This window comes from Salvia hispanica, chromosome 5 (genome assembly GCF_029641045.1).
Source record: "Salvia hispanica isolate PSC_SH4W2 chromosome 5, Shi_PSC_v1, whole genome shotgun sequence".
NCBI classification, from domain to species: domain Eukaryota; kingdom Viridiplantae; phylum Streptophyta; class Magnoliopsida; order Lamiales; family Lamiaceae; genus Salvia; species Salvia hispanica.
In genome coordinates this window covers 21,583,735-21,702,876 of record NC_142696.1, presented here as the reverse complement: position 1 = coordinate 21,702,876, position 119,142 = coordinate 21,583,735, and the positions used below count along the sequence as shown (strand labels likewise).

The following is a 119,142-nucleotide window of genomic DNA, read 5'->3' as shown; positions in this document are numbered from 1 at the left end:
ATATCTCCACACCAATTCCATCACGTCATACTACTATTTCCGAGATACGCCTCCCAATGATGAGTCTCGACACGAGTCCTCCTCTCATTGGCACACCTACCCCTTCTCTGCAACTGCACCATGTTGCGGCTGCTTCTCGATTTCCTCCCATGACATTATCGTCAATAAAATTTATTTTATTTCTCTTTCTTGACAGCTTCATCCTCTTGATATTTTCATCCTCTAATTTTGGCTTTATGAAAGTGCGTAGACACGCGTTTGCTTATGTTTAGCGAGAGTGAGTGACGATCGATGAGCTACCTATACTACTCGGTCAGTCCCGACTAAGATAACAAATTTCTTAGTCGGCAGACTCAGCACATAATTTTAGAAGTGGTTGGTAAATGTATTTAATTAGAGAGAGAAAAAATAGTTGTAAGTATTAAATAGAAAAAGAGAGTTGAATATCTAATTAAGGAGAGAAAAAATAGTTGAGTGAATTAATTACATAGAGAAAGTTCCGAAAAATAGAAATATGTCATTTTATTTTAGACAAATTACAAAAAAAAATTAAGTGTGTCATCCTAAGTGTAAGTGGGAGGGAGTAGGGTCATATTCTAATGCTTATAACACCCTAATCCAAAATTAAGACCAAATCTCCACCCTTAGATTTTAAAATGACCGGATGAGATTAAATATTAGGAATTGCAATAAATAGTAGACAAAATATCAACAAAAGGGTAATATTGTCATTATGTTATCATATGATAATTTTCGTAAATGTTTTTTATATCAATATAGTGTACTACAAATATCAACAATATGACATAAGAATATCAACACTAGTACAAGAAAATATCAGTACATGGTTTTATTGAGATTTTTTTTATGTATTTGTTGATAAAAATCTGGTTATCAACATTTGCGAAAACTAAAATAAAAAATATCAAATTTCATCATTCGAACATCGTCGGAACATATGCAATTGAAATCTCGTTGGAATCCTTATAAAATTATCTTTAATTTGATATATTTTTTGCAAAAAAATAATTTAAATCGAGAGAGTTACGTAAATTTAAAGTTTTAAGATGATTTTAATGAGAGAGTATTGACATTAATACCCTCTAATTTTATTTATTAATTTTCTTAATTAAAAATATAATCTATATGACATTATTTTAACCACTAGATCTTTTAATCTAGTGGCTAAGATTTAGTCTTAATTTGAAATTGATAATTAGTTAGTAATTGATCACTCCCCAAAAGGAATATATATACTAAGGATGGGACTTATTCTAATGCTTATAGCACCCTAATCCAAAATCAAGACTAAATCTCCACCCTTGGATTTTAAAATGAGTGGATGAGATTAAAGCTCACAAATCTCAATAAATAGTAGACAAAATATCAACAAAAGGGTAGTATTGCCATTATGTTATCATATGATAATTTTCGTGAGTGTTTTTTTATATCAACATTGTGCATTACAAATATCAACAATATGATATAAGAATATCAACATTAGTACAAGAAAATATCAACACATATTTATTGAGATTTTTACATTGTTTTATTGAGATTTTTTGATGTATTTGTTGATAAAAATCTGGGTATCAACATTTACGAAAACTAAAATAAAAAATATCAAATTTCATCATCCGAACGTCGTCGGAACATATGCAATTGAGATCTCGTTGGAATCCTTATTAAATTATCTTTAATTTGATATATTTTTTGCGAAAAATAATTTAAATTGAGAGAGTTACATAAATTTAAAGATTTGAGATGATTTTGAGGAGAGAGAAAGTAGTTAGTTATAATTACTCCATATAGGATTTGACATTAATACCCTTTTAATTTAATTAATAATTATTTAAATTTAAAATATATTACACTTAGCATTATATTAACCACAAGATCTTCTAATCTAATGGTTAAAAATTGATCTCAATTTGGGATTAGTAATTAGTTAGCAATACATCCATACTAAGGATTATATACTATATACTACTACTCCCTATAGTTAGCCTGATAAAAATCCCATCAAACAGGACCAAATTCAGTTCTTATATTAATTCTATTAATGAATTCGCCGTTTTGTACTACTCCTAGTAGTTTCTTAATTCATGAAGCACTGCTATATTTTATAAATGATTTTTGCATATTCTTTTCCATAAATATATGAGAGAGAGCATGTTTAATATCAACTGAGTACGTGGCACCCCTACATTAATTACGCCGCGTTTGGCTCCGTCAACATTGGAAACTAAAATTTGTTCCTTAGAGGAATGGATGAAAAATCTTGCATTTCAGTGATCTGATCTTTAATTCAATAGATATACTCCCAGTTTCAGTTTAGGTGACCTATGGCATTTGCACACCATTGAATTCATGTATCCTTCATGATTTGCACTTGCAGCCTGGAGATTGTCCACAAACGTTTTTTTATTTTAATTTTATAAAACAATAGTATAAAATTGAACAAAAGAAAATTTATTTAAAATTTACAATTAAATATAATTTAAACCTTAATTAGAATGATTAATTATATATTCTAGTCAAAAGGACTTTTGTATAAGAATTTCAATCAGGTTGCAGGCCATCAAGTTTAGGTCATTCCTAATTAGGTTGCGAGCTGATTTAATTGAGTTAAAATTAGCAATCCTGACCACAAACATTTGGATTTCAGGCTAGCATCTAATTATTAAATTTGACTTTAGTATATTTTGTTCTTAGTGATCCTATATACTATATAACAATAAGGAATATTATTAAATTTGACTTCAGTATATTTTGTTCTTAATGATCCTATATAATATATAGAGAGAATTCGGAATATTGACATCTAATATCATGAAACTTTCAAAAAGTTTTCTCCTACGAACTTTAAAATTGGCAAATAATATCACAAATTTTACCCCGGGTTTATTTTTTTTCTACGAATGAAAAAATTCATGTTATTTTAATAGATTGAAGAACAATTTTAGGAATTACGAAAAAAATTCGTATCATAATATTATTTGTGGGAATATTTTTCATTCGTGGGAAAAAACTAACTCGGGGTAAAATTCGTGATATTATTTGCCAATTTTATAATTCGTGGAAAAAAATCCAACTTTTTGAAAATTTTATATTATATGCCAATATCCCTACTAATAAACATATATAAAATGAAAAATGTAAATCATTTCATATGATAAAGTACAACATATAGTTAAACATTCCAAAAAAGTCAAAAGGGGAACCTATAATCTTTCCAATGTACTATAATATAAAACATTATTCATATTTGTAGACTGTAGAATATTATTGATCAATTTTGAAATATAGTTAGACTCAACCACGATTAAAAACTAATAATTTAAAATTTTGTAAGCCATGACTCTGGATAAGAATAACGTTTATAAATCTTGAATTGTTGACATATTTGAATAAGTTAGGATTGATATTGACATGTTAAAAAAAATAAACATTTTAAAATTTGTAAGATTAAATTTTTAAAATTTCAGAATATTTCTTGTAGTAAACTTTATATTTACAATTCTTACAATGAATTTGACATATCATCCCAATAGTGCAATTATGATGGATTCAATTCTTTTGCAAATATATAGCGTCTTGTGTTGCAGACATATCATCCTTAGAGCATCCACAATGGCGGCGAGCGGGCCGGCTAGCCGATTTCCGGCGCTGGCCGGTCCGCTCGCCGAACCATTGTAAGCGGCAAGCGCCAAATCGGCGAGAAAATAGGCGAGCGCTGGCCGATTGGCTCGCCGCCATTGTAGGCTGGCGATCGGCCAGCGGCTTTTTTATTTATTTTTTTATTATTTAACTTCCGAAACACTATATATACGCGATTTGAACGTCATTTTTATTTGCACCGCTTGTTTTAACGAGTATTCTCTCTCTCTGAATTTCTGTACAAGAGCAATAAGCGAAATGAGTAACGCGGGTGGTAGTGGTGGGGATGCTGAGGAGGAGTTCGAATGGCAAGTGTTGGAAGAGTTAGAGGCCTATACGATTCGCGAGGCAGAGCGGCTGTTAGAAAGGGCCGGCTAGCCGATTTCCGGCGCTGGCCGGTCCGCTCGCCGAACCATTGTAAGCGGCAAGCGCCAAATCGGCGAGAAAATAGGCGAGCGCTGGCCAATTGGCTCGCCGCCATTGTAGGCTGGCGATCAGCTAGCGGCTTTTTTATTTATTTTTTTATTATTTAACTTCCGAAACACTATATATACGCGATTTGAACGTCATTTTCATTTGCACCGCTTGTTTTAACGAGTATTCTCTCTCTCTGAATTTCTGTACAAGAGCAATAAGCGAAATGAGTAACGCGGGTGGTAGTGGTGGGGATGCTGAGGAGGAGTTCGAATGGCAAGTGTTGGAAGAGTTAGAGGCCTATACGATTCGCGAGGCAGAGCGGCTGTTAGAAAGGGCCTTGCAGCCACCGCCGCCGATACCTCGACCCGTTGTCCACCGTCGAACAGTGATTGATCGGGATCACGTAGTTGCACATCAGCGGCTATATGACGACTACTTCGCAGAGCAGCCGCGGTTTGGGGACAACCTGTTCAGGCGGCGTTTTAGTATGCACGGGGAGGTGTTTATGCGTATCGTTGACGCTTTGGGGCGTCGATATCTGTGTTTCCCCTTCAGGCACGATGCGGTTGGCAGACCCGGCCATTCAGCTATTCAAAAGTGCACTGCGGCAATCAGGCAGTTGGCCTGCGGAGGCGCGGAAGACATGTGGGACGAGTACCTCCATATCGGTGAGACGACTACCCTGCAGTGTCTGAAGTATTTCTGTCAGTGCATCGTTGAAATATTCGGTGAGCAGTATCTTCAAAACCCTATCCCCGAAGACTGCCAGGATTTGTTGCAGATGTACGGGGAGAAGCATGGGTTCCCGGGGATGTTAGGCAACATAGGTTGTATGCATTGAGAGTGGAAGAACTGTCCCGCTGCCTAAGGGGTTCTACACCACCGGCTACAAGGGAAAGAATCTTACGATGATCCTCGAGGCCGTCGTTGGCTGTGGATTTGGCATGCGTATTTTGGGGTAGCCGGGTCGAACAACGACCTCAACGTCCTCAACTCGTCGCCCTTTTTCAACGAGCAGTGCTAGGGTGTCGGTCTGGCCATCAGTTTTGTTGCCAACGGCAACCAGCATGATATGGGCTACTACTTGGCGGATGGGATATACCCTAGATGGCCCATCTTTGTGAAGACGATCAGATGCGCAAATGAGGACAAGAAGGCCTACTTTGCGGAACGGCAGGAGTCGGCGCGCAAGGACGTGGAACGCGCATTTGGTGTGCTCCAGGTTCGATGGGCGGCAATTAAGGGTCCAACGCGTTTGTGGCATGTCAACTGCATTGCTGATATAATGTACACATGTATTATCATGCATAGGGCTGGGTAAATATACCGAAAAAACGGTATATCGATCGTATCGTATTGAAAAATATCGAAAAATATCGAATTTTCGGTATATCGAAACTTTTGGTACGATACAATACCGTATCGAAAGTTTTCGGTATGATAACGATATGAATTTTCTTATACCGCGGTATACCGTTTTATATCGAATATACGATATATATCGATATTATCGGTATACCGAAATATATCGAAAATCAATATGTATCGAATTATCGATACATATCGTTTATACCGTTTATACCGATGATGATGATGATGATGATGATGATGATGATGATGATGATGATGATGATGATAATAATAATAATAATAATAATAATAATAATAATAATAATAATAATAATAAACAAGAATATAATTTATTTTTTTAAGATTAAAAGTTTAAATCATAAATGTATCCATATAACTTAATCATATATTTTTTTATTATGAAGATGTGGACAATGATTATTTTATTATGTTAAAATTATACATTAATTTTGGTTTTATTTTTCGGTTTTGAATTATATTTTTTGGTATACGGGTATTCGAAATTGTATAAAATTTCGGTATATCATACGAAATATCGATATACCGTTCAGAACGGTATACCGAAGTTCGGTACGATATACCGAAATTTTGAAACGGTAACGGTATAGTTTTTTTCCCTACCGAAATTTCGGTATACCGAAATACGGTATACCAAAACTTTCGAAACAATAACGATATTTTCGGTATGATAACGAAACAAAATTTTTGATACGGTATATCGTATCGACCCAGCCCTAATCATGCACAACATGATTGTCGAAGATGAAGGTGTACAAGGAACGACGATAATGAAGCCGGTCCAAGCCACGGTGTGGCCGCCGCCAACGTACGACGGGGGGTACCTCACGATGAAACCGGCCGCCTCGAGGCACATGCCGACATGCGCCAAGTGGATGCTCATATTCAACTCCAAAAGGATTTAATTGAAGAGTTGTGGGCGCGGAAGACTGCACGACGATAGTTTTTTTGTTTTATGTATTTTTTTTAATTATGTAATTTTTTTAGGACGCACTTTTTTTTATTTTAAATGAAATTATTGCATTTTCCCGTATATGTGTCGTAAATTTAATTTCGCATTTTATGTTTAATTCCGTAAATTTATTTTTTAATTTTGATTGTTGTGGCTAGCCTATTGCTTGTCCGGATGATGTGGCAGGACGAATTTTAGTGATGATGATGTGGCAGAAGGAGTTTGTGGCTAGTTTATGACTAGCCTAAAGCCATTGTGGATGCTCTTATAGTAGTATATAAGGAAAGGTTAGATCTGATCCATTGGATCAATAAATACACCGTATATTTAGATCATTACATAAGTATATTAACTATAACAATTTTTATTAATTAATTCAGTTATGAAAAATAAAAATTAAGGATTATAATGAGGATGTGATTGTTTTCAAAAAATAAATTTTGATTCTCACCTAGTTCATATGTAACACGAGAGAAATGAGTCATTACAAAATACATATATCAGTTTATTATAAGTAAGATTGTTACAGTTTATAAATTTTATCCATTTTTAATTGGTTTGTATCAAAATTGGATGATCTGAAGTGAGTGCAGTTAAAGTAAGGTTTATGATTACTAGTAGTACATTTGATAGGCCTCTGCTAGCCCAAACGGTTACCACTTTGCAAAATTGGCAAAGTTGGAGAAGAAAGTGAGGGAGCACAGGAAGAAAAGTGTTAGTACTACTAGCTTTTATGATAAATCTCTACCTAATTTATATCTTCAGTAACTATAATTATCGGTTTAGCCTTGGTGTTTTATTTATAGTTATACTGGAAACTGGAAAGTACGAGAGAGATGGGCAAGTGGGTGACACGTAGGGTTTAGATAGAGATAGTGTGATCCTGTGGCCTAGATTCAAAGCCCGCCCAAACTTCCCGCCACGAGGACGCCTCTAGTCGCAACACCTGGACACGTAGTGGCGTCCACGTGTCTCCATCCTGCACCACACACTGGCACCGCTTTCCAGAATCGACCACATCATTATTAGATATATATATTCACCGATATACAATTAGTTCATTTTGGTTTCATAGACGTGAAGCTGATTAATTAGGGATTTAGGTAGATGGAAACAGGAAGCAGTAGTTGTTGGGTAGCGGAAGAAGGATGCTGCACTCCGAAGCGAGGTATACCGGCGAGAACAACGCCGCCTCCGCCGCCGAGGAAGAAGCCGGTGGAGAAGAAGAATTCTCCCAAGGGCGGCTACTTTGAGCCGCCTGACCTGGAGCAGCTGTTCGTGGCGCTTCGTAGGGCTGAAGCTTATTGTGTTTGACTAGGAACAATTAGGCTTAGGGTTTGGCTATGCATTATGTGTATCATCATCTCATCTTCCATGCCATATTTAATATTTTTGGGGAATGCTAACGTATGTATCAACCGTTAATTAGATGTAAATGACTTGTGAATTAACTACTTATAATTAATGTCACTTGTTTGATGTTATCTGAATGCCGTCGTTGGTTTGATTTTTATTTTGTTTTCATCTCCCCAATGGCTACTACTATATTATGTGGATTTGAACAAGGCCGACAATACAGTCTAGATTAAGGATAATGTTTAATAATGCAACAACGTTAATGTTGTTAAATATTCTACTCCTACAAAATTAGGGGCATAGTTTTTTTTCTTTTTTAACTAAATTTGGGGCTAAAGTGTCCTGGGCCCTTATTGTTGCTTTTGTAAGAGACCCATTAGCAAATGATTTGATTCCATTGGGCCAAGTCTTGATTAAGGTTTTGTTTTGCGATAGTCATAATTGTTTAATTTTACTTTAATTTATTGTGCGACTTGCACTGGTGTAAATAATTGGTGTATAAATATGAGGTGGCGCGGTTAACACTTAAAACACCATATTAGTATTTCACAGCCTTTTTCCAAATCCAACTGCTGACACCGAATTGTAGTTTGAAAATGGAAGTGGATACACATTTATTACTTCTACTACAATCTTGACAACTAAAATTTTCAATCTTTTTCGCCTAAATTTTTTCAAAGTGTCGTATGAAATGGAGCATTGAATTCACACCGATAGATAATTATGGTGCTCTAGAGACAAAAACAAAAGTGAAAGTGACGCCCTTGCACAAAATACGAATTCTTTACTAAATTTGCTCAGTTTACCAATAAATGTCACAGGTAGAAATTCAAAATTGATCAAACATAACATGGATACATACAAGTCACTGTCTGAATAGTACTACAATGTTGTCAGTATATTAAACCTGAAAGCTCAAGCTTCTTTTTATAAAACTATAAACTCAAAGCCTTAAATCGGTTGTGGTGAATAATGTTGTTTCAAACATGCAATACTGAAAAAATACTGAATTTAAAATTTCACTGGTTTTGTCAAATAAAACCAAAGTCTTTGTAGCAAGATTTGAGAAAATAATCTCCCACTTAAACATATCTGTGTAGTTAAGCGACATTCCATGATTGATGGAGTATTAATTATGCAACTACCTTAAAATGTCTTGTTCGGCGATTATATGATTAATTGTAATACCAACTATTTAGTGAGATCTAAATGTCCAATTCATGATTTGACATAATTCATAAAATTATTTTAAAACATTGGATAAATCCATAAAACAAATTTTTTATTGGCCTTTTCCATGTGTCAAACACATAAGAAGATAAAGATTAGTTAAAAGAAGTTAAAAATGGTTAATGTGAAGGTTGATATCGGCAATTTTATTTTATGTACTTCTATATACCTCCAGTCTGATACCACATTTTCACGCTTCATTATCCAAAAAATGAGCTTCTATTTTAGAAAAAAATACTGTAAATGTTTATCATTAACATATTTTTTTTTAAAATACAGGAGTATTTTTTTAATACTACAATTATTTTTTCTCTCTTCATTAATATATTAAGCTACGATTTTTCTTTTTTGACTTGATAGGATAAATAACATTTGTTAAAATTCGATAAATTTGACAAATTTTTTTTTTTTTTTTGAACAAGGCAGGGGTAACATTCGAAGACATATAAATCAACAATGAGGCCTAAAGTTAATGGGCCGGGAAAGGAAATATTGTGCTTTATTTTAGAATACATAATCCCTCGTGAAATTTATCAAAAACTAGTCAAATATTTGCAAGTAAGCCATACGTACATGATACATAATATTCTTAAATTTTCAGTATTTTATGTAATTTAGTGTGAAAAATTTATTATCATTTCAACGATATATAAAAATTATTCTCTCAAAATTCTAAGTTTGAATTTTAAAATATATAGTCCATACCAAAATAAATCCATGACACAGTATAGTTGATGAAACCGTAGTCAAGAGAAAAGTGTTGACCGTGATATTTAATTCAAAGTGAGTAGTGTTTAATATGTACTATAATGAAGAATTAATTATTTGCGTAAACTATAGTATTTTGAAATGAGGTTGTAGCATGAGATAATAATAATGGAGGGAGTGGGAATGCGTGTAGGCCACATGGTTCGCATGTGGGCCTCCAAATGCTTATATTCTCAATTCACATGCATACTTTTTGAAATCTCCTAATTTCATTGCTAAATTAAAATCACTCTATTCTTACCTTGCCATGCTATCTAAATGAAATTAACCACTTGATGCCTTTTTATGTATTTAGTAAAATACTAATCTAGAACCTTAGTCATTAACTTAATATCAACACCTTTTTAGCCAATTTTAATCTATAGGAAGATACTATGCTTCACTATACAAAACTAACAAAGATTCGTTAATGAGTATCAAACCGGATCTTTATGACTTCAAATTAACTTTATAAAATATACTATTTCATTTTTGGGGTATACATAGATCGATGTGATGCCAAATATTTGATCAACAACTTTAGTAACCAAATGTGACTGTCAAATTTAGTAATTGGATTTCTTGTTATTTGGTTTATCGTGTTGGTGCTACATGCGAAGCGCTCTGCAACACTAAGTACCGAAATGGATTTTTAGCGAGGCAACTAAACGCGCAACTACAATCGCCCTTGTATATAATCTATTTATGAAGAGTACTAATTATTCATTTGTTTTAGTCATTTCATTTTCTAGTCTGAATTTTTTCAACCCTGTTCTTGAATTATAATGATGTATAGAGTATCATTTTAATTCATCTCTTTGTTTAAACACAAGAATATTAATCTATCAAATCAATCACATACTCATTCCTAGTTAATTTTTTTTTTTACCTTGGGCTTGCATATAATTTTGTAAACTACAGTGAATGTATATATTTGTATAGTGGGGTAGAGTAATAGGAATTTGTATTATCAAAATGTGAAAAAATCCTCACCACATAATGGAAGTAATGATAGAAGAGGTGATGTGAACAAAGAAACCAATATTTGAAAATGAGTGACCAATGGACAATGGTCACATGATTTTTATTTGTTGATAATATAGTACGAACAATAGCAGCAGTTTTGTTCTGTTTATGTTCATATTATAGTTTCATCTACTGTTGACTGGTCAAATTTGGAATTTTCAAATAATCTCAACAGTCAATTGATTCCTAATCAAACAACCAACTTAATTAGAATCCTATAAACATAGCCGATTCGCATTTAATATGGATGTGTCGCCGCTCTGAAAAATAATCTACTTATAAATTTAATACTATATACACATGTGGTCAAGCAACTATAAATCAAAATTTAAATTAAGCGTACAATTTTGATTACATAATATTCTAGATTCGTCCTAATTCTGCTAGATCAGTAAAAATAGGAGTAAATAACAAATAAAGCGCCGTTAAACTAGCTCGCCTTATTTTATTAAAACTACAAATGACCTGGGCCTACTAACCGAACAATACATAGTATTACTCCACTACTATATATACTTTATGGCCTTGATTTCTAAAATTGAAAAGGTTTTTTATATTATAAAATTAAAGAAATTAGTATGATTGGCCGATTGGGTGCGTTTACAAAATATATATAGCCAAGGTCTTAGCGAGATGATTATCCAAAGTTTTTCAGAACTTGAATGGGGAAACTCAATCTGCATTTGTAAAGAATTGACAAATTTTGGATGGGGCTTTGATCATTACTGAAGTTGTAGGGTGAATTATGAAGGCCGGACATGAGTTTGATGGAACTTCATCGATTAGACGATATTGATGGTAATGAGATTCGAAGAAAATGGACAAAATGAATGTGTGATGACTGAGTTGATGTCCATTCTCGTTAATGGGTCACCCACCTTTGCATTTCCGATTGCAGAAGGGTCTGAGACTAGGCGACTTGTTGTATGTTACTCTTACCGTCCTAAAAAAAAGAGTCTCGCTTATATAGACGGCACAAGTTTTAGTTAGAGATTGCTAAAATAAGAAATATGAAGAGAAAAAGTGGATAAAGTAAGAGAGATGAAAGAAAAAGTAAGTAAATATGAGAGAGAAAACTTTTATTTTTAGATATAGGACTAATTTTTGTGGATATTTAAAAATAGAAAAATGAGACTATTTTTTGTAGGAGCGAGTGAGTATTTGATTTTATTTGCTCCCGGTGGACCTCGACCATTTTCTTTGATAGAATTCTTATAAATATATTAACTCCACCACAACTTTTTAGTTGTTTTATTATTATTGTTTATGTCATAGTAATTTTGAATTATTTACTGTTTGAGTTTTGATGAAGCAGCGGAATCTTATCTCTACTATTAGGTGCAAAATTATCTGAGGGTGGTGCCGAACCCTACCATGTGCATGTGTTACTCTCAAGTCTCACCTCTTCTCTTTATTCTTGAATTTAAATACATACAAAAATAACTTTAATCAGTTGACATTTGACTACTTTTAGAAAGGTTTTGATGCTTTTAAAGTTTAAACAAAGATAATCACTTAAAGAGCAATCATAATACATCATCCCAAATTTCCCATATTAGCAACAACAGCGTACACTACTTTTTGGAAAGGAACTAACTGCCAAAAATATTAAGAACTTTACTTATAAAGCGATGGCATTTGGTTGATTATAAACAATGTTTTTTGTTGTTATTCACATATTGCCCAAGTTTGATTAAAAATAAATCTAGGAAATAATAATTGCAATATATTAAAAGCATAATGCAATTGAAAATTCATCTAACTTTGTGTTATTTGTGATAATCATCCATTTTCAAATTAACAAATGATAATAGTATAAATTTGTGGCTGAAAGATTTAGCATCAAAGAAGAAAAAGAAGAGAAATATAGAGGGAATAATAAAATGAGAGTGAGAGTACAAGAGAGTAATGAGCACCGACCTTTTGTCCAAATCAAATCGAATTTCAACAAAATATCACTCTTATTCAATTCCAAATCTCACATTTCCCCAATATGAAAATCCCCCCACCCCTCTTTCTCATGTTCATGTGCACCCTGCAATTTCCCCCTCTTTAAGAAATCACACTACTTTGCCGTCGCAGTTAAAGTCGCATCTCCATATAACAATATTATTCTAATCTCAACATATACATGCATATATTGAATAAGACACATAATTATTAGACAAAATACAAACTCACACCTCAATAATACCTCAGCATGGGGTATCTTTATTTTTGTTGAATTCGAATTTGTTTTCTTGCTATGCTAATGCTATATCATTTCCGATTGATATGACCGACTCGTTTTCAATTGGACACTGATTTGATGCCGTAGAGTTAGGAATTCCGTGACTTCTGAATTGTGAAATTGGTTTCTAGAATTTTGTAGCAATGACTGGATTATGATGCCCCAAGAAAATAAAAGTTGATTGCTTTATTCATATTGTTAACAAGAATGACATACTATGAATTTGTAATTTCACATAGAATTGTGGAAAAGGATCATAAAATGATAAGTAATAATGAAATGAGTTAGGAGAAATAATGGCAGAGAGGCAGGAGCAGAATGGGTTGGGGCCTATAATAAACGAGATCCAGCATAGAATTTGGCTGCAAATTATAAAGTAAGGCGCAAAACTGACCATTTTACTCAAGCATCCACATGTGATGCTGCTAAACAACAGTCGTCAATTCCACCCACCATTGTCTCCACACTAGTATATATTGTCCCACCACCACCTCATCTCACAACTCTCTTTTCTCTCTCTCTCTCTCCCTCCCTCTGCATGCCCTCTCTCTCTCTCTCTCTCTCTACACATCCCTCTCACTCACACACCACACAAAAAGGAACCATTACTAGGTGCCTTTCTAAGCAAGGGTGGATCCATGGAGTATTACATGGATGAGAAATGGCAGTTATCCAAAGAAGATAGGCCACATTCCTCATCCAAACCGTCTATATCAAGGAGCGTCTCGCAGCATAGCTCCTCCAAGTCATCGCTGCAGAAGAGCTTCTCGACAAAGAACCCCTTCAATCTCTCCCGTAGCACCTCTCAGAAGAGCACCTCCTCGAAATCCTCCCTCCCCAGAAGCTCATCGCAGAGGTGTTCAGGCTTCACGCGCAAGTGCACCAACTTGGCCAAAGAACAGAAGGCCAAATTCTACATTGTCAAGCGCTGCATCACCATGCTCGTCAGCTGGAAAAAGAACGGCGATTCTTGATCAGAAAACACCCTCTTGTCGTCGTTGCTGGATTGAGAAATAAAAATGTAATTCTTGTTTTGATCAACGCATCTCTCTATGCGCGAGATGGATCTTGGGCTCGTTTCTGAACCTGAAGAAGTTTTCCTGCCATCCCAGATGAGAGAAAGAGAGATAAGCGAAAAATTTCTCAGATCCTCAATGTAACTAGAGTTCCATGTTGTAAGATGTAAGATAAATTTTAAATTTCATTGCAGACACAAATATTAAACAAGTTATCATCTATTTTTTTCTTCTTCCTACATTTATGTGCATTAAATTGTTAGTACTATAATAGATCTGTATATAGAAGTATAGCCCTATTTCTTTATCCTAGCTAGTCTTCTGCTAGTACTCTAATTCTTGTTTTCTCAAAGCATCTAGTTTGATGATAGAAAGATTCCTGGCAGCAGTAGAATTCAAGTGCTATATACAATACTGCTAACTCTCAGAAATACAATGGGAATCTTCACAAGTACCAAAAACGATGTTGTATTATTATTAGAAAAAAACTGTACCTGCTTGGCTGCTTCTAAAACACAGGTTTTTCAAAAAAGTTACTGTCAAGGTATCAAATTTTTTACCTCGTGTCACTAAACATGGAGGTGAATTCCATCAAGTATTATATATTATTATCATTTCGTCTGTTTCTCCCTTGATAGACATGGATATCTTCAACAGAGAATTCTACCTAACGGCAAATGCAGAAAATCTTCCATAGATAAAACAAATTTACTTACCTTCAAGCTCTGTCTGGTTTGTTCTGATCCTCCACAAATATAAAAGACTATTTAGTATCAACTTTGAAGTTCTATCTGCATCCGTAACTGTGCAAATGATGTGAATTATCAGTCATTCGCTCTAGATTATTTACATATAATAGTATCACAATCACCTCTCTCATTGACTGCAAAAAGTTTTAGAAATAGGCGATAGCGATTAACCCTTCAACAACCGTAGTGAAATTTGGCATGCGTTAAAATATTCAGAGAGGCCATCCCTCTGGTGATACATTACCATCACTCATTTTGTTTCTGCTACCAATTTTATCTGATTGAGCACACACCATGTATTTGCAAAAATACTACTAGTAGTATTTTTTTCAATTTTTCTGTCCTCTAATTTGTTGATATCAATATTGAACCATGTGCTCTCCCTTGGAAGAAAATATAAGCTTACCAGAAAATGTTGGAATCCAATAAGTGCACGGGAGTCCCGTCTTCTCCATACTCTACCCACTTCTTTAAAGTACAATGTCATGTCACAACCACCTCTTTTATTCACTACTATATAGTTTTCAAAATTCAAATTTAAATCACTAACCAAGCTTTCAACAGTCATCAAGTTTATAACATTGCTTCTATCTTTAGGCCATCTCCAATTGTCTACATGATCCAAATTCCTCCAAAAAATTCTACACAAACAAAATACTGAGTACTAGCTACAATTGATTTTCATCTACGAAAAATGCAATTAATATTTAACTCCCCGTTACTCGTTAGTATGTCTAGTTTCTGTAGCTTTGTTCATTAAAGAATTCCGGATTAATTTTGTAACATATTATTTCATTAATAAATTTTAGTATAGTAAATTTTTTGTTTGTATTGCATAAGAAAAATGATATATATTCATTTATTTCATAGTAATTTAATCATTCAAATAGCAACAATGAAAATTATAGTTTAGGAAACTAGTAGTATATCATAATATAAAATCTATACAAAAGACTGACTGAGCAGAACATACAAAAATACTGAAAGGGGAGAAATTTGGCTCGTGCGCGGATAGTGCTTTGCAGCCATGAAAAGTGATATGTTGCTTTGAACAGTATTCCTCCAAACCACTGTAGCCCTTTGGCATTTTACTGCAGCTTTGCTGCTGTGGTGAGAGTGGAAGCTCATAGCAACTTTGCATATGTTTAAACCAAATTGGGGTAGTTTAGGATATGAACCTGAGGTCTGACTACCAATGCCACATTGCTAGCACTATGTCTTTTACTATACCTACAAATTACCCCTTGCTCTATAAACTAAAACTGCACTTTGATAATTGTTTAAGTCTCTTATTTTGCATATTAACTAACATAAATCACTTTTAGAAGAGGGCTTTTCCGATCTTTGAACATAATAGATGGAAGTTATGTAAGCTTACCAAAGATCATCGAAGTCCCAGAAGTACTCGGACTGCATCCTCTCCATTTGATGTCTCAAGTTGAAAAAATTCACTGCTGACAGCCTCTGATCAGATGATTTTAAGCTGGATTTTGAAGCACATCTCGTTTCCCATCTCCCGGGATTTTCATGTTGTAACTAGTTACATAAGGCACCACGCCCTTTTCAAACATTTGTTTTAGCAGCTTCAATGCTTTATAGAAGCAACATTGTATGCAATAGTATACTCCATTACATTATTGAGTTCGACTTCCATCTCACACAAGTGCCATTCCTTCATTGCGCCACCCTTTTTATCATAAGTATAGACATCTGCAACCAAACAAATCATCTTCATTTGAGCTAGGAGTTCAAGTGCTTTCTCCATGTTGTTAGACTGTGCAAATAAAATCAATCAAGATAGTGTATGTAATCTTCAATGGAGAAATCCCCCTCTCTTCCATCTCAACAATGAACTCCAAAACCAGAAATGAGTCCTCACTTGTTGAGCATCCTGCAGCCAGGACATTGCAGTAGGAGATAAGCTGGAAGACTTGAGCTCGTCATGTAAGTACAGAGCTTTCTCAAGCATCCCACCATTAACAAGTTGTAACTGATTACTGATTACGCTCGGCCTCAAACCACAGCTCGTCATCTCACCTAACAATCTGTCGGCATCCCTAATTCCCCTGCTTACCCCCAAAGCAAAAATATTAAATATTATTGCATGCAGCCCTCTGTGGCGCATTTCATCGAACGGTTGGAATTCCTTCCGCTTTTCACCGTCATCGCCACGGACTTGTAACTTGTACTTGTAAATCAGGCAAAAGCCCTTTCCTCTGCATCCTCTCAAAAATCTCAAACCCATCTTTCCCCAAATCTTTTTCATGAAAGCTCCATTTATCACACAGGTGTAAGTAACCAGTCAGATTTCCCTTTAGTGATCTGATTACTAGGCAAACAATTCTCTATGCTATCATAATTTGCTCGATACCATTATTGATTCATCTAATTCAGGAATCAACAATTCTTTCTATTTTATGCAATTTACCCCAAGGATTCTCCATTCTATGGAGTATTATAAATCATAGATAATGTTTTTATTGTCTATTTCCCAATAATTTATTACGCCTTTTTATACAGAAAAAAATATTCTATTAGTTATTGGAAAATTCTTGGAATGGGATAAGATCTATTTATAGTACTCTCTCCGTTCAATAGTAATAGAGTTATTTTGCCATTTTGGTACGTTCCATAGTAATAGAATTTTTTTTCTTTTTAATAAAAATCAACACATTTTTCCATATCTACTTTACTCTCTTCTACTTTTTTCTCTTTTCATATCTCCACCTTTTTCATTTTCTACTTTATTCTTCCTTTACTTAACTCACATAACACAATTTTTCTTAATTTTCGTGCCGAAAAAAATGCCCACATTATTATGGAACGGAGGGAGTACAGATAAAAAAAAAGTGTTCAATCTTTTTTAATTGATGAATAAATATAAATCTATTAGTACTATGTTTTTAGAGATTTTGTATTCCATCACTGAAATGTTGAGTCTCTATGTATTTCCCAGTAATCTACAATGTGTTTTAAAGGAAAAAAAGAAAAAGTCAGGTGGCATCGCATTTGGAAAATTGTTGGAATGGGATAAGATCTTTATATACTATAAGAAATTGTTTTACCTTTTTCATTAAATACTACTGTAGTATAAATTAAAAGGACATGGATTTGAATCCGCAACCTTTGAGCAGCAAATATTAAACCACGAAACTTAATGATGATGTCACTGTGTTTGTAATTGGGAGTTTTCCTACCCTACGTGTTCTTGTACAGTTGTACTCCTAAATTATGGAAGGCCACCCGATAAAAAGAAGAGGATGCTCAGCATTGGAGTATTGGACCATTGATAGCTTAGCACAGAGCAGAGCACTTTGGGCATATGCATAAACTATTAGAGCACTAGCAATGGGGTCTGTCACACCTCAACCCTTATTACGTATGCACTTATTGTAAATAAATTCAAATATTTAAAACAAATAACCACATTTCGAGTATATAAAGCGCACATATTATATAATTGCAAAAACTACTATATATCAAGTACATATTTCAAACATTCTAAAAAGCAGTGGGACCTTCTCACCACTCTATATATTACACATTTATCTACATGCAAAAATGATGAGGAGGAGAAGGTTGGCAAAATGCGTCAGCCGCCGACCCTTATAATAACTGTAACTCACATCAACCCACGCATCATTGATATCTTATTCCTGAAAAATATTAATGGTTTATATGAACCACAACTCAATGTATATAAACCTTACCTTTAATTCCACATCCCAGATATCAATATATTCTTTAACCAATATATATAATAATAACCAACAAATATTAGAAACAATTTCATGTACATATGCATATGCCACTCTGTTCAGTTTATTATTCTGTGACTGGTCAAGCCTGGTATCTGCCCGGGATTTCCAATATGCCAGTATGATTTGACCCGAAGGTCCCACTATGATTTAACCCGTAGGTCCCACTGTGAATTGACCCGTAGGTCCCAATATGATTTGACCCGAAGGTCCCAATATGATTGACCCGAAGGTCCCATTATGTCCACTGTGATTTCAGATCCAAGACAAGACTATCACAGATCTTCTTTAATCAAATGATTCAGTTAATTCCAATATCATATGCAAAACATATCTATTGCATCAATTACGTATCCATATATTCCATCAATTAACTCCAATACTATAGATAAACATATTTGTTACACAAATCACATATCCACATCATATTGCACCATCAATATTAAATAACACATAACCAGTCTCACATCATATAATTTAAATCTACTCTAATTTAACACATATCAATCAATCACATAAAATATGTAAAATTAAAAGTGTGATTTATACATACCTGATTACGACAAGGTAATTTTTCTAGTCGGGCACTTGTTCATGCTTCCCGTCCACAACCCTTGATTCTAAAAGTGTGAGTATGTGCGCAAATTAATTCCATAAAAATCAGCTCACCTTTTGTTTTGGAGCATTACCCGTTAATTTTCTTTTCCTTTCTCCAAAATTTCCTATCTTAGTTTCTTCCTTTTTTTTTCATATACCTCCTCTCTCCCCAATATATACATCTATAACAATTTATATATATGTACACGATAGAAACTAAAGTCGGCTAAACCGACTAGTCACTATAATAGCACCTAAGCATCAATTACATGTATCACTTCTCCTAATTGCACGTGTACTCCTTTTCACATGCATAAAAAACCATTTTTTATTGTTTTAAAGCATTAACTATAAATAAATATACTAATAATATAAAACTTTGGTCACTAAAATATTCTATAAACTTGTGTAAAAAGCTTTACAAATATACAAATATATTGTACATACAGTGTAGACGTACATATTACAAAATATTACTCATAAATTATTATATATTACAATAAATTCTTCAGTTACATATATATAATTTTATTGCCACACATATATATACTTCATATTGGATTGAAGTATATAATTATATTTTTATGCAAAAATTATGTATTTATTAGGTTAGGGATGTTACAATCTTCCCCACTTTAAGAATTTTGTCCGCAAAATTTATTCCTCTCTATGTTAACATACTCAACGAAATTGCTAACCCGTAAATAGATGTGGATAGTTCTTTCTCATCTTTTCATCTGTTTCCCAAGTCGCCTCTTCGACTCCATGATTTCTCCAAACAACTTTTATTATTGGAATATCTTTTCTTCGCAGTTCTTTGATCCGACGGTCTACTATATTGACAGATTTTTCTATATAACTCAAATTCTCAGAAATCCGTATATCAGCATCTTTAAGAACACGTGAAGAATCAGATCGATAACATCGAAGCATACTGACGTTGAAAACATTATGAATATGTGTTAATTCCGCATGTAGTGCTAACCAATACGCTAATGGTCCAACTCTTTCAACAATATCTCACGGTTCAATATAATGAGGACTCAACTTACCTTTTTGCTTGAATCGCATATCTCTGAGGTGAAACTCACGGAAAGAATTTATCAAGATGAGATAGTAAATCGTGGATCTCTGTCAATATATAAGATACTAGAATACCATATAAGCGTTCCTGCAGATAATGATGTTAAATCTTCAAAGCAAAATAATGTCGCTAATAATAGATGTTGAACAGAATAAGAAAGTCCCTGTACTTGCGATTGTTACGACGCATAATCAATAAACTTTCCATTAGGTCAAAAAATTAACCGAATCCATGTTTCAGCGCATCACTATAAATAACATAATATCTTGTACCTGCGGAGATAACCAAAATAGATGACATATTCAACCGATGCTTCCACTCATTAAAACTCCTTTGATATGCTTCACTCCATATAAAAGAAGAATTCTGTCGTACTAACTTCATTATCAATTGAATAATAATAAAGAAATATTTCCAGTTGAAAACCTGTTCAATCTTTTGTCGATCCACTTCTATTACACGACCTGATACCAAGTGTCCTAACAATACCACATGTTCTAGCAAAAACTCACCTTTACTCAACTTAGCATAGAGTTTTTCATCTCGCTGAACTTGAAATACTGATTGTAAGTGATTAACATGTCCATCTGTAATTCATGAATATACAAGCAAGTCGCCAATAAAACGAACTACTAACTGTTCCAGTAATGGTTGAGAGACTCTGTTCATCAATGGCATAAAAATTGTAGGTGCATTTGTTGATTCGAAAGGCATAAGAAAAACGCATAATGACTGTATTGAGTTCGAAATGTTGTCTCTGCAATATTTTCTTTAGCTATCTTCAACTTATGATATCTTATCGAAATCAGTACTCAAAAACAATTGTATACCTTGAAATTGATCAAATAAGTCTTCTATTCCCGGTAATAGATATTTATTCTTCACTGTCACTCGATTCGACTTCCAATAGTGTATATAATGTCGCAGTGTATCATCTTTCTTCTTCAAAAATAATATTGGTGCTCTCCAAAGTAAAACATTGAGTCATACATATCTCTGGTCTGATAACTCTTGTCACTGTTTCTTAAACTCTTGAAACTCTAATGAAGACGGTTGATAAGTAGAAATAAAAATAAATTATGTGCTCAATAGAGAAATATGTCTCCTGATAAGGTGAAAATCCAGATAAATCCGCACTGCCAATAAATCAAAAAGCCGATCTAGATAATATGAGAAAACCTGGAACAATATATTGATTACCATAAAATATCACTCGATCCCGTCTCGATGATTATATTACCATTTCTTTTACTTGACAAGCTACCTTGGTTCGATGAAGTGAAAACCAATCTATACCCATAATAATATCAAAACTTGTGTATGAACAAGAGAATCAATATCCACTGGCAGCTCAATCGAATTAACTCGCACCACGCAGTCTAGATAAACCGTGTATACTGAAATAATGCCAGCTCATAATCAACAACCATAGTTCATTGACTAAAGACAAAACCTTCTCTGCTTCTTATCACAATACACTTCTTTGCATATATTTAACATTGTTCTCTAGTAAAATCGTAGGAACTGAATACCAGAGGTTGTATCATAGCTTGTGGGACTGTTTCCCACCAAGAGTAAGTATAGCTTCAAAGAAGAGATATCCTATAGTCAAAACCTTCTTCTGACATACAACTTATCTGATTGAACACCAGTTCTATCACTTTTAACTATATCCAAGCCTCAGTCAGATTAGCCTCATAAAATCAATAACTTCTACTTTTCCGAGCTCTTTAAATTTTCTACCTCTTTACCTCATCATTGGTCCATGTACTCTTTGTTCTAAAAGTCTGGGTAATTCCCATATGATATGATGCAACATGTATATGAAATGCACTCTATAATTAATGGACAATGTAGGACGGCTGACCCTTTTCTCCTCAGTGATACATGTTTATAATAATTGAAATGCAAATGAAACTTCTAACCGAAATGCATCATATGATATTCATGAATGACATGTCCCAGCGGGATTCTATCCCCGCTCTGATACCACCTAAACTGTCACACCTCACCCCTTATTACGTATGCACTTACTATAAATAAATTCAAATATTTAAAACAAATAACCACATTTCGAGTATATAAAGCGCACATATTATATAATTGCAAAAACCACTATTTATCAAGTACATATTTCAAACATTCTAAAAAGCAGTGGGACCCTCTCACCACTCTATATACTACACATTACATGCAAAAATGATGAGGAGGAGAAAGTTGGCAAAATGCGTCAGCCGCCGACCCTTATAATAACTGTAACTCACATCAACCCACGCATCATTGATATCTTATTCCTGAAAAATATTAGTGGTTTATATGAGCCACAACTCAATGTATATAAACCTTATCTTTAATTCCACATCCCAGATATCAATATATTCTTTAACCAATATCTATACATATATAAAAGGCGAGTTTCGGCCTTCTTTTAAAATATTTATAAGTTTTGTCCTCATTATAAAATATTTAAAGTTATAAATTCAATTTGAATAATTATGTAATAACTAATTCCTTCCAATAACTATTGCATGCAAAAACGCTTTTGGTATTATCATTCAATTTTGGAGATTCTATGACCAAAATCGTTTTATTCAGCTAACGGTTCAGATGAATAATGACTTATCTTTGATTGCTATAACGTATTTCTCCATTAATTGCGGATTATCATTGGAATTTAATCCAATAAAACCCCATAATATAAGTAGGGTCAACCAGAGCCATTATTGCTCATTTAATTTATAATAAATGAAATTAGGCTCACTAAAAGTCGATAGTAAAAGAATTCCAAAAGAGAGAATTTCAAGCGCTATCAGAAATTCTATAAATACCAAATCTATTAATCAAAAGTTTCATGACCGTGGTGGTAAAAAGATTGTTGTCGGCATGATGTTCATGTAATGGCGCTGCTACCTCATGCGTGTGTTGTGTAGCATTTCATACAGCTTGGCTATCAACAATAGAGTACACTATACATCCACCTAAACTTCGGGCGGCTGACGACTATAGTTCTACTTAAAAAGTCGTACAAGGGCGACAGAGAGCGACAACTAGAGGAGGCAGAGTAAAAGTCGATGGAAAATTGAAAGGTTCCAGCGGATGAGTGTAAAAAGTCGATGGAAAAGTGAAAAGTTCCAGTGATGAAGAAAATAGAGCGACACAGAATGAGAGGGAGGCGCTCAACTCTTCGTCTCTTTTCAAGACAAGGGTTTTCGAAAATAAGAGATCAACTTTGACGCAAATAAATAGGCTCCACCATCTTTCACTTTAAATACCATTGTATCTCAATTCTCAACTGATTGCCAGAGATTATGATCAGATTTGCATGGAAAATCTGTATCATCAAATATGGAAGAGGAGCCGAAATGTGGGGTCAGATTTAGTATATTTATTAATTATTTTATATTTTTGGGCATGTGAATATTGTATATGTATGAATTAGATTTTGTATGATAGATAATTTTTTTCATTTTACAATATTATTTTGAAATAAGTATGAAAAGAATAAAATAGATTCGCATGAGTATGATCTACAACAACAAGTGATTGTAGTTGAATACGTAGAGTTCGAAGAATGTTCTTATTGTCGTGTGTGTAACTTTTAGTTGTCAAACTTATATAATGATAATGAATTTTTATATAGTGTAGTAAATTGTTACTATTATAGACATTTACGAATTCAAAGAACTGGATATAATGATATTGTTTTTATTTTATAAAAATGTGAACTCTATTTCAAATTTGTGTAAGGAGAAAATCAATTGGGTCGTGCATCGCACGGAGGTGCCACTAGTATATAATAATAACCAACAAATATTAGAAACAATTTCATGTACATATGCATATGCCACTCTGTTCAGTTTATTATTCTGTGACTGGTCAAGCCTGGTATCTGCCCGGGATTTCCAATATGCCAGTATGATTTGACCCGAAGGTCCCACTATGATTTAACCCGTAGGTCCCACTGTGAATTGACCCGTAGGTCCCAATATGATTTGACCCGAAGGTCCCAATATGATTGACCTGAAGGTCCCATTATGTCCACTGTGATTTCAGATCCAAGACAAGACTATCACAGATCCTCTTTAATCAAATGATTCAGTTAATTCCAATACCATATGCAAAACATATCTATTGCATCAATTACGTATCCATATATTCCATCAATTAACTCCAATACTATAGATAAACATATTTGTTACACAAATCACATATCCACATCATATTGCACCATCAATATTAAATAACACATAACCAGTCTCACATCATATAATTTAAATCTACTCTAATTTAACACATATCAATCAATCACATAAAATATGTAAAATTAAAAGTGTGATTTATACACACCTGATTACGACAAGATAATTTTTCTAGTCGAGCACTTGTTCATGCTTCCCGTCCACAACCCTCGATTCTAAAAGTGTGAGTATGTGCGTAAATTAATTCCATAAAAATCAACTCACCTTTTGTTTTGGAGCATTACCCGTTAATTTTCTTTTCCTTTCTCCAAAACTTCCTATTTTAGTTTCTTCCTTTTTTTTTCATATACCTCGTCTCTCCCCAATATATACATCTATAACAATTTATATATATGTACACGATAGAAACTAAAGTCGGCTAAACCGACTAGTCACTATTAAAGCACCTAAGCATCAATTACATGTATCACTTCTCCTAATTGCACGTGTACTCCTTTTCACATGCATAAAAAACCATTTTGTATTGTTTTAAAGCATTAACTATAAATAAATATACTAATAATATAAAACTTTGGTCACTAAAATATTCTATAAACTTGTGTAAAAAGCTTTACAAATATACAAATATATTGTACATATAGTGTAGACGTATATATTACATAATATTACTCATAAATTATTATATATTACAATAAATTCTTCAGTTACATATATATAATTTTATTGCCACACATATATATACTTCATATTGGATTGAAGTATATAATTATATTTTTATGCAAAAATTATGTATTTATTAGGTTAGGCATGTTACAGGGCCGATCGCTTGAGAGACGGGAGCACTAGCAATGAGAGTCGATCGCTAAAGTGCTCTGGATAAACTATTAGAGCACGACTCCCACCGCCTCTCATTGTGTCGAGGGAGCCGATGGCCACTCCCTTCCGCCTCCAACCGAGGGCCGCTGCATCGCCACAACCGACGGGTTTATCAGCCCTCTTCGGCTCGCCGATCGGCCTCCAATTCGAGGCCGTCGGGACGATGAGGGGGCAGATCTCTATTCTTTTTGTGTGTGTTTTTTAGTTCATGTCATCTACACACTATATATACCTCATTTCTCATTTCACATTCATCCCTCTCCAATTTCAATTTATTATTCATCTTTATTTTTTTTAATGTAGGATTTTAATTTTTTTTATTAATGAAATTTATTTTTTGCCGTATATTACGTTATCTTTTATTAAACCAACAATTAAAAGTGAAATATATAAAAATAATGATGATGTGGAAATAGATGGACTCTGAGATAGGCTCTGGGATGAGCTCTCATTGCAGGGAGATGGCTCTGAGATGAGTCTGCTGATGTGGCAAAAGAAAATGAAGATAGGCCCTGAGATGGGCTCCGGAGAAGAGTCACCACGGCTAATGCCCTTACTACCTCAGTATATTAAAAATAGAAACATTTGAAACGACACGGGTTTAATGCACAATTAGTAAAGTAAGAAAGAAAAAGAAAAAATAATAATGAAATTAATGTTAGTAGATTGTGGATCCACTTTATTGTAATGGTATAAATAATAAATAAATTGATGTATTGAGCTTTAAAAATTTCTTAAAACAGTAAGTTTGAAAGTTTTAATTTTTAAAAGACGGACTAAAATAAAAATGTTTTTAAAATTAGGAGGTGGTAGAATCTAGCGCGATAAAACTTCAAGTTTTGAGGAGTATCTAAAGGCTACACATCAATGGTCATATATAACATTATGCATCCTTCAAATTTAACTTTAATACTCCCTCCGTCCCCGATTAAGAGTCACACTTTGATCGGACACGAGTTTTAAGAATATAAAGAAAAGTTGGTTGAAAAAGTTAGTGGAATATGAGATCCACTTTTTTATATTAGTTTTATAATAAAATGTGAATGAAGTAAGTTAGTGGAATGTGAGACTTACTTACTATTTATGGTAAAAATGAAGTGTGACTATTAATTGAGGACGGACCGAAATGGAAAAGTGCGACTCTTAATCAGGGACGGAAGGAGTATATAGTTAAGGTGACCATTCGATTTTGGTTTGGCTTTGTTTTGGTTTTATTTTATTAAATTAAATGAAATTAAATTAAAAAATTGAAATTTGCCAAAAAATTATATTGAACCGAACTAAAATCAAAATAAAAATTAAATTAAATTTTAAATTTTAATTTGATTCGGATGGAATATGTAGTTTCAGTATTGTTGTTTTGTTAAAAATAAATACTCCGTAAAATATTATTATTGGCCATACATAAATAAACAAGCAAATGCAACTTGGAATCAATATACAATCGAAAAATATAAAGTAAATTTGGTAATCTTTTCAATACTGCGTTGTATTCCCTCTGTATGATTGAATATTATCTGTGAGTGAGTATTAGGAATAATAAAATCGTTCACCTTGAGTAATAGTAGTAGTACTCTTTTGAAGGTAGAAATGTATTAAAACGCGATTCTTTATTTCTGATTCTTTGGAACAAAAATCCAACACAAATCCGGGCTCTCGTTCACCAGTCTCATACAAATCCAAACAACACAACCCAAAAAGAAAAACAAGAAAACAGAAAGATATAAATCCAAAATAGAAGTTAGAACGCAAAAAGAAGAAAATGAGAATCAACAGGCAGGAAGATCAGCCGGCGGCGGGGGCAGTTTCTGTCCTGGTAATTCTCCGTCCAACACAATCCACGCCATCTTCAAACCCCAGCTCAAATGCACCTCAAAATGACAGTGCATGAACCAAACACCTGCATATTAAAATTAAACTCATCATCACACTTTCAAAATATACAACTATTTTCAATTTTATCATTATACATATAGCCAATTCACCTGGATTATCAGCCCTGAAGCGGATGGCAGCCCAGCCTCCCGACGGCACGCCCACGGTGTTCCTCTCCACGGGGTCCACAAGGTTGAACTTCGCGGGGTCCTTTTGCGGGTCGAAATTGCCGAATCCCTGCCCGACGACAAAGAAGTTGAATCCATGGAGATGGAGCGGATGGCTCTCCGCCCCGAGAATGCTCGTGTCCTGCAGCACCACCTCCACCGTCGTGTTGAACGGCAGCACCACCGTCTTCGTCCCGTTGCTCACTCTCGTGTTGTTCGGCGGCATGCCCGTGTAGTTGAACGCCACCAAGGGCGAGGCCGGGAAGTCCGTCGTGTAGACGCCGTTGTTTCTGCCGGAGAAGTAAGTCTGCAGGAGCGCCACCGTGTTGGGGTTCGTGAAGGAGACGTTGTTCATGGAGGCCGCGAACATGGACCCGTTCGGCCCCTGACATGTCTGGTTCTTGGGGCAGGGGTTGCTCCCCAGCCCCACCGTGAAGAAGAACTTTCTGTCCACGCTTTGTGGCACGTTGGCCGGGAACTGCGGGCTCGCGAGGCTGCGGAACTTGCTGCTGAAGTTGGCCACCACGGAGGTGGCGTTGAAAGGGGGGAGGGGTGGGATTTGAAGGGGGGTTTTGTGATTGTGAGGGAGTTTGTATTGGAGGATTCCGGCGACAGTGGTGTTGTCGAAGGTGCCTTGGCCGGTGAAGTAAGGGCTGGCGGCCATGTAGAAGGTGGTTGCGGAAGGGTTAGTCTTGGTCTTGAGCAGGACGTTGGTGGTCTGCCCTGGCGCGATCACGATTATGTCGGTCTCGAATGGCTTCACGTAGACTGCGTCTGCTTCGACCACAGTGAACGTGTGGTTGGAGATTTTGAAGATGAGTTCGTCGTTGAGCGCAGCGTTGATCATTCGGAGAAGGTACGTCTTCCCTGGCCTCACCCTCAGTTTGAATGTTTCTGCGACAAAACAAAATTTATAAAAATAGATTGAGTTTGTTTTGGAGAATTTCCGGGAAATACCGTTGGCGGAGCAGTTGTACAAGGGACCGGGGAGTCCGTTGATGGTGTATGCATCGGAGACGTTGGGGCCGCCGCCTGTCTTTAGAGCTTGGCTTATGACTGCCTCTGTATCAGCATTGAACCACTCTCCTGTCATTTTAGCACACCAACATAGATCAGATCATGTAGTAACATCCAATAATTAATGTTCAAAAGTTATAATTAGTACCAAAAATGATTGGAACTTCTTTATGGGGTTTGGGGAAAGGATAGGAAGTGTTCTTGAATGGTAAGATTATGAGAGGGCCATGGAGAGTGGCTCTGAGCCATGAGATGTGAGCATGCCACCACAAGGTTCCTCTCTGCCCTGTGATGCTGAAATTGTAAGCGTAGCTCTGTCCGGTCTGGATTGGGCATTGGGTCACGTATGCCGGCCCATCTGCCCACCCGCTCAACAGCTGCCTGATTCCGTGCCTGGTGTAAGAAAACTCGGTCACTTAAGAACTGATCCGCCATTTTCTGATTTTGGATTTCAATGAAATAGTGTAGTGTGTACCAGTGGAAGCTGACATTGTTGGATACGTGGTTGGTCACGTTGATCACAACGCGGTCGCCCTCCCTTGCAACAACCGGAGCCCCAGGAAACTTCCCGTTCACGGTCAGAATGGTCTTAGTCTTGCACAATCTGGTCACATTATGGAGCTGCACCTGCAATACATCATTTTAACGCGTTACAAGCTATAAACAAGTTGTCCGGCCAGTAGTGGTATTAGTAGTAGAAGTTACATTGAACGTGTAGTGCCGGGTAATGCCTTGGACCGAGAAGCCAAGATGCATAAAGATGAAGAGAGAAAAGAGGAATGGGGGGATTGGAGAGGCCATGAGTTGTAATGTGAGAGAGAAAGGTAGCCCATGGAAATGCAGGGATAACTTGTTCATCTTATATAGGATGGATTCTTATGTTTAAGAAATAATTACAGTATGAAAATGAAGAAAATTATACCTAAAGAAAATGTGAGTGTGGAAGGATACTATACCAAACTGTGGCCCAAGTGTCACAATTAACTTTATCCCCTTTTTAACTCGGCCAACCATTGCAAATTAAGTGATCATCATTTTGATTGGACATTCTCCCTAATACATATACAAACATACATTTAACTCTTTTTTTCCTTTTTTCTAAATCCAGTTTCTAGCACTATTTTTCTTTCTTGCTGGATATATATATTCCAAGTGGTGGAAAAGTGCATGATCAATTGATTGGCTGAAACATTTTTGTAGCAACATGATGATTTTGTAACTGATAATCTATGTTATTAAACCAATTAATTGGCTGAAACATCTAGGAACACAGAAATGGACATCTGATCCACCTTTCTTTCAAAGAAGATAAAGCTAGAAGAGGCCATTTAGATATTGTTCAACTACAAATAAGACTCCCAAGATTCACCGTAAAGTAAAATCTGCGAATTTCTCTCAGTAGAAAATACAAGATCATTAGTTTATTAAGGTTTGAAGTTGATTCATGGATGAACACAATCATTACAAAGTATATTAAGTATAGTAATGTACAAGACTATGAGCTTCTTCTTCCTTTTCCTTTCTTTTGTGTAGTTACACCAACTACTGATCTTGTACCCGCAGATACCTCTACTACACACAAAAACTCATTTTTGGAGTAATTATATTGAAATTTTAGACATTATAATGTTGGCAATAAAAATGTACACATAGATTTGATAAGAAAATGACTAGTCCCATATCATTACAACTGATATAAGTGCAACACCTAGTAGCACAGCCAAGAACTTAAACAAGGGAGTATCGAAGTAGCACTTGTTCTGAGGTTTGAACCCTTTGGCTATCAAGTGGTTTATGGCTACGTACACGAAAACTCCACATGCGACGCCCATTGAGATGGCATAAGTCCAGTCAGCACCCCGGCCTTGGCTCGTGGCATCAAGGGCGATGCCTATCCCGACTCCCACGGGGCTTGAGATGGCGAAGGCAAATGAGTATGCCACAGTTGCTACAAATGGCCTCTTCGGGATCATCCTTAGAAGTGCAATCCCCATTGCAACCGCAGCAAAGATCTTGTGGAGTGAAATCGTCCATAGATTTCTCCATGCATCGGCCTTCCTATCTGAGAAGAGTTTGAGTTGTTAATGGCAAAGATCGTTTAGTACATCATAAATCCGAACTTCCAATAATGAACTAAAAACGAAGTAAATGTGACCTTAGATGTTCTCTTATTATTTTTGTTCTGCGTTCTGCATTTAAGGGGTGTTTTGCCTTTAACGCGATAGGTTTACTATTGTGCAAGAATATGAGAAGATTAATTACCAGCAACTCCAACAGCAATGCCCTCAAAAATGGAGTGGAAGCACAATGCAAGTATAAGAAGAATAGTGTCACCAACAGAAGTAGTCTTCACAAAAACAGGGTGGTGCTCCACCTCCTCCTCCTTGCTTGCGCCTTCGACGTCGACTCGGATCTCCTTCTGGCTCCCGCTGACGACGTGCGAGATCGCACAGTCAGCCAACATAGTGATAAGATAGCCAGCGGAGGCCAGCATGAATGAAAAAGGATACTCTTTATCAGTAAGCTCTCCAAAAGTGGAGGTGGAATCGCTCAAGAAATGCATGAGAGCAGTCCCCAAGAACACGCCGCCGGCGAACTGAGTCCCGAGAAGCAGAAAGCTTTCGTTCCATCGGTAGAAATACGGCGACACGCCTCCGACGAAAGTGGTCACGAACATGATTATCAGACACCAAATCTTCACCAGAACCAGCCCTTTTTCGTGCAGATCGCCCGAGGCTGCGTCGCTGTCGTGGTCATCGTCGGCGCCACCGTGGCCTCTGATCTCGGAGAATTGGAGGAGGAGAAAGAGGAGAGTGAGCACGAACGTTGAGTTGAAAGAAGCCATTGAAAGTAACGGTTTATTTGGAATTAGCTATGTTTGTTGCAATGATTAAATTAATTTATAGTGCTTGTGTTTTTCTCTGTTTTTGCAGTACAAATATGTTGTAGTACCACGCAAAAACATGGATGCAGTACTATAATTAGTTGTTCACTACAATCCAAGAAATAAAATGGATGCAAGATTATGATTAGCTGTTCATTTTCAAATGAAATATACATTGCGCTGATTAAGTCATCATTCTAAGCAGTTTGACCACAAATTTCTTGTTAATATCGTTGCCGAAATACAAATGTAAAAGCAGTAGTATGTTGGAAGGAAAGACGGCGACAATAGTTAGAAGCCTATGAATTCATTGATATGCGGCGCCGGCCATATAAACAATACATCACCACATATGCATAGTGACAAGAGAATGCCTCAAACAATACACACGGTTTTGGTGAAATGAGACTTGGTGAAGTAGAATTCTGTTTTGGTATTTTTGTTGTTAACCATATTTGCTTGAAATAAATAGATTTGACTCTCTAGACCCCATTTAATAATTACACACGGCTTTGAAACAATACAATCACCTACTAATAAAACGACGTAGTTCTAGCAGTACATGTAATAAACACTATTAAAATTTTGAAGAGTTTTGATGGAAAAAAAATTAAAATGTGATGGTTTGAAAGATTTAAAATTTGTCCAAGAAAAAATTACTGCAAGTACACCAATAAGTAAATCAAAATTCAAAAGAAAGGAAAACAGAAGTGCAAAATTCAGATTAACGGTGCATTAATATTCTAGACACCGTTCACGCTAACCTTAAATTTGTTTCCAAGTTTGACTCTCCATTCTACACGTCAATGGACGAGTGGATTCAATTCACGGATTAAATTGAAGATAAATGTTGACAAGGCGTATCTAAATCTAATTGAAAATTCAGAATACAAATATACACCAATAATTTTGTGGACAGACAGTTTCAATACTTTAAAAACTAATAGTAGTAATTTTTAGGCAATGCTAAAAAAAGAGTTGTTTAATTTGGTGATATCATGTTAGATACAGAAAAGGTAGAAAAAAGAAATACAAGTAATGATGGTTGTTAAGATTTTAAAGAATTTTGTGTGTTACAAGACTTTACAATATTGGGTGACTGAGGAATACAAAATTGAAGTTTAATATAGTACCTAAAAGAGAAATGAAAAATGAGAAGAAATTAGATTGACCATTTTGCCCTCCCATGCGCTATTGCTCATTGATGGGTATCGATGCCGTGCTCCTATCCCTCCTCAGCACATACCTCCTGAAAACCGATTCGCCCGAACCCGGCTCCGAATCGCGTAGGCTCACAGTCCTTCTTAACGGAGCTCCGTTTGCTGAACCCGAACCCGTGCGCCCCCTCCGAAAAATCGACCCTAAATTACCGAGAAAACGCCGGAAAACACCGCCTCTCCGGCGCCGCACCCACGGCCCCCACTCAATTCCCCTCGGCGCGCCGGCGGTGAGACTCAGACTCCCTTCCACTTCCGAATAGACCGCCGGCATCTCCCCCTCGCCTCCCCCGACGAATCTACCCACGGCGAATCCGCCGCCGGGCAACCGCCAGATCGAGAGCCCCACCGCGCCGGACTGACCGGAGACGCCGTCCGGCTCATCGACGGGCAGCTCGTGGCGGCAGACCGGGCAGGAGTTGTGGAGGTCGAGCCAGGGGAAGATGCAGTCGGCGTGGTAGATGTGCTTGCAGGGCATCTCGCGCGCGCCGGAGCCGAGCGCGAACGGATCCGTGCAGACGGCGCAGTGCGCGTCGGCCTCCACGTGGCAGGCCTGGATCTGCACCTCCGGCAGCGACGCCACCGCGTGCTTGCTCGCCGGCGGATTCTCGGGGCGGGCCCACAGGCTGAAGCCGATCTGCGAGAGGCGGTCCAGCATCACCTCGAATCCGGATCCGAGCAGCGACTCCGACATGGACGACGGCAGCGGCCGGATCCCCGTGCCCGAGCCGTCGTCGTAGTAGAGATCGTAGCTGCGGCGCCCCTCGGCCGCCGGGGAACCCGACTCCGAGGCGTTCCGGAGGACTATGAGCGGGTTGAAGGAGGCGGCGTTGCGGCGGCGGGGGCGGAATCGGCGGGAGAAATCGGTGGGGTCCACGGACTGGATGAATCCGCCGCGGCAGTGGGGACAGACGACGGCTTCTTCGGAGGCGAGGGCGACGATTCTGGTGCACTGGTAGCACCAGAAGGAGGGAGAGGGCGGAGGCGAATCCATGGGGGGTTTGACCGGTGAGAAACGGGGAATAAAGATGATTGAATTTTAGGGGAGAGGGTGTGTATTTTAGTTTTATACGGAAATGATTGAGGAGTGTGAGCTGTGATGGTGAAGACAGACACAAGCTGATGAAAGAGAGGACATTACACAAATATTACAAAAATTAGAATGAATTGGTTTAAGTTATATCCAATTAAAACGCGTGATGACGCGCGGCTGCTATTTAACGCCACTTATCTATTCCTTCTACTTTTCGGTAACAATATTTATTATATTCAATTCAAATCAAATCTACCATTTCTACGAGTATTTCTTTCTAAATATGTATTTATTGAGTGCTACTACTAATATATTAGGAGAATGTCCGATTGAAGATTATATTTCAGAATTAAACATGTTTGATTTATAAGATTAAATTTAATAATATCATCTTGAATAATTATGTAAAAATCTTAGTAGCATAATTTAATCATAAATGATTATCTCGTGATAATTAGATATGTTAACTGAATGGTACCTAGTAGTAATATTCACTTGGCACACTTGCTCTTTTAAATTGAAATGAACATTTGCTTACACTTTTAATCAAATAATAAAAATGCACTTGAGAAAATTTAGCTACTTGAAAATTCTTTTATAACGAACTGAGTTAAATGAGTATTGAATTTCTATCTATTGGTATTTTTTTAATATTGTTTAAAGCTGTTTTAATTACCGGTAAAATTTATTTTTATTGATTGAGATTAGATACTGCTCCGTGTAATTAAATCTGTGGGTATTTGTGTAGTATCTTTTCAGATTTTACGTTAACAGAGTCTTTGAATCAATTGGATTTTCTTTCAAAGTGTCTAAATTACCCTAAATGACTACATAAATCAAAATTATGAAATATTCTATCAAAATTATGAAATACTAGTATTTCAAGTTTTGACCACATACTACTATATAACATAGAATTTCGTGAATGTTAAAATTTGGCAAGAAGATGCAAATCAACAAGTGTGAGAATGATAAAGCATGGGTGTTAGTATTTGAGGAAAGTAGACTGGTAGGGATTGTGAAAACAAATGACATAATAATGAGTAAATTAATAATGGTGGGTGTAGTCAAGGGGTAAGCCGAGCCGTGGAGAGAAAGGCGGCTGCGAAGAAAGTTCATCGGAACACCGAGTTTGATCATTTTAATTGGAAAGTGGGCGTTACGCGTGCGTCTCCACGCTCATTACTTCAGTCATCTAAATTTCCAAACAATTTCTCCAATATTGAAATTTCATTCATCACTGTTTCCTGATTTTTTTTTTAATTTTAAATAAAAATTACTGTTAATAGCGTAGACGAAGAATGATGTTACATATTTTATGTGGGCTCCTTATGCGAGCACCATTCCCGTGTGACACATATTTAACGTTGTTCGTTTCGATTTATCTATTTAGTTTGATTCTAATACATTAAAAAATGTTATTACAATTTTTAATTTTATAAAATTTATAAAAATCAAAGCTCAATTTGCTCGTTTTCTCTATAATTTCAAATAAATGAATAAAATAATAAATCAAGTTTTGATTTTTATGAATTTTGTAAATTTAAAAATTGCAATAACAATTTTTAATGTATTAGAATCAAACTAAATAGATAGATCGAAACGAACAACGTTAAATGTGTGTCAAACGAAAGTGATGTCACATAAGGAGCCTACGTGAGGAATGTAGCATATCATTCCTCCATGATAGATTACTTAATTTTGTATTGCTAGATTGATTTATTGTTTAAATAATTCACAGTTTCATATTTTATCAATTCATTCTATCAATTAAAGTTAACAATTGAGGTTTTTCTTAGTTTAATGCTATTATGGGAAAAGACAATTAGGGAATCTATTAAAATCAAATCGATTTGTGTGATAGTGTTTGATCTTCCGTTTTTCCGAATTTTAAAAATTCCGCCTGAATGTGGAGGTGGTCTTTTCTAGGCAAATTGGCTTGATTTTTTAAGCATTTTAATAATATTAAACTAGTGGATTAAAAATATAAATAAAACCACTTTTAAAATATAAATTGCAAAAGCATGAATTCGCTAGAAGACATGTGAGAATATGTTGAGAATTTGAATCTGAAAGTATCTTATTGTCACTAAACTAACATTTTAAATATGTCTTCGAGATTATAGAGTCTCCTCACATTTCCCTTGCCCATCTTGTATTTGTTATGTTTGGTAGAAATAACTTGTAACTTAGTGGTAGCAAAGGCTATTTGCATAGTTTTAACCAAGGTTCAAAACTAAAAAAAGTTTATAGGCTTTAAAAATTTGATAGATTTTATAATTATTTTGTACATTTAAATGAATTTTGTAGTATATAAATTAATTGCTTTCAATTTACACGAAATAACAAAAAAGAATAAAAAAATAATAGTAATGAACTATAGTATATAATTTTTAAGGGAAGTTTCAAGAATCTTGCCTCTTATTATTAGAGATAAACTTAAAGGAAAATTTTTGTTATCAGGGCCATGGATGGTGTAATGGAAAAAAAACATTATTGTAAATGTTCTAAGTCAACGCTAATATTAAATGACATTGTCCTAAAATGAAGTAGGAGGTCATATTCATTCAATTGAATAATAAGAGCATGTTTGATAAGTTAGTAATACCAAGATAGAAAATTATATATGGACATTTCTAATTGTTTGATATCATAGTTAAGCTTAACTCAAAGTCCAATATAAGACCAGGGCTCTATCTAATCTTACCAAAATTATAACATTAACCTTGTTTATGTATCCCACCAATTTGTCAAGTTAAGCCATGTTATTTAATATACAATACAAATTTAGATAATTTCTTTTCAATCAAACAACAACGGAAAAAATCATATCTTTGCATATCTTGACATGAAGCTCGTATTTCTTATCTTGTTTTACATATCTTCTCATATCCCATCTTTTGTATCAAACGAGTCCTAACTATATGACTAATTTATACAGATATGAAAGGGGAATTTTGAGAAAATAACAATAATGTCATTATATATTTTTTTATAAAAATAGAAAACTAAAAAGGATTTTATTTATTTTTGTACTAATTAGGGGAAGTAGAAGTAAAATGTCATTTTTCTTTTTTGCTACTATTGTATTGCAGTGTATATTGTTCTATTTAAGCTAATGATATCTATTTGAAGTTAAAAAATTTTACTATCAAAGTTTAATATAGTAAAAAGATTATGCAAACTTCAAATATAGAGGTGTACATGTTTGAGCATAGGAGACTAATTAATTGAATTCAATAATTTTATTTTATAGGTTCTGTGGTTAGCTTCTACAAGACTTAAACTTTATTGTTTCTCATATGTATCTGCATCTATTAATTGAAATTATTTGTATTATAGTAGCATCTTAGCATTGTGTTGATCAGTTCTTGACTCGAGACCAAGTTCATATTACTTCTGTAATAATTCATATACTACTTAATTATAATTATTTAATGACTAAAAGACTAGTTATAATTATTTTTAAATGTGTTTGTGTAAAACATCAAACAAACTACTACTATTTCTAAACTAAAATTAGAAAATAGCTCTGTTATTATTGAAAAAATATTGTTGATGAAGAGGATGAGCTTCAAGAGAATGGTTCAACTTCAAAGTTCTTGCAAAGTGGAACCATGTAATACCAGACACGAGATAGATCTTCCAAAGAACAAGGTCCAATTATGAAATCCTTGAAAAAAGAGGGTGAATCGAAATAAATTTCTGATTCTCGAAGAATGAGGGGCAAGGGGATTGATCGAGAATAATGACCTTTGAGTGGACCAAACTTGTTAGAATCGAAAGAATTTGACTATAAAGAAAACAAAACTTTAGTTGCGTGAAAAGAACTGGTTTTTCCTCCACCGGTGAAAGTAGGGCACGAAATTTCTAAGTGAAATTAGGTAAAAAATCTTCTTTCTAGTCTCCTTTTATATAGAGTTATAATTGGTCATATTAGAGTAGAGATTCATGAAGGTTGGACTTGGTTCAAACCTGTTTGTTTATTACTAATTAAATTAAGCTTAATACATGTCCAACATAATATTATTATCGGTCACTACAGAAAAATAATATTGACTGCTCGTTTAATTTATTATTTTATCGTATAAATATTAATTAATTGATTAATTTAAATTTGCTACTTGACTTTAATTATTTAAGAGTAATATCTTTTTCGAAGAGTTGTCTAGTTTGAAATATGTACTTATTATTTTTAGGAATAATTCTAACAGTCCAAGTTTCTGAATACCAAAGCCTTTTTCAAAAACTGCTTGAGGATATTATCAAGTTGGAATCACCCAACACATAAACAATACTAGCACATCTAAACATTGATCACCACTACCCAATATATCATGATTCTTAAAACGCGAAAATTTCGCATCATTTGATAAATCAGAGTAGTGCATAATCAATATCATATGTTCAATGTTATGTTAACAATGATAAAAAATAAAAATCACTGAGACCTCGTCTTTCAGTAACTAGCACAAAAGACTTATCTCAACTGTTGGATCATTCAGTGTTATACAACAAAAATGTCGTTTATTCCTTAAAAGCAACAGAAACATACGGTTGGAATAAATTTCCAATCATCTGAATCCCTTTCTTTTCGAAGTCCAAAGACGGGAATCAATGAAATATCTCCTGGATTGAAAGAGTATGATTCCTATCATAAATTACTCCATTGGAATCCAATGGGATTCCAAATTCATTTTATACACTGCAACCTTTTGCGATAGATAGTCAAATTCTATCTAGGTGCGAAATTATATATGTTTCTCTTATGCAAAACATTGCATATAACCAACTCTATTACCTCATTGGTGAACGACGCTCACAACCAGTCTACTAAATAGAATTATTAGACTTGTTTTGCTTTGTATACATTTATTTGTTTAGATAAATATCTTATAAATGCATAAGAAAATATAATATGATGAAATTACTCATTCTCGCCTTGGGTTATAAGTGGACTATTGTATAATTTATTGTATACAAACAATTATAATCGTGCAAACCTCTCAAAACATGCTTTTCAATATACCAAACCCTCTAATATCATCCACAATCGCTATTTTTTTAACAACATTGACAAAATATTGACGGATGACTTTTCCATTTTTTGGACCAAAAGAATCCCCCATACATATTTATGTCATTTTTAACAAGAGAGAAAATTGTCACTTTGATTCATTCATTTTCCTTCAAGTATGTCCCGTGATAAGCAATTATTTCCACATACCTTGACAACTTCTCTTGGGGGATTATCACAAAAATGAATGAATTTGTCCAATAAATCTTAAAAAGTGCAAAAGTTTCCTAGCGATATTTTTAAAGAATAGGGACCACATTAGTGTTATGTCCAAGTACTAAAATCCGATTCTCTCTCTAATAAAATAAAGTTTTACCATAAAAACCTTACTTAATTTTTTTGGAATTAACATAATTACAATATTTCATTTCGTTATGGTTATATGGACATACCAATTAAACAAAATTCGGTTCGTTATGGTTATATGGACATACCAATTAAACAAAATTCGGTGGATAGGGATGACAGATTACATCATAATATACGTTGCTCGTATAATCTTAAATAACGTGTTTGTTTAATTACTTTTTTTTTGTCATTTGGGTTTTTTTTAGTATATTGTCTTTAGCCTAAGCCTTTTATATAATTTCAATAAAATGTACTCCGTAATTAAGATTTTCTTCATGAGTGGATAAAGATTGATTAATTACATCCCGCGTTTGCTGCTCGTATGATCTTAAATAACTTGTGTGTTTCGTTATTTTTTGTTGCTATTGTTTGTATTTTGTGTTTCTTCTATATCACTAGTTTGTCGTCTTATTGGCCTAAACGTTTTACACGACATCAAATAAATATAACTAAGATTTATCTTTCACTAGTGGATGAGGATCGACGTATTAAATTCCGTGTGTTGCTCGTATAATATTAAATAACATGCTTCTTTATTACATTTATTATTATTGTCTATATTCGCGTTTCTTCTACATTACCTGTTCATCGTCTTCTTAGCTTGAACCTTTTACAGAACATAAAAAAATACAATCTCTTATTAGTGAACGGGGTCGGCGATTACATCCTGATGTTTGTTGCTTGCATAATCCCGAACTACATGCTTGCTTTACTAATTTTTTGTTATTGTTTATATTTTGTGTTTCTTCGGTCTTACTCGTAGACCATATTTTTAACTTAAGCTTTTTAAACGACATCGACATCGGAAAATGTAACTAAAATTTATCTTTCACGGTGGATATTTCAACGTCGATTGCTCGCATAATCTTAAATTACATGCTTGTTTTATCACTGTTTTCATTGTTGTTTATATTTTGTATTTCTTCTATATTACAAAATCACCATATTAGTCATTTATACAACATCAAACCAATGTAACTAAGATTTACACATTTTTAGAGGTGAAGAGGCAATTTGCCACATATAGAAATTGAGAAGGTTAGGAAAAAAGAATTTATTAGGCCAGTGTTGTCCGTGCTTCCTCTCTTTAGTCACAAAACCCTAAATGGGGTTCAATTCGCCGCCAGATTGATCTTCTTCCTTATTAAATAAACCTGTGATCCTCTGTCTCACTCTCAGTGTTCTTGCACAAACTCTACACCAATACCATTTCACTCTCTCAGAGACCACCACCTTTGTTTTCCCCTTGTCTTTAATCACAGTTATTGTAATTTGCCCATTTATTTGAGATTCAATGAAGAACAGAGGATAAAACTCGTTTGATTTACGGTTACTCAACCTTACGCTGAAAGTGAGTCTTCTTTGTTAGGCTGATTTTTATTTATCTTCAAGAAATGAGTTTCTGTGTAACTGATAGTCAAAGTTCTCACTTTTATGAGCTTGCAGAGCTATTTTATTCAATTTTTGCAAACTGTTTTTTTTTTCTTCGATTTTGTTCTCGATGAACTCCATTTGTTTATGTTTTTATTTGGTGATGTAAATTTTGAGCTTTTATTTGTTTGTGTAATGAACAGTTGTTATCTGGGACTTTTGAGTTTTGTGGAGAATCATGTTGTCTGAATTGGGTAGAAGGCCGATGATTGGAAATAATGAAAATTCATTTGGAGATGAGTATGAAAAGGAGATAGGTTTTGTGCTTCGTGAACAGCGGAGGCAAGAGGCTGATGATCTTGAGAAGGAGCTGAATTTGTATAGGAGTGGATCGGCTCCACCTACTGTGGATGGTTCACTGAGTGCAGTTGGTGGGTTGTTCAACCACAGTGGTGGTGCGGGTGGTCCGGCTTTTGCTGATTTCACGGAAAACAGTGGCAATGAGTTCATGTCTGAGGAGGAGCTTAGGTCTGATCCTGCTTATTTGTCTTATTATTACTCGAATGTCAATTTGAACCCAAGGCTGCCACCACCTCTGATCTCGAGGGAGGATTGGCGGTTTTCTCAGAGGTTTCAAGGGGGGAGTTCTGCAATTGGTGATAGGAGGAAGGTCAATAGGGATGATAGTGGCAATGGTGGGAGATCCATGTTTCCATCGTCGCATAATTTGAACTCCAACAAGCAGGAGGCTGAGGGAATGGACAGAATGCAGGGTCATGTGGAGTGGGGCAGTGATGGACTTATTGGATTGCCTGGATTAGGATTAGGTAGCAAACAAAAGAGTCTTGTAGAGATATTTAAGGTTAGTATACAACTATACACCTCTTTCTGGTCATGCAGTCTCTTTTTTTAACTTGGACATTTTTTTTTCTTGATACGTGGCTTCAGTATTTTCCAGCTATCTCATGTTATGGTTGTAGATTTTTAAATTTTGTAATGATTCAATTATATGTACTTGCTTGGCCTTCATTCTAATTCATTTTCATTCCCTCACTTTTTTTAAATTTTGTAATGATGCAATTGTATGTATTGCAGGACTCTTATCAGATTTCATATGGCTCATTGCTGGACATATCTTATCCGTGTAAATGAAACTAATATTTGAAAAACTATTCATTTCCTGTCCTACTTGTGATTTGTGAATTTGTATAATTTCCTTTTTTCTCAATCCGTTAAGTCAGTGATGCTAGCGCAACTTGGTATGCTTAACCTAGATTTTATCATTATGATAGGAACGTAAGTCTACAGGCCACGTGATGTTTTTTGGTACATTTCCAATATGCTTGCAGTTTGAGTTATTCTGTCCATCTTTTTTCTCCTTTTTGTCTCAATTGAATGTTAAGTAAACTTTTCTTTAGCTCTCTTATAACTATGTTCGTTCTGTTATTGCCACCGGTTTTCTAGGCTTCTCTTGTTATTTTATCTTGAGGATTAAATTAGGGAATTTTTTTCTTTTTTCCACTGAAGTCGCATGCATCTCAAACTATCATGATGTTTTACATTGGGTTTCATACTTTTTCCCATCTATAAATGTTCTATTCTGATTGCTTCTCTAAATGCTTCTTTGCAGTTTCTCATATAGAGTTTGTTTGGGTACTAATTTACATTGGTATTCTAAACTTTTGAATACAGTACTTTTTTTGGGTAAAAACGTAAAGCAGTGTGGATTAGCAGCTCTAATGTCTACCTCATTTGTTCTTTCTGTCTATGCAGGATGACTTTAACCGTGCTACTCCGGATTCTACACACCCTTCAAGACCGGCCAGCAGAAATGCCTTTGATGAGAATGCCAATGCTTTGAGCTCAGCAGAAGCCGAGCTGGCTCATCTGTATGGAGATTTCACATCCTCAGACCCATTACTCTCTGCTTCAAATACGCACAGTTCAGCAGGTGCTCAGCATGGTGGAGGACCTACTTCATATTCTTATGCTGCTGCTTTGGGTGCATCCTTGTCAAGAAGCTCAACACCGGATCCTCAACGAATTGCAAGAGCTCCCAGCCCTTGCCCAACTCCTATTGGTGTAGGCAGAGCAGGAAATTCTGAAAAAAGAAGCATTAATAATGCCAGCTCCTTTGGTGGGGTATCTTCTCACTCGAAGGATACTACCGATCTGGTTGCTGCCTTATCAGGAGTAAACCTCTCGAATGGCATTATGGATGAGGAGCATCATTCGTCCCCTCATAATGAGCCTAATGCAGATGGTCACAATAACTATCTTTTTAATGCGCAGGGAGGCCAAAATACTGTTAGACAACATATGTATAAGAAAAAACACGAACTTGGGCACTCAAATATGTCTTCTGCTCCTCAACCAGCAAATATAAGCACCTCTGACTCTGTTTTAAGCAATGGTTATGTATCACATCTCAGTAATAATGCTTATATTCAAGCTGAGCTTCAGAAGAATGGTGTTCCTTCGAATCACTCATTCAGGAAAGGATCTTCTAATGCTGCAGTGAATGGTGGAGGTGGCTTACTTCATCAGTTTTTGGATAGTCCCAATTCATCATTTTCAAATTATGGAAGTGGCTACCCTATGAGTCCAATATCTGGTCAACTTGGGAGCCCCAATTTGCCTCCACTGTTCGAGAATGCTGCTGCATCTGCTCTGGCTGCATCTGGAATGGACTCCAGAATGTTGGGAGGATCTAATAATATTCCCGAGTTGAATCTGGGAAGAATAGGCGGCCAGATGACTGGGAGTATGCAGCAGGCACCTTTTGTCGACCCTTTGTATCTCCAGTACTTGAGGACTGCTGAATTCTCTGCAGCACAAGTTGCAGCTCTTAATGATCAACCTGTCAATAGGAACTACTTGGGTGAGTCATATTTTGACCTGCTTCAGAAGGCCTATCTTGGAAATTTGTTACCTGGTCAGAATTCAGATTATGGTGTTCCCCTGGGTGGAAAAACTGGTGTGTCTAGTCCTCATGGTTACTACGGGAATTCTGCTTTTGGGCTTGGAATGTCATATCCTGGAAGTCCCTTGGCTAGCCCAGCTATTTCCAATTCAGTTGGAGGACCTGGTAGCCCTATTAGGCATGGTGACTTCAATATGAGATACCCTGGTGGGCTGAGAAATGCAGCTGGGAGTACCATTGGACCCTGGCACTTGGACCCTAGCTTCTGCTCTTCTTTGCTGGAAGAGTTCAAGAGCAATAAAGCCAGATGCTTTGAGCTTTCAGAGATCACTGGTCATGTTGTTGAGTTCAGGTATATATATACATATATGTATAAACATAATTGTGATGAAAATTTAATTGAGGAAAGTGATATCTGACTCCTTTTCAACTTAACATCCAGCGCTGATCAATATGGAAGCCGATTCATTCAACAAAAGCTTGAAACTGCTACAACAGAAGAGAAGTGCATGGTTTTCGATGAAATTTTTCCTCGAGCTCTGACATTAATTACTGATGTGTTTGGTAATTATGTAGTACAAAAGGTACCAAACATACTTGTCCGGTCCTTTGGTTGACCTGTTTTTTCTTAATTTGATCTTCTGAGCTGATAATTTCTTTTGCCAGTTTTTTGAACATGGCCTGCCATCTCAAAGGAGAGAATTAGCTGGTAAGCTTTTTGGACATGTACTGAACCTAAGCCTCCAGATGTATGGTTGCCGAGTGATACAGAAGGTAACATTTATTGTTTTATGAACTAACCATAAGTATGCATCTGAAATCCTATTCGATAAATTTCTCGCCTGTCAGCTGTAGAAATATAAATCCCCATTTGGGACATAAAAGTGCTAATTGCTCTTAAAGATGTTACTTTTAGTTGAACTGGAGGTACTTATTCTTCCAAGATTATGCTATTTTCTGTTGTTGATGAAGTGGGAAATGCTTATACAGGCAATAGAAGTTATTGATGTTGATCAAAAAATCAAAATGGTGGAAGAGCTTGATGGGCATGTAATGCGATGTGTTCGTGATCAAAATGGGAATCATGTTATTCAGAAGTGCATTGAGTGCGTCCCTGAGGAGCACATTCAGTTTGTTGTGTCAACATTTTTTGACCAAGTTGTGACTCTCTCTACTCATCCATATGGCTGTCGTGTAATCCAGGTTAGGGAAAAGTTTACTGTCTTTCTGTCCCTTTGACCATGATTAATGCCGTAGTATTACTTTACATCGTGAGGTGCTTGTGTATTTGCAGAGAGTTCTCGAGCACTGTAAGGATGAAAGCACCCAGATGAAAGTGATGGAAGAGATTATGGGGTCTGTAAGCATGCTGGCACAGGATCAGTATGGGAATTATGTTGTTCAGGTTTGTAATTTTGCTTCATTGAGTCATATGTACCTGTGGCCTTGTGTATGCTGGAGATGCTGTCTAGGTACTATGTGGATGCAAGAAAGTTCGATGCATGCATGCTTGAAAATTGAAGTTTCGATTTAATGTTTTGCCTGTTGAACTCCACCTTTAGTTTTGCACACCTGGATCTCAGCTTCATTCTGCTTTGAAGCCCCTCTCTATTATCATCTACTACTTTTGCAACCTAACTTATGCATTTATCAGTTAATGCATAATCTACCCTTTTCTCTCTGCTTCCTTAAAAGTGCATAGTTAAAGTCACATGGATAAGTAATTTGAATTTTGAAACAAAAACATTACATTCGATGGCGAAAGAACTTTTCACTTGATATTTTTCATGTTGATATTGTAGCATGTACTGGAGCATGGGAAGCCACATGAGCGAACAACTATAATTCAGGAATTAGCTGGAAAGATAGTTCAGATGAGCCAGCAGAAATTTGCATCAAATGTTGTCGAGAAATGCTTGACTTTTGGTGACCCAAGTGAACGCCAGTTGCTGGTGACTGAGATGCTTGGCACTACTGATGAAAATGAACCCCTTCAGGTTTGTCAGTAATATTACCTATTTGCCTTTAGCAATCACAGTAATATTAAGGGTTTCATATTTGTTTGGTGCTACTTCTGTAATGCAAATAAGATTCATATAGCTTTTGTGTTCAAGTTTTATCTTTTCAACTATGTTTCGGCAATGATGGATTCAATGATGATAAATGTGTGGCTTAAACGATACATCTAATTTTGTACTTTTATACTATCACTTTGGCCAAGTCTTCTAATATCTCTCTCCCACAGGCTATGATGAAAGATCAGTTTGCAAACTATGTCGTACAGAAAGTGCTCGAGACTTGTAGCGATCAGGAGCGTGAACTGATCATGTGTAGAATTAAGGTCCATCTGAATGCACTGAAGAAGTACACCTATGGGAAGCATATAGTAGCTCGTGTAGAGAAACTTGTTGCCGCTGGGGGTATGCATATCCTAACCTTTCGACTTCCATTTTGAAATTATTGTCATCATAAACGTTTGTGTCTCAGCTCACTCACTCATTTACCCCAAAAACATTTAAATAGTTGGTCAGTTCTGATTGAACATCAGAAAAGTATTACTCTCTTTGTTTTATGGTCGTCTTTCCATAAATTGGTAATGTGATACATTCCGTGTGTTGTATCTTGATTGGCAGAGAGGAGAATAGCTGCTGCTGCCGCTGCTCACACCCAGAAGGCTGCGTAGACTTGCTGTAGGAAAGAAGTTGTACAGCTAACTCAGCCTAGTTTGGCTGTTCGTGGTTTCTTCTCCCCTTATCATGCGAAACTCTATGCTCATACACGCCTTTCGGGTATGAGCTTAATTGCAAATAAAAAAAGTTACCTGTACTGGAAAATATGTACATTGTGTAGTGCTAAGTTCAAAGTTAGAGTGTAGTTTAGCTGAGAGGCGCAGGTGGATCGCGTTGCATTGCCCGTCCATGAGGTGATGATAAAAATGACTATACAAATGCTGAGGTTGTAATATAGAGGTAAATTTCCAAATGTTAAGTCATGACTTGTACATTTGATGAGCTGGTTTTCTGCTTTATGTATGAACTATGAACACTTTTACTTCAAGAAAAATGCTTACAAGTAGCGCTTTTTGTAATTTTTTTCTCGAATTAATCCCGCTTTCTTTATGTTGCTGTCATCTTTCAAATACGAAGACTATTTCGCGTAGTCATACAAGTTTTCCTATACTTTCTCAGTGAATGATATCCAAGGCTAGAGTTTTTAAAAACGTGTTCATATTTTACCGATTTTTCAATGTGAAATTGAACCATCTTCATTTGTGAGTCATTTGCCTTTTAGCTTCGTCACACTTTCCCAAATGATTTTCTTAGTTCAAATGATTTTAAGTCAGATCTGTGATATAGATTTCGGTTTCATTGCCAAATTTTTATGATTATTAGTAAAAAAAATAGGCCCAGTTTACAAATGAAAAAATGGCCGTTTTTGTTCTTGTATATTTGTTAAAGAGTAAACTACACTAATAGTCCCTGATCTTGTTAAGAAATGCATCGATGGTCCTTGAAAATTTTTTATATCATTTTTGGTATGATAAGACTAAAGTAACCCTAGGCACCATTGGTGTGAATATTTAAAGTTTAGGGGCATTTTAGACCTTTCAACACTCCTTTTAATTTTTTTCATTTTTTCTTTCATTACCATTTTCTTTTATAAACTCAATTATATTTTCATTTAAATAATATTTGATGCTTTATGATTTCAAAAATTTGAATAAGAAACCAAATGTTTTACTTAGGATTTATTTATTTTTAAACTTAAATATTATTTGTGAAGAAAAAATTATATTTAATAGTAACATTTTTTATTATAAATATTAAAGTGAATTATAGAAAATTGTATGTGGTATTTATTTTTACTTAATTTTTTTAATTTGAGAAGCAAAAATATTATAATGAATTATAGTAGGGGTAATTTTTTATTTAAATAATATTACTTCAATATTTAAATGTTACTATACGTAAGTGAAAAATAAATATTTTAGTTACGCTAATTAAAATATAGCAAAAAATATTTTTTAAATATAATAATTAAAATATAAGTGAATTATATCTAACATAAATTAAAGCGAATCCTTGCAAGTAACATTTTTTTTACTAAAAATATTAAAGTGAACTATTATATTTTTTTCATTATAAAGCTTAATATATATGTTATTCAAGTAATTATTTAAAAATTTAAGTGAAATAATTCAAAAGAAAATATTTTTTTGTTGTAAAAGTGACTCGACTTATTTTAACACAAATGATACCCCCAAGTGTACGGGGCTAATGTCAATTAGCAAGTTAGAGTATCGTATCCCACAGAGACAAATTCGTATCAACTTAACTACCACGAACATCTAGAGAATCAGGAAATGTTTGGTTTTGTTCTAACACTATGAAAAGCATATAATGAACAAAGAGATAAATAAAAACAAATAAACACGGAGTGAAAAGATAATATGGAGAAAATTGTAGAACTCAAGGATCTGATGCACAATTCCAAGCTCTTATCCAATCAAATTGTCTTTCCTTTTGGTGTCTCTAGAATTACTAAGTCGACCACAATTATAGATTAAACCCCCTCCCGAGGTGAGAAACCTGTGGATTAAGTGCTAGGATTGAAGTCCCCTTCTAATCTTAAAACCCCTAACTCTCAAAAGCTCGATTAGGTCAAAGACCTCACTCAAAACCTCAACTCTCCCGAGTTTTATTGCATTAAGGTGTGAACTATTCATATTTCCAGATTAATTATTGCATTTCTCGATTAATCTAATTAATCCTACACAATGAAGTGGTGATCAAGCAATTGAAAGGAATAAACCCAAGAATAATCAAATAACCACAAGAGCAAGGTAAGAACAAAATCAATTGGATAAAAACTATGAAATTAGTGCATCTTCACCAAGAATTTCTACAAAAGGTGTTTAGCTACTCATGTTCACGGAGAAAACTAAGTTTAACACAAAGAATCCGAACAAAAACATGAAAGATAGATACTAAGAACTCCTGTGGAACGAATCTATGGAATGAAGTCTTCAATCTTCCGATTTGGAGTCTTCAATCTTCAATTCTCTCTCTAGAAGTGTTCTTGGGGGTGTGTGTGAGTGTGGGAGGCGGTAATGTAGAATCCTCTCTCGTCCAATCCAACCCTAGCCTTTTTCTCTTGATTTTCCCGTCAAAAATCGCGTTTTCAGAAGTCAAACCCGTCAAACTGACTGACCCGGCCGGGTAGGATTTTAGTGCTGTAAATCCACCTGGCCGGGTGACCATTTCAGACCCCTTTCTGGACTCGTCACGCTGTCTTCAGGATACCCGGCCGGGTGGAATATTTGTGCTGTAAATGCACCCTGCCGGTGTCGTTTTCCGGCGGCTCCTTCTGGTCCTCAAGTCTTACCCGGCCGGGAAGAATTTATAAGAGTAAAACTCACCCGGCCGGGTCCTATCCACAATCGGTCGGATTTTTGCCTCTTTTTTTTATCTACTTATCCTAGAACACTCAACAAACACATGAAACTCCAAAAGATAGGTTAATTGGCTGGAAATAGACAATTCAAGCATCAAAACTCAACATTAAGCACCTCAACATACCAATTAAACCGACTAAACATGAGTTTATCAAAAAGGTACTTTTATGTATGTCCAAAATAATTGCTAGATTGAATAGGTACCAAAATTGTAGTAATTTCCAGATGCCAAAAAAGCCTTCAATGACATTTAGGAGATTTTTTTAATGCAGAGGGGTATAAAAGACCGATAGTGATAAACACGGGATTTGCATGTTTTTAAGGCCTAGATTTGGCTCGTTTTAAATGTCAATCTTGCAAATTATGTTCTTAAATTGCATATATTATATATTTTGGTATTTTGATGTGTTTGTTGATAAATGATAGAAAAAGATAGAAAAAATGGTGCAAAAAGGTGTCAAGGTTCAGCAGCCTCTGTTCGAGCCCATCTGCCAACGAGTTTGAAGTCCAATCAGTGCTTAATACATACCATTCTCTTCGTCTTCGAAATAGCTTCGCGTGGGTACCTTGAACATCTAAATCGGAGTTCTGTGGAGAAAGTTATGGCCATTTTACGAACATTGCGCAGTGCAGTCAAAATTAGGCGGAAATTGGCGGAAATTGAAGAAAGGAAAGAAATTGTTGCCTTGTGATATCAAATCTCTCCTATTAATTGTAGGATTCGAAATTACCATCTTTTCTATTACTTGGAGGATACTTTTTTACCAATTATAAATCTTTTTCAAGTCTATATATACCCCATAACCTAATTCATAATATTCATCTCAGAGTCTCCAATCCTCTCCATCCCTAGACTTCTTCCATACCATATTCCACATATTATTCTCCTATCTTCCATTGGAGCGGAGCTCTGCAGATCCAGGCAAGAGAAGACTGAAGACTGCATAATTCAACCTTGGGTTTTGTTTTGTTTTTCTTCATGTCTAGTACTTTTTGTTGTTTTACTTGTCTATGAGTATTAAACATCTTTTGTAGAATTTTTGGTAATATGCTATGATTTTGAGTTATTAATTCAATTGTTTTTCCTTGTTAGCTCTTGTAGTTACTTCGATTTCTCTTGTGCTTATACATTTGTTTGACTGGCCATCTTATGAATGCATGTGGATTTTACTACAAGAACTGAGAAGTGAGTAGTCTAATTTGAAAGAGGAGAAATTGACGTCTTTGCCAATAAAATCGAGAGATTTGAGCCTTTGAATGAAGCAAAATTATCTTAGGAGCTTTTAGGAGTTGTTGCCTTAGTTCTAGGAAGGACACTTCGGTTTTAGGTAGCAATCTACAAATTATATGCTTCGAGAGAAGATATAGTTTTACATACGTGATAGCTTAGTAACTCTAGAGACCGTAATTCAAGGAAGTCTTTTGGATTTTAGCTTTTGATTGTGGTTCCTAAAATTCTGCATTCCTTAGCCTGTTTTTTTTATTTATTTTTATATTTTCTGTTATTTATTTATTTCTTTATGTCTAGTTTATAAATTCAAACCCAAAAACCATGTCTCTAAATAGTACATGACGCTTAGTATATGATAGACAGTTGCAATCTTTTTCCCTGAGTTCGATATCACGGTACTGACCTTTAGCTATACTAGATCTACCTTGTATACAAGAATTTTTAGTGCTAATAAATAGTGCATCAGATAGATACCAAAAATGTACTCCCTCCATTCCATAGTAATGGAGGCGAAACTTTTCGGCATGGAGATTAAGAAAAATTGTGTTAGGTGAGTTAAGTAAAGGGAGAATAAAGTGGAAAATGAAAAGATAGAGAGATGAAGAGAGAAAAAAGTAAGAGAGAGTAAAGTAAATGTGGAAAAATGTGTTAACTTTTATTAAAAAGGGAAATGACTCTATTACTATGGAACGTACCAAAATGGTAAAATGACTTTATTACTATGGAACGAAGAGAGTAACTTTTAGGGACCAAATATGATATATAAATTTTTTATGGACCATTGATGTATTTTTCCACGAGATTAGGAGTATTAGCGTAGTTTACTCTTTATTAAATGACTGTTGTATATGAAACCGATAGGGTGTGGCCTGACAATATTTTGGTCAAAAATTCTTATATGATTTGGGTTTTATTGTAGTATTATTATTTTATTATAATTATAATTACAATTATAACTAGCATGATTTGTTGGATACGGTTGTGATGCATTACTTTCGTTAGACAAAGATTAGTGCGCAAAACAAAACAATTGGTTGGAGAAGTTCGAAAAATGTTTATTTGTACTTGGACAGAATCATGGTGCTGCATTTTTACTCAAATAGTATTATTTATTTATTTATTTCTATAGTTAAAGAAAAGCATATTTATTCATTTTTCCCGTATTTTGTCCAATCCTGACAATTGCCGTAAGATCACCTAAAGGGTGTCAATTATCTGGATGCTTGCATATTTTGATTAATTGAATTTCTTAGAAATTAATTTATTCAAAATTATAATTTATTAATCTTCAATTCTTTTATCAAAAAAATTAAACTTGATTTCTTTTAAAATAATATAATTGGGTAAAACAATGCACCCTAGAGTACCTGTTGACCTATTGTAGTTCTGCTTGTTTGTCCAATATATTTTGATATGTTAGACCATTTTACGCTAGACATTCCATATACTAGTATTTATTTATTTACAAATAAATATGTCATTTACTATAGTTGGATTATTTTGTATTGTTAATTAGATCAGAGCAAGATCGGTCTCCATACAATGGTTTCATTGATTACATGTGTAATTAGCTATTCCCTATTGCTATTGGGCATCCCTACAACCTACTTGGATAAAAGAATAATTGAGGTAAAAAATTTAGGTCGTCTCTTTATGAGGGATTTATGACTATAATAAGTTGATTAATTATATTATTCGGCGTCGAACTATCAGGCTTCAAAAACAGTTGCAAGATTTAATTGCACAGACACCAGAATTATTTTCTTATTTTGCTTAAGAATAGTTTATGTCACACGATATTTTTTTATTTAAATTTAATGTATTTTTTAGTGTTGATTTATATTTATCCGATTAGCGTGACATAGATACCGCATACTATTAAGAGAAATCAAGCTATAGAGATTTAATTGCACTGCACATTTTGCTTCACGAATTATGTTTAATTTCACTTGTATCATACTACTACTTAATATAGTTGGGATTCTGTAATTATGTTTCTAACCCACTGCTCATAAATAAATAAATTTAATTTAATTTAATTTAATTTAATTTTGATATAATTTAATTCTATGCAGTCATATATGTTCGACAATGTCGTTGATGTACTAAGAAAATAATTATTAAAATCAAGATAAATTCCTAGCAGTGGAGTACTTTTTTTTGTTCATTTTTTTTATTGAGTGGGCCAACTATATATACAACGTATCACAATAAACTATTCAATGTGGATAAAGGTTTGCGTGGCATTTCTGTTTTGTGCAGTACTTGCTAAAAATGGATTTTTGAATTGTTTTCAAGAGGCATAGATAAAACACACACAACTGTGTGTAGATTGCTTTCACGGTTTCACAAATGGGGTAGAGGAGAAGAGAATTAGATTGGCTATTTAATTTTATATTTCATGGTTTTGTAAATGCAACTTATTAATGTGAATCAAATATACCATTAATTATTCTTAGGTTTCGTATGTATTACTATTATGTTTTTTCAACTTATATTTTAATCAATTTTTTTTCAAGTTGAGGTAGAAATGAAGCTCAAATAAAAAACAAATCAATGAAAAGAAAAGTCATGCAAAGTGCAAACTACTAAGCCAGTTAAACTGCCAAGTCTGCACAATTCTAAGTAGCAACCCGGGCCGGATAGCTTGTTGTGCCACAACACCACAGGTGGAAACACGACATTCACTCCAAAAAACCGACCCAACTCGGGTCATTTCAAGCACCAAATCTACCTGAGCTGGGTAAACTTACAAATTTTAAGGACCACTGACTATTTAATTACTAGTACTATGTCTAAAATTTTAATTTATTCATTATTTTATTGAATAATTTACTCAGTTAGAATTATTATTATATGTGTATGTACTTGAAAAAAACTTATTAAGGTCAGAACTTTCACTTCTTATAACTATTTTTGTTTATGTGAGTAACTTCGTTTCTTCATCATTGAAATTAATGATTTCGTCAATCAGACGAATCATGCATGTTTAAACTTTATTTATTCATGCTGTCTTATATAGAGGATTAAAAGTATATTGACTAACCACCGATTCCGAGTTTTGCAGAAATGAACTATTTACACTATATATATATATGGATTAAAATTTTGTAAAAGATTTTGATTTAGAGAAGAGGGAAAAGAGCCGCGATGAACAGACTTAGTGCATTAAACTCAAAAAACGCCGCCAATGAACTTGGAGAGATGAACGTCCAGAAACCCATAAACAGTTAACGGATTTTTGCTAGGGTTTTGCGTAATGGATGGTCAACGTCTACTGAGAGTAATGAGTTATGCATGAATGAATTGATCAGAATGTTAATCCGAGCCTAAAATTGGTAGCCTTATTTATCATCTAAAACATTGCGAATCATTTTTCAAATGAAATCGCGTTTGGGAAGAAAGACTAAAATATTGCTAATTAATGGAATGTGCGAAATTCGTTCTATACCAATTAAAGTTTTAAACACTAACCCAATAAATAGAATTAGTGCTATTTCATTACTAAGAGGATGTTCACACTACATAAATTATGTACTTTCACGATATAATGAAAACTTTTACTAGTATTTATTTTGCAAATAGGGGACTACATATTATACTGGATAGTGTAATGGTTACATTTGTTTACCGGTAAATAAACCTAATAGATACTATTATAGATCAATACAAACTCTAAATATTGTACAAACACCAAACTCTGATCTGTTAAAAAATATCAATAGATGACAAAATAACAACAACAAAAAATATCAACACAGTATCAACAGTTGACACCGTGTTGATATTGTGTTGGCATTATGTTGACATTGTATTGACAAGGTGTTGACATCAAAATATTGAAATTTTACACTGTGCTGACATTGTGTTGAGACTATGTTGAAAAGTTTGGAGTTTGTACAATATATGAGTTTACATTTTATCACTATCCTACTACTATAACTATATACAAACACTTCAGAAATATGAATATATAACTGAGTTGTGACACACACATTACATATCTATACATAAACAAATACTCCATTCGTTCGGCAATATGCACATCATTTTTCCATATCGATTCGTCCATTATTAAATATCTAATTCACTTTTTATATCACAGGAAAATTATGCTACATATTTTATGCGAGGATCACCCTTATTTGATTCTAATGTATTAAAAAATGTTATTGAAATTTGTAATATCACAAAATTCATAAAATTTAATTTATTATTTTATTAATTTGATTGAAGTTATAGAGAAAATAAATAAATCAAGCTTCATAATTTTATGAATTTTGTGATGTTAAAAACTTGAATAATATGTTTTAATATATTAGAATCAAAGTAAATACAACTTTGAATAGAGTGGTGTTGAATAAAGTGTGTAGCATATAATTTCAATTATATTTATATAAATAAAATTCATACTATAACTTGTTACATTTATATTTGTTCGTAGTATTTCTTGATATTCTAAAGAGTGAAAGTGGAGTATAAATTAAGAAGGATAAGCATGTACAGTAAATTCGAGTTTCCAAACGATGAAGAAGATTCCTAAGTAAAAGAGAAAAAAAAGAAAGTTACAACAGTAAACAGTAAGAGAGAGGAGAGAGGAGAGAGGAGAGAGGAGAGAGAGCTAGAATATAGGTAAGGAATTAACCACAAGCGGCAGTTTGTAATTGCCCTACAAATGCAAAGAGTGAACGTGTCGCCTGCAGATTCTTCTCCTTTTGGAAGATGAGCTAAGAGCACTCCCAATGGAGTTCCCTTATTTCTCCCTTATTTCTCCCTAACTCCTGCCACATCAGCGCCACATCAGCATCACATTTTATCCCCAGTTTTTAGCCAACCCCTACAATGGTTTCTCCCTTATTTCTCCCTTATTTCTCCCTAACTCAACATTTCATTTTTACATCATCACTAATTTAATTGTTTTATTTTTATATATAATAAAGCTAGCTTATTTAATTTATAAAGATAAATCAAATAAATAGTAATAAAGTTCGTTGTATTAAACACGGGTACACATTACAACGAAGAAAATTAAAAAAAAAAAAAGTACACGAATGGAAATAAAAAATCAAAAAAAAAATTCAAAGAAAAAAAAATTCAAGGGCGGTGGGCGCGGTTTCTATTTGCCCACAATTCTTCGATGATATCGTGTTGTAGTGCTTGATGGGCCTCCTTCTGGTGTATGTCCATGAACGCCTGGAACCGTTCATGTTCGTTGTGCGGTACACCCTGGCGGGCGGACTCGGTTGAGACACCGTGACTCGATGATGCAACACTTGGGTCGTTGGTGACGTCGAGGACGCCTTCGTGTTCATCTTCGATGATCATGTTATGCATGATGATGCACGCATACATGATATCGGCAATATCCCCCTGGTAGAAAAAGCGCGTCGGACCCTTTACCAGTGCAAATCGCGATTGGAGCACCCCAAATGCCCTCTCCACATCCTTGCGCGCAGACTCTTGCGCTCGGGCAAAATACCTTCTTCTATCTCCGAGTGGGCATCTGATCGTCTTCAGAAACACGGGCCATTGCGGATAGATGCCGTCAGCCAGGTAGTACCCCATGTTATGCACATTGCCATTGGCCGTGAATTCGATGGAGGGGCCTAATCCGTTGATCCGCTCGTTGAAAAGGGGCGAGGAATTGAGAACATTTAGGTCGTTGTTCGACCCGGCTATACCAAAATAAGCATGCCAAATCCAAAGCCGTTGGTCGGCAACGGCTTCAAGAATGATGGTGGGATGCGTACCTTTGTAGCCGGTAGTAAACTGGCCTCGCCACGCGGTTGGGCAGTTCTTCCACTGCCAGTGCATACAGTCGATGCTGCCGAGCATCCCCGGAAAGCCGTGGGTCCTCCAGTGCCAATCCAGTAGGAACTGGCAGTCAGCTGCGTCCGGCGAGCGAAGGTAGTGCTCCCCAAATATCTCTCGCACGCCCTGACAGAAATTCTTCAGGCACTCGTTGCCAGTCGTCTCGCCGCATTGCAGATACTCATCGAACATGTCGGCGGACCCTCCATATGCCAACTGCCGGATGGCAACAGTGCATTTCTGTAGGGGCGATAGTCCGGGCTTCCCTGCTGCGTCTCGCTGGAGCCGGAACTCGGGGTAACGCGCGGACAACGCATTAACAATGCGCAGGAAGAGGGAGCGGCGCATTCTGAACCGGCGACGAAATACATCTGCCGGATAACGTGGTTCCTCCGCGAAATAATCGGCGAACAGCCGATCGTGCGCACCAGTGTGGTTGCGAGGGATGTATCGGCGCCGCCGGCGGATTGGCCGTTGGGGGGGTGGCTGCTGCATTCGAGCGATCTCGCTTTGTATGCAGCGGGAGATATAGTTGTTGATTGGGTTGTTGGCGAAACCCGCTACATCCCATCCGGTGGGAGCGGGAGGTACCTCTTCTTCGGAAGAAGAATGTGATATTTCCTCGTCGGACTGAGCACGAGACGATGAATCAGAACTCATTTAATAAAGATGGAGAGAAAAAAGATTGAAAATTTGTGTGAATGAAGTTTGTGGGTGATGAATGGAGGAAGAGGATGAAATATTTATAGGGGTGGGATAAAATAGCCGTTCGGCCAAAAAAAAAAAAAAAAATTTTAAAAATCGCCGATTATCGCCGAGCGTCGCCCACAGTGGCCGGCGATCGCTCGGCGATAATCCGGCGATAAATCGCCACTCGGCGAAGCAACGGTAACATTATCGCCGAATTATCGCCGACTTCGCCACAATGGCCGGCGATAATTCGGCGATAATCGGCGATTTATCGCCGAGAATTCGCCACCTCCATTGGGAGTGCTCTAAGTCTCTCTCTCCATCTGTGTATATCCTCTACTCAGTCATAAGTTCTGTTACTTTTTGCTTGATTTCAAAATTAGGGTAATTGATTAAGCAGCAGCAGTTCGGTTATCCATCACCGGGTCAAATTTACCACCTACTATTAAGGGAATTTGTTTATTATTGACAAAATTAAGCATATAGCCATAGTGAAAAAAATCCCCAGACTACTTTTGGAAACAAAATATAAATATGGCAGCTTAATATCTCTCACTCTGTGTTTAATCACCACATCGCCTTTCTCTCTCTCTCTCTCTTTGCACAGTAGTAGTTGTTGCAACAAAAACCCTAAAAGGCCTTCTTTGCGAGAACGATTCGCCGCCATATTCATACTTTATAACTTATTACCTTCTTCTCTTCTTCTTCTTCTTCTTCATTTTCTTTATACTTGTTTGGATGAACATGACCCTTTGCCCAACACTTAATTTATTGTAGTTTATTTATTATTATGATATGAGTGCTGTTTCTTTATATTTGATCGTGACGTCTCTATTCATCTTCAAGAACTGAGTCAAAAGGTTGGTTTTTATGAGCTCAAAGCTTTGTATTATATTCCAATTTGCTCATGTTTTTATGGATTAGTCAAGTTCCATTATTGGTAGAGCTCTAGGGTTTTGAGGGTTGGTATCTGTTGCTTTGCAATTGGATTAACTTTAGCTTTGTTTCTTCTTGTAATGAACAGTGAATTTGTGAATAAACATGTTACCCGAAATGGGTAGGAGGCCGATTGTTGGAAATGGTGAAAGTTCATATCCGGATGAGTTTGAGCAGGAGATAGGGATGTTGCTCCGTGAACAGAGGAGGCAAGAGGCTGATGATCTTGAAAAGGAGCTTAATCTGTATAGAAGTGGATCAGCTCCACCGACAGTGGAGGGTTCACTAAGTGCAGTTGGTGGGTTGTTCAACCATGGGGCCAGTGGTGGCACTGCCGAAAGTGGAGCTGGTGTTAGTGCAGCAATTGCTGAGTTTGCAAGAAATAAGAATGGTAACGGGTTCATGTCCGAGGAGGAGCTTAGGTCTGAACCTGCGTATTTATCTTACTATTACTCGAATGTTAATTTGAACCCGCGGCTTCCGCCTCCTCTGTTGTCAAGAGAGGATTGGCGGTTTGCTCAGAGGCTGCAAGGAGGGAGTTCTGCTATTGGGGATAAGAGGAAGGTGAACAGGAGTGACAGTGGCAATGGTGGGAGATCCCTCTTTTCAATGCCCCCTGGTTTTAATTCGAAGAAGCAAGAAAGTGAGAATGAGGACAAACTGCAGGGTCCTGTAGAGTGGGGTGGTGATGGACTTATTGGTTTGCCTGGATTAGGACTTGGTAGCAAGCAGAAGAGCCTTGCAGAGATTTTTCAGGTTAGCGATTTTCATTATTCCTTTATTTGTATGTTCCTTTTCTTCTCATTATATTTGTATCTGAAGTTTATTGTCACGCTTGCAGATTTTGTTGCATCCGAGTGTTGTAGTTCTCTGCTCAGTTGTAGAGAATTTCATTGAATATGCTCCTTTATCATTTTATCTCACGGGTTCATTTCACATTTCTTTACTTGATACTTCCTAAAACACAACTTAGGACTATTCAGCAGTTCCCCCGACATAACAGCTTTAGCATTAATGTACCCAAGAAAACTTTTTATTTGTTCCTGCTTGTGTCCCTATCACTGGATTCCTTTTCTGATTAAACTATTGCAAGCAAAACATCATGAAATTGTACCATGAGCTCTAGAATTTGGCATGCTTGCATACTATATGTATGCCTCCTAGTAACTTGTAGTAATAAATTTGGTTTTTATCCATGAGGATTTCTGGCACAGCCCCAAGATGCTTGCACTTTGAAATGTAGATTTATCATCTTTTGAGTCCATGAGTAATCATGAACCCATAGCTTAACTAGACAATGTGTGTATGGTTTCGTATAACCACATGCTTTCTCTTTTATCCTGATGAGTTTGGTGGTCATGAACCCACAGGCTTTCTGCATTTAAGGTCATGTTTTGATTTCCATTTTCATCTTGAATGAATATATGCAGCCATTATCATATGCTAGTCTTCTTACTTTATTATACCTCTTTAAGAAGCTTTCTACTTGGCAGGAAGAGTGTTTCATATTTGATCTTCTAAGCTCCCCTCCTCAGTTTCAAATATAAATGCTTTGAATTTTATAACATCCCTTGGGACTCATTTATGTGCTGTATCTGTCAATGAGTGGAGGGCCAGTGCGTACTTGCTACCAACTTCAATCAGAACACAATAAATCCTGCATTATCCAGCCCTTTTGATATCGTCTAAATTCTTAATATCTATACAGGATGACATGAACCGTGCTACTCCTGTTCCCGGACACCCTTCTCGCCCTGCTAGCAGAAATGCTTTTGATGAAAATTCTAGTGCTATGGCTTCAACAGAGGCTGAGTTAGCTCATCTGCGTCGGGAATTGTCTTCATCTGATCTAGTACACTCTACTTCATATACTCCGACCTCATCTGCTCCTCAGCACACAGGAACAGCTGCGTCATTCTCTTATGCTGCTGTCTTGGGTGCATCCTTGTCAAGAAGCTCAACTCCTGATCCTCAACGCATCGCAAGAGCACCAAGTCCTTGCCCAACTCCCATTGGTGGAGGCTGGGGGGGAAATTCCGAGAAAAGAAACATAAATAGTCCTAACTCTTTCAATGGTGTAGCTTCCCATTCCAATGAACCTGCTGATCTTGCAGTTGCTTTATCTGGCTTGAACCTTTCAAATGGTATCGTGGATGAGGAGAATCATTCATCCTCCCAGATTGAGTCGGAGGCTGATGACCACAATAATTATTCTTTTAATCTTCAGGGAGGCCAAAATAACACTAGGCAACAATCTTATAAGAAGAAACATGAAGCTGGGCCATATAATATGTCTGCTGTTCCCCAGGCAGGTAAAATAATGCCTTCTGATTCTGGTATGAGAAATGGAGGTGGATCAGATTTAAGTGGTAATCATTCTTTTCAATCTGAGCTGCACAGAAATGTTGTCCCTTCTAATAATTCATACCTACAAGTTTCTCCTAATGCTGCAGCTAACGGTGGGGGTGGTGGATTTTCTCAGTATCAGCATCTGGATAGTCCTAACTCATCATTTTCAAATTATGGATTAAGTGGGTACCCTATGAGTCCAATATCAGGTCAACTTGGTGGGTCTAATTTGCCACCATTGTTTGAAAACGCTGCTGCTGCATCAGCTATGGCTGTACCTGGGATGGACTCTAGGATGTTGGGGGGATCAAATATGGGTGCTGCTGCTGAGCATAGCCTTGGAAGATTAGGAAATCAGGTTCTGGGTAGCGCCCTGCAGGCACCCTTTGTCGACCCTTTGTATCAGCAGTATTTGAGAACCGCTGAATATTCTGCACAAGTAACCGCTCTCAATGATCCTTCTTTCGATAGGAACTATATGGGTAACTCATACATGGACCTGCTCCAGAAAGCCTATGTTGCAAATATGATATCTCCTCAGAAATCTCAATATGGTGCTCCATTGGGTGGTAAAACAGGTGTATCTAGCCCTCATGGTTACTATGGGAATCCTGCTTTTGGGCTCGGAGTGTCATATCCCGGAAGTCCCCTGGCTAGTTCAGTAATTCCTAATTCTGGAGGCCCTGGTAGCCCTCTAAGGCATGGAGACTTCAATGTCAGATTCCCTGGTGGGTTAAGAAATGTTCCCGGGAGCATAATTGGACCCTGGTCCTTGGATAACATGGATAGTACTTTTGCTTCTTCACTGCTGGAAGAGTTCAAGAGCAATAAAGCAAAGTGCTTTGAACTTTCAGAGATTGTCGGTCATGTCGTTGAATTCAGGTATACCTTTTCTAAAATTAAAATTTCTTTTCATTTGTGAGGCTCTTGATTTTTGACTTTTAATGTCTACATCTTTTGCCAGTGCTGATCAATATGGAAGCCGATTCATTCAACAAAAGCTTGAAACTGCAACAATAGAAGAGAAGAACATGGTTTTTGAGGAAATTTTTCCACAAGCTCTTGCATTAATGACTGATGTGTTTGGTAATTATGTAATACAAAAGGTACAAAGTTCTGTGACTAGTCGTAGTTGATACGGATGGTCCTTTTTCACTTCACTTCATTGTATCTTGACTTTGTTAATCCACGGGTATACTGAATTTTTATGCATTGCCAGTTCTTCGAACATGGTATGGCATCTCAACGAAGAGAGCTGGCTGACAAGCTTTTTGGTCATGTACTTAATCTAAGCCTCCAAATGTATGGTTGTAGGGTGATCCAAAAGGTAACATCAGCTTTAAATTTACACATTCAAATAATGAAATGGCTGTTTGTGTCAATCTTCTTTTCATTTGTCAAATCAAGAGATCCTTCCAATAATAATCACTGTCTGATTATGTAGGCAATAGAAGTTGTCGATGTGGATCAAAAGATCAAAATGGTGGGGGAGCTGGATGGGCATGTCATGCGTTGTGTTCGTGATCAGAATGGGAATCATGTTATCCAGAAGTGCATCGAGTGTGTCCCCGAGGAGCATATTCAGTTTATTGTCTCGACATTCTATGATCAAGTTGTGACCCTCTCGACGCACCCTTATGGTTGCCGTGTGATACAGGTTACCAAGAACTGTTTAGATGTCCTCACACTTGTATTTGGGATTATGTTCAAAGAGTTATAACATTTGATGCTTCCAATTATGCAGCGAGTTTTAGAGCACTGTAAGGATGAAACTACCCAGAGCAAAGTTATGGAAGAAATTTTGGGATCTGTAAGTATGCTGGCACAAGATCAGTATGGGAACTACGTTGTTCAGGTTTGTATTTTCTTGTGATTTTTTAAGCATAGTGATGTTTCATTAGTTTACGTAGAAAATTTTTATTCTTTTCACTTACTGCTTTTTATGATGATTCTATAGCATGTACTGGGGCATGGAAAGCCACACGAGCGATCAACCATCATTCAGGAATTAGCTGGGAATATTGTCCAGATGAGCCAACAGAAGTTTGCATCAAATGTTGTCGAAAAATGCTTAACATTTAGCGATCCTAGTGAACGCCAACTGTTGGTGAATGAGATGCTTGGAACAACTGATGAGAATGAGCCTCTTCAGGTTTGTTGCATACTTTCTTCCCCTTGCACAATTTTCAGATAGTATTCTTCAGAAATGGAAAAATCCAACTTTGATCCTTTATACAGAATTTTGATATGCCTTGATGAGTATATGAACTAATAATTTCCTGAACTTGTCTTTTTCACCCTGCCCTCAATCAGGCCATGATGAAAGACCAATTTGCAAATTACGTTGTACAGAAAGTTTTAGAAACTTGTAGTGATCAGCAGCGTGAACTGATCATGTCAAGAATAAGAGTCCATTTGAACGCATTAAAGAAATACACATATGGGAAGCACATAGTAGCCCGTGTGGAGAAACTTGTTGCTGCTGGGGGTATGTAGATTCTCAACTTCCATTTCTGGATTAGCCACCATATAACTAACCAACCATTGTGTTTTTTAATTTCTTTGATTGCAGAGAGGAGAATTGCTGCTCAGACCCCAATAGCGTAGACGTGTAGTAGGAAAGAAAGAAGTTGTACAGCTAACCGAGGCTAGTTTGGGCTACCTCTCTTTCTCGTCTTTCTTTCTTAAGCTTTTGATGATGAGGTTATAAGCTTCTGATTGCAAATAAAGCTGTTACCTGTACATTGTGTAGTGCTAAGTTTATAGGTAGAGAGAGTCTAGTAAGAGCTGAGGCCCCAATTCTGCTGCTGCTGCTGCTGATGCTGAGGAGAAGATTCAAATTGACAATACTGATGGATGCCGAGGGTGTAATATAGTGCAAAGTGACTGTACAAAATTATGCCATTTTCGAGAGTTGAAGTTGCTTTTCTGTGTAAGGCTGAGAGGATTGCTATGTATGGTAATTTACAGTTTTATATCTCACTTGGCCAAATACATTACATCTCCCACCCTTTATTTATCCATTTCCTTTGTTTCTTGACTCCTTTGAGAATGTAGAGCAAATCTAGAGGAATATTGGAATAAACATAGGAAGCAGCAGTAAATAACATTTCTCAAAAAATGCAGATATATATTAGATCATATTCCTCCACAAACAAAGCTGCAAATGTCATGAAATTCTGTTGCCTAATCAAGATCAAAATCATCATCATCATCTTGTTGGATCTTCTGCCCAAAACCTCTAGGTCCATCTCTAGCTCTGGCTCTAACTTTCCCTTTCTTACTACCCTTCTTCTTCCTCTCAGCTTCTTCTTTCTTATACTTGTCTCCCTCCCTCTTCTGCAAGAAGTCCGTCACAGCTATGTAGATAACCTGATCCAAAATCAACCACCACCCACTTACCAAAATCACATCTTTTTAACACTCCAAGTCGAAGATACATACAAACAGTAAGAAGCTTTACTTACCCCTACGGTGAGAATGGTTAAACCGATAAAAGCGATGAGAAGGAGAGCTGATATAATAGTCGAGACACCATCGTCGCTAGTCGGAACTATTGCTTGAGAATTCTCAGCTGGAGTTGCTTCTGCGGAGATTTTCCATGTTTTGGTGTTTTTGGGGGTGAATGCATCGGGTGGATTGAGGTTACGCCATCTTCGTGAATGGGGCAGTGAAAGTGATGGACAGCGGAGAGGGGAAAATGGCTTTTGGGCGGCGAACAAATGCAGAGGTTTGTGCTTGTAAACTAAGGAGAGAGAGAGAGGTGCGGCCATTTGTGGGAGATGATGGGGATTGGGTTCACAGTTTCGCCCAATAGCAATCAGTTTTGGGTAAATTGCACTTTAGCTCCATGATTTTTAATTTTGTGTATTTTGCCCCAAGAAACAATATCGTTTCATTCATATCCATTTTTATTTTCATCCTAAACATATCACCATTTATAATTGGTTTAACATATTATATGCAATTGTTCTGAGGCCTTACTACTATGAAATGATTCATTTTTATCCTTAAAGTGACAGTGTCTTAGCAGCCAAGATGATTATAATTCGATTACTAACTTATAAACGGAGTATTAATTAAAATCAAAGACTTAGGTCCTTTTGTGATTTAAAATCCATGAGCATTTTATAATTTTTGTCGTAGTTGTATTATTTGTTAGTTTCAGAGTTTGAAACATTATAAATTGTTTGCTAGATTTCATTCGCAATATGAATCGCGATTAATTTGCACCTTAAAATATCCTATCACGAAAAAGTGTATAAAAAACCCGGCAAGCAGGCAGAGCAACCATTCACAAATCAGATTCTCATTTGAATAGAACGAAGTTATGTTTTTTTTGTACAAGTATTTTGGTGTGTGGTGAAACTATCTTTATTAATGAATAATGATGATCAGCTTTGGCTTAAGAGGGTTGATGGAATGGATCTACCCAACACTCATCTTCTCTCACAGCATTCCCCCACCTAATTTTGAACTTGTTTAACTCGATATACGACGATATTCTCACCTGCAAAACACCACCATGATTCAAAACTCAAAACGCAAAATACTCGAAACTCAAAATCCCATACGTATGCATAGGTATGAAAGAGTGAAAGAAAACTTACAGAAGTTCTACCATCAAATCCTTCCACTGTGGTTGTCATGGAAGCTAGCCGATCAATTTCAGCATTCGTCTGCACGACCAAACACATAAGTTGGAAAGTAAGATAGTATTTTGAGAGAATGAAAGCATGCATCTTGTAATTCTGTTCTCTTGATCATTGGATTCAGCTGGTCAGAAACTTTTTAACGCATCTGTAATGTCGTATGCATTCTTTTCCTAAATATCCTTTCGAGGACAGTAGAAAGAAGACATGAAGACTACCTTTCCATCTCCTGAACCTCCAAGGGAAGGAATACCCGGGTGGATTAAATACTCAGAGTCGACAACACCAATATTTTCGGTTCTATTGCCCTGCCAGAAACATAAATAGAAAAAACTGTAACCTAGTTTCAACAAGAACATGAATTCCATAGTCCTAACTCGATGAAATTGCAAACCTGTACACAGTACCCCAGCAAAAAATCCAAGCCCCATGCATGAACAAGGTCATTCTGTTAAACAAATATATGACCATGAATCATTCCAGTTGATCATAGGCCAAGGATAAGGCACAAAAAAGGAAGGAATTAATATTTACAAGTATATGTACATTTCCAAACCTGAATCATGTGCCAAGCACAACGCCACGATTCTCTCGAGAACACAGGAGCCATCATCTCCACGAACCTGTGTTAACGTAAACATATTGTTGTTTTTTAATGCAGCTAATTCGTATAATGCATCCATGAAAAAGCTATTTACTCTATCTAAGGCTGCCCTTTTTATATGTGGATTGATGAGTGAATTTACCCCGTGCACGGAGGGTCCACATTGTTTTCAAAACACTTAAATCCTGGGCCATGTAAATTAACAGCCCTCCTGTCAAAGTAAAAATGCAGAGCAACACATCAGGATAAGAGCATGAATAAACAATTTAACAGAATCATATGTCATTAATAATTAGACAATTTTGTCATCAGCAATCAAGTATTTGCTGCTCATAGAGGGTAAATTCTCAAGTCCAACAGTACATACCGGTGTAATGTAGAATTTGTTTTTCTTGCTGTAAGTGTGTAATGGACCTCGGATTTGTCAGCATCAATTGCAGGCTGTGATATTTGCAGTCCCTCTTCTTTAATAATTGAGAGATATCTGCCCCAAGACAAAAAAAAATCCGTTAATCAATACTAATAGTTAAACAAGATAGGCCTGTTTATAACAAATTAACCGTTGTCGTATTTGTTAGCCTTATGGATGAATGTGGTCTATCATATAAACTAAATCCAATCATGAGCACGCACTCGTATACATTCAGTATACCTTTCAACATGAAAATGTTCAACACCAAGATCTTCATCCCACAGGAAAATATAGTCGTATGCTGCCACAACATCAGGATGTAAGAACCGCTTGGCAAACCACCTAATTGAAAATCCGATTTTTTGTTAGTAAATGTGCATGTCAAAACAGACCTCCGAGTGTGAAGTGAACTACTCGTACCACTTAGTTTGGTTTACAGCGGCAACATGTATGGCATCGCTACTCCATTCTAGATCTCTCCATCCATCCACATTGCCATCATAATGAAAAAGCATGATGGCAAAATCAGTGAGCTGGAACTGAATCATACGAAACAAATGTTCATGGCTTGACGAAAATATTTATAAGCAGCTGAAACGAGGGTGCGTCAACCTTCATTACCTTCTTTACAATCTCATTTACATTTTTCTTTTGCTTTATCCCGACTGCAACAGCCAGTAAGTTCATTGGTGACTTCGACTTCTAATATGAGAGCAGGAGCAGAAACAAGGCCTTGATCAGATAAATGAAATGAAACACAGTTTTATCGAAACTTTACACATTATGCAAGTTCAGAAACTATAAGAGTGGTCGCATTTAGCCTACATTTGAGTAACGTGAAACAAGAAAAAGATTTGTAACAGTGCATGCTAAGCTGAAATCTTCAGAAATATGATCTGAATAGATGTATATGATCATCTCCTATAGCATATGTATATGCAATTATGTATGATTATCTATTTGTTCACAGCACTGTCTGAATATCGAAGAATGGATGTAATACGAAAACATCAATACCTTCTTCTTAGGAGGGCCCCAAAGTGGCCTCATCTCCAGATCAGAAGTTCTTGTGACAATACCTCTTGGTAGTGTCTCAGTTCCATCAGGAATGCACTCTTTCTAGATCAAAAAGTACAACAAATTGAGCAATAAGTACTCCTAAAATCTTACAAGTTACTACTATTATGCAAATTATTGTTTAAATTCCCCACAAACCTCACAATTCTTGGATTTTGTCACCTCTGTTGGATGAAGACTGCATCCAAAAAACCTCTGCACGCATAAGACATAAAAAGTTACTACTCACACATTAACTGAACAAAATCAAATCATTATACAGGAAGCCTATATCTACCTCTTTATGATCAGTAAGTAACAGAGCACTCCCTATGAAGAAGAGTGTTGAAAGAAAAATTAGTGATGGAACCCAGCTGCGTACAAAGGATTGCTTCCTTTTAGGTTCAATCGTTTTATGAGTTGCCATCTGAAACCATGAATGAAAATTACACATGTGAAATACAAACACACAAAAAAATTGGAAAAAAGTTACAATTACAGCATGATTGTGTGACCACGCATAATAAGGATGATAGCTTAATTAGAAGAATTGAACACAACTTACATCATAAATATATTGGTGAAAAAGATAAAACCAAACAGTACGTATAATTTGAGGGGAGGTGGATGGTGATATAAGCATGAGAGATGCGTTGTGTTGTGAGAAATAAGTAAAGAGAAAGGTCAACGGAGGGGAGTGGTGGAGTTTTACTTGAAAATGTGGAAAGAGAGGACACGTTAGTTTGAACCAAAAAAACGTTTTTTGATATAGTAGCTAGCTAACTAACTACTTGGGGCCGCCAAACTGACAAATTAAGGGCCTAATAATTTATTGCTAATTAAGTCTAGTTTGAAAAAGGAACTAATATAAATTAATAAATGCCTTGCCTCAGCTCAAGATCCAAAAACAATTAAGCACTCATTTGTGCAGCAGCCAGCATGGATTATGGAACACGTCTCCACTTTCCCCTAATCTATTATTAACATCCCAACTCATTACTAGGAGTAGGAGTAATACTTTTGTCACCCCACCATACACAAATTTATAGTAGTACTACTAATTTTTACACCTCAAAATTCGTACCATTAATTCAGATTCAAATACTATTGTGTACTACTAATATTTAGTATACTAAGTACTGTTTTATTACCCACTCAAAATTATGTGAATTCAAAAGGACTTCTTGTAGCTTAAACCAAAAGGGTTTGACATATTACAATCGTATCCTTCAATATTAAGTTATGCTATAAGCCTATACTTATTAAAATTAAAAGGGATATTGCCATGTAATATCATGAAACTTTTAAAAAGTTGGATTTTTTCTAAGAACATTAAATTTAACAAATAATATCATGAACTTTGCTACTTGTGTATTATTTCCCACCCGCTAGCTGAGCTGGCAAAATCAAGCATAAGTGGCTTGCCGGAGGTAATCGGAAAGTTGATGTGGCATTCGCCGAAATTTTGACAAAACGGTGTCGTTTTACTTATGATATTTTGCACTCTTTCTTTTGTTCTCGAACGATTTTCAATTCTGTCAAAACGATTTTCGGTTCTTTCAATCTGAAAATCGATTCATCCGTCAATTTGCTCGCAGAATCTCAGAAACATTTCATCCTTCAATCTCAGAATCGATTTATCTTTCAATTTCAGAATCGCATAAACATTTCATCCTTCAATTTACAATTTAGGGTTCGCAATTTGGTTGGGGATTTGAAGCCCGAAATCAGAGGAAGAATCTGCTCGCAGCTCATTTGATTCTCCATCGACGACGTCGGAGGAAGAATTAATGAAAAAACGATTCTTCTATTCCTATTGAGCCCAACTGTGCCGCCTTTCTATATTACATAGGTAGCTCTCGTACTGAGAAGGGTCGTTCGATATCCTCACAAATGGATATCAGACAAGAGGGAGGAATCAGCTCCTCTGTCACCATTTTAATATCCTCACAATTGGATATCAGACAACACCTATGTTAACTGAGCTTGCTCTTCTCTTTCTCGTTTGCATTTCACAGCTTTTTAGTGTTGCTTTCGAAAAATGCCAAGTCATTGACTATTCATCTAGCAGTTTGCCAAATATGATGAATAAGTTAAAAAATTGCTAAGTAGATTGCCAACTAGATTTAATTTGCCAACTCAACATACATGTCATTTACTAATAGCCGGTGGAAAATAACACACAAGTAGCAAAGTTCATGATATTATTTGCCAAATTTAAAGTTCGTTGGAAAAATCTAACTTTTTGAAAGTTTCGGATATTACGTGTGAATATCCCAAATTAAAGCCACAGGCAAAATTGTGCTACAAAAATGCTCTTAACAAAGATCGCAGCACATTAGTTTTCTCGTCCCGCCAACCAATGCATATAAATTCGATTTTTCCCCGCCATCGCATTTACCCGAGTGTTCTATCTGTCGAGGCCATCGCATTCTCTCTCTCTCTCTCTCTCTCTCTCCAAACACACACAGTTGTCGCCTACGGTTTTCTGCCGATTAATCTGGTAATTTCATGCCTAATTTTAGTTGAAGCATGGATTGAGATTTGTTTCTCCTTTTAACCCGATTGGTGCTTAAATATCAGCTACGGCGATCGCATGTGCTCAGAGAGCTCTCTCGCACTCTCTTCTTCATCTCTCTCACACACAGCACAACACATGCGCACACTACTGTATCGATTAGTGAATTTCACGTCTAATTTGGTTTTTTAAGTTTTTTTCTGCATCTATTATCGGATTGGTGCTATTAATTCGCGGATTCTGATTGCACAATTTGTGCTATAGGTATACTTGTAGGACATTTACTTTGAGTGATAGGATGAATTAGTAAAAATAATCTAAGCTAATTCATCGATTACTTTGATGGATTGAATACTTTATTAATCTATCATATCACTCTCCTCTTTCATCTACCAGCATTGGCGTATAGACCTTTTGTTTCGTAACTTTCCAGTATTGTGTTCGTTAAAAGTTGCTAGTACTCTGACTGTTATGATTTATGAATCACTGGATCATCTTTCATTTCTCTGTGAGTTTTTTCAGAGCCTTTTTTTTTTGAGTTGGAATGAAATGAGAAAATGATAGCAATGTTTTTTCCCCTATCATCCAGAAACTGTAATTTCTTCCTTTAGTTATTTATCGGTGAAAAAGTGAACCGGAATTAGTACTACTTACGGAATAGACCTGTCAAAATGTGCATTTTCGTATGCAATCATAAAATACTCAAAATGATCAAGGTGAAAGGATGCTCAAGTAGTTTTGGTTATTAGCTGCCTTCTGCTTTACACTTGTCTTGTCAGTGTCTTCTCAAAGATGATTCGGTTATAGTTATTTCTTTCTGCAGCTTTATAAGCTCTTTCTTTTTGAAGATGGAAACTGAAGGCACTGGTGGAATGGCAAAACGAATGAAGAGTTCTGTATGTCCTCTCCCCTCTTCTATGCATAAGCATTAAGATGGCAATAAGATAGATTAAAAGTTTTCTTTTTGCTTACAACTGAGAAAATGATCATTAACAGGTTGAAGAAAAAGAGTTAGGTCTACAAGATGAATCTATGGTAGAGATTTCAGCTGAAGATAATGTCGTAACTTCAAATTCTGAACTGGTGGAGATGGAGATCTCTCACATCCTTGAAAAGATCAATAACTTCACTCAGATGGTAAACAACTTCAGCACTCATTGATTTGTAATAGATCTGGAAGGGGGAATTTGTGATTCTCAACCCCTCATTTTTTTCCAAAGAATCCAAACACCTTATTTGAATACATTAATTATTTACATATGATGCATCATTTCTTGAATAATGTGTTTGAACATGAGCGACCTACTATCATTATGTGAAGGTGTCAGAGCTGCTAGAATCAGGGAAGTCAATGCTCAAGGAACTGAGCAATGAATTTGAAGAACGCATGATTTTGTGAGTGAATAGAATGTAATTGTGATCTGTAATTACTGGAAACGTGAGGCCGCACACTTTAACTGCTAACATGTGACAGAATACACAAGGAGCAGATGGAAAAGTGGCAGGAGGAGATCAAGGAACTTCGCGCACTTGACACTGCAAATGAGGAAACGGATGCTCTGCTGCAAAATGCTATATGTCTAATTCAGAACATTCATGGTGGCTCTGAAAGTTTGTAATCATGATAATCGAACAGAAGATCCCATTTGGTTAACATCGATTTGTAGCTTTTGGGATAATAGTAGTGGTATCAATATTACTGATATCTTGTGTCTGGCTCTAGTATATGATGTAGTGTTGTTGGTCAGATAACTCTTGGGATTAAAACTAAAGAATGAATATCATTACTCCACTTTCTTCTTTACAGTGAGTGATATAATCAGCTGCTACCATTAAAGATCTAGTGCTTCCATGGTGCTTTACAAACATATCTTCTGTCATTTTACAGTTTTTTATCATGATCATCACTTTGCTTTTTACAATTAATGTTGTAGGTAGGTTGCAGAGTTGTTGCTAATTGGTTTTACTTTTTGAGAATTCTATGATGCAACATGGATGTTGATGTTTAGAATTTGATCTTGATGATGACACCAGTAGTTTTGGGCCAATGGAATTGCGAGTATGAATAAATCAGCTTGTTTAATAAACATAATCTTATTATGAAATAATAGTAAAGGCTATCCAGACAATGATAATGAATCTGTTATGTCGAATATGAAACTAAATAGACGAATCATACAGAAGAGCCTCTAAAGTCTAGAGAGAAGTATAAAAATGTTCTTCCCTGAGTACTATGCTGATTTCACCATTGAGACCAGGGTAAAAATAGTAGTAGATGGTAGATAGGTTTTACTAGGAATGAGTAAACGAAATCATATACGTGTTGGTTTGCTTAGGATTCTGGCAATGATATTTGCTATTTCCTCGCTGCAATCCTCCTGCACATGATGCCCTGCCTGCCAACACGCACACCAACTCACTTAAGACATGATGTAATATTAATGTAAAAATCACATACTAGTATATTAGTATTATTACCATGGGGACTTTGATCAGTTGATGATTGGATTCTTTGCAGAAATCTTCCACACCTTCGAAGCTTAACCAACGATCTCTTTCGCCCCAGCAAATGCTTGTTCGGACCTTCCACGTCTCATCCCCAAGGATTCTTCTCATATCTTCTACATACCCCTGCAATTCAAACAAAATGCTCTTAATATTCGAACACAGCCATTATCAGGAGTCGCCTTCAAAGAGGAATTTCATCTCAACATTATAATGCCACCTAAGAAACAGGAAATAGCAGGAAATTGCACCTTTAGCTCCTTTTTCATCGACCTGCTAATGGCATTCAGAGCAAATCCAGAAGATCCTGATGTGAGGTATGGTCTTCTATAAACCATTGCAACTTCTTCCTTTATCTGATAGGGACCACAACTTGTCAAGGCTTTATCACTGGCTCGCAGAGGATCCTGATTGAAGTGAGATTTCATGATTAGTGCCATGAAATGAAAGGGAAAATAATACTATATGTTTTCAGCCATTCAAAATATATAAATTTAAAAACACTGCTCAAACTTCACACCTGAGAAAATATTTCTCCTAACAAGAAGTTGCTGAAAATGGCAAGTGTTGATGGCAAGTTGGCGTGATTCACTGTCAGCTTCAGTACAAACATAAAAAAATTAAGGAATATTAAAATCGACAGTTGTTTATTGTATTGAAAGTGCCATTATTATCGGATTGCATGTTGGGATCGAGATCAAAGGTTAAAATCTTAGGTATAAAGTTCCACTTTCTGCAGATTCAGCTTGTTTTGGCATTTGAAAGTATAAACCAGATTTAAAGCATGAAATAAAAAACAGAAGAAAAAGAGAGAGTATCTTAGTTGCCACAGAGTTCAAACAGATCTTACTGGGGGATTTAGTAGGATGAGATTATTAAGCTTTTCCTGATGATCTTGAGCGTATTTAACCACAACTGGTGAAAAGTATCCCTAACCAAAACAAAAATGACACAAGGTTTCATCAAATTCACATCACAAAAGTAAAAATTCAGAAAAAATAGTAGTAATCTGAGATTAAATATACCTGGACAACAAGAGTAACCTTATCTTTTGAGAGTTCGTTGATGAGAGAATCTAAGGAATCTACAAATTCTGAAAAGACATAATTCGTCATTTGGAATGGCACAGTAACATTTAGAGCTTATGTAGTGAACTTTCATTTTTAAATGTTGAAGCTCGTGCCTTTCAATGTGTAGTCAAAGCCATATTTGGGTTGGGGTTTATCTGAGAATCCAAATCCTGCAAGATCAGAAGAACTTGAGTGTGCTAACTAGATCAAATTCAAACAGGTGGTAGTGTAACTTAGAGATATAGGTTTACCTAGCCAATCAAAAGCAATAACATGATTATTCTTAGAGAGAATGGGTAGAACCTTGCGGTACGAATATGCCTACGAGAGAAAGTGAAATATAATATTATCAGATGGAGTAGTTATGATTAGCTAAAGTGAAACAAAATAAAGCCCCAACTTGTTGACTATAATAGTAGCTAGATCCAAATATCTTTGAAAAACTGAGAGGTTTAGTGTGTGGGCTCAAGTAAAATGTGTCCCAACACACAAACCAGATAACCATTCAGCTGGTCTTCTTGTTCTTATCTATTTGGATGCAGATTAATAAGCTCCTCAATTCTTTCCAAATGATTTCATAGGTCAAATTCATTTTTCTACAATGCAACAAGTCAATTTGTACAAAAGAATTTCTTCAAGATTATCTATATGCAAATTTTCAGTTTCGACCAAGCGTCAACCACATATTAGCTTAGACAGGTTTCATGCCATCAAGTAACAAAACATTAATAGACTAACCTGTGATGGAAAACCATGAACTAAAATCACTGTCTGGTTAGCAGGATTTCCACTTTCAACGCAGAACCATCTATTGCACAAAATGAGCACGTTTCAATTGGAAATCCCTGCAAATATTCGATCCTCAATATCTGCATAATAGCATTGGTTGGGGACTTTGTCATGATAATCAATCATGTAAATGCATCCTCACAACCACATGATCACTGTCTAATGAAGGCATAAATAATCACCTGAACAGATCAGTAGAGGATTGCGAAGAACCGGCCATAGCAAGTCCAAAAATCGGATCCTTGGCCTTCTCACCAGTTCCACCAACAGGGTGTGCTTTCACCTTAATATGCAAAAACGGGGGAAACAACTTGTCACTAACCCCTCATATACGTTCAGATGTACAGGCCATTCGTCTCAATCAAATCTCGACTGTGGTTAATAAATCCTAGCTAGAATCAATAAACCCTGATTGTGGTGGATGCACCGTGATGTACACAAGTTTTTGCCTCTTTTCTTTTGCTCTTTGGGATATAAAAGTCATACAAGTTCAAAAACATAGATCTCATAATCATAATAATTTGATATGAGATCAAAGAAAATAAGATGAAGAAAGTTACAATCTTTCCTTGCTTGAACCATGCATCAGCAGGGCTTGGTTCGTCTGAGTATTTCCCTGTTCAAAAGCAAAAAACAGCAAAATAAAACAAATCTAATACTCCTATTGGATATGAGAACATAGTGATTCTGCTTCAGATTCACATCTCTTACCCCCACTGAAGGAAAATCCATCACCGATTGAAACTGGAGCATCCAACAAATAATCCTGACAAATTCCAATTTGCAAAAGGAAAATTCAGACTCCTCCAGCGCATTCGAGAAAATGTCGTCATCACGATTAAATATATAGGTATACCTCATCGGAATCGCTGTTTGATCGGCAAATGAGTGGTAGATTTCTCTTTCTTGGGATGTTATGAGGAGTAGAAATGAGAGGGTGACGTTTGGGAAATGATAGTGAAGCAGAGAAGAAGCAGAGTGCCATTGAATTGGAAGGAAGCTCTGTTTTGGTGACAGTTAAGACCGTTGGTTTCTGTTTCCTTTGTGGAATATCAGTGGAGTTGGGATAGCCATAGGGTGGTTTTGATCAGTCAACTGGAATTGGGGATAGGGTTTATCTGGTTCTCATTAAAATCAAATGCACTATGTTTTCTCATATTTACACACATTAAAATTAGTTTTAGATTGTCCATTTTATTTGATCCTCACATATCCAATTCATGATTTGTTTTTACTTTTTTTTTTTTATTATTTCCCGCGTAAGTAGAATCTGCTTTGATTATTAATTTAGTTATATTAAATAATGACACGTCATTTTGCTAATTCTGCTGGAAAAGAGTCCAAAGTTATTTTTTTTTACTAGAAAATGGCTTCGCCTTATAAATCTAACATCGGCCTTATATTGGGCAGATATGGTCATGGGTTAACAAATTCAGTATTTCACTTGGTGCCTAGTTAAACTGACACAACAAATTTGCCATAAAATCTCTTGATTACTTTTAAATACATGAACAATTTTCATAGTCTACTCTTTTTGCATGATAGTACATTTTATAGTTCTCATAAGCGATGAACTGTTAATATCTGATTCTAGCAAGGGAACAACTGTCATATTATTGCTTTCCAAAATTATATTCCCTTTGTCCTATTAAATATACAATATTTGAAAATCAACACAGGTTTTTATATAGTGTTATTTTGAGAGTTAATGAAGAGAGAGTAAAGTAGGAGATATAAAAAGATAGAGATAGAGATGTTTTCATTTTAAGAAATATTTTATTTTTAATGGGACAAACTTAAAAAAGAAAAATTTTTATTTATAATGGAACAGAGAGAGTATTTCTAAGCTCTCGTTGCCACACCAACAAAATCCCATCATATATTGCCCACAATTCAGTTTGCAGTATCGAGCATCTTCTCAAGTGCCTTGTGTAGCCAACACCCATTGTCCAACTGAGTCGCACAATACCCCTCCCGATGCTACACATTCAGAATCATATTTTACAGTCACGTCCTAGTTTATTTTACATGATCCATCCTAGGAGCATGCCATTATGTGCTTAAACACCTTATTTATCAATTCGGCTAGCTTTTAGTGGATAGTAGTACTCCCATTTTTCCATTCGGTCCGTCCCACATAATTTGTCTCATTTCACTTTTTACCATTTTTGGTAGTGGACTTCATATTCCACTAACACATTCCTACGCACATTTTATTATAAAATTAATATATAAAAGAAGGACTCACGTTTCACTAACTTTTCATTACATTTCTTAAAACCCATCAAAGTGAGACGAATTATGTGAGACGGAGGGAGTATTGTTTAAATCTGAGTTGGGCCTGGCTTGCACATGCTGTTTTGGGCTCTGAAACGGCCCAATAAATGAAAACCTATTGTTTTTGGTTAAAACGGAAGCATACCTTCGGAACCGCGCTCGAGCTGAGTGTAGGGAGAAAATGCGTGTTTGAGATGATAAAAATGGCAGTGCAACAGATTGTTCTCAAATTTGCCGCGGCCGCCTCTGTTTCAGGCGGCAGGACTTTGTTCACCAATTTCTCCTCTATCGATTCATCTCTTTCCTCAGGTACTGTGGACTGCTCTCCCCTTCCTCAACTCCGTTAAATAACTCTTCTGCATCTTTAACTGTTTCCTGCCTTTGTGCTTCATAACCAACTGTATTTTCCTTTATTAATTGAGGATATGATTTCTGAATCAGTAAGGTTGGTCAATGTGCCGGTGCATCGGTTTGTCAGGAGCTTTGCTGCTTCCAGTTCGGAGAAGATCAAAGTACCCAGAAAGTAATTGCAATGCAATCTGTTTTTTCTTTGTTATTCTTGTGATGCTGATCAAATTTTCAGGAGAAGGAGACTGGATGAAGTGTGTCTCGAGAGATTTCAGCAATACAGTCGAACATTCATACAGTCTTGGATAATTCAGGGTAGCTCTCTTGAAATTCTTTCTAATTTCTATCCAGAATCATGATGTTGTGATGTATCCTTATGAAGCATCTGTTATGTGTTGCTGGAAATTGTGAATAAGCTATCTTTAGTCCTGTATGTGAGTTGGAAGCAGTAGGTAACTGAAAATCTATTTACCAGCACAGCAAAGAAGCCAATCCTTCTATAACAAATGTTATGACCTTATTCATCGGATATTCTCTCTAATCCTTAGGAGCTGGATTTAGAAATTAAAGCTTAGGAGACCCTTATTTGGTGCATCGAAAACCTGCTGGCTTCTTAGTGCCTTGAGGGATTGCTTAAGCACATTATAGGTTCTTAAGCAAATGCTACTTACTTGCTTGAGCAGTTCTTACTGATTTCTTCTAAATCCTCATGTTTGCAACATGTTAGTATTTATATGTTTCCTGGAAGCCTCATTTGCTTGCATTTTCATAAATCCACTTCTCAGGTAAAGTATTTGTTGATGGGAAAGTGGTAAATAAATGTGGAGCGCAAATTTCTGATAAGTCTGTTGTGGATATCCAGGCTGAGGTTCCAAAATATGTATGTAGGTGATTACTCTCCCTCATAAGAGCTGTTCAATAACTTTTCTACTAAAAATCTACTCTTAAGTAATTGAAACTCTTCTGAAATTACGTACTTACAGAGCTGGTCATAAGTTAGAGGCTGCAATAGAACTACTAGAGATTGATGTTACTGGAAAAGTTGCCCTCGACTCAGGACTTTCTACTGGTGGATTCACAGATTGCTTGCTCCAATACGGTGCTTCATTTGTCTATGGTGTTGATGTAGGTTATGGACAGGTATGTCTACATTGTTTTCCACAGATCCTTTAATGCCAAGAATTGTACTTCTATTTTCGTGTTTCTTGCACGGTTGCTTGCCGTACTGTTCTAACTGATTTTAGGATTCTTGTTTCTGTTCAGGTAGCTGAAAAGATACGCGTGCATGAATGTGTAAGTGTCATTGAAAGAACAAACTTAAGATATCTCAAAGAACTGCCGCAGAAAGTTGATATAGTTACCTTGGACCTTTCTTTTATTTCCATATTAACGGTAAGTCACTGGATGTGGCTTATGGTTTTCTTGTGAATTCTTTCTGTTCACTAAAATTATTGGCAATATACTTGATCCTACTGATATGTTATACATTGCAGGTCATGCCTGCTGTTATCAATCTGATGAAGAATGATGCAATGTTAGTTACTCTAATTAAACCTCAATTTGAGGCACACAGATCTCAAGTACGTGGAAGTATAATTTCGCACCTATGTTCATAATTTCCACAATGTGGCTTCTGATTATGTTTATTGCTAATAATCTATATTATTATCCTAGAGCCAATAAAGAATTTATGATATATTCAATCTAGGTCCTCTAATCATGCTGTGGTCTTAGCATTGTTACAACTTACATGTATGGGAACAGTAGTTATTCAATCAAGGGCATTCTGATCCTTGTTTCTAAATATATCATACTACTTATTTAGATGGGTTGTATTTCCATAGTAAAGCATGTGTAGGGGTGCGTTATATTGCTAACTATTTAAATTGCTAACTCTACTAACTCATCAATATAGTGTATTAAAAATGTCAATACGGTGACATCAAAATGTCAAACACATAATATCAACACATTATATTGAAGTTTAACAAAATTATGTGTTGACATTTTAATGTCATCGTATTTACATTTTTAATACACTGTGTTGATGAGTTAGCAAGTTAGCAACTTAAGAAAGTTAGCAATTGATCACACCCCAGCATGTGTATATGCAACAAGAAATAAGATATGAAATTTACTCATGTGTGCTTGATACTATTGAGTGAGAAGGTATTTTGTTGGCATATGATGCCTCTGAAGACATGTGATCTGTAACTTGGAGTTCATGTCTTTTGTCTTGGATGATGTACTGCCTGTGGAACAAGATTATTGCTAAGTGTATTATTTCTGCCATTAGGGTTCATTGTTTATGTAAGCCTCGGCTAAATTTCAAATTTCTTTCAGGTTGGAGGTGGAGGGATTGTGAGGGATCCATTAGTCCATCAGGAGGTAAGCACTTACCTGCCTCATTTTTCTTGACTGTCAGCATAGTTTTTGTGGTTTATTATGCCTATGATTTTCAATTTTTCAGTAAAAGTGATACTGGTTCCTGAAACCCAGAAGTAATTTTTTGTTATTATGTATTTTGATGATTTAGGTTCTTGCTAAGATAATAAACGGTGTACAAGGTTTTGGATTTCAATGCCAAGGCTGGATAGATTCTCCTTTGAAGGGGGCTGATGGTAACAAAGAGTTTTTGGCTTCCTTCAGCCGTATGGAAGATGCAGATCCTCCTAAGGCAGATCTTGCTCAATTATTCCGCTGCGTTGAAAGCCAACCAGCAATGTGATGGATACTTGACATACCCGCAGTGCTTGTTGCTACAAGAAAAGCTGCTTGTCTTATGATACGCAAGATAGATACCAACCAATTGGATTTCTTTTCTTGGAATTTGTAGGCATGATGTAACTTATTTATGAGTATGGTAGTTCAAGTACATTGATCTTGTTCCTAATACTTATATAGTGGAGTATAATTTTGTACTTGTATTCCACACAGTTCATGTTACAAAGATGAGTATATAGTTGAATTCGATTTTCTACTCATTACTTTCCATGCAATATAACTATATAAGTACTGAGTAGGTATAATTTTGCAAGAACAAATCATTATATATTTAAAAGAGTGCACAGGACTATCAAATCTAGCTCAAACAAACTAGTAGTACAAATCACTATGAATCAACAAGATTCAGCATCTCAAGATGGAGTTTAATACCAAAAACCTGCCCAACTACTGAGAACCACGAAAGCAGGTATTTTTCTCGAGGGATCCTGTTTTGAGCAGCAGACACGTCACTGCTTAGGAGTAGCTTCATCCATTCACTAGTCCCACAAGGATGCAACATATACCATGGCCGCCCCAGTTCAGGGTGTTCCTGCAGTGTAGAGATAGCATACACAAGAATGTTATAGACACAAAGAGGCTTCTTCTGTCTGCGACAACGTTGCAAAATGGTGCAAAAAGCCTGTACTATAGTCCAAACACACAGCAAAAATTGCCTAAAGCTAAGGAAACTTTCATCACAAGCATTCACTAGCGCATGAAGGGAATATAACCTCCTGAGTTACAAATGTCCACTTGGCTCTAGTTAGAAGTTTAGCTGAATCGATAGAGATGTCTTTTTCAATGACATCTAGCAGCAGAGGCTGCCCATCTGCAAAATGGCATGAATTGAGTTCAGCATAAATTTAGCGCACTTAGTTATAACATGGACAATCATAAAGCTGGTGATCTGAAAGAAAATACAACTCAATGGTATCTGAGAGTTGCATAAGATATACTACGTCAATCAAATGTTGGCTTTAAAGCATTAAGTAATTCTAATCTGTGTGAATAATTTACAGAAGTTTCAGTACTAATTGCAGCTGTCAAGAAAGCAAAAAAAAGAGATCCCATAAAATACTAGCTTTACCATAGTTGGATACGCTCATAATTGGCTTGTGCACTTTTACAAAACGTGTGGACCAAAAGTCAAACTTACCATTGCGGTAAGCACGGAAATATAGCACTGGAACCCTGTAAGAAGCGCTATAAACCACATGGAGGTCGTAGCGATGTTCTCCAGAACCATCATTGAGAACCTAACACGAAACGGAAACCACAAAGATGGATGAATTACATCCCTTTTTGCCATTAGATAAGCAATTAACTAATCTACAAAACCACTAATCTCTTTATTTCAAAGAGAAAACGGAAAAGATGTGCACGAGTACGAGCCAGTGTGCAGAAGAATAAGTATCAGTGCAAGATAAGTAACACTTGACGACATTATCCCTTTCGAAACCCAACGTTACATATCAGAGTTTGTAGTTTGTACCCTTCGCTGCATCCATCCTAATCAAACCCTAAATGCCGATTAATGAACCCTTATTGGGGTGAAAAAGTTGTTCTTATACCATTGGGCAGAAAAAGGCACATTTGGCAGAGATGAAGTTTTGACGATTCAGTAAGATAAAAACTTAGATGTTTGATGATATTCGATAGACATGCTCACAACTACAGCTGTATCAACGACTTCATCTCCATAATCACTACAGCACTCTTCTGTCTCTGCCACATCGCTCTTGTGATGAGTATTTCCCTACAAAACCAAATATTAGAGATCAATTTTGGTAATCTTTTCTCAGGCGCCCAACAAAACCCCTTCAACGAATTTGATTTTGGCATTTGCCGAAAGAAAAATAAACCCACCTCCGATAACCTGGGAAGAATCAGATTTTCCAGGGCCAAGTATCCCGCCTTCAAATTTCCAAAAACAAGTCAAAATCGTATGAGATAGCATCACAACTTACGGAGGTGTAAATAAGTACTTGATGATTAGGGAGAACCCATGGGCGTTTAGGGGAAGGAATCCATGTCCATTGTGGTAGAGACGAGTTGAGTTTCCGCCATTGCTCCGAAAAAGTGGAAGCTGCAACGAAGAACTCGGTGAAGGAAAGGGTGCCGTCCCAAGATTCCACCATCACAATTCAGGATCAGAAAATGATTTCCTTCTATTTTGATTTATTTATAATCGCTCTAGAATATTTTATCCTGACGAAATTCGATACGAGGTGAATTTATGCAAAGACCCCAAATATAAAGGTTGAATTGTGATCAGAATTGTAGACACCTTCACAATCAAATTTACATCGCAACCTAAAATGCAAAAATCCATGAATTATGATGACATTTATAATTTCTCTACAACGAAAATTGTAGTTACAAAACTGTTTGGGAATCGGCCAAACTCTACATCTAATTATAATGTTTTTTGAGAGCACAATAAGTTCCAATTCTAGTTTTGGGACTATTGTTGACAATTGAAGTTTTGCCCCCCTTCATAATAACAAGCTGCAGAGCCGTAGAGCCTCAGTTTGGCTTTGATGAAGTTGGGGAAGAAGGAGGTTTCAAATCTGGATACTGCATAACAACGATTAATACTACTAAGTACGTAGTTCCAAGATAGAGAGACACCAGAGAGAGAGATAGTAAGGTTTCATACATTTGGGTATGGAGACAGTGGCCTTGACGGACTCCCTTCAGATCTGACACTCGGACTAACGGAACTAACATCCTCATTCTTGATCTCTTTACTGGCTGGAGAATCTGTATTTTCCTTGACTTGAGGTATATCTCCATTTGTATCCTGTTTTTTTGGCACTTTGGACCTTTTCTTTGGAATAATATGTACTGAAGGAGGTAGGAGGGTCTCTTGTATCTCCTGCAGCATTTGATACAAATAATATTGTTCATGAGTTAGCATAATATAGATTGTCTATCATTTGCACACCTATCTAGCCAACTATGGAAGAAGAAGGCTCCTTATGCAGAACTAAATGTGGATATCTAACCAGTGGAAATGAAACGCTTGAGTTGTAGTATGAAATTCTAGGTAAAGCAACATCAGAACTGAACCGCAAGATTGTGTATATCTCAACTTAAAGCACAAAAAAAGAGGTACAGACTGCGGAAAACAATTCTAAGCAGCACAAACTATCTTTGATATTGCAAACTCAATTTTGTAACTCTGTCAATTTATAATATTTCTCAATGACAATTGACAATTTATGCCTTGGCAGAAGCCAAAGAAAAGAAGCGTTTCATTTATGAGTCAATAAATGGTTTGAAGAAATGAATGGCACTCTAACCTACTCAATATCTTTTACTACATAGCAAAATAGAATGTATCCCTGAACTTTCAATTGGATGGAAAAGATAATTTAATAGTGGTTCAGACATGTCAACCCAATCAGTTGGTCTACAAGGGGACTCCATAAATTAAGGCCTTATAGTGCAATACTTTCAAAAACCAAGCTCCCCTCTTTCATGACCAAATCTAAACTGCTAACGGCTAGAATTCATCTAAAGCTCAAGATCATTGACTCCACGAAAATGAATTGTACTAAAAAATTGCCCATTGCATCAACAGACATTAAAAAGGGCCATCAAAGATCAAGCAGTTACAAACATTCGTTTCTGCAAGAGCTAAATCAAAAGGACACGAAACAAATTCACTTAATGGAAGAGAATAAGCAGCAGTTTACCTGCCATCCTAGCTTGCCCATGGTCCCTCCCCGAATAGCATAAGCCTCTTTAAAACCACCGGTTTTCACCAATAGCTCGGCCACTTTGATAGAGTTGCCATCAAAACTACCTTACACATGTAATTTATCCACACACAAAAGTTAGTTTAAGTCTCTATATCAGGGATAACTAAGAATGCTCCGGCACACATGGTTTTGGATGATTTCAAATCAATTTCAACAAGCACTTGAAAAATCTTGCAGATTATTAATCATGATATTCATTAACTAAGACAACCAGCATATCAAAGTCATCAAGCAGCGAAATAATAATTTCAAAACTAACAAGCTTCAAAAGCTTACTTGTCCAAGATACAAAGGGTAGTGTTATTTGGCTCCCCAAATTTCTCGAGAACCCTCTTCACAAAACCTTGTTCATCCCCTTCTCGGAAACTGACCTGCACTGCATTCTTGCTCAATATTTTCAAATTGGGAGAGCCCAGAGAAGCTACGCTCTTATCGTCCCTTATATCTAACAACTGGGCAGTGGGGTCATCCTGCAGCTTCTTGAATGCATTAATGGCGGAGATGAACTTATACTTCTGCGAATACTCCTCAACTAAAGGGATCGCAACAAGCCAAATGAAGATTACTGTGGCAACAAAGAAAGGGTAGCGGGTGAAGAAGTTGTCGATCGAGACCAAAATGGACTCCAAGCTGATTCTGCCGGGAACTTCTTCAGCCGAGATAGTCGTGGTGGCGGTTTCAGAGGCGAAACACGAAATTGGGAAGGTGAATCCGAGAAATGGGAATGCGAATTGGGGTTTGAGGATTAGTTTGTGGGAATTGAGAAAAGAGAGGTTTTGGGACAAATTATGGGGGGAAATTGTGGTTGTTGAAGTGTTGATTGATTGGTGATTGGAGAGTTGGGGTAGTTTGCAAATGCGGATGCAATTTGAGTGTGTTCTTGGAGTTGTTTTTCTGGGATTTTTACAAGGGTTTAATGATGGTGGTGCAGCTGCGAGGCATATGGAAAGAGACTCCATGGAGATAGATGCACTTGCCTTGGACCTATGTATGGATCGATGATATGATGAAATTAGATGATAAGATTTGATGGCGCCATATGCAACGCCCCTAATTACATTTTCACCACTTTCTGCAAATGAGGGGCAACTTATTACTATCTCACCCTTTCTCTCTCACAGACACATACACACACAGCATGCTGATTAATTACCATCCGAAGCAAGAAAGTTGAGCTAATGTAGAGTTAGAAACATCACATTTTCATTATACTAACATAATCTAGACAGAATTAGAGTATCATCATTCAAGAAAGCGCTGGAGCCCTGCTTTGGTCATGCTCTTGCCCTTTAAGCTTCTTCTCATACCCTCCCAAATACTCCTCCATACATGACCTATACATTTCCATCCCGGGAACCTTCACACCCAGTTCCAACCCCATACTCATCCACTTCTTCGCCATCTCCACCTGCCCTACCTTTGCCGGGAGAGCAGCCCGGTTCCAAGCCGTCATGGCCAGCCATTTCGCCTCTTCACTCGGGTAGCTCCCCTCCTTCAATCCAACCATGATCCGGTACGCCTGCTTGTACCTCTCCATTATGGACTCGTCGTCCGGCTCTCCCTTCTGGATGCTGCCAACGGTTATAAGGTTTCTGAGGACCAGAGCTACAGTTTGGTAATCCGGTGAGGGGGAGGCGAGAAGGGCGGCCAGAGACGAGTTGAGAGCCAAGGCTGCCACTTCAGGGTTGGACCGTGGCCCCTGCGACGCCTCAAGCCCAATCTGGACCAGATGTTTCGGGTTGCAGCATTTCGAGCTGGCAAAGTTTTTCACAAGCTGGAGCTGTTGGCTGCCTGCATCGCTTAGCCTTGAGTACAGATCGGAGGCGCTCCATGTGTAGACGAAGAAGAAGTGAGGCTCGATTGCTGCGATTTGATCTTCATTTTTCTTGATGCTGCTCGAGCTTGATGTTAGAATCTGCGTCAAATGATTTAGGTAAGTAGAGTTACATGGTTATACAAAGAAAAGGTAAGTAGAGTTATATGGCTGTACAAAAAAAGTAAGCAATCTAGATACCTTTCCTGCCCTGCCTAGCAGCTCGATTGCTTGTCTGATTTCAGGTTCCTGCAACGTACCCTTCTGATGCTTTTCCTCTGCAATAATGGCGGATACTGCCAGTATTATTGATTTACAAACCATTTCTTCATTTCCCTCCGTATCACCATCACCTACGATTTTATATAACTCGGATGCCAGTTTGAAGAACTCAGACGATAGCTCGTAGTTCTTCTCCTGCCCAGTTCTTACTCCAAAGTTCCAAGCATTTGCAGCTAGCCAGTTCTTCTCTCGTCTTCCAACCTCACATTTGCCAAAGAAGATGTCAGCTCCAACTTCAGATTGCCGGACATGAGCACGTTTCATGTGTTTGAGGACATCAGTATCATTTCCTGGCTCCTGACTTAAAATTGTGATCATTGTGCGGAATACTACAGCCTCATTGATTGGCATTGCTTTTCCTGAGCTGTAAAAATTCAAGAGCTGGGATAGGGAGGCAACAGCGACAGGAATGGAATGGCACGCAACAGCTTCATGTGCTGAGAGGGAAATGAATTCAGTGGTGAAGTCAAGGCAGCTAGGCATTGCTTGCATCTGAGCAATGGCGCTGCTGTGGTCCTTCTTTTGCAACAAAATCTTAAACTGCGAGTTGCAGATCATACTAGTCAGTGGAAGAAATAATTTAAAAGGGCCGTTTGTCTGCTAAAAGGAAGAGAACTTCTTGGCAAACATGTTCTTACCTTTAGGAAGGAACTTGTTATATTTGGTTCTAACTGCATAAACAAAACAACATCGTTATCATGGTTAATACTAATATAGTTTGTGAAATTGATTTGACAATCTCAGTGAGTACCTTCCCAGCCTCATCTATATATTCTTGAGCTCTATCCAGTTGCAAGAGGCCTAGGTAGCACAAGCACAGAACTCGATATCCCTTAGCTCTTAGATTTCTGTTCTCTATCCCATGAGGTACATATAACATGGATTTCTCAAACATCTCAGCACTAAGCACATAATCTTTTGATCGGAAATGCTCAGTGGCACTGCAAGAAACAAGTTCACAGTTCACAGCCATTTATTGATCAAAGCAACTAAACAAGCCTAATTCTCATACTATGTGAGTTTTCTTACTGCCAAACTATCTCAAATTTTCCTTCCATTGAACTAAACAACCAGTATACGTTTGCTTTAATTAAGCATCTAAGCAAGCCTAATCTCATTAAGATATGTTCTTTTTGTTTATCACAAGCAACGATGAGAAACAGTGAATCTCAAGATTGCCAAGAAGTTTACCAGTTCCAAAGAAGAGCATGCATGGTTGTCCTCTCTTTTGCAGCGCCTTCTCTGTCAAACAAAGCTATCATCCTCTCATCCGAAACCAACTCACCTACAACTTTGGCTCTCACCTTCATTCCTTCACCGTTGCTCAGTCCATTTCCAACCACCCTATTGATAACCCTAATAGCTGCACCAGCACTAACATGGCAACGCCCCAACAGGCCCAGAAACACTGCCTTGACAGTCTCGGCACCTGCTGCACCAGCAGCAAGGAAGTATGATTCCACAGCTGACACCCACACACACTCAGGTATCCCCTTGTTCAGTACCATGCCTTTCAACTCCTTCTCCGCATCTGAAAACCTCCCCAGCCCTAACCACGCCTTCATTGCCAATACACTCAAGCTAGGATGGTTGTCCCCGGCACTCCCGACCTCCCTCAAGACCTTCACGCATTTCAACACACTCTCGAATTCATCGTTCTGCAGATGAGCAGCGGAGATGAATCGCAAAGTCTTCAACCTCAGCTCCTTCAAACTCAACGTATCCTCAGTCCGTTTCACCACTCTCAGCCCCTTCTCACACAGCTCCAGCGCATCATTCATCAACTTCAACGCCTCATTTACAGTGGAAACTTCACTCGTCGATAGCAATGTCTTTCCAAAACTTAAGTACTGATGAGCTAGAGCATTATAATTCCTCGAAACTCCAAACAGGACATTTTTAGACCTGTTTAACAACGCAATAGCCAAATTTCGATCTGAAACTTCCCAGGAAGCTCGAGATCGGGCAAGGTTAAGATCTAAAAGCAATTTCCGCTCGTCGTAATCGGAAACTGAGTTAATTTCAATATTGGATACGAGGTCGGTGGCTTTCTCGAAGCAATTGTTAGCGAAATCAAATTTCCTCAGATCAAACCAGACCAAACCGGTTTTGTAGAAGAACAGCGCCGCTTTGAACGCCGGAGAAGGAATCCCCGCCACATCGGCGGTGGCGAGTAGCATCTCCGCCGCGAGTTGGCGGAGCTTGGCAAGCTCCTCGGAGATCTTCTGGCTGGAGGCATTGGAGAGGTCGACGCAGACGTTCCAGAGGCGGTAGCTTAGTTTCCAGACGAAAAGCTTGGCGGAATTGGGCAGGGGAACGAGTTGAGTGAGCTGAGCAAGGGGCAGCTGAATCTCGGAGGCGTATGAATCTGGCAAAGGATGCGCCGGAGGGTGACGCTCAAGCGATTTGATTGCGGTCTCGATCTTCGAGAGCACGGCTGATTGATCGGAGTCGGTATCGACGGTAACGGTGGAGGATCGGCGTTGCTCTGGTGTAGGGGAGATCTCGGCGATCCTCATAATGATTGGCGGGAAATGAAGAGAGAATTGGGGGAAGTGAGCCTTCTTAAGAACGTAAATACAGAATTTAACAAACTAATTATCTCAACGGCTATGTCAGTGAATTTGTTTATCTTCTATTCAAGGTTAAAAACATATGTTGTTAAATCCTTTAGCATGTGAATAAAGCTATATATAAACACTATTCTAATGTTTGTTTGAAGGATAAGCTCTTTAAATTTTATAGTACTACTCGCCTACTTGGTATATAGGATTATAGTACAATCACAAGAATACTTACTTTATCACATATTTAAAGTTAAATCACTCTTTGATCATGGATTTAGTTCTTAAAATATACTCCTACTAGGTACTAGCTAACATTTTTTAATTCCAATTTTTTCTTCATATTTTGCACAATCTAGATGTCGAATAAGATTAATGGTTTTATTGTCGCTAAATACATCCAACTTTAGTTATTTTTTATGTGCTAAGAAAAAAATCATTGGCCAATTCAAATTTTTATCACGAACTTTATATATATGGTAAGAAAAATACTTAAACTTTTAACTTGTAGTAAATTTTCCATGATTAAATTTTACGACAAATTTGTGTACTTTTTTTTTACAATTTTTATAAATTCTTCCTATAATCTACGCGTCGTTTAATGGTTTTTTTTATTTCTCCCTTCAACTTAAAAAATTTATATCATCCTAATACATTACCTGACTTAATTTCGTAAATTGTTACTAATACTTGTATCAAATTGATTATTAAATCTTAATTTATTTCATAATACATTAAAATCCTCGGATTAATCAAACAACCATCATAAAATGCGTAAGAAGATTAATACAACATCACAAACATTAGAAACAGTACAACAATTAGAGTATCATCACATTAGCTTTTACAACAGTCTAGGAATTAATAAGGCTATTTAATCCCTTCTTTTCCCAAATACTAAGTTGCTGAAAGGTTCAACATTACATGAAGAAATTGGAGCGGGTTAACACTAGTAGTTAACGGATTGATCATCAGTCTCAGCATCGATCTCTAGTCATTAGTGCAGGTATGCAGTTTGGTACTGGTAGGGACTCGGGAAGAAGCTTCCATGGCTCGGAGAAAAGTTATATGTCGGAGCACTCATAAACGAAGGAACATGGTGCTCGGTGTAAGCATAAGGTCGTTCATAGATGTATTGTGGATACCTTCCATGGAAGTTCTTGTCGTTAGCAGCACGGGGTGCGTGCCCAACACCATTTGCACGCGGTCTTTTGGGTTGTGGTTTGGCAACTTCTGTCGCACGTTTCTTGTCCGCCTTAGCTTTCTCAATCTCGAGGAGCTGCTTCTGGAGTGGCTCTATGGGAAATTGCTCCTCGAGCTTGTGATCTTCAATGCACTTGATCACGGCTTTGAGTGCAGTCAGCTCTTTCTCGTTGACATCAACCTGCAACCAAAGGAATAACATAGGATATGTACAAAATTATAAGCACCACAGAAAGGGGAACTGTGATTTCACCAAATGTGTTCTAGACTTCTAGATGCAGAAGGTTTGTTTTAAAAATATACAAGCAGAGATAAGCATCACCGAATAAAAATCAGATCGAGGCACAAGAAAGGGACCTGTCGAGAAGCACCAGGGGACACATTTCCAGATTTGGCAGGTGACGGCGCTTTTCTGGCCTCATACAAGTATGATTTCAGTAGTGAAATGGGTGGAAACTGATTAGTGAGCTCAAAAGCAAATGCCAAATTTACAGCATCAATATGCCTTCCATTCTTTATCAGAACATCTATCACACCTATTAAACCATGAAATCAAAAATGTGAGCACAAAGAAGATCCATAGTTTGATAGCTCTGGTTTCGTTAGCAACTTTAAATAAAATTTCATGTGATGTACAACCAACAATATTTGGGAGTCAGAAGAAAGTAGCAGTTAAAAGGTTAATGGAATTAGTCTCAGAAATCAACCTGGCATTTTGTCCGACAAACCGAGAAAACGGCATAACTCAGCTGTCTGACGACGGCGAGAAACCATGGGTATTAACTTGGATAAGCTCTCCTGATCAAAACGTGAATTAATGCCAAAAGTAGCCAGAAGTTGTAGGAATGCATGTGCTTCTAACGAATTTCCGTTGCTGGCATCAGCATCAAGATCATCCAACTTCGGTTGCCAATCTTCAGCTATCAATTTTGCTCTTTCTTTAGCATTTTCTGAGATAAAAGCAGAGATGGTGTTTGCATCCAGATTTATGAATAAACTGCATAGGCACTCCATCAGCATGATACAAGTGCGGCGAAGGCCCAATAGATTAGAATCTTTTTTAGCATCTACATTTGGCATGTCCGTGCCATAGAAACCCTTCAGAGAGTCCAGAACAAGAGAGGCAGGGTCAGCAGCAGCCTTAAGTGCGATGGGAATTTCCTCCCTTAAAGCAGCAAGGTTCTTGCGGTTGTCTGATATAAATTTGTGTAGGCCTTCTGAATTCATCTCTTGGCACAATTTTACTAACTCCGGGTACGACTTGACCTCCACATTCATACATCCAGCAGACCTTTTCATGACATTCATGTTACCCTCAATTACAAGCGTGGCTGGTATCTTTTCATCTGTAACAGGCTCTTCCATTTTATTTTCACTATTACAGGCACCTGAATCCACAGATAAAGGCGTATCACACTTTCCCATAGCAGTTATAATAGCTGAGACAGCAGCATCCCGCTTCTCTTGAAGTCGCTGAAGTGAAGCTTGCTCCTTTGTCATTACTGCCGTCTTGCGCTTCTCCAACATCTCTTTAGATTCAACTATTTTATTGTCGAAGTCTTTTTCTTGTTCCTCCAGTTCTGTGAAACGCCTCTTCAGAGACTTCTGAAGTCCATGAAAATGCTCTTCTAGTTGCTTCCATTTCACGTTGAGAGTCACAGCTCGATGACTTTCAAGTTCTGCAAATGCCTTCTGAAGTTGTTGTATCTTAGAGGCTGTCGAGTCAATCAGAGTGCTGGTGGATAAGTTTTCTTCCATGACATAGAAATCCTGGATAAAGCATAAGCAGATTCAGTGGACCTAAAAGAAAGGGATCGAGTGGAGCAAAATTCATAGCACAAAAACATGGGATTGATGAATAGGTCTATAGTCAATAGGTAATTAAGACATAAGATCTGCAAATCAAAGCCATTAATTAAAGCCACTATATACATAAGCACTGACTAAAATATAACAATTGAATCGTACAACAGTGGATGGAAATTACAAGCCATGCCATCAAAAAGTATAAAATCTTGGGCTGTGCATGTACCTAGGAGAAAATCCAGCTGAAATTACACCAAAAGGAATATGAAGTGTTTTGACTGGAAAGCAGCTGCAAAATAGCCACCAAAACCAGAACAAAATTGAGCAGCTGATATACTTGGTTAACAAAGTTAAGATGCAACTTACTGCTAAAATTAAGATGTAGGAGTAATTCAAAATGTAGGCATCACAAAATTATCATGAATTCAAGAAGAAACCAAAAGGGAAACTATTGAGCAAAAAAATAAATAAATAAAAGGCAAATAAATTGACAAGCCATTTCAAACGCGTAACCTAAAGTGTACTGCAATCTTATCCTGCACAATCACCCGAAACACTCAGCCGCGAGTCAAATTGACAAATGCAGCTGCAATTAGCAGCATCACAGCTCAAATTTTAAAACTACACGACATTTATTCACAATCACCGGCAACAAGACCAAAAAAAATCACAGAGAAGGCGACGGCTGATCTAGTAAAGAGAAGAAGCGCGGACTCACCGATCGGATTGGAAATTCAGGGCATGTTGAGGCAGGGAGCGAGGGTTTGGTTTAGGGATTGGGAATCCCTAGAGAGAGGAATAGAATGTTGGTTGTTTGAAAGAGGAAAGTGTGAGAGGGGAATAGTAGAGAGTATATTTACGTCAGGTCAGAGTTAGTCTCCGACAGCTACACGCACAAAAAGCGCGCACTCTCACGCTGACACCACGTGCATCTCCTTATTACATTCCCCTTTTTCTTCTGCCACGACTCTAATTGCTATCACCACTCCCACTTCTAATTTTGCAATATGCACCTTTCTTTTCCTTTTTTTTATTCTTTAAAAATTGTGAGAAAATTGGATTAGGATTAATTTACAATTAACGGAATTTAAATTCAGGATTTTGTAATTTTAAGTCCATTATTTGCTTCTTATACAAAAATTGTCTATATTTTGTTGTGTGTCTACGTAGCAATGCACAACAATCGAGTGCATGAACACAATGGCATAATCTCATCTTGTTGGTGAAAATATTATGATACTGAGATAAACACTAGCACGATGTAATACAACCCAAAGAAGAATGGAGAAATTAAACAGAAATAAACTGAAACGAAAATACAAATAAGAAACTATAAACTGTAGAAGTAATTTATAAGCCGAGTCGAGGATTCCTCTTTCCGCAAGATGAGATACACCCCAATAGTGCTCTCGGATTGGCGTGTCATCCCCAATAAAACGGCTTCCTCTTGTTCGTCGCAACACCGCAAATAGAACAAGCTCCGATAAATTGGATGATGGCGAGGACAGAGCTTTGACGAAAGACTATGCAGAAAGAGAGTGAGAGAGCTATGCAATGCTATGCTTGGTGTGCAAATTATTGTGTACAATGCATGAAGTCAGTTGGGATCACCTAATACTTTTTCTACTCCACCGCTCACAAATATAAGTGAGGGATCCACCATCATATTTTATATTTGTGAGCAGTGGCGGACACACGTAGAGATGGGGAGGGGCTTCAGCACATGCCAACAAATTTTTTTTTCTTATTTTCTATTGTTAAATTTTTTAAAAATTTCAATATACAATCTTCAGCCCTTCCTAAATCAGTGCTATTAAAGACTAAATTATTCAAGATTGAATGATGGAAGGAGCTGAAATGAATTTCAGCTTGAAAAATATACAGAGACAAATGAAGAAATAAGCTGCCATGATTTTGGCCTTGGGGAAGAAGAAGACCCAACTCCCAAGAAATAAATAGTACAATACGTAATAAAATTTAAAAATGTAGTACAATTCAAAGAGTGTGTGTATTTGATTTTTCAACTTTTAACTCTTTTTTTTCATCTTTTCGGTTCAATTTTTTAACAAATTTTAATATTTACTGTACTATATATATTAAGCATGAAAATATAAAAGAAATTATGGTGGATTGAATGATAGAATTTTAAATAAGTTTATTATGTTTGGGTTAGAGTTTGTAATGCTAGGATTAGAGTTTGATGTGTTTAGGTTGGATAATTTGAAGTTTGTCTTAAAGTAAGTATATTTATTATCATTTATAACGTTATTATAAGACAATTTTGATTTAATTAATTGAAATTTTAATATTCTGTCTACGTATATTTTTTCATATGTATATTACTAAAAAATCATTCCCCCCATTCGTGATTTATTATTTTATGTATCTTACTTTAACTCTTGTTTAGGTTTGAAAAACTGTTAAAAAGTTAGTGAAAAAATTTAAGTCATATTTTCATATATTATTAATTTTAATAAAATGTAATAAGGGCCGTTAGTGAAATATGGAGTCCAATTATGAAAAATAATAAAAGAGGGTAAATGATATAGTTTTTCTTAGACGAACGAAAAGGATATACGGAATATGAAACAAGATGGAAGAAGTATATAATGCAGCCCCTGCCATAATTTTTTTCTGCGTCCGCCACTGTTTGTGAGGGGTGGAATAGGAGATGGAGTAGAAAAAGTATTAGGTGATCCCAACTAGCATGGAGTGACTGCCTATTTATAGGCCAAGTTGGAGAGACATGATGCATTTGGACACGCTACACGGCGGGATTCATCGTGAACCTTTTGGCACACGATGTGGCAGGGTCCATCGGAGACCTTTTGTCACTCGCTATGCGTCAGGATCCGTCGTAGACCTTTTAGCACCCTTTGTATATCTGGGTCTATCGTATACCTTTTGGCACCCGCTGTGCATTGGGTTCTATCGTGGACTTTTTGACACATGGCACATGGCACACGGGGCGCGGGTCACGGGTCACAGTGCACGGAGCGCGGCTCGCAACGAGGCAGCGTGCACACGTGGGCTCTACTGCCCATCTTAATCCACTATAATTATTACACATAATAATTCATCTTATTAAATACTCCCTCCGTCTCATAATAGATGGCACACTTGGGGATTGACATGGGATTTTAGGTGATATATTTTGTGTTCGGTGGAGAGAGAAAATAATATATTTATATTAATGTGATAGAGAGTTTTTTCTAAAAAAATGAAATGTGACATCTTTTGTTGGACAAATTAAAAAGGAAAGTGTGACATCTATTATGAGACAGAGGGAGTACATGTTTAATAAGGTTCTCTCCACCAATGTGGGATAATTAAGACTTTTAATTAATCCCTTGGTTTTATCTCATATCTCACAATTGTGACAAACTTTAATTCATAATTTTTCACTCACTGAGAATCGGTTTAGAGAAAATAAATATACCACGGTTATATACTCTGAAAGTAGATCGTCACTTTTGTACTTAATTTTACCAAATTAAATATCTCATCATTTATTGATCAAAGTCCATTGACCAAACACAATTCCAATACATCTATGATCCAATTTATAATAAAGATGACAAGTCAGATTAATTTGACAGATTTCGATCAGCCCTATTTAACTTTGAGCTTACATGTTCGGATTTCGAACCACCGTATGGAATTATTCGAATTAAAATCTAAAAATAAAAATCAATTTATGTATTTTTGGTACTTAGAACGTCCTCTATTTGTATTATAAATATATACAAAAATTAAGAATAGTAGTCATACGACAAACATTTCAAAGTCGAAGATCCAATACATTCCAAAAAAAAAGTTCATAAATTAGAGATAAATTATCCAATAATAGTTTTAACTTCGTGGAATGTAAAGAGTCTAAAAGATGAATATGAAATCTAAATTTTGAATCACACTTTTCTTTTACATATGATAATATTTTGAGCTTCAATTAGATTATTCACTTTTACGTCATTGTCTTCAAACTTTTCACCATTTATGAAAAAATTATAGTAACACAAATTAAGAAAAAAAAAATGTTTATCGTGATAAATGTAGAGATAATAAATAAGAGATACTAATAAAGTATGAAAAACAAAATATATTACTTCCTCGGTTCCACTTTAGAAATCTCGATTTATAATTTTTGGGTGTCTCATTCTAGGAGTCCTTATTAGAATATTTTATAACTAGTAGTAGGTCTCACACTCCACTAACTTTTTTTCTATTGCATTTTATTATAAAACTAATATATTAAAATCCGTGTCGAACTCAAATGAGACTCCTAAAATGAGACAAATGGAGTAATTATTATCATATAGTATGAAAATTACTCAATTATAATGAAACATTCCAAAATAAAAAAACGACACAACTTTAGTAGAACCATAGGAGTATAATTTTGAATTTTATAACTAAAAATAGATTTAAGCTACCACATATATATCCATTTGTGTTAACCAATCATGTAGTTATTCACTATTTTTTTCGAAATCAAAGAAGTATGTTAAATAAAGCGAAATAATATATAATAGTCGCATCTAAAGCCGACCCTTAGTCAAGTTCCTAGCAGTCAAGATTGTGGACTAATCGATTGAAATTTTATTGGGTTACAAATTTCTAATCTTAGTACTTAAATTTTGTGGGATATTCTATCAATAACTTTTGGACGGTGTTGACATCCATGACATGATACTACTATGAGCGAACGTTGAAGGAGTTTTCCTCGATAGGCTATGAAACTAAGACCAAATACTAATTTTTTTATGTTTTCCAAAACTTGTTTATGAATTTCATCTATTACCTTCGGAAAAAAAAATAGACTACGTTTATCATTTTTGATCGTCCATTAAAATTAGACCACTTTCTAGATACGAAGAATTTAAATTAATTAAATATTACTAATAATATGTACCTTATAATTCATTAACACTATTTTCACCACATTTTCTTCTATTTTTCTTACTCTATAAATTATGTATTAAAACTCATGTCATTTACAATTTAGTCTATTTTTAATGGACGAAGGTAGTATAATTTATTCATTTGAAAAAGAAGCCCATAGGTTAATTTAAGTGGTGTAAGACCACCTCCAACCATACACCAAATTCCATTTTCAGTGTAAAAAAGGTCTCCAATCATACCCTATATCCAACCCCATTTTTGGGGTTTTTAATGAAACAACACCAAATTTAAAGTTAAGAGCATCTCCAATGGCGGACTTACCGTCGCCCTTCGGATAGGCTTCGGGGAAGTCCGCCCGGGACGGCCCCATTGAGGGGAGGACGCGGACGTCCGGTGAGGACACTGGAAGACCGCGACCGTCGCGGGAAGGGCGGGGTGAAGGGAGGGCAGACATCCGTGATTGTGGCGAGGTTCGGACATCCACCGCGGACGTCCGATTTTTAATTTTATTTATTTATTTAAAAAAAAAAAAAAAAAACTCTATATATACGGCTCGTTGAATTTCATTTCATTCGCAGCACTTGTATTAACAAGTTTCTCTCTCTAAATCTAAATTTCTTTTCTATTGAAGATAAATGGAGAACGATAGGAACTCTCCCGCCACGAGCGAGTCACATACGTCGACTTTTCCCGCCGGAGGAGAGTGAAACGTGAGCGGGAATGCGGGGATCGTTCCCCAAATGGCGGGGATGCATCCCCAAATGTCCCCGTACTACAATATGTACAATTGGATTGGTGGGATGGGTGGTATGATGCCGAGAATGATGCCCGGGGCAGCGGGGAGGGGGGGATGACACCGAATATGATGGGAGGGGGGGGAGAGGTAGCAGGGCCCCCCAAACACCTGTCGACAATGTCTATTGTCCATATATGGATTTATTGTCTAGTGATTCCCCCCAGAGTACTCCTCTGCGTACTCAGTTCACCAGCATCGAGGGCATCGACACTTTTTCTTTTGAGGAGTTGGGGCTATCTCTGGTCAGGGAGACTCCAACTGAGGCAGAGAAAACGACAGGGGGCAAGGGGAAAGGGCGGGCCTATTCCTCGCGTACGGAGGCCGAGGAGGACGAAGAGGAGACGGGAAGGAGGACCGTCTGGTCCGTGGCAGAAAACGTCGCACTTGCGAAGGCCTGGGTCGGTGTAGTCGAGGATCCCTACGTTGGGAATAACCAGCACATCGACAGAATGTGGTTCCGCATTAGTCAAGGCTACCTCAAATTGAAACCAGCTGATGGGAAGCCCCACAGTCCCGAGCAATGCCGGAAACAGTGGGAGCGGTTAAGGCCTAAGCTTAGTTGATTTGCCGGCCTCTACCAAAACAATCTCCGTCAGGCAACCAACGGTATGACCGAGGAGGATGTGAAGATCCATGCCATGCAGCAGTACCCTGACAGGTCGTTGAAGTTCCGTGAATTCGAGCATTGGGAGGTCTTTCTCGTGGTGAAGAATTCCCAAAAATTTAGTGCGGGGGTTGAAGCGGGCTGGCCGAAGCGGACGAAGATCAGCGCTTCCAGCGAGTATAGCAACAGTGTCGGTTCGCACGAGCTCCCCGAAGCGAGACAGTGATCCTGACCCTCCATCGTCTTCTGCCGCCGCCGTCGCCCGATTGGGCAAAAGATTGCGCAGCGGATGGCAAGGGGAAACTCCAGCGGATCCGACGAGGTCCATTCAGAGGCCCCTCCAGAGTACAACAATCTTGCCCGCGCGCAGCAAATGGCTAACATGGTACGGACCATGCATAGGTGGTATAACACGACCGATCCTACCTACAAGAGGATGTTGAAGGATGTCATCGACACAATCCGGCGCGATTTGGGGATGCCACCCATTGGAGACGATGGCACCGAGACTGGCGGCGGGGATGACGGCAGCGGCATTGGCGGCGGGAACGACGACAACGGCACCGGCGACGGAGGACGAGGAGTGAGCCGGGGGTCACATTTGTTGAAGCTTGGGTTTTTTTTTAATGATTATGTTTTTTCTATGACTATGTAATTTTTTTTAAATTAATGATGTTGTTGCATTTTTCCCGTCCGTATTCGTGTCGAAATTTTAATTCCGTAACGTAAATTGAATATTTGTGAATTTGTGAATTTTTTTAATTGCGGGAAGTCCGCGTGGGAAGGGCGATGGGAAGAGCGAATTGTGCAGTGGGAAGTCCTTATGACGTGGCAGGAGGGTGGGAAGTCTTTATGACGTGGCAGGAGGTGTATTTGGGAAGGACGACGGGAAGGGTGTGCGGGAAGTCCTCCCACTAGAGATGCTCTAACACCAAAAATGAGTAGCTACTGCAAAATATTTTGAAATATTGCATATCAGTCCTTATTACTATTATATTTTGAGATATTGAATCTAACCGGTCATATTTTAATCATACTGAGAAGTATAAATGTGAATTAGCCGACAATATTTTACAAATAACTTTTTTAAAATTTGTAAACATTTTTGCATTGAAAAATAATTAAATAGGAATTTGCAAGCTATTTTGACACTATCATATTATAATAAATTATGTTTCTGATAGTGTAAGATCGCGAGAGCTGCTTCACATATTCGGCCAAGTGCGCGTGTGATACCGAACGCGGGTCAGGGTGCATGGGTCGAGGGTGACGTCGCATGAGAAGTTAGTTAGTTTTGTAACCGATTCTTGTTGCAAAGGGGAGCATATAAAAGGCGAGACCTCAGTTCACATCACACATTATTCAACACTCAGTCCGCGGACTATGCACACATTTTTGCATGGTCCGGCCTATAGTCCGCCCCATTGCAGGGGGGGACGGACTATAGGGCGGACTATGGACACATTTTTCTTTTTTTTTTATTTTTTTTTATTTTTTGTATTTTCTTCTATATATATCACCAATTTTTTTACTTCATTTCACACCTTTCACTTTACTCTCTTTCCCCATCTCAATTTCTCTCTAAATTCAATAATGAATTCCGACGATTTCCATATTTGCAAACATAAAATATAAAAAATAAAAAATAAATACTGACAATAGGATATGCCTTTAATTTGTGGTGTTTTTATATTTTTATTCTTGCTAATTGATATATTTGCAAACATAAAAAATAGGATTAATGAATTTTTTTAGTGTTTAAATATTCAAATAATAAATAAAATACTTAGGGCGGACTGTGGAAGAGGCGGAGGATAAAATGCTCATGTGGCGGTGCATAAGGCGGGGCTTAGGGCGTCTTATAGTCCGCCCCATTGTGGATGCCCTAATCTATACATTCTTCCTTGAGCGTGATCAAGACACCCATAACCGATCTCTTCCCGTGGACGTAGACATTTTGTCGAACCACGTTAAAATCTTGTGTTCTTACTTTTCTTGTTGCGTCGATCGGTGCTAATTCCTAACAATTTCTTTTGCAAGTAATAATGAATAAATGTATTAATATAGGAATAAATATTTTCTAAAAAAAATCTTATAGTTATTGCTTACTTTTACAGTTAATGTATCAATATTTTAAACGTTGTTTAACTAAGATTCATTCATTACCAAAGAAAGAGCATGATCTTAGTTCTCCAATTGAAGTTGCTAGACAAATACCACAACCCAAAGTTGTGATGATGAAAAATGAAGATGCTCGATTTCAAGAATATTTGTTCCGATACGATGCAATAAGAAATAAAAGTGCTCATCTGGAACTTCGAAATGTACTAATTGATCATTTGTCGGAACAATACACAAATTTTGAGTCTTGAATTTTAGCTATTTTTTCATGTTTATTGTGATATGTTTTATGTAATTGTGATATCTATAAATGTGATTCAATTTATATTAGAATTTTCATGTTTAGTGTATTTTAGTTTTATAAGTATTGATTTTTTTTACTACAAAGTATATTTAATACAAAATATATTAATAAGAAAATTTTGTTTAATTTTTAATTTATATTATTCTTAAAATATTGTGGGATTAATATGTAAATAAAATAAGTACATGGTTATAATTTAAAAAGTATAAATATGGAGTTTTTTTGGATTTGACTTTGGTGTAAATGATTGGAATATAATTACTTTTTAGCGTGACTCAAACTCAAAAATAAGTTTGAGTTTGGTATAAATGGTTGGAGATTCCCTAATATGGGATAAAAAAAACATTTATTTTTGTCCCACTAAAAGTTTTAAAAAATAGGAGCACAAATAAATAAAATAAAGATGGATTAATAAAACATCTCAATTTATTTTTTCCTCTGTACTATTACTCCGTATCGTAATATAACATAGAAGACAATTAGAGTAAGAGTAAAAGTAAATTTAAAGACATTTTTAGGAAAATTTAAAATATTAAATTGTTAGATTTCAGCAACAAAAGTAACTTTTTCAATATCTTATTTTTTGGGGGAAAATGAGAAATTATAAAATCTTGTTAATTTAATTAACCTTAATAGCATTCTCAACAATTTCCCTAAAACCTCCCTTATTTATCCCTAACTCCTGCCACATCAGCGCCACATCAGTACCATAATTTATCCCCAGTTTTTAGCCAACTGCTCCAATGGTTTCTCCCTTATTTCTCCCTAACTCAACATTTCATTTTTACATCATCACTAATTTAATTGTTTTATTTTTGTATATAATAAAGCTAGCTAATTTAATTTATAAGACAAAACAAATAATAGTAATAAAGTTCGTTGTATTAAACACGGGTAAACATTACAACAACGAAAATTAATAAAAAAAATAGTACAGGAATGGAAAAAAAAATTCAAAGTAAAAAAATTCAAGGGCGGTGGGCGCGGTTTCTATTTGCCCACAATTCTTCGATCATATCGTGTTGTAGTGCTCGATGGGCCTCCTTCTGGTGTATGTCATGAACGCCTTGAACCGTTCATGTTCGTTGTACGGTACACCCGGCGGGCGGACTCGAACTCGGTTGAGACACCGTGACTCGATGATGCAACACTGGTGTCGTTGGTGACGTTGAGGACGCCTTCGTGTTCATCATCGATGATCATGTTATGCATGATGATGCACGCATACATGATGTCGGCAACATCCCCCTGGTAGAAAAAGCGCGTCGGGCCCTTTACCAGTGCAAATCGCGATTGGAGCACCCCAAACGCCCTCTCCACATCCTTGCGCGCAGACTCTTGCACTCGGGCAAAATACTTTCTACTATCTCCGATTGGGCATCTGATCGTCTTCAAAAACACGGGCCATTGCGGATAGATGCCGTCAGCCAGGTAGTACCCCATGTTATGCACATTGCCATTGGCCGTGAATTCGATGGAGGGGCCTAACCCGTTGACCCGCTCGTTGAAAAGGGGCGAGAAATTGAGAACATTTAGGTCGTTGTTCGACCCGGCTATACCAAAATAAGCATGCCAAATCCAAAGCCGTTGGTCGGCAATGGCTTCAAGAATGATGGTGGGATGCGTACCTTTGTAGCCGGTAGTGAACTGGCCTCGCCACGCGGTTGGACAGTTCTTCCACTGCCAGTGCATACAGTCGATGCTGCCGAGCATCCCCGGAAAGTCGTGGCTCCTCCAGTGCCAATCCAGCAGGAACTGGCAGTCAGCTACGTCCGGCGAGCGAATGTAGTGCTCCCCAAATATCTCTCGCACCCCCTGACAAAAATTCTTCAGGCACTCGTTGCCAGTCGTCTCGCCGCATTGCAGATACTCATCGAACATGTCGGCAGACCCTCCATATGCCAATTGTCGGATGGCAACAGTGCATTTCTGCAGGGGCGATAGACCGGGCTTCCCTGTGGCGTCTCGCTGGAGCCAGAACTCGGGGTAACGCGCGGACAACGCATTAACAATACGCAGGAAGAGGGAGCGGCGCATTCTGAATCGGCAACGAAATACATCTGCCGGATAACGTGGTTCCTCAGCAAAATAGTCGGCGAACAACCGATCGTGCCCACCAGCGTGGTCACGGGGGATGTATCGACGCCGCCTGCGGATTGGCCGTTGGGGTGGCTGCTGCATTCGAGCAAGCTCGCTTTGTATGAAACGGGAGATATAGTTGTTGACTGGGTTGTTGGTGAAACCCGCGACATCCCATCCGGTGGGATGATAGGGACCTCGATGATCAGCCGCAACCTACTCAACTGGACGAGTCCGACACCAAGAATGGCCACCAGCAATTGACTACTCATTATATTAGTTAGAATAGTTATTTTCCTTAATTACGTCTTTGCTTTATTATTTTTATTCAACAATATCTTTAGGTAGATTTTATTATATCTTTTCGGTTTTCTTCTTGATTCTTTCCCGAATCGTAGAGTCGAATCAAGCAGGGTCCGGACTCTATATAAAGAGTCCATTAGAGAGTCAAAAAAGGCATTCAAGAACAAAGAAATAAAAAATCTTTTCTTGAAACCCAAGTTTCGAAACCCTAGTTGACGCAACTAGGTTTCTTTATCGTCTTCTTCACAATTCCGTGTGCTCTAATCATTCCGATAGGATTCAAATCCTATCAACTGGTGCTTTCTTGATCTACTCTTCTCCCATCACAGTCAGATGTTCGATATGACCTTCCAATTCGCCAACCAGGACGAGAAGTTCTTGGCACACAGGCTTGAGCAGGAGTCCTTCGCACAACAACATGATGCGCTGAACCGGAGGCTAGAGGAAGCCTCAGCCAAACTTGCAGCAGCCGGCTTTAGGGCGAAGAAGGAGCCACCCGACCCTCCCCCGGCGGCGACCATGGAACGGGGATGGCAACCACCGCCGTCGCTTACGCAGGCACCGCCCGGTGTAGCACCGGCAGCCTTGCCGCGCCTAAGAGTCGATCCTCCTCGTTTCGATGGAGAGAATGCAGCTGAGTGGATTTGTAATATGCAGAATTATTACCACCACCACTATACACCTCTATCTGATCGGTTGTACCTTACTCAATACTTGTTCGATCCCCCGGCGTCAGATTGGATGGCACACTGGACTGATAATAATGCCAGAAAGGGTTGGGATGATTTTCTATTGGCGGTCTATCACCGCTTTGCTCCGGAATTCACCGATGATGATGTTTCACATGTTGATGATAATCCGTTGGTTGATCAGCCTCCAATTATGGAATCGACAAATAATATTATTTCTAATGGAATTGGTTTTGATACAATAAATTGTTATGCGAAGTCAGAATTTATTAACCAGGAGGAGGTATTTGCTCCGGGATCCTTGGATGAGGCAGATTCTTGTGTATGTGATCGGCTAGATGCTCTAACTTCGAATGAGTTTATGGATTCCTCGTGCCGACTTAGCCAAACTATGGGCATGCCTCAGGTCAGTGCAGATTGCATATTGGACTCGAGCACTACTCTTGATGAAAAGATGGCTCGACGGAATATGGAGGGGTGCAGGAAGCGGGTTACGTCCTCTGTTCTGCTGAATCTTGACAATTTGATGGTTTCAGAGACTATGGAGATGGGATGTAACAAGAGGTTTCATGAAAATGATTATGGAAGGGAAGATGCAGCAGCTGTTCTAGAATTTGATACTTCTCATTTGCTCAACTCTTGCTTTGAAACTACCAATCATTCTCCTCTGCCGCTTTCTGGGTCTACCGACAGTGTTGACGTGGCGAAAAGCTCCAGCAGCTTGCCGAGTCTTTATGCATCAGTTGGCTTTGCAGTCGACATTTTCGATGTGGAGACCGTATCATCACCAACAGCTTCCGCATCCACGATCAAAATGGAATGCACACATATTGTCAACGATGCAGGCTCACTTAGATATCTCGAGGAGATCCTCAATGACACTATTCCAGTCGAGCACTCGGATGAGACCGGGGACATGGCTACGGAGTCTCAACCAAAAAGTGGAACTTTTCTGAACGAGGTTAAGTGTTCTAAAGAAAATTCAGTTGATGTTTTTGAAAATAAAGATGAACAACATACTTTGCTTAGTGTTGGATATCGAGATTTATTCCGAAGGGAACAAACACTCGCCTCCGATGCCCGCTCGATTCCTCCACGCAACGACGCACTATGTTTGAGCAGACACTCTATTATGGATTGGAGACCGTTGCTGTCCCGAAGAGCCTACCTCTTCTCCTCTTTCGAGTCATTGTTCCCGATTTGCACGTCTGCCCCTCTATTCCCTGCCTATGATTCTGCAGAGGTTGTGTTTTTCTTTCGACAGAGAGTTGATATGACGTTTTACACTAGTTATTTGGACGAAAGAGGCCGCTTTCGGTCTGAATTCACAGGTGCTGAAGAAAGGAATATACATATATTTGCGATTATGGTTTTGGACAGAGGTGGATGTGAAGGAGGGATTGTTGATTCCTCGCTTGATTCAAAGGTGAATGCTTTGGGAATGCCAAATCAAGATTGTGAGTTAAGCATGGGAGCTTCGACATTTGACAAGAATCTTTACCCTGGTGCTATTCGAATTGGATTGTGTTCTCATGAATTCGTGAGTTCCTCATTACTCAGTGATCGTAGTGGGACAATATCTATGGTGTTTTATGCAATATCCGAGAGCTCCTTGGTTGCTTATACTCTTTGCATATCGAGATACTTTAAAGCTGGCGATCAGCAAGCTACGGAGACGTTTGGAGCTACACTCTCGACGCAGGTATGTGGATTTGAGCCTAACAGGAAGAATTTTGTGCACTTACTATGTGGTGCAGCCGGATTACGAGCTCTCGTCCAGGGAAGAGTCATTCACGGCTATGAAGTTAGACTGGGCGTCTGTTGTACGGATGGAGTTTTTGAAACAAAATTGCTGGATAAGTGTGTGCATTCTGCTGCTCCTAACCATGACAACATTGTTTTCAAGATGGATGATAAGTTGGTCCGGTTGAATGCTACTCTGTTTGATATTGCGCTCAACACAAAGCAAAGGAGTGGTGAATCACTGGTTGTTCTGATAGTGGCCGAATGGAGGTCGGAGCTGGGAAAAAACCACATTCTCTCCAACTCGAAGGATGATTTCATGATTGTATATTCAATGTATCAAGTGGAGGCTACTCTTGTGAACATTTTTTGTGGAAATTCCAAATATGACTTCTTAGCTTGGGGATTTAGATTTTGGACAGGTGAGTATGTGTTATTGTTCGAGCAGATGGCTTGTATTCTTTTCTATGCTCCGCGCGGCACTATCTGGTTTACAAATTTTCTTCTAGCTCTACAATCATCGAATGGATTTACTTCTTTAGTTGCATCACAACTACTGTACTTAACTTATGAGCTTGGGCAGGGTGATAAAACTGCTTCGAATCATGGTAAAGAAGGAAATAGATTGGAGGCCGATAGAGATTATGATGTACTGATAATGATCCAAGTTTGCCTTGTGCAATATAATAACGCAGCTGATGGAGATGGGGGTTTGTTTGCTGATGAATATTACCGATTTGCATTTTGGCAATTGCTATTTTTATGCATATGGCTTGACCCCTCTGATGTTTTGAAAAGACAAGCAGCCATTCACTTTCTTCTAGTTTTGCTTCATGCAGCCATTGTTGATGATTTGAAGAAGGTTGAGAATAATGTAATCATTGAAGATGGTTTCAAATCAGAAGAGAGTAGCTGGATTGTTGTTGTAGCAAACTTAGGTGGGGAAATCCATGCAATCTCCATGGAGTTTGGAGACCTTGTCGGGAATGATCTATCACTCGATTTTGGGAGAGCAGAGGAACGGGTCGGAGTTCGTTCATTGGAAACAACAGGCTGGGACGTCGCTAAGCAGACAGCTGCAGTAGAGGAACCATATGTGGCTATTTCACTTACTCCACATATTGACCCTCCAATTTATGCCCTTGATAAGCTAATTAATGGAGTGATCAACTCCCACATGGCCCGCTTCAGGTTTACGATGGCTAATTGTTCTCCAAATTTGCATTTCGAATTGGTTGAAAGAGTTCAAGCTACCTATTATCCTGATTTCCACCTTGAGGACAAGGTGTATTTCAACCGTGGGGGAGTTGATAGGGACCTCGATGATCAGCTGCAACCTACTCAACTGGACGAGTCCGACACCAAGAATGGCCACCAGCAATTGACTACTCATTATATTAGTTAGAATAGTTATTTTCCTTAATTACGTCTTTGCTTTATTATTTTTATTCAACAATATCTTTAGGTAGATTTTATTATATCTTTTCGGTTTTCTTCTTGATTCTTTCCCGAATCGTAGAGTCGAATCAAGCAGGGTCCGGACTCTATATAAAGAGTCCATTAGAGAGTCAAAAAAGGCATTCAAGAACAAAGAAATAAAAAATCTTTTCTTGAAACCCAAGTTTCGAAACCCTAGTTGACGCAACTAGGTTTCTTTATCGTCTTCTTCACAATTCCGTGTGCACTAATCATTCCGATAGGATTCAAATCCTATCATGGGAGCGGGAGGTACCTCCTCTTCGGAAGAAGAATGAGATATCTCCTCGTCGGATCGAGAATGAGAAGACGATTCAGAATTCATTAAATATAGATGGAGAGAGAGAAAATAAATGAAGAGAGAAAAGGGATGAGGATGAGGAGAGAATGAAGAGAGAAAAGGGATGAGGATGGGGAGAGAATGAAGAGAAGGTGTGTATTTATAGGGGGAAAATTAAAAAAAAATATATATATATATATTTATCGTCGGTTGGCGATAAAACGGGAGGAAAAATCGCTGAATTATCGCCGACCTCTCCCATTGGTCGGCGATAACTCGGCGATAGACGGCGAAAAAACGCCGACTTTTAGCCGGCACCATTGGGAGTGCTCTAAGTATATTCCTAAAAATAAATACATCTTCCGTCCCACTCAAGATGTCCACCTTTTCTTTTTAGGTTATCTCACTCAAAATGTCCACTTTCTATATTCAAATATAAATTTCTCTCATATTTTTTCTTATTAAAATACTTAATTATACGTTTCTTACTAATTACTACTACTCTATTTAATCACTCTTCTTAAAATTTTATGTCAAGAACGTAGGCATCGAACACCGAGGCTAAAGTCTCACGACGTAGTCAATGAATATTTATGGAATATCTATCCCAGTTGGAGAGTGTCACACTTAGTCAGCACACCACATTTGACCCGCCACTCAACAGTGAGAGATTCAATCCATTATATAAACCATTTTATATTTCTCTCCAATTTCACACTATCATAATTGTAATCCTATCTATTTAACAACGAAGACCATCCCATAAACTTCGGGTATTTTTACTTTTAATTTTTCTGTTCGCCCAATCTCCACTCTTTGTAGTGATTGTTTATTTTATTTCTTGTTTATTGCTGTAGAGGTTGTTCCAACTGCAGACTTAGAAGACTTGATTTTTTCGTATTCTTTAATTTTGGAGTTAAGTAGGAAATTCAGGGTTTACTTAATTGGTGAAACGCTTTTGATATCTTGATGACTAATTGTGGTGTTTAATCTCCTGGGAATATGAATTTTACTAGCTTGGGAGTTTATTGTTTTGTTTTTCGGTTCTTGTTGAATTTGTTTTTCCTAAGTTTTTTTTTTTTTTTTTGTTAATGTTGAAGAATGGATTATAGGTTTGAGTAAACATAGTCTATTGATGAAGTCATGTCCCCTTTCTTTCTTTTTTTGCGTTACCAATTTCTTTGTATAGTATTGGATTGCTTTTGCTTACACAATCATGATCCCAAGCCATAAGCACTTAAATTCATATGCATTAATAAGTTGTTAGTTCCCACTTCAGCTTTCAACTTGATCGACAAGTGTACAATTTTTAGTGGTTTGTTGTAAGTTCTATTTGCTCAACTTTTATCCTGGATTATAGAGTAGTAAGTTGCTATATTCTTGGTGGTTGGTGCATTATTTTGTCTTGATCATGTTCTTTTTTATTTACAACAGATCCAATTATAAAATGAAGTGATTCGTCTCCCAAAAATCTTGAACCGGTTTATGTTCTCGTAGCTGATTTCTGATGGTTGGTGTATCAATGAGAATCTTATCTGGCTTCATCACTATTCTTGTCTGGTTGCTTCTAACTGAAACATTTGGCTCGTTTGCTCAAAATGATGTCGATTGCCTCAGAGCAATAAGAAGTTCCCTGGAAGATCCATTGGGCTACTTAGGGTCATGGGATTTCAGCAACAACAGTCGAACATCTATCTGTAAGTTGGTTGGGATCGAATGCTGGCACCAGGATGACAACAAGATATTGAATATCAGATTGTCGGACATGGGACTTAAGGGCAGTTTTCCTCGAGGAATTGTTGGTTGCAAGTCCCTCACAGGCTTAGATCTTTCAAGAAACGGTATCAAAGGAAACATTCCAAATGATATCTCAAAGCTAATTGGTTTTATCACTAGTCTTGATCTTTCTTCCAACCAGTTATCCGGAGAGATTCCTGTGGATCTTGCGAATTGCTCATTCCTGAATGTCCTGAGACTTGACAGCAACCATTTGACTGGCCAAATCCCCCTTCAGCTCAACCAGCTCACACGGATTAAGACATTTAGTGTGGCAAATAATCAATTGAGTGGACAAGTTCCCACATTCGCAAATGCTCATATCCCAGCACAAAGTTACGCAAACAATTCTGGACTCTGTGGAGGTCCTTTGTCTCCTTGTAGGAAGCTCGAAGGTTAACCATACTTGATGTGTACATGGTCCTTAAGTTGTTCGGATGTTTATTTGTTTTCCTAGTTAATTATAATAAGTAGATGGAAAGTTATTGACTAATATTATTTGGCTTCGATATTCTCTCAGTCTACCACTTAGGATTTCCTTTTACTTTAATTCCTTTCAATTTTCAAGTTTATTTTCTTGAAGTTTTGTTTATCCTTATCTTTATGATTTTCTTTGCCAAAATAAACGCCTCATTGTTGGACTAAAAAGATTGATCTTTTAAGATGATATTCATAACGATGAGTTTCAAGTTTCAACTATCTTGAATTTTCAATTTATTGATACTTTTATCTAACTTATCAAATGAGCTATCACGATTGTGGCATCATTCAATCTATCTCACGACTTATCAGACAATTTCTCCATCCAGTTTGTGGCATCATTCATCCACATGTAATCAAGTCTTATGGCTTTTTCCTAATTGATTCCTTGTCATTCATCAAACAAGCGATGAGGATCATGCCGTATGCTAAATTGATCTATCATTTTCTACATGATGGAGTTTTGCTCATAGTAAATGAAAGTGAAATTAAGATCAGATCTTGATTTTGATATATTGATTACTCCCTTTATAAAAACTTTTGTAATGACACGAATTTTAATGCAAAATTGATAAAAGAAAATAACTGAGAGGATACATGAGCAAAGTAAGAGAGATGAAAGGAATAAATGGGCAAAATAAGATAGGGGGGAGAAAATTTTGTGTAATTAGTGTAGTGGATTGTATGGTCGATTTCCTAAAATGGAAAGTTTCTATTTTTAAGAAACATGCCAAAAAGAAAGAGTTTTTATTTTTAATAAATGTGAGGAGTATGAAATATCTACATTGTATATTCGCCAAAATTTGTTTAGAGTTAGTTTGATACACGAAATTTGAATTGAATTGTAGTAATTAAAATTCTATGGAATTGAAATGGGACGATGACAACAAAATAAAGGATAGTAAATTGCCCAACATGGGATTTAAAGGCAGGTTTCCTCGATGTTGTTGGTTGCTAGTCCCTGACAGACTTAAATCTTTCCGGAAAAAATATCAGAGTAAACATTCCAAATAATGTCCTAAAGCTAATTGCTTTTGTTACTAGTTTTTATCCTTTATCCAACCAGTTGTCCGGATAGATTCCTATGGATCTTGGGAATTTCTCTTTCTTAATTTCTTGAGGTTAACATCCACTACAAGATTTGTGATTGATCCAATTTAAGATTCAGAATTCCAATACCATATAGATATATATTAATCAAGACATTTTCAAAATAATTTAACATTCATCTAGACATTATTTTCTAAATATATAAGCATAACATTATACTCCATCCGTCTCATATTACTAGCACTTTTTAATTTTAGGTCATAAATTTGGGATTAATTTTTAATGTAATTAAATTAGTGTTTTAAATGCAATGAGAAATCATTAATAAGGAAATACTTAATTAACTCTAATATATTAATTAAATATCTCACTTCTTACTTAAAATATAAATAGTTTAAATAGTTTAAGACGAGCCGAAATAGAAAAGTACAAGTAACATGAGACAAAAGAAGTACTCTATTAAACACCTATGTTAACTTCTATTTTGTTTTATTTAGAACTCGACCCATAAACATCTTTAACTTAGTATGTTTGAATCTTAATATCATTAGTTATTTCACGTAAGTTAACAAATATTCTTTGCAACATTAATAGTAATTTCTAGCATCGATAACTTCATTAGCATCACACTTAATATCAATGACCTCTTTATCATCAACTATACCGCATTTAATATCAACATCTCTATTACTCGATCTTAGATCATTAGTATATGGACAATCCACTATGTTATACCAGACTCGTTTAATGCATGTTTATCTTATGTGATAAGCTAACATAACAAACAACACCAAATATAACATTAGCGGTCAAATTGGTGTAATGCGAAATAGTATTCCTTCAATTCTGTAATAATTGAGTTATTTTTTTATTTTAGAAAGTTTAAATATAGTTAAATTATTTTTATTTTCTTAGACGTTGAAAGATGGAATAAATTCTAGAGGAGAAAGTAGTAGTCAACGAAGAAAGAAGGAAGATGGAATAATAAGCAGTAGCCTCACGCTTCTTCACCTGCTCACCTTCTCCATCATTCCACAGCTAATTCAATGGAAGAAACCATCTCCTCTCCCACCACTCCGATCCACATCTTCTCCACTTTACTTTCCCCATTCAACGACACCGATTCCAATTCCGATTCCTCCATGACAAAAAAGCCCCTCAGCTTGTGGCCAGGAATGTACCATTCACCAGTCACGATTGCTCTTTGGGAGACCAGATCCAAAACCTTCGAGAGGCTTCTCGATCCCCCACTCGATGCGCCCCCTCAGAGTGAATTGCTCACCAAAACCCCTTCGCGCAGCAGAATGACTATCCTCTACAACTTCTCCACCGATTTCATTTTGAGGGAGCAGTATAGGGATGCTTGCAATGAGGTCAGGATTGGGAAGCTGCTTGAGGATCTCGATGCTTTGGCCGGCACCATTTCTGTCAAGGTACTGACTAAGTTATTGCCTCTGTTTTCAATAATTCATTCGTAATTACAATTACTCCAACACTATTGACATTATAATTACAATAAATTATCACAACACTCCTGCATCTGATGATTACTTTTACAATTGAAGTTGGATTGTGAGTTGTTCTTTGACATGCATTTTGTATTAGCACTGCGCAGACGATGACAGCACTACTAGACCGTTGTATCTGGTTACTGCCTCCGTCGACAAGATGGTGCTGAAGAAGCCGATAAGTGTTGATATTGATTTGCGTATTTCCGGTGCAGTTACCTGGGTTGGCCGATCCTCTATCGAGATTCAGCTAGACGTTACACAGCCTCCTACTCGTATTCTTTCAACACCATTCATTGCCTTTCCAAATTATACTACTCCTAGTACTTACTAATTGTGCTTGTGTGGTTTGGAGTTTTACTAGTTTGAACTAACATAAAGCTATCCTCTAACAGAATCAGCTGAAGCGACTGATTCGGTCGTTCTCACTGCCACGTTCATTTTTGTGGCTCGTGACTACAAGACACGCGCAGCTGCTCCAGTGAACCGACTGATTCCAGAAACAGAACGCGAGAAGTCACTTTACGAAGCAGCAGAAGCAAGAAATAGACTGAGAAAGAGCAAGATTAAAGGCCATGAGAAGGCGATTGAGAATGGAGGGGTTAATAGAGTTGCAGCATTACTAGCCGAAGGGCGGATCTTCTGCGACATGCCTGCCTTAGCAGATAGAGATAGTATTCTTCTTAGAGAAACTCGACTGGAGAACTCCTTGATCTGCCAGCCACAGCAAAGGAACATTCATGGCCGCATATTTGGAGGGTTTCTTATGCATAGAGCATTTGAGCTAGCCTTTTCAACGGCTTATGTTTTTGCAGGAATGATGCCATCCTTTCTTGAGGTTGATCATGTTGATTTTCTTAGACCGGTAAGACAACTGCATTCCTCTTATCTATTATGCTTTCAAGACAAACTTCATGTAAAGCAAGAAGCAAAGATATTGCTGGCATTTGAAAATTAATCATCTACATTCTACAAGAACCTCGCTTCACTGATTAACACCATGAACACATTCTTAGTCCTTATTGAGCAAGCTACTCTGTGTTGGTAATGTAGGTGGATGTTGGAGACTTTTTGCGGTTCAAGTCTTGTGTATTGTATACAGAAAGCGAGAGTTCAGATCAGCCCTTAATCAATGTGGAAGTTGTGGCACACGTTACGAGGCCAGAGTTAAGGTCTAGTGAGGTATGCTTGCTCCTCTGGTTAATGAGCTTAACTGCCTGGGTTTAATGACTAGTTAACGTTGCTGCAAGCAAATGTTATTCTCATGGCTGAAAAAAAATCACATTTGCTTCTATTTTTACTAAAAATGATTTTACATGTTCAACAAGAACCCCCCATCTACCATGTCCAATAATTTAGTTTTCAATCTGTCGGCTGAAATACAATTAAATGGCAATTCTGGTTGTTTCTGATGCAGGTGTCGAATAGGTTTTACTTCACATTCACCGTTAGACACGAGGCAAAGGCTAAGAACAATGGAGTTAGGATCAGAAAAGTGGTTCCTGCAACAGAGGAGGAAGCACGCAGAATCATTGAGCGCATCGATGCTGATTCTTTGGATTCATGATTTAATCAAGAAATCATACAAATGGTTGCTGCGTTACTGCAATAGGGGGAATAGTTGTATCTTTAATTGTTTCATGTCTATGTAATACTTCTATCATGTTTCAGTTTATTCACTGAAAGAAAGGACATGAGTTACATCAAATTGCGTTACTTTATACGTATGAAACATCTTAATTTATACTACTACTATTATATAGTCTCATTATTTACTATATCCAAATTGCTCAGAAATTTACAGATGAATTTTATGCAACTATGCATCAAAAAGTTGTATTGAGCAAGATTATGTCGAGCAGTTAAAAAAGCAACTTATCTCAAGAAACAAGTAATACCTCTCAAGAAACCATGCTTATTTACAGCAAGAATTCAGAAAACCAGTGTTTTTTACAGAGAAATACAGACATCAACCTTTGACTGACTGAGGCCTTATATGGCTTGGAAGATTTTCTTGGTGTATATCTGTAACACATGAAGGTTTCAAAATCTTTTACATTCATCTATATAATAAATACAAATGGTTAAAATGAATATGCTAGTACCTAATAAGGTTGGGAGGCACCATCCAGAAACCTAAGAAGATGCCACCACCACCTCATGTGAGAGCTAAACTAAGAACTCTCCTCGTCGGAGGAAGAGTGTGGCCGTTTATTTGGGAAACCCCCCACAACCTGCTGTAGCATTGGGTTAACAGGAACTGGAAACTTGTAGGCGGAACTCACCACAGTCCTTTCATTTACCATTCCAACTTCCTTGCAAACCCGGTCCAAAATTGTTAGGAAGTCCCTCATCACCAAGAAAATTCTGAAAGGATGGGCCTCTTCCTTCACTGAGTTTCCATGGAAATACTCGGTGATCTCCTTCACAAGAGACAGAGCAACGCTTTCTTGGGCTTGAATCCTAATAATTTCCTCCTCCGCCTTTTTCATGAAGCTGCTCATCGAGTCGGAAAACCTGCTGCTGCTGCTACCCTCCAAGGACGTTGTTTCGACCAGTCTTACAACCTCTGATATATTTCCAATTCCTTTTGAAAGTTTGGAGACATCGCTACTCAGCACTTCTGCATCCATAGTAGCAGCTTTCTTTACATTTGATAACTCACCACTAAGGCTAGAAACAACTTGGAGGCCAAGCTTTCTGCATTTGGCATCATCACTTGTGCCAGCATTGTCAGTTGGGCCCCCACCAGATAGACGGGCACCCTCGCTTTTTATTATCTCCTGAACAACAAAATGCAAGAGTGTAGTCTTCCCATCTGCTCCTTTGATATCAACAAGCTTGAGGAGTGTGTCTAGTTTGAAAGCATGTGCATCACCCCGATTTGTTCCCACATTCATGCGGTTTCCAGTCTTCAGCACCGCTTCAAGAAGCTTGAGGAACATCCTGCTCATCCTCAATTCTTCACAAGCTGCCTGTATTATCAACAACTTCTAAGTTAACACAACAACTGCATGAACTACTGAGGTTTCATTACAGATAATTAATCTAATGTTAAAAGAAAAGGCCTTTCCTTGTTACAGCACAGAGAAAGTTGATGAACTAAATTGGCATAGCTAAGGTATTAGCATTTATATGACATTAAAATCAACCCAGGTCTCAAGAAAAAATATAGCCTCTATCTAGCAGAATAACATCTTACTGATGAGAGTGTTTAGATCCAGAGAACCTATTATTACTGGCGACTAATGAAGTAAATGGAGAAAGATATAATTATACCAGCAGGACTCTAGTAAAAAACATAAAGATATATATTTTCTTAAGACATGGAGAGCTCCTGCAGACAATCTCAGTCCAGACTGTAGCTATGGTGGGAGTAACATTCCTTCAATACTTGTGTCAAGCTAAATCTCTTTACGTTTTACTTTTTACATTTGTTGCCAAAAATCTGTAATATGAGTCTAACTAGCAGATGATTGAGTGAAATAATACCTCCAATGTTGCAAATGAATTTTTTAGGTATTCCACCTCATATTCAAAATTTGATATGTATAGCATTGCATCAATTCTTCTGAAAGCATGCGGTATATCAAGTACTGCCTTCAAAAATCTTTCAGCAGCGCCAAGCTTGGTTGGCGAAACATCTTCATATTCCTTTAGCTTTCTCTCCTCTTCTTTAGTTGGTGCCATCTTCATTAAACTCTCAAGAAGCTCAGTACCAAGAATATCAGTATTGCCTGGATGAAAAGCAAGACGAGTTAATTAGGAAGAAGAAGGTTGATCTTCAAAGACAAGCACAGAGCAGAGACGGATAATATCATACTATTTCTCTATGGGATTTCGCTCTCTTTCATTAGCATTAATCTGATTATGAGTATGGTTAATGGCTCAAAAGTTACAGTTTTAGCCAGCCAAAAAGAAAAACTAATACTCATTCCAAGCCAACTTCGATTGCAGAGCATTACAAGCATCTGGATGCAAAATATTGCTATGTGGAATTGCAGTGCTAGAAAGAGAAAAAAAAACTTTCAACAATTTCAAGTTTTTGGCAAAAAAGAGTAGGCAGATATATAAATATACATATATATATGTAAGACTAAAGTCTCTTTTTGGTCCATAACATAAGGCGATTTTTTGATTTTGGTCCAAAATATTATCTTTTGAATTATTTGGTCCGTCACAAATAAAAATAAGTCACATTTAGTCCGAAATTAACGGAACTGTTAAAATTTAACGGTCAACGATTTTTATATCGATTTTGACCGGATTAAGTTAATAATTATGTTTAATTAAGTTAAAAATCGCTGCCAGCACACAATCTTCAGTACCGCCATTAGCCTCTCCATCTTCCCCACGAATATCTCCCGCAGCTTCTTCACCATTTTGTTTGTACTCCTCGTTTGCTCGTGCCATCTCGAATTGCCCTCTGAAATTAAACTCGATTATCACCCTCACTTCTTTCTTCGAATTCGACCCCTCAATTACATCAAAAAACGTATGCTCCACTGCATCAACCAAACAAACCCCCAAATGTCCGCACTACTTCTTTTCTCAATTCATAGCAGTTAATTAAAAATTGAACTACCTGAAGGAATATCGGGTGATCTCTTCGATTTGGATTTGCAAATTGCACTGTTATACCCCGAATTCTGAAGGCGGTGGCACATATCCGCCATTAGACATTTCCGGCAACCGTCTGCAATTAGACATTTCCTCTCCAGATTGTCTCTATTCCTCTCTCAATTTTTCTGTCCAGATTGTGCTCCCCATTCTCTCTTTCTTTTCTCCTTTTTGTTCCACAAAAGCAACCGCCCAAATCCTCTCTCTCAATTCTCCCCAGAAACAGTCTTTTCTCCTTTTTATTTCAATTAACTGCAGATTGTGCTTATCTATATACATATACCCTCATGTTCATGCTAGGTGCTTATCCAGATTGATGAGTTCTTGCTCTTCCTCAAGAAGAAGACAAAGACGTGAGCTCGACTAGAAACCGGATAAAAGGAGAGGAATCTCATCTAATTTTGGTCAAAATCGATATAAAAATCGCTGATTGTTAAATTTTAACAGTTCTGTTAGTTTTGGACTAAATGTGACCCATTTTTATTTGTGACGGACCAAATAATTCAAAAGATAATATTCTGGACCAAAATCAAAAAATCGCCATATATTATGGACCAAAAAGGGACTTTAGTCTATATGTAATGTGTGTATGTGTGTATTTAGAGTAGTGCATGACTACCACCATCCCCCTAGCTTAAACCAAAAGATACATACAACTTTCATAGGCTATCATGAAATAAATATCCTCTATGATTAGATGGTGTAAGGAAAGGCTGTAACTAATGTTAAAATCACAGAAAACATGAGGTTAAAATAGAGTACCTTCCATAAGGCCCTCGCAAACCTCCTCTACCGTGACATTTAGCGCCCTAAACAAGATTGCAATGTTTTGCGCCTTCTTAGGATCAAGAACCCGGTTATTGTCTTGGCGAGGAGTCGGAAGAACACTCCACCTAGTTGCTTCCTTTGGAGTTGGTTTCGAAGCATTTGCAACAAACAATGTTTCGATCATTTCCTCGTTCACTCTGCATTCAATGAACATCCATCAATTCAACTGAAAGTTAAAATCACAAAGAAGAACATATATCTTTCAAGAAAAGTGAGAGTGACCATACTTGAACGAGCTACATCTCAGCTGATCCCACACCATTTCACGATCGGAGCTCGCCCTCACTTTATCCCAATGCAACGGCTTCAATTTTGTTTTGGGAGTAGCATCCTCATTCCGCAATACATCTTCAGTATTCTTCTCAACACTTTCTGTGACATTTTTAGGTAATTCCATAGGAGAAATCAATGTTGGACTTTCGGCCGCCATCGGTCTTAACGGAGTAGCCATGGATGGTGGTCTGGTGACGAGATTTTTGGCCGGTGGAGCTGGAGTTCTCGGACTATCCCAGACTTTACCTGCTACCTGTGGCGGAGGTGGTGGAGGGGGGACATAAGCTGCTGAACGTGAGGGAACAACAAGAGGCGGCGGCGGTGGAGGTGGATGCGGTTTTGGAATGCGGATTTTCACCGGGGATTCCGTGTTCTGATCAGAGAAACTCGAAATCCGCGGAGATAACTCTTCGCTTCTCCTGGAGCATCTCTCCGGCGATGATGAACTTGGCGGCGATGGAGATGCGGATTCCTTACTCAACAAATCTCGCGGCGGAGGAGACGACGTCAATTGCCTATGCGGCGGTGCAATATTCTGAATCTCAATTAGGTCAGGCGATTTAGGAATCGAATTCCTAGGGCTCAAACTGTTTCCTGGAGAAAGACTCAGCGAAATGGACCTTGCCGGAGAGCCCCTGCCCGATCCGGAAGCCGAAGAAGAGTAAGTTGAGGAGGAATTCGAAGTCGAGCCGTTGAAATTCTCCACATCAATAGCAGCAAACGCTCTTCTAGAAGCTGATCCGGTGCCAATCGAACTTTCCCTACCGTTTAACGAGCCCTTGGGAGAGTAGAACTCTTCATCTTCATCATCTCTGCTCGACGCCACGTCAGCATTGTTCCGATAAATCCTGCGTGAATTCTGCTGCGCGTTCAACGGCGGCAAAGGGCGGAGCTCCGGCGAATCCATTTTCCTCGGATTCAAAGTGCGATTGTCGGCAGGGGCGCTAATGCTTCCATTGTAGGCAATGCCCCCGCTGCCGGCGGCGGCAGCATGTGAATTGACTAAAGTGCCGAGGTACAGGAACTCTGAGCTGGTCTGTGAAGGCCTCTGAAGCTTCGGAATGTGGCGGTTATCAGGAGCGCCGCGGAATGTGGAGGCGGCAGTGGTTGTGCTGTCGGATCTATGTGATTTAGCGTGGTCGTGCGCGGACGATCTGTCGAATCTCCTGCGCTTGCGGAAGTGGATGAAAACGGCGAGGGCGAGGATGACGACGGCGGCGGAGACGGCAGCAACAGCGACGGCAATGAGCTTGGCGGAGGCGGATTTGGATTTGGAGTGGGGGAGGTTGAGAGAGGTGATGTTGGCGGGGAAGGAGGCAAGGGAGGTCGGGGAGGGGGGCGGTGGGGGAGAGGGATCGGAGGGGAAGAATGGGGTGTTGGTGTTGTTGGGGGTATTAGTGGAAAAGGGGTATTTGGGGGTGGGTGGTGGCGGTGGGGAAGGGGTGGGGGGCTCAACTGGGGGAGGGGAATCCTCCGGGAAGAATGGCTGGTGGAGAATGCGGCGGCGGTGGACGGCGGCGGCGGCTGAGGGGCTGCTCAGCCAGGATAACAGGAAGAGGAGGAGGAGGATGCTGAAGATGCGCATTGATTTCTCTTGTGTGTGTGAGAGAGAGAGAGGGAGAGAGTAAATGCGAGATTTGAGGGTGGATGAATGTGAGAATATCCAGTCACATTGCACACACACACAATCCGCGTTGCTCTCCTTGCGTGTGTGAGAGAGAGATAATAGAGAAAGAGAGAGAGGAAGAAGCTACATCAACACGGTGAGATGAGAGTGAGTGAGAGTGTGAGAGGTGGGATGGAAATTGGAAAGGAAGAGATACAGATAGTGTAAATAATTGTATAGGAATAATTAATGAATAAGTAAATGAATTAGGAAAGGACTAATGTTTTTGCATGAAATGAACGAAGCCAGCTAAGACTAGCTGTGCTCCTTCTACGTCCAAAGAGGCTGACGTAACTACCATTATTAGTATCTTAATAAGTTGTTACCACTCCATCTAAAGAAATAAAAATGTCGTTCCACTTTAATCATATTCCCTACCGACACTAAAGTTACCCATAGTTACACAACCAACCATCTTGAAGTTGAAACGGACCCAAGACTAATTTCTTTCAAAATTCACCCACAGAGTACTTACTAATTCAATCTAAAAATTACGTACACACAGTCAACATATAATTAACTTAAAAAACAAGATTAAATATTACAGTCCACGAGTAATCACTTAGTCCTCATATAACAACAACACACATAAAATAGCGCATCTGCAATGCAATTTCGATGTATTTGGTGAGGGGAAACTAATTCGATTTTTTATTTTTTATTTTTTATTTTTTATTTTTTATTTTTTGCACTGTCAATCAAAACATAATGGTCACAACCACCGACCAACTCGTTTTTTTATCCCAAACTACTGTGGTTGTTTTCATTCAAGGTTCCTAAATAATTTTCTCTTTTGATTTTCCAATGATCAAATTATATAATTGTACAACTACTATAATAAACTTTATTCTTTTGTCCCATTATGCGACGCAATATAAGAACAATCTCTACTTCTGACCTTTTGGCCTAAATCTAGGCACATATCACGAGACAATAAAACATCCCACATTTTTTGCATATTAAATTGTGGCCTCAAAATACATTTATAATATAGAAACATCATAATTGAATTATGCTCCTACATCATAGATTATTTCTCTTAACAGCACAACTTTTGTGAGTGAAATTACTTGTGGTAAAATACTGAATGCACTTTAACTTAACTTTATAGAATAATTGGGTTAAAATGGGCGATGCATTTTGCAGACTGAACAAAGCATGCAGCTTTTAAGGAAATATCTAATTAGGTTATGGCTTATATCGTTATTATTATATACTCATAAGCTTTTTTTTGTTAACCTTTTCCCTAACTTTTTCTTAAGTTGCTTATTTATAGTATCCTGTTGTGGTAGATGTGGACGTGAACGTGATACAGATCATTTTGTATTCTTTTATAGCAAATCTTGATTGAGAATTCAAAATTAGCAAATAAAAAATGCGATTGGTGTTATGTAGTAATTATTAAATTTGGAGGCTAGAAAGAGACGAAGAAATAACTCCTTTATTCCAATTAGTATATGAATAATAACATAATGAAATGGAATTAATTCGACATAAATTAATTACTCTCAATAATACTGCGTCGATATTTCCCCTTTACAA

General features: G+C 37.2%; 19 protein-coding genes and 2 long non-coding RNA genes across 34 annotated transcripts; 7 read left to right on the top strand and 14 right to left on the bottom strand.

The window, feature by feature from the left end:
- Window positions 1–13,448: 13,448 nt before the first annotated feature.
- RTFL2 (ROTUNDIFOLIA like 2) lies at window positions 13,449–14,262 on the top strand. Its single transcript, XM_048087879.2, has one exon. It carries the CDS (start codon window positions 13,646–13,648, stop codon window positions 13,979–13,981), a length of 336 nt encoding a protein of 111 aa, XP_047943836.1. The 5' UTR covers window positions 13,449–13,645; the 3' UTR covers window positions 13,982–14,262.
- Window positions 14,263–18,207: 3,945 nt separating this feature from the next.
- Window positions 18,208–19,317, bottom strand: LOC125190553 (uncharacterized). Its single transcript, XR_016130227.1, has 2 exons — window positions 19,084–19,317; window positions 18,208–18,428 (listed from the first exon to the last, which is right to left on the bottom strand). It is a non-coding gene; the product is annotated as an uncharacterized LOC125190553 (long non-coding RNA).
- Window positions 19,318–24,005: 4,688 nt separating this feature from the next.
- On the bottom strand, window positions 24,006–24,761 carry LOC148926440 (uncharacterized). The gene is made up of 2 exons (XR_016130247.1): window positions 24,559–24,761; window positions 24,006–24,252 (listed from the first exon to the last, which is right to left on the bottom strand). It is a non-coding gene; the product is annotated as an uncharacterized LOC148926440 (long non-coding RNA).
- A 2,116-nt stretch (window positions 24,762–26,877) lies between these two features.
- Window positions 26,878–29,203, bottom strand: LOC125191230 (laccase-17-like). 2 transcript variants are annotated; one of them, XM_048088747.2, is made up of 6 exons: window positions 29,051–29,203; window positions 28,821–28,972; window positions 28,494–28,738; window positions 28,286–28,414; window positions 27,272–28,222; window positions 26,878–27,186 (listed from the first exon to the last, which is right to left on the bottom strand). In XM_048088747.2, the coding sequence occupies exons 1-6, from the start codon at window positions 29,201–29,203 to the stop codon at window positions 27,056–27,058; spliced, it is 1,761 nt and encodes a 586-aa protein (XP_047944704.2). In that variant the 3' UTR covers window positions 26,878–27,055. The 2 variants fall into 2 exon arrangements, with proteins under 2 accessions (XP_047944704.2, XP_047944703.1); XM_048088746.2 differs by having other exon boundaries at window positions 27,272–28,414; window positions 29,051–29,190.
- A 743-nt stretch (window positions 29,204–29,946) lies between these two features.
- LOC125191232 (zinc transporter 2-like) lies at window positions 29,947–32,111 on the bottom strand. The gene is made up of 2 exons (XM_048088749.2): window positions 30,608–32,111; window positions 29,947–30,407 (listed from the first exon to the last, which is right to left on the bottom strand). Exons 1-2 carry the CDS (start codon window positions 31,188–31,190, stop codon window positions 30,016–30,018), a joined length of 975 nt encoding a protein of 324 aa, XP_047944706.2. The 5' UTR covers window positions 31,191–32,111; the 3' UTR covers window positions 29,947–30,015.
- Window positions 32,112–32,259: 148 nt separating this feature from the next.
- LOC125191231 (E3 ubiquitin-protein ligase RDUF1-like) lies at window positions 32,260–33,604 on the bottom strand. The gene has a single exon (XM_048088748.2). The coding sequence runs from the start codon at window positions 33,438–33,440 to the stop codon at window positions 32,421–32,423; it is 1,020 nt and encodes a 339-aa protein (XP_047944705.1). The 5' UTR covers window positions 33,441–33,604; the 3' UTR covers window positions 32,260–32,420.
- Window positions 33,605–39,958: 6,354 nt separating this feature from the next.
- On the top strand, window positions 39,959–46,286 carry LOC125187122 (pumilio homolog 1-like). Of its 2 annotated transcripts, none has more exons than XM_048083651.2 (10): window positions 39,959–40,255; window positions 40,479–41,137; window positions 42,049–43,550; window positions 43,641–43,782; window positions 43,865–43,972; window positions 44,189–44,401; window positions 44,493–44,603; window positions 45,001–45,195; window positions 45,444–45,618; window positions 45,832–46,286. In XM_048083651.2, exons 2-10 carry the CDS (start codon window positions 40,514–40,516, stop codon window positions 45,879–45,881), a joined length of 3,120 nt encoding a protein of 1,039 aa, XP_047939608.1. In that variant the 5' UTR covers window positions 39,959–40,255; window positions 40,479–40,513; the 3' UTR covers window positions 45,882–46,286. The 2 variants fall into 2 exon arrangements, with proteins under 2 accessions (XP_047939608.1, XP_047939609.1); XM_048083652.2 differs by lacking the exon at window positions 39,959–40,255 and adding an exon at window positions 41,371–41,419 and having other exon boundaries at window positions 41,013–41,137.
- Window positions 46,287–54,536: 8,250 nt separating this feature from the next.
- Window positions 54,537–62,647, top strand: LOC125187120 (pumilio homolog 2-like). Of its 4 annotated transcripts, none has more exons than XM_089059004.1 (11): window positions 54,537–54,616; window positions 56,696–56,712; window positions 57,410–58,077; window positions 59,030–60,552; window positions 60,635–60,776; window positions 60,890–60,997; window positions 61,115–61,327; window positions 61,415–61,525; window positions 61,628–61,822; window positions 61,984–62,158; window positions 62,243–62,647. In XM_089059004.1, exons 3-11 carry the CDS (start codon window positions 57,427–57,429, stop codon window positions 62,275–62,277), a joined length of 3,153 nt encoding a protein of 1,050 aa, XP_088915130.1. In that variant the 5' UTR covers window positions 54,537–54,616; window positions 56,696–56,712; window positions 57,410–57,426; the 3' UTR covers window positions 62,278–62,647. The 4 variants fall into 4 exon arrangements, with proteins under 4 accessions (XP_088915130.1, XP_047939606.1, XP_047939602.1 ...); XM_048083649.2 differs by lacking the exons at window positions 54,537–54,616; window positions 56,696–56,712 and adding an exon at window positions 56,719–57,245 and having other exon boundaries at window positions 59,030–59,633; window positions 59,775–60,552; XM_048083645.2 differs by lacking the exons at window positions 54,537–54,616; window positions 56,696–56,712 and adding an exon at window positions 56,719–57,245 and having other exon boundaries at window positions 62,243–62,317; window positions 62,423–62,647.
- Window positions 62,648–62,779: 132 nt separating this feature from the next.
- LOC125187123 (uncharacterized) lies at window positions 62,780–63,491 on the bottom strand. The gene is made up of 2 exons (XM_048083653.2): window positions 63,138–63,491; window positions 62,780–63,042 (listed from the first exon to the last, which is right to left on the bottom strand). Exons 1-2 carry the CDS (start codon window positions 63,441–63,443, stop codon window positions 62,857–62,859), a joined length of 492 nt encoding a protein of 163 aa, XP_047939610.1. The 5' UTR covers window positions 63,444–63,491; the 3' UTR covers window positions 62,780–62,856.
- A 472-nt stretch (window positions 63,492–63,963) lies between these two features.
- Window positions 63,964–67,116, bottom strand: LOC125190604 (uncharacterized). 2 transcript variants are annotated; one of them, XM_048087936.2, is made up of 14 exons: window positions 66,960–67,116; window positions 66,693–66,821; window positions 66,554–66,610; window positions 66,356–66,457; window positions 65,960–66,040; window positions 65,759–65,877; window positions 65,579–65,680; window positions 65,294–65,410; window positions 65,069–65,137; window positions 64,879–64,945; window positions 64,717–64,770; window positions 64,541–64,630; window positions 64,281–64,349; window positions 63,964–64,180 (listed from the first exon to the last, which is right to left on the bottom strand). In XM_048087936.2, the coding sequence occupies exons 1-14, from the start codon at window positions 67,035–67,037 to the stop codon at window positions 64,076–64,078; spliced, it is 1,239 nt and encodes a 412-aa protein (XP_047943893.1). In that variant the 5' UTR covers window positions 67,038–67,116; the 3' UTR covers window positions 63,964–64,075. The 2 variants fall into 2 exon arrangements, with proteins under 2 accessions (XP_047943893.1, XP_047943894.1); XM_048087937.2 differs by lacking the exon at window positions 66,960–67,116 and adding an exon at window positions 66,894–66,926.
- Window positions 67,117–68,782: 1,666 nt separating this feature from the next.
- Window positions 68,783–70,716, top strand: LOC125186394 (knotted 1-binding protein). 3 transcript variants are annotated; one of them, XM_048082750.2, is made up of 5 exons: window positions 68,783–68,897; window positions 69,736–69,808; window positions 69,909–70,049; window positions 70,234–70,307; window positions 70,387–70,716. In XM_048082750.2, exons 2-5 carry the CDS (start codon window positions 69,761–69,763, stop codon window positions 70,529–70,531), a joined length of 408 nt encoding a protein of 135 aa, XP_047938707.1. In that variant the 5' UTR covers window positions 68,783–68,897; window positions 69,736–69,760; the 3' UTR covers window positions 70,532–70,716. The 3 variants fall into 3 exon arrangements, with proteins under 3 accessions (XP_047938707.1, XP_088915916.1, XP_047938706.1); XM_089059790.1 differs by lacking the exon at window positions 68,783–68,897 and adding an exon at window positions 68,952–69,176 and having other exon boundaries at window positions 69,720–69,808; XM_048082749.2 differs by lacking the exon at window positions 68,783–68,897 and adding an exon at window positions 68,955–69,176.
- A 325-nt stretch (window positions 70,717–71,041) lies between these two features.
- LOC125186449 (alpha/beta-Hydrolases superfamily protein) lies at window positions 71,042–74,376 on the bottom strand. Its single transcript, XM_048082815.2, has 13 exons — window positions 74,133–74,376; window positions 73,988–74,042; window positions 73,837–73,892; window positions 73,459–73,559; window positions 73,226–73,295; window positions 72,739–72,808; window positions 72,601–72,657; window positions 72,443–72,510; window positions 72,268–72,348; window positions 71,938–72,015; window positions 71,669–71,824; window positions 71,391–71,543; window positions 71,042–71,308 (listed from the first exon to the last, which is right to left on the bottom strand). Exons 1-13 carry the CDS (start codon window positions 74,259–74,261, stop codon window positions 71,225–71,227), a joined length of 1,158 nt encoding a protein of 385 aa, XP_047938772.1. The 5' UTR covers window positions 74,262–74,376; the 3' UTR covers window positions 71,042–71,224.
- Window positions 74,377–75,708: 1,332 nt separating this feature from the next.
- LOC125186724 (bacterial hemolysin-like protein) lies at window positions 75,709–78,885 on the top strand. 3 transcript variants are annotated; one of them, XM_048083157.2, is made up of 9 exons: window positions 75,709–75,862; window positions 75,999–76,065; window positions 76,137–76,216; window positions 76,687–76,789; window positions 76,885–77,041; window positions 77,165–77,293; window positions 77,395–77,481; window positions 78,245–78,289; window positions 78,438–78,885. In XM_048083157.2, exons 1-9 carry the CDS (start codon window positions 75,748–75,750, stop codon window positions 78,627–78,629), a joined length of 975 nt encoding a protein of 324 aa, XP_047939114.1. In that variant the 5' UTR covers window positions 75,709–75,747; the 3' UTR covers window positions 78,630–78,885. The 3 variants fall into 3 exon arrangements, with proteins under 3 accessions (XP_047939114.1, XP_047939113.1, XP_047939117.1); XM_048083156.2 differs by having other exon boundaries at window positions 75,710–75,862; window positions 75,995–76,076; XM_048083160.2 differs by having other exon boundaries at window positions 75,729–75,862; window positions 75,995–76,065.
- Window positions 78,886–78,927: 42 nt separating this feature from the next.
- ATG10 (autophagocytosis-associated family protein) lies at window positions 78,928–80,848 on the bottom strand. Of its 2 annotated transcripts, none has more exons than XM_048086277.2 (6): window positions 80,653–80,848; window positions 80,534–80,581; window positions 80,337–80,423; window positions 79,824–79,923; window positions 79,399–79,496; window positions 78,928–79,217 (listed from the first exon to the last, which is right to left on the bottom strand). In XM_048086277.2, exons 1-6 carry the CDS (start codon window positions 80,803–80,805, stop codon window positions 79,014–79,016), a joined length of 690 nt encoding a protein of 229 aa, XP_047942234.1. In that variant the 5' UTR covers window positions 80,806–80,848; the 3' UTR covers window positions 78,928–79,013. The 2 variants fall into 2 exon arrangements, with proteins under 2 accessions (XP_047942234.1, XP_047942235.1); XM_048086278.2 differs by having other exon boundaries at window positions 80,671–80,848.
- A 138-nt stretch (window positions 80,849–80,986) lies between these two features.
- Window positions 80,987–83,478, bottom strand: LOC125189084 (Rhodanese/Cell cycle control phosphatase superfamily protein). Its single transcript, XM_048086276.2, has 4 exons — window positions 82,711–83,478; window positions 82,369–82,474; window positions 81,327–81,545; window positions 80,987–81,244 (listed from the first exon to the last, which is right to left on the bottom strand). The coding sequence occupies exons 1-4, from the start codon at window positions 83,391–83,393 to the stop codon at window positions 81,194–81,196; spliced, it is 1,059 nt and encodes a 352-aa protein (XP_047942233.1). The 5' UTR covers window positions 83,394–83,478; the 3' UTR covers window positions 80,987–81,193.
- A 55-nt stretch (window positions 83,479–83,533) lies between these two features.
- Window positions 83,534–87,084, bottom strand: ATSPO22 (Tetratricopeptide repeat (TPR)-like superfamily protein). The gene is made up of 5 exons (XM_048086275.2): window positions 85,721–87,084; window positions 85,281–85,470; window positions 85,168–85,200; window positions 84,449–85,069; window positions 83,534–84,349 (listed from the first exon to the last, which is right to left on the bottom strand). Exons 1-5 carry the CDS (start codon window positions 87,046–87,048, stop codon window positions 83,681–83,683), a joined length of 2,841 nt encoding a protein of 946 aa, XP_047942232.1. The 5' UTR covers window positions 87,049–87,084; the 3' UTR covers window positions 83,534–83,680.
- A 780-nt stretch (window positions 87,085–87,864) lies between these two features.
- On the bottom strand, window positions 87,865–90,974 carry LOC125189024 (FRIGIDA-like protein 3). Of its 2 annotated transcripts, XM_048086188.2 has the most exons (5): window positions 90,821–90,974; window positions 90,329–90,391; window positions 89,004–90,066; window positions 88,654–88,832; window positions 87,865–88,477 (listed from the first exon to the last, which is right to left on the bottom strand). In XM_048086188.2, the coding sequence occupies exons 3-5, from the start codon at window positions 90,052–90,054 to the stop codon at window positions 88,091–88,093; spliced, it is 1,617 nt and encodes a 538-aa protein (XP_047942145.1). In that variant the 5' UTR covers window positions 90,055–90,066; window positions 90,329–90,391; window positions 90,821–90,974; the 3' UTR covers window positions 87,865–88,090. The 2 variants fall into 2 exon arrangements, with proteins under 2 accessions (XP_047942145.1, XP_047942146.1); XM_048086189.2 differs by lacking the exon at window positions 90,329–90,391 and having other exon boundaries at window positions 90,821–90,968.
- Window positions 90,975–99,448: 8,474 nt separating this feature from the next.
- Window positions 99,449–101,010, bottom strand: LOC125189697 (uncharacterized). The gene is made up of 2 exons (XM_089059132.1): window positions 100,360–101,010; window positions 99,449–99,511 (listed from the first exon to the last, which is right to left on the bottom strand). The coding sequence occupies exons 1-2, from the start codon at window positions 101,008–101,010 to the stop codon at window positions 99,449–99,451; spliced, it is 714 nt and encodes a 237-aa protein (XP_088915258.1).
- Window positions 101,011–106,018: 5,008 nt separating this feature from the next.
- BIR1 (BAK1-interacting receptor-like kinase 1) lies at window positions 106,019–107,719 on the top strand. The gene is made up of 2 exons (XM_048087608.2): window positions 106,019–106,172; window positions 106,834–107,719. Exon 2 carries the CDS (start codon window positions 106,907–106,909, stop codon window positions 107,573–107,575), a length of 669 nt encoding a protein of 222 aa, XP_047943565.1. The 5' UTR covers window positions 106,019–106,172; window positions 106,834–106,906; the 3' UTR covers window positions 107,576–107,719.
- A 1,927-nt stretch (window positions 107,720–109,646) lies between these two features.
- On the top strand, window positions 109,647–111,921 carry LOC125190332 (Thioesterase/thiol ester dehydrase-isomerase superfamily protein). Its single transcript, XM_048087607.2, has 5 exons — window positions 109,647–110,138; window positions 110,311–110,488; window positions 110,609–111,078; window positions 111,267–111,395; window positions 111,631–111,921. The coding sequence occupies exons 1-5, from the start codon at window positions 109,752–109,754 to the stop codon at window positions 111,778–111,780; spliced, it is 1,314 nt and encodes a 437-aa protein (XP_047943564.1). The 5' UTR covers window positions 109,647–109,751; the 3' UTR covers window positions 111,781–111,921.
- Window positions 111,922–112,108: 187 nt separating this feature from the next.
- On the bottom strand, window positions 112,109–117,763 carry LOC125190330 (formin-like protein 1). Of its 2 annotated transcripts, XR_007170901.2 has the most exons (5): window positions 115,889–117,763; window positions 115,596–115,798; window positions 113,706–113,950; window positions 112,319–113,188; window positions 112,109–112,238 (listed from the first exon to the last, which is right to left on the bottom strand). XR_007170901.2 is itself a non-coding variant. In XM_048087606.2 (4 exons), exons 1-4 carry the CDS (start codon window positions 117,517–117,519, stop codon window positions 112,388–112,390), a joined length of 2,880 nt encoding a protein of 959 aa, XP_047943563.1. In that variant the 5' UTR covers window positions 117,520–117,763; the 3' UTR covers window positions 112,109–112,387. The 2 variants fall into 2 exon arrangements, 1 of the variants encoding a protein (XP_047943563.1); XM_048087606.2 differs by having other exon boundaries at window positions 112,109–113,188.
- Between the last annotated feature and the right edge of the window lie 1,379 nt (window positions 117,764–119,142).

Coding starts and splice junctions, on each gene's coding strand:
- ATSPO22 (XM_048086275.2), bottom strand. CDS start 87,048: ATGAGGATCGCCGAGATCTCCCCTACACCAGAGCAACGCCGATCCTCC. Junction 85,471..85,720: donor CATGCTCTTCTTTGGAACTG/GTAAACTTCTTG, acceptor TGTTTCTTGCAG/TGCCACTGAGCATTTCCGAT. Junction 85,201..85,280: donor ATATAGATGAGGCTGGGAAG/GTACTCACTGAG, acceptor TTGTTTATGCAG/TTAGAACCAAATATAACAAG.
- LOC125186724 (XM_048083156.2), top strand. CDS start 75,748: ATGATAAAAATGGCAGTGCAACAGATTGTTCTCAAATTTGCCGCGGCC. Junction 76,217..76,686: donor ACAGTCTTGGATAATTCAGG/GTAGCTCTCTTG, acceptor TCCACTTCTCAG/GTAAAGTATTTGTTGATGGG. Junction 77,042..77,164: donor TTGATGTAGGTTATGGACAG/GTATGTCTACAT, acceptor GTTTCTGTTCAG/GTAGCTGAAAAGATACGCGT.
- LOC125189697 (XM_089059132.1), bottom strand. CDS start 101,010: ATGCAGCAGCCACCCCAACGGCCAATCCGCAGGCGGCGTCGATACATC. Junction 99,512..100,359: donor GGTCGAACAACGACCTAAAT/GTTCTCAATTTC, acceptor CTGATGTGGCAG/GAGTTAGGGATAAATAAGGG.
- LOC125187120 (XM_089059004.1), top strand. CDS start 57,427: ATGTTACCCGAAATGGGTAGGAGGCCGATTGTTGGAAATGGTGAAAGT. Junction 61,328..61,414: donor ATGGTTGCCGTGTGATACAG/GTTACCAAGAAC, acceptor CCAATTATGCAG/CGAGTTTTAGAGCACTGTAA. Junction 61,526..61,627: donor ATGGGAACTACGTTGTTCAG/GTTTGTATTTTC, acceptor ATGATTCTATAG/CATGTACTGGGGCATGGAAA.
- LOC125187122 (XM_048083651.2), top strand. CDS start 40,514: ATGTTGTCTGAATTGGGTAGAAGGCCGATGATTGGAAATAATGAAAAT. Junction 43,551..43,640: donor GGTCATGTTGTTGAGTTCAG/GTATATATATAC, acceptor CTTAACATCCAG/CGCTGATCAATATGGAAGCC. Junction 43,783..43,864: donor GTAATTATGTAGTACAAAAG/GTACCAAACATA, acceptor TTCTTTTGCCAG/TTTTTTGAACATGGCCTGCC.
- LOC125189084 (XM_048086276.2), bottom strand. CDS start 83,393: ATGGAGTCTCTTTCCATATGCCTCGCAGCTGCACCACCATCATTAAAC. Junction 82,475..82,710: donor ACCCTTTGTATCTTGGACAA/GTAAGCTTTTGA, acceptor TGTGTAAGGTAG/TTTTGATGGCAACTCTATCA. Junction 81,245..81,326: donor CACTGTCTCCATACCCAAAT/GTATGAAACCTT, acceptor GTTGTTATGCAG/TATCCAGATTTGAAACCTCC.
- LOC125190604 (XM_048087936.2), bottom strand. CDS start 67,037: ATGCTTATATCACCATCCACCTCCCCTCAAATTATACGTACTGTTTGG. Junction 66,458..66,553: donor CAAAATCCAAGAATTGTGAG/GTTTGTGGGGAA, acceptor TTTTTGATCTAG/AAAGAGTGCATTCCTGATGG. Junction 65,138..65,293: donor ACAAATTCTACATTACACCG/GTATGTACTGTT, acceptor TTACTTTGACAG/GAGGGCTGTTAATTTACATG.
- RTFL2 (XM_048087879.2), top strand. CDS start 13,646: ATGGAGTATTACATGGATGAGAAATGGCAGTTATCCAAAGAAGATAGG.
- LOC125191232 (XM_048088749.2), bottom strand. CDS start 31,190: ATGGCTTCTTTCAACTCAACGTTCGTGCTCACTCTCCTCTTTCTCCTC. Junction 30,408..30,607: donor CATTGCTGTTGGAGTTGCTG/GTAATTAATCTT, acceptor AACTCTTCTCAG/ATAGGAAGGCCGATGCATGG.
- LOC125190330 (XM_048087606.2), bottom strand. CDS start 117,519: ATGCGCATCTTCAGCATCCTCCTCCTCCTCTTCCTGTTATCCTGGCTG. Junction 115,799..115,888: donor CTGAGATGTAGCTCGTTCAA/GTATGGTCACTC, acceptor CATTGAATGCAG/AGTGAACGAGGAAATGATCG. Junction 113,951..115,595: donor TTGCGAGGGCCTTATGGAAG/GTACTCTATTTT, acceptor CTTTTCATCCAG/GCAATACTGATATTCTTGGT.
- LOC125189024 (XM_048086188.2), bottom strand. CDS start 90,054: ATGGAAGAAAACTTATCCACCAGCACTCTGATTGACTCGACAGCCTCT. Junction 88,833..89,003: donor TTTGTCGGACAAAATGCCAG/GTTGATTTCTGA, acceptor ATGGTTTAATAG/GTGTGATAGATGTTCTGATA. Junction 88,478..88,653: donor CCCCTGGTGCTTCTCGACAG/GTCCCTTTCTTG, acceptor CTTTGGTTGCAG/GTTGATGTCAACGAGAAAGA.
- LOC125187123 (XM_048083653.2), bottom strand. CDS start 63,443: ATGGCCGCACCTCTCTCTCTCTCCTTAGTTTACAAGCACAAACCTCTG. Junction 63,043..63,137: donor TAACCATTCTCACCGTAGGG/GTAAGTAAAGCT, acceptor ATTTTGGATCAG/GTTATCTACATAGCTGTGAC.
- LOC125186394 (XM_048082750.2), top strand. CDS start 69,761: ATGGAAACTGAAGGCACTGGTGGAATGGCAAAACGAATGAAGAGTTCT. Junction 70,050..70,233: donor TCAATAACTTCACTCAGATG/GTAAACAACTTC, acceptor CATTATGTGAAG/GTGTCAGAGCTGCTAGAATC. Junction 70,308..70,386: donor TTTGAAGAACGCATGATTTT/GTGAGTGAATAG, acceptor AACATGTGACAG/AATACACAAGGAGCAGATGG.
- LOC125191231 (XM_048088748.2), bottom strand. CDS start 33,440: ATGGATTCGCCTCCGCCCTCTCCCTCCTTCTGGTGCTACCAGTGCACC.
- LOC125191230 (XM_048088746.2), bottom strand. CDS start 29,146: ATGGCCTCTCCAATCCCCCCATTCCTCTTTTCTCTCTTCATCTTTATG. Junction 28,973..29,050: donor CCCGGCACTACACGTTCAAT/GTAACTTCTACT, acceptor GATGTATTGCAG/GTGCAGCTCCATAATGTGAC. Junction 28,415..28,493: donor AGAAGTTCCAATCATTTTTG/GTACTAATTATA, acceptor CTAAAATGACAG/GAGAGTGGTTCAATGCTGAT.
- ATG10 (XM_048086277.2), bottom strand. CDS start 80,805: ATGGTGGAATCTTGGGACGGCACCCTTTCCTTCACCGAGTTCTTCGTT. Junction 80,424..80,533: donor TTCTTCCCAGGTTATCGGAG/GTGGGTTTATTT, acceptor TTGGTTTTGTAG/GGAAATACTCATCACAAGAG. Junction 79,218..79,398: donor GGACATTTGTAACTCAGGAG/GTTATATTCCCT, acceptor TCTACACTGCAG/GAACACCCTGAACTGGGGCG.
- BIR1 (XM_048087608.2), top strand. CDS start 106,907: ATGGTTGGTGTATCAATGAGAATCTTATCTGGCTTCATCACTATTCTT.
- LOC125190332 (XM_048087607.2), top strand. CDS start 109,752: ATGGAAGAAACCATCTCCTCTCCCACCACTCCGATCCACATCTTCTCC. Junction 110,139..110,310: donor CCGGCACCATTTCTGTCAAG/GTACTGACTAAG, acceptor ATTTTGTATTAG/CACTGCGCAGACGATGACAG. Junction 111,079..111,266: donor ATGTTGATTTTCTTAGACCG/GTAAGACAACTG, acceptor TTGGTAATGTAG/GTGGATGTTGGAGACTTTTT.
- LOC125186449 (XM_048082815.2), bottom strand. CDS start 74,261: ATGGCACTCTGCTTCTTCTCTGCTTCACTATCATTTCCCAAACGTCAC. Junction 73,893..73,987: donor TGGATTTTCCTTCAGTGGGG/GTAAGAGATGTG, acceptor GCTTTTGAACAG/GGAAATACTCAGACGAACCA. Junction 71,309..71,390: donor AACTGATCAAAGTCCCCATG/GTAATAATACTA, acceptor GCGTGTTGGCAG/GCAGGGCATCATGTGCAGGA.